The 144,179-nt window shown below is 36.3% G+C and overlaps 2 protein-coding genes across 2 annotated transcripts; one reads left to right on the top strand and one right to left on the bottom strand.

Moving 5' to 3' along the window:
- Positions 1-37,157: 37,157 nt before the first annotated feature.
- LIPI (lipase I) lies at positions 37,158-77,076 on the bottom strand. Its single transcript, XM_045193531.2, has 10 exons — positions 77,031-77,076; positions 71,908-72,293; positions 69,156-69,264; positions 66,376-66,477; positions 62,539-62,628; positions 61,397-61,459; positions 59,669-59,770; positions 49,805-49,913; positions 46,331-46,504; positions 37,158-37,263 (listed from the first exon to the last, which is right to left on the bottom strand). The coding sequence occupies exons 1-10, from the start codon at positions 77,074-77,076 to the stop codon at positions 37,158-37,160; spliced, it is 1,287 nt and encodes a 428-aa protein (XP_045049466.2).
- A 5,192-nt stretch (positions 77,077-82,268) lies between these two features.
- Positions 82,269-91,605, top strand: RBM11 (RNA binding motif protein 11). Its single transcript, XM_024558196.3, has 5 exons — positions 82,269-82,420; positions 84,727-84,889; positions 86,177-86,249; positions 87,375-87,471; positions 89,352-91,605. Exons 1-5 carry the CDS (start codon positions 82,325-82,327, stop codon positions 89,631-89,633), a joined length of 711 nt encoding a protein of 236 aa, XP_024413964.2. The 5' UTR covers positions 82,269-82,324; the 3' UTR covers positions 89,634-91,605.
- The last annotated feature ends 52,574 nt before the right edge of the window (positions 91,606-144,179 follow it).

Below are 144,179 nucleotides of genomic sequence, written 5' to 3'. Positions count from 1 at the left end.
GTAGTTTATTAACACCCCATTTTGTGGCTTGTACCTGCAAAATTAAACCTTTCTTTTAGGGACAAATTGAAGTTGGTTGTATATTTGGAGTGTAAATTGGTAGTGTCTGTATTTTATTCTAATTATTTAAAGATTAATATAAATTTGCACTTCAAAATCCTGTAACAAATTAGCTATGTCCAATGCAGTTACTCAGAAGTGTTAAAATTATTATCATTAATTAGAAAATAGGCCTTTGGCTCATTATAAGATGTTCCTATGATCCAATGTTGAAAGACAGATTCAGGGATCTTGAATCCTTTGAAAAATCAGCAATTCTAGTAAGGGCACTATTTGCAGAATATGCTACTCAGGCACATTTTCATTTATAATGTACTTTGGAAATGTGAAGGGAGTGGAATACACCACACCAGCATGCCCCACTTTGGCATGTGGATTATTTTGAGAAGGCAATCAAGATCCATCAGACTCAAGAAAAACTTTTACCTCCTTAAGAACCTAAAAGAATTTGGATAGGGACCTGGCCTAGAAGAAGAGGTTTTACTGGAGATAACTTTGTTATCTGAAAGTCTTATCTGAATGGCTGGGCAAACAGCTGATTACCAAACAACTGTTCCTACCTTCTCTGAATTGCCCTTCTCTTCTTTGAAGCCCCTACCCCCTTCCTTAGCTCAGGGTGGCATATAAGTTTCAGTTGCCCATCTTGCCCTTGAGTTTCACATTTTGGGGGCTCCTATACATATGAAATTAAATTTATTTTTCTCCTGTTAAACTGTCTTACACCAATTTGATTATGTGAACAGTCAAAGGACATAGAAGGGAAGAAAGGAAAAATTTTTCTACCCCTATGAAAGTTAACCGTATAAATGCTTCTCACTAGCAGGTGTAGCCATCACAGTGATGTGCAATTATCCACAAATAAATTGAACATGTCAAGGGAAAGAATTTAAGGGCCACAAGAATAAATTTTACATCAGGCATTTCTTATTCTGCATTTCGGTATCATTTTTTCTGACAAAAAAATAGGGGTATCTCGTTATCAAAAGAAAAATATTTGGAGACATAATTATTTTATAAATAAGCTATGTGTGAATTAAGAGCATAAAACCTCCGCATTTAAAAATGACTTAAAGGAGAAAAGGAATCAACATATACAAGTGGCAATAGGCTATGGGTACCATTATAAGACTATGAGGAAGGACACAAAAGAACCTGGAATTATCTTCTGGAGGGTAGGCCCCTTGTAGTACAGGCTTTCCCCACTAAGTGAGTGTTCTAGAAACCCATCTGAATCAGTGTCCCAGCTGGCATTGTTGTGAGAGGCTGCATCTGGATTCAGTGAACTTTTTATTTTGGAAAACTCTTTGAATGCATCCTCCTGTTTCATGATGGGTGATTGGCCAGCACACACCCCCTCACCATGCTGAGTGTAAAGCAGTTTTTGACCAACAATAGCTTGACTTCCCTCCCTATTGACGCGCCACCCTCCCTATTCACACATCTCCCTATTCACACACCCCAAGCAATGAGAGACTTCTTTTGTTTCTCCAGATGAAAAAGTCCTCAAAGGGAAATGTTGTGCCCATGTGCAAGAGGTAAAACAAAAATGGTGGAAGCACTAAAATCGATGAGTTCAAAAACTGTTTTTGGTAGTGGAAAAAACTTCTGAATAGGTGTATTGTATCAAATGGAGAGTAACTGAAGTTTGAACATGTAAGAATAAATACACAATTTTTTATATATAAATTCTGGGGTTGTTTTTTTTTTTTTTTTTTTGGTCCTGCATCATACATACTCTTAATGTAAAAACAAGAGGACCTTTGGTACTAAAGAAAGCCTACTTAGCCACTTACCCCTGAAGGCCATAAATGCTGACATCAACTTTTACAAAGGCAGCTGGTAAAAGTTGAGAGTTATATAGAATCCCATTCATATTTAAACCAAAAATTACCAATTATCACTTAAAGTCAACTTGGAAGATACCATCTAGAGGTTGAAGAATTTGGCCTTCTTCTAGAGAAGCTCCCATTGAAATAGGCAGTTCTAAGTGGCCCCTGGAGACTTAATTTACTATTTGAGGTTTTAAAGCAGTTTACTCTTAAATCTCTTGGAAATGATACACATTCTTGAGAGTACAGAAATTATCTCACTTTCTTAGACTAGTCTAGATTTAATATTAAACAGTTCAAATGCCAAGTTGGTTTATCATTATGAATTAACACAAATTAGCTATTGTTTCAATATCAAAATTTTGGATAATTCCTGGCAGGTGAAGAAATGTTCCATAGTTAGGGATTGGCATTCAAAGATGATGATGGCACTTTCAGATAAACTGGAGAAGATGATCCCTTTTATTGACTAACCTCATTTTATTAAAACACTGTTAAGTGAAAATCAGGGTTGAGTTACTATTTGTAATGACAATAAACTATTACACAGAATGAGAAAAGTATGTATTATGGACAAGGAAAGGAATATAAACCTCTCTCACTATAAGATTCTGATTTAAAAAACAATTTTTATTTTATTTTGGGGAGATTTTCAATCAATTCCTTTCTTCTCTTTCACAACCCATATTTTTAGTTTCCATTTTATGATGTGAGTTTTTCTTATATTTCTCTTTTATTTAATTTTTATTTTATTTTTCCCATTATCACTTAGTCTGCTCACACCCCCCTCACCCCAGCAATCACCACAGTGTTTGCTTCTTTTTGATTTTCAAGAAGCCATAGATGATCCTTGAGAAACTACCTAGATTATTTGACAAATTAAAAAAATAAATAAATTTAGGCTTGTAGAATTCAGTTACTTATCAAACTTGTAGGTGGCACCTTATAAGTTTTAAAGTCCTATAAACTTCAATGAAAGGAACACTTTCCTAAAAATGTTAAAATGCTTGAAAATTACATAGACTGTCCTAAAACATACACAATGTAGTATGTTTATAGAATTTGAAAAGATAGTTCTACATACCACATACAATTTATACTTACACTGAATTTAATAATGAATTACTTGTTATTGGAGGAGGATAATAAATTCTCATGAGATTTAATTTCATAAATTAAAATATTGTCAATGTAGAAATTAAACAACATATTTAACCCCAGATGTGCAAAGAACAGAGAAAATTTTCCAGGAGTTTGGCTACTAATCTCTTTCCCCAAAAGGTCTTTAAGTCAAGAGAGCTTCAGTCATTACCTATCCTCAGAGTCTCAAATCCCCAGTCACATTTCTACTGCAGCCCTAAAATAACCATACATTAAACAAATAAAGATCCAAGTAGGTGGTTATGGTAAGCAAGGTTCATCCACCAGAGGGTTGGCCAAGGCAGTGGTAGGAAGTGAGCCAAATGACAGGCAGGCTATCAGAATAAAAACAAGGTAACAGATCAATAGCAGAGTCCCAGTTATGACTGAGCCCTGGTATATGACATCAGATCCCTGGTTATTCTAACTAAGAATAGTTAGAAGCTAGGGTGTTCATGTCCAATTACAGTAGGCAGTTAGATGGGCATGAGGAAAGCAGAAACAATGGGCCAGGTGCTGAGTGTCACCAGGGCAGAGAGCCCCAGGTGCCTAGCCAGGAGCAAAATTACAAGCCCTTGCACTACCACTCCCTTAAACGTTACCCTCCGGAGATTACAGCTAGGTCTCAGCTGTGTTTCGGCTTCAGGCCCAGAAAAGCTGTAGACCAGGCAGAGCAATGCCATAGCTAACATTCGGACGGACGAGCTGCAATGACTAATGACCCCTCCCCTAGTACTGATCAATCAGCAGAGAACAGGACCCTTCGGAGACACACTGGAAATGCTGATGGATAGGCTGTTGAAATCTTCCCCTGAGACCTCAGATAAAAGCCCTCAGGATGGAGGACCCAGCTCTCTACAGAGCCTATGTGTGCCTTTGCCCACCCTCTTCTTTCCCTGGGGTATGGTCTCTCATTTCCAGAGCAAGCCTGTGCCCCTCCTTTCTCTTTCCTCCCTCAAGGTACTTATCTCTTATTCCTCCTCCTCCTAAGCCCCAAGGCCCCTTCCACTACTTCTGTAATTTTCTAAAGAAACTTTGTCTTATAGTTTGAGTCTTGCCTCTGAATTCTTTCAAGCAAAATTCAAGTACTGAGGTTGCTGAACCGAGTTCCAGTCTGACTGTACCTTTCTAACTCCTGGTGCCATTTGTCTGCTGCCAACACTATGAGGCAGAGAAAGTGCCCTTGATTCCTTTTTTAATTTCCTCCATAGTTTAGGACTATGCCTTGAATTTAATATCTATTTCTTTAGTAAATGAATAATTAATGATGACTAAAATCTGTCCACAGGTCATGTATAGTACTGAGAAGGGACTTCAGCTATTAAGGTATCAATTAAAAGTCTTACTTTCTAAAAAGCTTCTAATGAATTATTGATACGTATTGCTCACAATTTCACTCTCACAAGGTAGAGAAAGCAGTGAGGTTACCTGGTCTCTTGGCTCCTCTCATTTTGCTTTCCTCAGCCCTCTCCCCTGGTTCACAGAGGAACACTTTTGTGGCTCTCAATTCCCTTTGTGCTTTTGCTAGAACCTCTTTCCATCCTCCAGTGCTACCAACTTGCCCTCTGCCCAACATTCACTCATAGAAGAACAAACAGCAAGAAGAAATTGTACTCTAGATGACAAAAGGGAGAGAAATATCATTTTGGCAAAAAATGAGTATCTTCTATGCTCAAATAGATATTTCTGCTGGATTTCAACAATGGTTTCCATTTAGCCCATATCCCAAATTGGCCCTGAGTAGAGAAATAAAGAGTGGAAAATTATTTATCCAAAATTTCCCTAACCTAATAATGCCAAACAAATTAAACTTTCAACTCACCATTCCTTGTTTCTCCCCCTCTGGGTGTTTGGTGGCATTGCAAGCTTGACTCTTAACAGCCCATGGTTCAAAATCTTAGTAACTTTGCCCAACCTTTTTTTCCTACAGTCTATTTATATCTGAAAGTAACCTCCCAGCACCTCAGCTTTAAGCCCAACTGACACATCATGCATCTCAGATGCGCTTTCATCACAGCCAACTTCAATTATGACCAATCAAGACCAAACCTGAGGCTGGAGTTTGATTACCTGACTTGCTGCCATTATGGTGGCCAAAAAAAAAAGAAAAGAAAAAAGTAATCTAGCATCTAGAAAAGCTGTTTTGTAGGCAATGCCTGATAGAGATAATTTGTGATATCATCAGGACCACATACTTAGGATCAAATAGGTTTATATTTAAGGGGGCTAAAAATATTTGAAGAAACAGTGCTAACTAATTTTACATAGAAACTCTTTTTAACATATTGATTCCCATATGTCTTTTAAATTTTACAATTTGTTGACATGATGCTATCTTCTCTAACAAAGTGTGCTTTTTTTAAATTAAAAGGGAATGGAAATATACTATATTATTTATATCATCAAAGCCATAGGAAAGAGATCTGTATGTCTCAGGAGCCTCCATCGTCTGCCTGGTGGCCATTTACCCAAGTTAAAATTAAAATACAAAAAATAAATGTAATTTGTGTTGTATTATGCTGGCCTTATAAGCTTCCAAGCACAAATCTATAAAGTGAGGAGAAACTTCCTAATTACATGTAATTTCCTCTGTGGAATTGAAACAGATGGGTTATAAAAATGATTCCATGATAAACAACTAAATGTGGTTACTACCTTCTGTGCTTTCTTGGTTCATATTTTTATTGTTTTTTTTTCCTTTAAAGTAGATAATACTTTTTTTCTGTAGTAATGCAAAATTTGCAGCAGCACTGGAAATGTCATAGTCTATTTTTTCTTCACTGTAGGTGTCTCTTTAAAAAGGTAGAGAAAAACAGAAGAAAGTTCAGTGTTAGATAGCATAAACGATAAGGAAGAAAAGAAAGCTATTTTTAAAAAATTCTTGAGAGAAGAGAGCTAATTAATTAGATTAAGGTTCTTTTCTAGTTGTTCTAGCTTGTTAATTTCTTAAAAGGTGCTTATTGGTAAAAGAAAAGAAGGGTATAAAAAGAAAATACCGAGGTGCCGCGATTTGACAATCTTATGAAGACATCACTGAAGATGCACCGTTTTCAGCGTTAGTCGGCATGGTGTTATGTATGTGTGGAATGCAAAAGGAGGTTAACACACATTGTTAGATGGGTGATAAAATTGTGATTTCCAGAACAGAATCAGACATGAATTCATTTTCCTCTTGAAATTCCATAATCTTAGTGTCAAAAATTAAAATTGAGATAAGGTTGAATATATATATATATATATATATATATATATATATATATAGTTGTTCCTAAATTAAAAACCAGTAGGAGACTATTATTATAGATAAATGTGTTTTGCATGTATTTCCCCTTCACAGGCAATACTATAGAACATCAACTGTTCTATAGAATTAAATCTACTGTTATAGATTTAAACAGTATGTCCATACTTATTGTAACTGAATATCGAGTGTATAAAAGACATTGCTCTTCAAACATGCTAAGTGATCTTTAAAGCAATATTATACAATAATTTTGCAGATAAAAAAACTGACATTGTGGGTCAAGGTGAAATATATTTCTGTTCAAAATTTCATGATCCTGAACAAAATCATTATCTCAAAGAGATCGCTGTACTCACATGAATACAAAAAATAAAAATAAAATAAAAAAGAAAGAAAAGAGTATTCTCAAATTAAGATAACTTAACCAAGGTTTATCTACCAAAAGACCACTTATAAAGATGTGTGGGAGTAGTAGTAGAAGAGCCACAATCAGTAGCACTTTAACTTGGGGTTAGTAGCAACAGAGAGGATCGTTGGGAATAAATCAGTTTAAAAGGAGAAGGAAACACTGACCTTATGAGAAGCTTAGATAGGCTGGCCAAGAAGACCTACTAGGGAGGAAGTTTGTAGAATAATCCCTTACCTGTTTTTTTTTTTTCTCTTTACCTCCAATCTCCTGAACACAAGCTGAAGCCAAGAGCAGGGGAGCTACTGATATATCCAAGACAGGTCCATCTACCTGGATAAAGCAAGGTAAAGGGTGGAGTACAACTGGGGACGAGGGACAAACAGAAGCTCTCTGTAACGTGTCACAGTCCCGATCAATCACAGCCGAAATGGGAATGGCATTTTCAGGACCTGAGCTCTCCGATAAACCGCACATGCTTTGTTGTATTTGTAGCTTTGCATTTACAATGACTCGAGATATTGGTGCAGGCACAAAAACTTTATTACCATCCATAGTACATTTAAATATGTAAATGCTTTGGCTCAAGGCGTTTTTTAAAATATAAACTGATGCAAAATTATTTCTCCTTTATATTGGTTATGACATTGTAATAATTTTTAATCACTTGAACATATGCATTATGCTTTCACTAACATTTGAGAGTAGTGAAGGAGCCATTAAAGAATTAGTTATGAATTAGAAATACTGGGCGAGATGGAGCTAAGAACCATCAGCTTAGATTTATCACAATTTATTCTAGGGATGAGGAGGGCCTGTCGAAGCACACGGTGTTCAATCCTGTATGAAATGGGAGTTCTATTAACCAGAGAAATAGAGAATGACTCCTGTGCAGGTAACTAGCATGTCTTCTATGGTTTAAAACAATAATAATTATATTAATTAACAATCATACAATTAAAATTTAAAGTCCCTATAATGTGAAAGACATTTGATAAGTACTTTGAGACAAAAATATGCTCCCTTTTTTTCAAGTTGTTGGTAGTCTAATTGCTGATACAAGATAATAGGCCTTTTGAACACTAAGGAGGATAGAATGTAAGAAACCTATCCCTATAATAGAGCTCGCAGTGTGGCCCTAATGAGCATCTCATTAAGGAAGCATTCATATGATCTAATATTAACTGAGCATAGAGAAGCATAAAGGATAGCTTAGTATTTTAATTACATATTTATCTATTCACTATCCAACATAAATTTCTAGATAAAAAGTCAATCATCTTTTCCTCGGGGATTGGCCCTAGGAAAAGCTGTGGGCAAAGTCACAGGGCAATTAGAGCCCCCCATGGTGACTTTCGCCTGGAAATGTTCGTATTATCTGTGTCTAAAGTCTGCTTTTCTCTCTGGCAGGTAACAAGGCCACAGAGGTAAGCTTGGCACATGTCACCACAGAGAATCCCTGCTGCCAACTTTTTATCCTAAGTGCTCTCAAAACACCCATTAAATGGTCCTTCCTGGAATGGTAGGACCATTTAATGGTACTGAGGATCAATACTAAGCTTATTGATATAGCATTTTTGGGATTTACCATATGCCCCTCTATTATACCTGCGAGAGCTACCTATTTTCAGAGTTATAGGGTTTTAACCTCTTTTCATGACTCTCTCTAAACCATCCATATTGCTTCCAACACCATTCTTAGAAGATTTGTTGATTAAGTGTATTATTCTGTCACTTGAACTCTTAGAGAAATGAGAATCTACTACTATCTCCCCCAACCTAAATTCACAAATACACATTTTGTACCATATTTTTTATTGAATTTAGTGTGGTGCCAATGGCTTACAAAACTATACAGGTTTCAAGTGTACAACTCAAGAAAACAGGGTCCACACACTGTATCACACTCCCATCACCCCAAGCAAAGTCTCTGACCCCATTTTACCCCCCTTTGCCTCCCTCCACTTGTCCCCCAACCCCCTTTTCCTCCGTATATCACCACACTGTAGTCTGTGTGTATGTGTTACACATATGTATATATGGATTTTTGCTTAATTCTGTTTTCATAAGTCCCCCCAACCCCTCCTCCCCTCTGACAGCTACCAGTATTTTCCCTGTGTCCATGCCTCTATTTCTATTTGTTTGTCAGTTTATTTTGTTCATAAGATTCCACATATAAGTGAGATCATATGGTATTTGCCCTTCTCTCTGACTGGCTTATTTCACTTAGCATAATACTCTCCAGGTCTCTTCATGCTGTTGCATAAAGTAAGGTGTCCTTTTTTATGGCCAAGTAGTATTCCATTGTGTAAATGTACCATTTTTATCCTTTGGAGTCCTTATCCTCCACATTAGAGGTTTCTCCTTTTGTAAATTCTAGTCACAGAAATAATTTCTATTAGCATCTATATGAATTTAAGTGAAACCCTCTATTTATATTCTGCTATTGTCAGGATAGCATAATACATTGCAGGTTAAAAACTGTTCAATTTTATGATTAGATTACTTTGGAGATTGGAATATGTTCTTTTGTATCTTTTTCTAACTAAGAAAAGATCCTGATTTCTCATGCAAAAATGTAGGCAGATATAAGTACTCAGCCTCTGAGATTCTGAGAGACTTGATACAACCAGTGGAATTTATCCGAGTCGTTCCATTTTCTAAATTATAGTGCAGACATATGAACATAACAGGGGGAAAAAAACAACTGATCACTTGCTAAACATCGTCTTTGTGATATCCAAAGGAAGCCATGTGTCCTTAGGCTTGGATTCATGGAGCAGGAACACTCGGCTCCTGGGATGTCACCATTGAAGACTTTTGTAATTATGCATAGAATTCTAATGCATTCAAGCCATCTTGTGAGAAGCACACACGGGGAAGAGAGCACATGTAAAGCTCACTGTTTTTTGATTTGGCATTCTTCTGGATTACATTTAGTACTTTCTTTTAAATTCTCTCCTTTTGCAGGTCATATGTGATGAATATCCTCCCAACTGTCTAGTTGTATATCCAGAGCTACTTCCATAGGAAGAGGTAAAGAGCCCTACACCTAAAATGAATTGTTTGCTTAATTCTGCTCAGCTGGAACACTTTTTAAAGTTGTGTTCAAACAATGTTCTTCTGGAGTCAGATAATTACTCACCCAAATATGCCCTAAAACCTGATCAGTTAATGGCAATTGTAAAGCTAAAATAAGAGGTCACAAGTCTAGCATTCCTAGATTTCAGATTTTGACCAAAAATAATAGCAATAATTCTGTGTTGAAACTAAAAGGAGGTTTTGTTTCCTTTTACATGGTCACAACATTGTGTTGCTAACTGCCCTCTGGGAGCAAAGCCATACCAATCATATGCACATGCCCTCAAAGAGAGATGTTTTGTACTGGGCTATGAATTCTTTAAAGACACTGCAAACTTGAGTCATTACTATGTCCATGACATTTCCAGCAGGCCCCCAAATAACATTTTATGAAATTTCAAATGCCATGATTATAAAATAGTAAAAGCTTTAAGGAAAAAAAGAAAAGCACAGTTATGTGCAGAAGGTATTAAAACATAAATTTACAGTTATGAAAGCATATAATGAGCATCTTTATTCTGAACACCAATTAAGTCAGAACCCATCACACAGGGAATAAAAGTGACAATTTAACCATTGTACCAACAATAACAAAACTCTCTCCTACATGGCAGAATTTAGCATTTACTGCCAAACACAAAATATTATAAAATGCTTATGAGAACCCTTCCACCAACCTTAAAAAATGTGAACACTATTGAGGAGGCTTAAGTCTCTCGCAAAGAAAAATAACACAACACTAAAAAACAAATATTAGTCAACAATAACTAAATAACTAAATTTATTTATGTTATATTATGCTGAATACCATTAATTATATGCAAATTGTTGTTAATTAATATTTTATTTATTCATTGAGCCAAAACTCACTTAACATCAACCACAGAAAACACTGATATACTATTGAGAAACTAAGAGTTTACCATCTTCCATTTCCTTCCATGGTCTTTACATGCGATACTTCATGAAATCCTTACAATAAATCTATGAGTCATATACTGACTTTATAATTTTACAGAGAAGGAAATTGAGTCATATCAAAAGTAAGTTGTAATGAAACCCAGATAATCAGAGGCATAGTTGAGATTTGAAGCCACTGATTGGTAGAGTATAATTTAAGGAAGCAGTACAAATAATTGTTGAGAGCACGGGCTGTTGTCAAATTCTACTCATCCCCTTAAACGCTGTGTGATTCTGGGAAGGTTCCCTTACTTCTTGGAGCCTTAGTTTTACATATGAATCAATCTGTGCCTTTCTAATGAGCTGATGAGTATTACACTAATTTTTGTTAGTAGGGCACAGAACAGTAGCTGGCTCTTGGTAAATATTAGCCATGTTGTACTATTTGCTTCACCTTGAGTTGTTCATGGCCTGATTAAAATCAGTGTCAACATGGATAGATGCTCATAAAGACAACAGGGAGAAATACAAAACCATATAAACTGCCCCATCTTACCGGAAAATGTATTTGAAAGTACGTTAAACTGAGAAGGGGAAGGGAAAGTCTCTAAGGATGAGATCACAATGGTGAATCAATCAGTGACTGGAAACTGATGAGTGTCTGGAATGTTCTCCAGGAGACCTTGTGAATTTAAAAAGTTTTGAGAAAGGGAAATATTGAGTATGACTCATAGTTCTTGGATGACCCAGTGGCTGGTGGTAACTGCCACAAAGGATTGAGAAGTAACAGCCAGAGAGGTAAGAAGAAAATGATTACAGTTATTTTCCTTTTTAGCAGAAACCTAAGCAAAACTTATCAAATACTTGCTCTTTTAACTGACCACTAGTTATTTTTCTCCCTGGATTAACATACTTTTCTGCCCGAAAAACTGCTACCCACTTTTGGCTGGCATGTGTCTTGCTATTATAAGCAGACATTGCTGCTAACAGCTGAGTTACAGGTTTACCAACGGTACCTGAGTTGTTTCCCACCACATATACACAAATTCCTCTTATCATTGTTAACACAGCATTTAATTAAATATTACAAACACCAATAATTTGAATGTAATTATTTGTACATGCTACGAAGATTAAATCGATGCCTTTTCAAAGGTTGTTATGTCTTCAGTGCTTGGTTTGGAGTTTGTGTTTCTAACAAATGGATAGTTTGCTTTAGTCATTCTGACTCATGACTTTAATATAGAAGAGAGGCTTTACTCTTGCCCTGGAACTTAAAAAACATAATAGGAGGGAATGGTGATTCAGAATCTTCATCACTTCAGCATAAAATACAATTTACCTGAGTCAAACATTGCTATTTTATGATATTACATTTGTCAATTTTTAAAATGTACAATATCAAAAGAAGAACATTAGTCTCAGAAAGACTAATCTGTGGATGAGTGGAGGAATCTGCCTGAGCATAGCAATTCTAATGATTTCCTTCATCACTGGTTCCCAAGTGCAAGCCTGTGGGGGACCTGCATAGGACCATTGTGAAGGACGTGCAAAGGAAATGCACATCCCTAGCTCTGTAACCCAGAGCTCTAAGAGAAAGGAGGAAATACTGCCCAATTACAGATGATAGATAGATAGATAGATAGATAGAGAGAGAGAGAGAGAGAGAGAGATGATAGATAGATAGATGATAGATAGATGACAGATACACAGATATCTCTAGTTCTACATCTATTTCTATAGAGTGGTGTCACTGAAGGTCCCTAACGATGCCTCTTCATTGCACTGGATTTGACAATTAAAATGGCTGGAAGATAGACTTTCATAAATGGCACTTACTATTTATCACATCACTTACTAAAAGAATATTTCCCAAACTAAATACCATCTTTTATGGTGAATAGACACAAAATCATGACCCAAGTTCAGTCCATAATAACTGCAAACATGTAAGACAGACAAATGCCCACTCTGTTTAGAGGTTGACAAGAAAGCACATGTCCTTATAAGGTAAAGTTTTCTTCATTTGCTACCAGGTGATCTTCATTAATCAGTAATAGATAATTCCAGGATTTATCTGAGATTTCAGATTCTCAGGAAGCAGTAGCATTTTGATACAACAGCCATGAGGACAGGAAGGAAGTCAACTTTTATTTCAAGTGATCAGAATTTAGCAAACACATTTTTCTTCTGTTAAAATTACAATGGACACTTCAATACTATCATTAATTAATTATTTCCCTACTAGGTAATACCATGGGAGCTTCATGGGGAGTAGACACTATAGCTTCAAATAGAAACAACAAGGTCTTGTGTATGACAAGAACCTCATGAAAGCCCAGATGCAAGATCACAACATCTTCCAATATTCTACTTAGGTCACAAACTGCTTGAAGGGCTTTCTCAAGTCCTCACTCATTCACGTTTGATGTCATCATTCTATCAGTTGTTACAAAAGTGTCTTACATTAGCTTTCCAGCTACTGTTTTCTAATATGTCACTATTGCCATCTTGGGCAACAAAAATAGGGCCCAGGTGATAGAGATTCTGACCTGTGAGGTCTTTATGTACAGCACCATTTTCCACCAACACCAGGGGCAGACATAACTAGAGTCATCTAGAGAATATTGAAAAGGGAGAGCCCACGGACAAAATACCAGTGATGAGGGGTTGGTGCAGGATGAATGGGCTGCCCGGCCTCCTGCCTAACCTGGGTCCACATAGATTCAAAATGGTGGTGCTAATCATGCCTCTTCAATTATGCCAAATCTATTGATTTCTGGGCTGCACCTTCCACTGTTAAGGCTGCTTAAGGTATGGGAAATATCGCTGAATATTTATAACTGGCCTTTGTGCCTTTGACTGCCAATGACGTAATTTGTGTGTTCCAATGATCTAACTTGAGGTTGGCCTTCAATTTTACTTACCTTGATAAGGCAGAGTTGTTAAGACTGTTTATTTCTTAAGTATTTTTACACGATAATTGAGTTACTAAATTCCACTGTGAGACTCATAAATCTCTTGCTAATAAATAAACATGTCTTATAACCAAGACACATTTTAACAAGGTATGTTCCTTTGTCTTGTTGCTATGTACAAGAGTGTGGAGGTAGAGTGACCTGTAGCATTGTAATTGTTGCCCACGAGACTGATGGGAAATCAGACTATTACGGTTTGCTAACGCATGGCACATTATCAACTAGCAATTTTGGGAAGCTCACCTATCTTTTGATACATGGATTAGCTCTGAGAAGAGAAAGAAACTCTGAACCCAAGCATCAGATACTGTACAACTTTACCTGGAGCTGGACCTGTTCGGACACTTTCGCATAACTTGTTTAATAAGCGACTGTTGTCTATTGACACATATGCTATATAATACATACTATCAAACTTCAACAGAGGGGAATGAAAGTTATATATTGTGTTTAATAAAATATAATTTAACATTTTTAAAGCTTATATTCTCTTACAAATGCTATTATTTGATTTTTTTTAACTCTAGGATAAGCCAAACTAAAATTGGAACTAAAATTAGGAAATTAGTTCCAATTTTATTAAACCAGCCCCCTGCAGGTGGGCTAATTAGTTACTCACCATAGTTATATTGATGACCGTGGGTCTCACAGGAAGGTCTCGGGAGCATTGGTCCACCAATAAGGCCATAAATGAAGATACTTGCAAAAATCAGTCATTCAGAAGGAAGAACTGTGATGGCCTGGGTTTTCACGTGTAGGATCCAAATAATTTTACCATTTAATATTTTATCCTGGTAGGCATTCATCTCACAAGCTTGTAAGGAAAGTAAAGGTTGAGTCTTGCTGAAATTACACTTTGATGGATGTAGCTGTTTGGAGCTGAGCTTTTGCCAGCTGGACATCCCTAACAAAGCTGTAGGGGGGTGTTTTTTTTTAAATCAACACACCTCCTAAAAATCAAGGGTATTGCTTTTAACATAAATATAAATAATTCACCCACTATCAACCACTTTCAAGACTTTAGAAAACAGCTTTTATTGCCTGACGCACTGGCATGGTCCACACAGACAGGTGATCTGCCATCTTCTGTAACATTTAGGAAATGCTACCTGGCAGTCAAGCTTTGAAATTAGCTCGCACCTGACAATTTTCTCATAAAAACATTTCTACTCAAAGGCTTGTTTCTATTTGTTCCTCATTTTCACCTCCACTGCATCGTTTGTCTCTTGCCTGTACCCCCTGAGCAGTGCCCTGAAGCATTATATATTTCCACAAATCCTTCAACATACAGGTACTACATATGAAAAAAGTGTCTTCTGTGTCTAATTGCTGTTCACATGATTTCATGTACGCCAGGGTCTCTGGAGGCCTGGAGGTTGCTCAAATTTTAACAACCAGGTAAATGCAGACACTCACCCCTTTGAATAAAACAGACACCAGAAATCCCTTAAAAATTTAACATTTTCACTGTTATAAAAAAATCCTATAATCATCAGAGTATGAGGAAAAAGTAAAATAATCCATTTTAACATTTGTAATTCTTTAACCAGAATATGCTTATATCTTTACTTGCTTACTGTCTTTTGAGTTTAAAAAGGAAAAAAAAAAGAAAATTCAGGTATATAAATTAATGTTGGCATTTATTTGAGGCACTTTTTAACCTCCTCCCAAAAAAAACATTTTGAGAATTCATTAGCCACATACCACCATAATGCTGGCTACTAATAAATGGAAATAATGAGTTCATTCCAAAGTTTAAACCAATGATAGTATGATTAGAAATGTTTGTTACCTTAGAATGCATAATTAGCTCCAGAGGTGAAATGAAAGACGAAATCATTTCACATATTAGAAAAAACAAATGAGAACATAATTTTATAAACCACCATGTTCCTTTGCTATTAAGAATCAATGAAATCTCTAATTAGGGAACATTATGGAAAGGTTAAAGATGAGAATGCATGCAGTTTATCTACAGGAAGCCTAAGCTTCTTAGGTTAATGAAATGTCTATGAAAGTCATATTAATTAGCAGGTTCACAGGGACCTAACGTTTATAAATACGATGAGAGAAAGTATGAAGGCTACATGCACACAAATGTGCCCCATCTAGGTTATTGCTCGGTGCTTCCCTCTTTCAAACTATCCATTTCCCCACTAATGATCTATATTGCATATTTCTGGAAATCCTTCATAAGGCAGAAATTTCATTTAATTACATAGCTTTAAGATAAAGAGAAACAGAAACTTTCTATTTTTTTAGAAAAATGGATTGTTGAATATCTAATGTTTTATTAATAAAATGTTATAAGATGACATATTTCCTTATTTCCTCTTTGCTGTTATTTCTGTCTAATGTCAACCTGAATCATCCCTTTCAATCAAAACTGAAAACTTTGCCCACTAAAATCCAGTATAAGCTGGGGAACAAAACGTTAGAATCCAATTATGTATGAGAGATTATATACTACATAGGTAGTAGGACCAGAAACAGAGGTCACTCAGAGTTAGCATTTAAATAAAAAATAGAACCCCAAAATATTACAGTAATCAATCACTACCACCATACCAATTCCAATCCTATACAATGAAGTTAACCTCTTATCCACGGGGTGGTGGGGGGGTGGGGGCTGTGGGCCACTGAAGACAGAATTCTCTAGTAAAAGTTTGTTACCGTTGTCCTTCCCTTCATCGACTAAGATGATACCTGCAGACAGTGCTTTTTCTCACCTTTATTCCTTTCAAGTGTGCGATCACGTCCAAGTAGCTCTCCCTACGTTTTACGTGCACTTCCACCTCTAGGGAAATTGGGAGTTTGAGCTTTGATTCTATGTAGAGGCTTCACAACTAGAAAAAATCTACAAATATAGAAAGATTTTTAAAAAGATAATAGACAAAATATTGAAATTACAATGATGTAACTGATCTGATTCATATGTAACTAATCGAAACTCAGAGGAAAAAATACAAACTCTAATCAGACATTTGAAAGCATGCTTTATGTCATGGATAAAAACAGAATATAGGAAGAAATATCAAAGTGTTCAACCATTAACCAAGTATTCAACTACTGAAAGAAAATAACTGCCCTGGTTAATTGCATTAACACAGCCCTACACCCTGCAGTCCGTGAAGAGCCGGATAGCTACAGCGGAAGCGACGAATTTTCCAGCTTGAGGAGTAAGAGCCCAAGAGCTGGGGAATTCAGTGGAGTGGGAGAGAATCCCACACAAGTGTCAGAGGAGAGTGTCACAGACAGTGACGATCTGAAATATGCATCCGAGTACACAGTCCATTCAGACTATGGGTGACCCCTAAACTGCACGTGCATGGGGGAACTCCAGAGACCGCAGAAGAAAGCAAGAGCCGGGGATTAGAATAGAACACACCACTACACACCACAAAGGAGTGCAAGTTTGTGTTTGAGTGCAGATAGATGGGCAACACCAGAAAAGAGTCTCTCTTCGAAGTAAAATAACGGAACTCAGAGTCCCTACAATGTATCAGCCACAAAATCCGGTGTGCACCTAAAAATAACTAACGTAAAAAGAAACGGGGAATTTGACCCAGTCGGAAAAAAAGGAGACAGTAAAAAGAGATGCTGAGATGGCTTGGATGTTAGAATTAGAACACAAGGACTTTAAATTAGCTATTATAAGAGTGTTTTAAAAAGAAAAAAACAACGAATAGATGGTCATGTATATGAATATGTATATTTCAAGTGAGAATAAAAACTATATTAAAATAAAAAGCAGAAATTCTAGAGCTTAGGAATGTAATACCTGATATGGAAAGTTTACTAAATGAGCTTACCAGAGGTGACGGAAGAAAATATCAGCAAATGTCAAAAATATAAATAGAATTTTTCCAACATGAATACTACAGAGGGAAAAATGATTAAATTGTATACTTTCTAAACAATGAAATTTAATTTCTCTGAATTAAGTGGAAGGTTTATTGTCACATCATATGCCCTTTTCATTATTAATCTGGTGATTTTCAAACCACCACAGATTTTCTTGAATGTTTAAAAATATACGTGAGAACTAAATCAGTATCTTTAGGGGTACCATGTTAGCTTCTAATTTTGTGTTTTTGCCAGTTTCCCGATGATTCCACTACGCAGTCAGGCTTACGAATCCCTGCTTTGTTTAACCACCTGCATCTCATTTAACTTCTCCAAACTCAACTTACTTCTGTATCAGAGAGCCAGGTTTAACTATAAACTTGACCACTCAGTCACTCTTAGAACACAATATATCCGTTTATCCAACCAATACTCATTAATAAATGATTATATTTTCAGTTATATATTAACACCAAGTTTATAGCTGAAAATTACCTAGGTGACTTTGCTGTTTTCTAAAAAACAGAAAGAGAAGTGCACTCCTTCTAGAATCAAAAAGAAATGCACTGTTCCCAAAATGGCAGTATATCATTTCATAAAGTTCCCCACCGCTTTTAGCACTGAGGCTCGAGTCCTGCTAAGACACAAGGAGTGACCACACCCCGTCACACACAAATGGCTTAAGTTTCAGGTTATTACTTTTCAGGTGTTACAAACCTGCAATCAATGCCTTTGAAAACTATTTAATTTGTAGGTATTTCCTTGGGAGTTTGCTTATCTACAAGTCCTTCTGTCATAAATTGATAAATAAATTTATCTAGTTACATTCAATTAATAAAATGAGGACTGAGGCATAAAGCTTTGAATTATAAATAAAGTTCACATCATACATTATATATATTAGAATATTTTATTAGTAATTGTCTTCAGTTTTAATCAGACTTTTTCTAGTATGAGAAAACCACTTTACATGATATTTTGCTAATATACTATGCGAATTCCCTAGTAATTTATATTTTAACTTTTGCTTTTAGTTCTTTTAAAGAAGTCAACAAGCTTCTCCCCTGATGTAAAATAAGTTAATGAAGCTCAAAATGCATTAACATATTTATATTTTAGACTAAAATTTAATGTGTTTGATATTATTTTTATTATAAGTAAATGCAGATTTTTTCTTAAAATATTTTTCAACTACAGTTGACATTTAATATTATATCAGTTTCAGATATATAGCATAGTAGTTACACATTTATATAACTTACAAAGAGACCCCTCTGATAAGACGAGGACCCTTTTGGTACCATACACAGTTACTACAATATTACTGACTGTATTCCCTATGCTGTACTTTACATCTCTGTGACTATTCTGTAACTGCCAGTTTGTACTCCTAATCTCTTTACCTTCATCACTCAGCCCCTAACCCCATCTTACAACCATCAATTTGTAATTATTACCATTTTATTATTCATATTGCTCCTCCTCCTCCTCGTTCTTCTTCTTCTTCTTCTTCTTCTTCTCCTTCTTCTTCTTTCTTCTTCTTCAAGAGGTCCCTTTAACATTTATTTCTTATAATACTAGATTGGTGGTGATGAACGCCTTTAGCTTTTTTTGCAACAGGAGAGCTGCTGCCTGTTCCTAGCCTGGGGCTGCCTGGCAGGAGCCACAGGGATTTGTGGTTTGTAGCAGCCTGCACTAGGCTTGGATGATCCTGGGAGAGGCTATGCTGTGAACCAAGGCCGGCTGTCACTGGTACAGGGCTGGGGGACACTTAACAAGAAGTACAGGGCACACAGAGGCCAGCCACAGCTTACTTGGGGGTGTGGCATTTCAGGGACTTTAGGGAAGTCCACAGCTTGGGCTGAGGCCAGCTGCTCTTAAGTAATAGCCTCTGAAAGAAGTTCAAAGTTTGGGCCAGTGGGTTGAGTGGGGCTGGTTCTCCAAGAACCACCAGGGTGGGGAAAGTCTGATGGAGAATCAGATTTGGTGCCCACCTGCTCCTGCAGGCTGAGATGGGGGAGGGCTCAGCAAAGGGAAAGAATGGCAGAGAAATTTGCCCCATTAGCTGTGCCTTGAAGAGAATTTAGTTCCTTCCTTTATATACCTGGCACTTTTGGAGATGCTGCCCCAGCTCTGGACAAGTGCGTGTGTCAGTGTGAGTACGTTCATCTGTGGGCCTTTAAACTGATGCCTGGGCCTGCAGCAGCCCTCTTCCTCACCCAGAGAGAGTCCCTGCTGATTCCACACCAGGTGCTTGGGGGAGTCCAGGTGCTTGGCTTGGGGGACTGGCGGTACAGGCTGGGAACACAGTGTGGTGCTGAGACCCTGGCTCTTCAGAGGGGATCTCTGCAGCTGAGATCCTTCTTCCCAATTCTTATTTAAAGATTTATTTATTTATTTATTTATTTATTTATTTATTTATAGAAAAAGGGGAAGGGAAGGAGAAAGAGAGGGAGAGAAACACTGATAGGTTGACTCTTGTTCGCATTCCCACCAAACCTGCAACCCAGGCATGTGCCCTGACTGGGAACTGAACCAGCAACCTTTCACTCTGCGGGACGACTCCCAACACACTGAGCCACACTGGTCAGGGCCGTTCCAGTTCTTAACTGTCACAGGTGGGTGTGAGGCCATCCCATTTCACATTGCAACCGCTCCTACTACTCCACGATGTGGCTTCCTTTTTGTCCTTAGTTTTAAGAGTTCTGTCCAGCTAGTCTTCAGATGGTCCTTCAAGGTGATTGTTCTATTATTTAGTTGTAATTTTGATATGATCATGAGAAGAGGTGAGTACAGCATTCACCTACTCCGCCATATTGACTGGATGTCCAATGTGTAGATTTTTAAATCTCACCAGTTTAAATAAACTCCACACTGTCCTACACAAAGATTAACTGTGAATATGGTATTAATCTTTAGAAATAAAAAACGTATCTTGCTCCTTGTTTACATCTAACAGACGTGTGACTTTTTGTATCACTTCATAAATTTACAAATGTGAGGATCTCTTTCAAATGTGAGAAAGCTCTTTCCTCCTAGTAACAACTGAGAATTGCTCCAAATTGCTTCCAAATGGATGGATGGCAGTGGCTGGTACGTGTATGTGATGTACACAGCCACTAGGTGGCGACATTTAATTGTCAGTTCGTGTTCATTATTTTTCCAGAGTTGCATCTAGTTTCTAGGAACCAAGGAGGGGGCTTCTGTATTGTGGGTATTTTGTAGTGGATGGGAAGTAGCACAAGTGTTAGCCATCAAGATAGACTTGCCCCCATTGGGTCTTCAGTCATGAGTTCATGGAAATGACTGCTATGCTTTCTTTGTCCCGAGCACCCTCCCAAACCCTCTTCAGATCTGCCGGGTGGGTGGAACGCAGATTTCCCATCTCAGGTCCACAGAATCACGGTGAAGCTTCCTTGTCATTCCACCTATGGAGAAAAGTGCACTCATTTAACTAGCACCTTGCTACTTCCTGAGAGCAGTGTCTAGGATGAGGTCACAGAGAGGCTCGTAAGACCAACCTGATTCCACACCTTGGCGGATATTTCTCCTGCCCCTACTGAAGCTGGCACAAGGAAACTTTAGGATCTTACTTTTTACTATTTTTTTAAAATTCTCCAAATCCATATCCAAGCACCTCCTCAATACCAGTCGCACGCTGAAGTAAGGAGAGGTACCCACCATCAATCTCTAAGCCATCTTAGAAATGGCTGATTAAGCTGCCTCCCCTCTGTCTCTTTCGTCTCCCTCACAGTCTGACCCCGGGAATCAAGAGCAGGATGACTTCGCTGTGTCTGCAGTTCCAACATGATTAGGTCCTGACCTAGGTAGGCTTTATAACCTAAAAAGAATTTAACTGGTTACTTTTTGTGCCCCATGCAATGTAATCCATACCCAAATTTAAAAAAAAAAACATACAAAATTATAATCCTCCCACATCACCCAACAATTGGTCTCTGCAGTGTATTCTCAGTCTCTTATTTTGAAAAGAGGTTGTGCTTCCTTCTAATAACATATTTTTTAAAAACATGGTGAGATAAATTTTAAAAGGGTATAAATAGTAACATAATTTAGTTTTCTCTCAAGGAACAAATGTTTCATCTGGATTCCTAGGGCAATTCCCAAACTTTTTTAAGTGCTTAGTTGGTATCAGAGTAGAAAGACCACTTAAAATTCCCACTTGCAGCCAGAGAGAGAGAGAGAAATTAATGAGAAGAACGGTTCTTCACTAATGTTTTAAAAAAGAAAAAATCTTTCAAAACTCACCAACCCGTGAGTAAAGCTGAACACTGAACAATTTAATATTCTTCAGAAAAAATAATTCCTTCCTGCCTCTTTACACTATAATTCCACATTTAAGTCAAATTTCTTGCACAGGTCTTGTGTACCCCAGACATTGACCTGACTCATGAGCAGTACCTTGGGACTTTGTGAGGCAGTTCTACTTACTGGGAACCAGGCTGGGGGCACAGTGGGAAGGCCTGGCTCTGACACAGAATCCACACAAGGAGCGGAGTGGGACAGCTGCTGTGGCACTGACCACCCCCTTCCAGCTATGCTAAAAAAGGTCCTTGCTACTGGAAGGTAATACAGGTTAAACTATTTCAATTACATTTAAGATAAATCTATTGGCAATGGTGTCTAGGATGAAAAAGCGTATCACCCCCAAAAGGAAGTTGAGCATAGTCAATACTGTGAAGTTTTGAGAGGAATTGGGCCCCTAGGTACAGTGAATCTAGCAAGAATGAAACAGATTCAGTTTCAGGTTAAAATGGGGCCCTATGAGTTTGTAATTGAAAAACTCAGAGGCCAGGGCAGAGGCTGTGCTCTGGGGCTTCCGGCCAGTGAAAATAACTGCACTATTAAACCAGTTAACCAAAAACAGGAACTTAGCATGGATTTTGGGAGGGTGGGCAGGAGCTTACTTACCAAATTACTGAGCTAATTATGAGGAAGACAGTGGTAGAGAAGAAGGCCAAGGGGCTGGAAACTAATGGGTGAGCCTCGTGATCATAACTGGAAAATTCCATAACTGTCAGAGATGATGCAGAAACACACTTCAAACGTGAGCTCTTTCAATCCCTCTGCCATAGTCATTGGTTCTAGAGGCAGGAAGCACAGCCTACAGATAATGTAGGCTGTTAGAGGACATGTAGGATAATGTAGGCTGTGTGTGTTAGAGGACAGAGTGGGGGTTAAAGGACCAGGCTGTGGATAGGAGAGAGGTAGATGCAGTCTTTACACCACATAGAGGGATTTGGCCTTTGTTGCTGTGTGCCAGTAGCTTCTCCTAGTTCTCAATCAGAATCTCCTGATGGGATGTGGAAACCACAGTTGGCTTGGAAATTGTCCAGTTCAGTAAGTAGAGAAACCAAAAATGGAACCAGGTGGGGCCAGGTGGGGCCACGTGGGGCCAGGCATTCACAGTGCCATGGGCTGACCCGCGGAAGGATTCACGGCCTTGGGAGAGGTGACTCTGTGCAACTATCCTGCAGCCCAGAACTAGTCCTACCCCAGACGCCATGCAACTGACTCTTGAACCACATGCCCAATAGCACTGTGTTTTTAGACACCTCAAAAGTAAAAATTAGAAACATAAAATCCAATAACTCCAATTTTCCCTTGGCTAATATATCATTCTGGATACTTCCTGCTTGCCCTTGCTTGCTTAGAATTTTGAGTAGATCAGAGGAGAAGTCACATTTGGAACTGTAAAATTTTAATGCACTCGCCTCAGCCATTGACCTACTGCCCTGGTGTTTAAAAGGCACAATCTGTGTAAACATAGCTTTCTACCAGAGACAATTCAGTCCTTGTTTTCCTTATGGAGTGTAAATAGTTCAGGTGTCAGTAATGCAACAACAGTAACAAAAATAAAAACAGCATGCATAACACAAAGTATCTGCTTAAATGTTCTGTGTTGTTGTTATCCTTGTTCACTTGTGTGGATTAAAGTAACTCTGAAATTTTAAGAAATGCCTACAGACTGAAGAACAATTCTTGTTAAAAGGCTGCCCTCTTGTGACAATGTGTTGTATGTATTCCTGGAAAAACTTGACCCCATACCTTCTACAGTCTAATTCTTAACAGTCCTTAAAAGAAACAAAACCTTATCATAGTTTGAGATGTAAGTATATATATTTTGCTTATACGGCATCTTTGGGTAATGAGTGGCTTTGATCAGATAAATGTCTCAGGAGCGGAAAGTCTAACTGCATCTCGGTATTCAACGTAACTAATGTATTTCCAGCAGTTACAACCCACTTACCTACTTTCAATAAATTGGTTAAGTTTCTCTATAAATCGAAGTGTCAGTGACACATATCATAAAATTGAATAAGTCAAGTTGTCACCTACATTACCATAACTGTGAATGTCACCCTCAGACTGAACAATTAGTGAGATAATAAACATTAGTGATGAAAATAAACGTTTGTCTTCTGGCTTCGAACAGCTCTTGATCTAAAGCAGGAGATAGACGACATGGACAGCCAATTACCAAGCAAAATCGCAGATGCTGTAGGACGGATGCGTGTGCTGCACCTGGGAGCACAGAAGAGGAAGTTCGCAGCTTGGCTTTGCAGAGCCGGGGGAACTGATTAGGATAAGGTACCACTGGACCATTATTAAAACTTGAAAAAGCCACACTATTTTATTATATGTTGTGTACCCTCTAGGCTGGGGATTCATTAATGAAAATATGTGGCCCCTACTTTTAATGAAATAAGGTGTAATGGAGAAATCATACTATAAACAATTTAAATGCAGTATGATAAGAACTACAACGTTCTGCGGATTTTCTCTCCTTGGTTCCTCTTGAAACGGTCACCTTCCTTTCATGTCGCCACTACTTCACAGAACAAATGCAGTGATTACACTGTTGTGTGATGTTCATTCTTAGGGTTCCTTTTTATCTTCCAGTACTTTCCTAGGTCTGCTTCCCAGGTTCTAGAAGCAAAATTATTCTGGGCTCGGTGATGTAGAGGAACAGAAAGGAAGTGTTTCATGGAAAGGAATAGTAACCCTCAATTGGTTCTGATTTTTGCCTTCTATAAACTTAAGCTTTTGCAAGAATTTAGAAGGATTATGGTCACCTCATCATGGTTGAGAGGTAAGGAATACAAAGGGAACCCGTGGTGAACAGCAGGGACCTAGGAAACATTCTCTAGAAACATCCCAAGAGATGTAAAGACACAGGGAAAAATAGCTAAAAGGATGTCTGGACATCAGGGGCCATGGACAGACCCGTGACAGGAATTCTGTACCCCACATATGATCAGGAAGCAGCAGTGAGTGTGTGGGCCTCAATGGGCCATGGGGATGAACAAAACAGAGGCCAGCAGCAGACCCTGTAGACAAACGGCTAAGCCCTACGTGTCTAACCATCATTCATCTGCCAAGCTCAAGCTCTGCCTACCAGGGCTCTGCTCTCCCACCCAGATGCCTTCTTCGGGACTAAAGCATCTTTCTCACAGCTCCTGGGAGTGTTGACAGCAGAGTCCTTGTAATAATGCCCACAGCTGAATAAAATCATCTCATTCAAGTCAGTTGATAACCCCTTCCCACGGACAGCCTTGACCCAAGGACTGGTCAATGTGGGCACGTAAAGGCCTGGCTCCTTTACCCCAGTTCAGGACAGTTTTAGACGCGTCAGAGTCAGGTTACAAAAGCAGAGAAAACTAAGTTTATCAAAGACAATAATTATTCCTAGTGGTGTGACATCAAAATTGCATTAAATAAGGTATTTAATGATTGCTTAAAATTAATAGTTTAGCCCTGACCGATGTGGCACAGTTGGTTGGGTGATGTCCTGCAAAGCAAAGGGTCAGTGGTTCCACTCCCAGTCAGGGCACGTCCTTGGCTGGGGCGCATGTGAGAGGCAACCAATCGATGTTACCCTCTCATATTAATGTTTCTCTCTCCTCTTCTAAAAGTTCTAAAAGTTCTACAACATAGATACTATCAATAGAATAAAGATTATGATCTAGAAAACCCTTTTAGATACCGCTTAAGGGAGTTTAATTGATAAAAAGACATTGATATAAAAATGCATTCGAAGAATTTGATTAAATTTGTTCATGAAATGTGAGAATTTCTAAATCAATATATCTTAAATAATAGGTATAATTAATAAATGTAAGTAGATAATGGACATTTATCCACAGCATAACTTATGCATTCAATTTTATTCACATTTAAGCCTAGATTTTCTCAATAAGAAAAACTTAAAAGATTTCTAACCTTCTTACCTTTCCCAACCCAGAGTCAAAAGTAATCAATGATTTCTCCCAAGATTCCCGGGAATAAAGAAAAAATAAAATAACCTATAAGATCCCTTATCATGATCTGTCTTTAAAGAAAAAAGCTGAACAGTGGAAAAACACCCTTGTTCTGGAGAAGGAATGGCAGAAATATGATGCAGTTTGGGCCTGGAGAGTACGGATCTAACTCATTTAGGAGATATGTGATTGGCAGGCATGGACTTGCAAATCGCTTCTATTAGTGGCCCTTCGAGTAGCAGGCACTGTGTCCTGTTCAAATAAACCCAGTACAATTTTCAAGTGGGTGGTGTACACAATCCTTAATCGTTTCTCTTGTATTGTCCATTCCATCTGAGCCCACTTACAGGTTTCCCGCTAGGTTTTCCCTTTGATGGAGCTGGAAAGGGGTGAGGGGAGGGTCTCAACATGTTTCAGAGAAGGGATGAAGGCAATTATGCCACATTAGAGGACCACATTTTCACAAAACATGAACTTTTCTTTTGCTCTTGCCAGGCTGTTGTGGCAAAGCTGTACTGCACCCTCTGTTGAATTTCTCCATCTTTATTGCCCTGGCTTATGTGACATATTTTTTGTCCTACTTCAGTGTGTCAAGATCCCAGCAGAGAGGTTATTAATAGCCTTTCCAGTGAGGCACATGGGAGATCTATATTTTATTTAAAAAGAAACACATGTATGCTCATGTCCTGTCCTTACCCAAGAATGTTAAATAGCCCCTGACGGGAGCAGCTCCACTTCTGTGACAATACAAGGCTTTGCAGAGCCTGACCACCTGCCCCTCCTGCATCACGTCTGTCTTCCCTTTCTGCCTCACAGTCTGCAACGCACCAAGGCACATTTTCTTCGCGATAGCTCTCTTTGCATATACTCACTTTTAAACTTTTATCAAGAACCAATGTAATCATTTCCATTATCAGTCAAGCCTTCCCTAACATCCTCACTGCAGCTCATACCCAACCTTTGCCCATACCACACCTTGGAATTATCATTATTTCTGTAAGCATCACGTGGCATTGCAACATTTTATATAGGTAGTTTTGCTAATACATATAAGTTCCTTGAGTCTACAAATTTGAACTTTTCCCTTGTTGAAATGATTGATTGAGATAATTAAGTACACAATAACCCCACATCTTTCAAAGAGATGCATGAGGAATACCTGAGTGTTTACGAAACAGGTTAACGCTGCAAATGCAGGTCTTCAGAGATCTACTCTAAAAAATGTACCAAGGAATAGCCAGCACAAATTAGGAAAATGAACAAAATAGGAAGACTTGACATGGCTCAAATTTAGACTTACTATAAAGCTACAGCAATCAAGATGATGTGGTGACAGAACAGACTAGTAGCTCAATGGAACAGGATAGGGAATCCAGAAAGAGACACACAAATATAGTCACCTGATCTTTGACAAAGGAGCAAAGGCAATAAAATGGAGCTATTATCATCTTTTCCACGATGGTGCTGGCACCACTGGAACCCACATGCAAAAAAAGAAATCTAGACAAAGACCTCCCCCTTCACAAAAATCAAATCAAAATAGGTCATGGACCTCAACATAAAATTATTGAACTCCTAGAAGATAACAGACAATAACCCAGGTGACCTTTGACATGGCCATGACTTGTTAGATACACCACCAAAGACAAGATCCATGAAAGTAATAATTGATAAATTGAACTTAATTAAAATAAAAACTTCTCTTTGAAAGGCAATATACCAGGAGAATGAGACAAACCACAGACTAGAAGAACATATTTGTAAAAGACACATCTGATAAAGGACTTATTCAAAAAAATAATTCTTAAAACTCAACAATAAGAAAACAAACAACTCAATTGAAAAATGGCTGAAGACCCTAGCAGACACCTCATCCAAAAAGATGTTAGGACAGCAAATAAACATCTGAAAAGATGCTGAACATCTTATGTCATTAGGGAAATGCAAATTAAAACATAGTGAGACCCTACTACGCATCCATTAGAATGGCTGGAATACAGAACTGACACCACCAAACCTGAGTGAGGCCGTGGAACAGCAGGAACTGTCATTCACTGCTGGTGACAATGCAAATGGCACAACCATTCTGTAAGACAGCCTGGTGGTTACTTCCTAAAGTAAACACACCCTTACTGTTTGATTCAACAATCGTTCTCCTTGGTATTTATCCAAAGAAATGGAAAACTTGTGTCTACACGAAAACCTACATGTGGATGTTTATGATAGTCTTATCTATAATTTCCCAATCTTGGAAGCAGCCAAAATGTCCTTCAGGAGGTCAGTACATAAATCAACTGTGATACAGCTGGACAATGAAATATTATCCAGTGCTAAAAAGAAACGTCTATTTCCTTGACTTGTTCATTGGGAAGGGATGTAACGGTGAATCAGCACTGTTGGTTGCTGTCATCACATCCCTGGAGTATCTTCCAAATAATTTTTCTTTACTTGTATTAAAAACTGTGTGTGTGTGTGTGTGTGTGTGTGTATGGATTAAGTGTTATTTTGGGGTACAGGCTATGGGGAAAAAGTGTTGAGATAAGATTGTCCCTATGTTCAATAACTCATTATTTAACAGAAACTGTATGTTTTCTTTTAGAATGAACGTTTTTTTGGGGGGCAGTGTCCTAGGTCATGTGATTCTGAGAATATGTTTAGTATGATCATTAAAATAAAATATATTCTTAATAAACTCTAATTCCCTCTTTTTCTTTGTCTGTCTCTCATCCCATATCTCCCTACTTAAAGAGTGTTTTGCGAAGAGTGAACCCACTTTCTACTTCTTCATTTGTCATTCACTTTGAGAACCCTCATCTTGAAAGACGTTTTCCCAGTTAAATATCTCTATCAAGGGTTATAGGATAATGCAACACTAAAAATATTGGAGAGTAAAAAAATCCTTTGAAAACTATGACAAGTTCAACTAGAAAATCCAATGATTTCAGAATCTATACCTGCAGTACACTTAAAAAATAAAAGAACAAAAACTTCTCATTGTCCCCTCCCCACTCCCCCCTGGCTATTGTAAGATGGATTACAGGAACTACTATAAAGGACACATGGACAAAACCAAGGGGGAGGGAGGGGGGTTCGGCTGGGGTGGGGTGAAGGGATGGGGAGAAAAGGCATACAACTGTAATTGAATAACAATAAAAATTAAAAAAAAAACTTCAAATGGTCTTTTTTACCAAGAGTTATTAAGGAAAGACCTGAAATTTATAATTCTTCTATGTGTTTAGAGTGTTAATTAACATTTTAATACTTTACTGATATATGTGTAAGATTTTTTAAAATTCAGTTCTAAATGAAAATTAAACACTATATTTGTCTTGACTAACATCATCTAATATTAAAATCTGGTTTTAATGCATTCTTAGAAAAGAGTTCAAGACATAGATAATTTTTAAATTTGTTTTGCTCAGAGAGCTCTTTGATCTCTAACCAGAACCACTTGTAACATTTTGTTTGTTCTTCTGAAGAGCCTGCCCACACAATTCTCCACCCACTCCTCTCCAAGTAAGCCAAAAGCTCACTGCCTCATTTATTTAATTTTTCATTTATCATTCGACAAATATTTACGGAGCCCCTGAAACAGACCAGTCATTCACCTGGACTCTGAAAATACAAATTCACATAATACAAGATTTCCCAGTCTCAGGAAAATCACATTGGAGTGGTGGACACAAACAAGTAAGCAAAGAGCTTTACATGCAGTGCTATAAGAGATACGAAATGCCATCTTTGGGAAACAGAAGAGGAGGCAAAGGCCAGGGAAGCAGTGACCCTGGGAGAGAGAAAACGTTAACCATGAAAAATCCCAAGAAAGGGTCCAAGTAAAAAGAAAAGTGTGAGGGCAAATTATGAGTTAAGAACTGGAAGGGGAGTGTGGGGATAAAGCAGGAAAGCTGGGAGAGTATTCCACAGAGTCCCAGTCAATCTGGGTGAATGATCTGTTGCTTTGAATCTTCAAACACTTTCTGTAATATTATGTTACATTTAAAGCACTTTCATCATTACTGCTAGCCTACATGCAAACACATTCTTCCATGTCCCTGGGAGATACAATTCAAATCCCAGCCAAGAGCCTAGGATTCCAGAAACTTAAGCCATAATACAGAAATCCAAATTCAATTCATCAACACCATCTGCATAACCAGCTGTTCACCTCCCCTCCCATATTTTTTTCTCTTTTCATGTACCACATGTTCCTAGGGACAAAAATTATGACTAACAGTGTTATCTGTGATCTGAAGTCCTGCATTTCCTATCCCCAATTTCATCCTCCTATTGTTTCTGACAATGTCGTTCATGCCACCTGGAGAAGCAGCTTGTATTGTCACAGGTAGGACTCAAGTATTTGGTAACTTCTAGCAGTTTCTTTATCTTAAGATCTTAAAAGCACACGTCAGAACCCAGCACTTGTGTCTGGAGATTTGCCAAAAGGGTCACATTCAGCAAGCTCCACGGCACTCGGCTGGCACTCACCAGCCACAGCACAGTGTGCGAGCCAGGCTCCCCCTTGCTCCCTGTGCTTCTTCTCCGGAGGGCTTGACTTCCTGTTGAGCCATCCGTCCATTTACCTATTCACAGAAACTTACACAATGCCTGTTACATACACAACAGATAATCAAAACACAACAACACACGCCTTTCAAGTCCTTTCAATTGTCCAAAGGACTCATTTCTCTTTTTCTCCTCTCAGTCACTGAAAATGATAAAAGTTCATAACTATAAGACACTTATAAGGAATAAGTGAAACATTGCAAGTCAGACTTGCAGACGGTATTGTAAGTCACTGTGCGCTTGCTATTACTATATTAATGTGAGATGACAGGATTCGTGTGTAAACCCTAAGGGTTGTGACTCACCAAAACATTGTTATGAACATAACTAATAGTAAGTAGATTTACATAATTGTGCCTCATCTGTATTGGACATGCACACACAATGAAACAATTATCCAATGGATTAGAATAATATTATAGCCTCTCTGGATGGTACAATTTATTTTTTAAGGGTAGTTCATCGAAAGAAGCAAAATCCATTTGCCCTTTGATTATTTCTACTCATCACATCAAGTGAATACTGTGGGTAACAAAGGTAAGATTTATTGCTTTGTTAGTGATTTATTTTTATGTATAGTTTATTATTCAATGGCAACTCAAAGAAGGCATGTCAATAGAATAGGTCATATTATTTAATTAGATAAAATCCTAAAATTAACTTAAAAACAAACTACATTGACATCTTTGTGTTTTTAAACTTCTTTCAATTACCATTGGTATTTCGTATTACATTATTTTAAGTGTACAGCATAGGGGTGAGACATTTATATGTCTTACAAAGTGGGCCCCGTGTGAAGTCTTGCACCCACCTGACGCCGTGTTGTTACCACAATGTTACTGACTCCCTAAGCTGCACTCCACATCCTCGTGACTGTTTTGTTAATTGCCAATATGTGCTTCCTAATCCATTAACCTTCTTCACCCAGCCCCCGGCCCCTACCGCCAGGCAACCATCAGTTTGCTCTCTGTACCTGTGTGTCTGTTTTGAATGTTTGTTTATTTTTTTCATTAGATTCCACATGTAAGCGAAATCATGTGGTATTTTTCTTACTCTGACTTATTGCACTTAGCATAATACCCTCTAGGTCCATTCCTGTCACCAATGGTAATATTTCATTTGTGTTTATGTTTGAGCAATATTCCAGTATACATATTTAATATATATATATATCACTTCTTTATCTATTTATCTTTTGATTTGAGCATTTAATTCACTCACATTTAAAGTAATTATTGGCAGGCAAGTAGTCATTGCCCTTTTATTAATTGTTTTCTGATTTTTTGTATTCCCTTGCTCTCTTGGATGTTGCTTGAGGACTTTCTGTAGTGCTGGGTTTGGACTCCTTTCTCTTTGTTTCTTGCAAATCTCTTGCAGATTTTTGGTCTGTGGTTACCATAGCTTTGTATACAACAAGCTATGTTTATAGCAGTCTATTTCAAGTTGATGGTAGCTTCCATTTAGACACATTCTAAAATTACTACCATTTTACTCACCCCGCCACATTTGTGGTTCTGTCGTTCCTTTTTACGTTGTGTGTGTGCGCGTTTGTGTGCCTCGTCCGCCTCCGTTGTAACTGCACCCGATCTTCCTGCATTTGTCTTTAGCCTTCGTACCAGCTTTCCTGTTGGTTGATCTACTACTTTTATTATGTGTTTGTCTTTGTCAGTCAGAATTTTTCCCTTTATTATATTTTCTCATTCATATTTTTATTTTTCTTATCTTTTTAAAGAAACCCTTTACCATTCTTGTAGTACTGGTTTAATAGCAATGAACTTTTTTATTTTTTGGTCTGGAAAGTTCTTTAATACTCCTTTGATTCTAAATGATAGACTTGCTGTCTATCTTGGTTGTAGGGCCTTGCTTTTCACTATTTTTAATACTTCATACCAATCTCTCCTAGCCTGCAAAACTTCTGTCAAAAATCAACTGAGAGTCTTAACTATTTTTCTCTTGCTGCTTTTAAGATTCTCTCTTTATCTTTAACCTTTGCCATTTTAATTATGATGTGTCTTGGTTGGGCCTCTGTGGGCCCATCTTGTTTGGGACTCTCTGTGCTTCCTGAACTTGTGTGTCTATTCTTTTCACCAGATTGGGGACGTTTTCAGTCATTGCTTCTTCAAATAGGTTTTCAGTCTCTTCTATTTTCAGTCTCTTTTATTATCAGTACCCTGATAATGCAAATGTTGATATACTTGATGTTGTCCCAGAGGTCCCTTAAACTCTCCTTATTTTGTAAAATTCATTTTTTTAAAGTTCTGATTGTGTGTTTTTTGCTAACTTGTCTTCCAAATCTCTGACTTGTTATTCCAGTTGTATTCTTCATTTCTGCCTGGTTCTTTTTAATAACTTCTATCTGCTTTTTAATGTTTCATATCTTTTTGTTGAAGTTCTCACAGAAATTATCTATTCTTCCCCTAAGTTTACTGAGCATCCTTATAACCAGTGTTTTGAACTCTGCATCTGGTAGGTTGCTTGCCTACATTTTGTTTAGTTCTTTTTCTGGGGTTTTGTTCTCGTCTTTCACTTGGGTCATGTTTCTTTGTCTCCTCATTTTAGCAGCTTCCCTGTGTGTGTTTCTATGTAATTAGAGATCGGCTACCTCTCCCAGGCTTGGCCTTATGTAGTAGGTATCCTGTTTGGCCCAGTGGCTCAGTCTCCCTCATCGCCTGAGCTGGGTGCTCCACGGCGTCTCCTGTGTAGGTTGTGTGTGCTTTCCTGTTGTTGCTGGGCCTTGATTGCTGTTGGCAAATCTGCGTGGGAATGACCCTCAGGTTGACTGGTTATGAGGACAGGCTGTAACTACAGCAGACAAGCTATTGTTTGGGAGATAACCCCAAAGAGTAGGATTTGCTTTAGTAAGTCTCTGTTGCCTATAAAGCCCACCTTTTGGGTATGTTGGTTGTGGAGCTTCCTGGGTGGTACTCTAGTGTGGTCTGAAGCTGGCCACCAGGTATTGGTTCTGGGGCCTCTTGGGGAGGGCTCTGGTGCAGGGTAACATCAGCTGCTGTCTGTGTCTGTTCTGGGGCCATCTGGTAGGACCTGTAAATTATTCTTTGGTTGGGAGCTACCTGTGCTGTCCTTGGAGGTGTCTGGGTGTGGTTGTGCTGCAATCTGTAGCTGGTTGCCACTAGTGCCAGTCTTGGGGCCACTTGGTATTGTTACAAGACTGCTTGCTTGGGGTTTGTGAACCTTTAAGAGATTTGTGGAAGGTCTGCAGTGTGGGCCCAGGCCTACCACTTGTGTGGATTAGCCTCTGAGAAAGGTTTGAGCCAGGCAGATGACTTGGATGAGAATCTCCAGGGTGGGCCGAGAGCAGTGTTAGCCAGGTTAATGGAGGATCGGATTGGGTGTTCCCCCGCCCCTGCCATCCGCGTGTATGAGGAGGGGTCAACAAGAAATAATGGCACCTGCCAGCACTTCAGTTAAGAGAGAGCTGTGCCTCCAGCCCTTGCCCAAGCCAAACAATTCAGTTTCTCCTCTTATGTTCCTGGTGCTTTTTGAGCTGCTGCCCCTTCTCTGCAGTTTAGAGCTAGTATTTGTAGACACCTTGGTCTACAGCATCCCTCCATCTCACCTGGACAGAATCCAGAATCCCTGCCGACTTTCACAGCCAGCTGCTGTGGGGGCTTCTTCTGACACTGGTACTAGGAACCTAGTTTGTGGCTGGTACCCCTTTCTACTCAGGGGGGACCTCTCTAACCAAGAAATCTCTCCTGCTTCTTAATCACCACACATGCATGTGGGTTTAACCTATTTTGGATCCCCATCCCTCCTACCAATCTCAACATGGCTTCATCTTGATAACATTTGATATGGAAGATCTGTTCAGCTGGCCTTTAGGTGGTTCTCGAGTGGTTTTTCGATAATTTAGTTTTAATGTCATGTGGCATGTCAGGAGGTTAGCATAGCATTTGCCCATTCCACTATCTTGACCTAAAATCCTCAAACTACATAGTGGATGGAACTTTTAAAAACAGTGAGTCCGATTCTGTGACCCGTGTCAAGCAGACATTCTGAAGGCTAGATAATTTAAACACTCTCTGTTTCTTACGAATCTGATCTAGGATGGCATGTCTTCAGAGCAGCCTGGCATAGCATATTTCGTGCATAATAGCTATTTGTTCTTTTTGTTGGGCCAGATAATTGCTACAGAATACCTGTCCTTCCTCATGATCCACTGAAAAATACATACTTTTCTTCTTCAATTCCTGACCTATGATTTCTACAAATTTGAAAACAATAAATATGATTAAAACACTCCTTGAAGACTATAAACGTGAGTGTCAGAGGAGTTTGTTTCCCTCACCACCGAGACGAGTTCTAAAGGCTCCCTTTCCTCATTAACCTGTATCTTGAAAAAAGATTTGTAAGGAATTGGGATACTAGAGAGGATATTGTAATGTAAAAATCTAAAAACATGTTTAAGGGTATGTCTTTGAGTTATCCTTGAAAGATTCTATCACCTATGGCAAGGAGGTTTTATTATGAGGGTTATGGGGTCATTTACTTTGTTATGAGGCAAGTTGGCTGCTGCTCCTCCTTCATCCAGAGGCCCTAAGCAGTCAGACAGACGGCAGCGGGGTTTCTGCTCCTGGAAACATGTGTATAGTGCATTTATTTAACTTTAAATGTCATTAAGGTCACCAACTGAGATTCAAAAGTTTCTGGAAATATTTGCCAAATTAATTAGGGGGGGTTGGAAAAGTCGAATTACATAAGGGTTTATGGCTTTGTTTACGAATGTGGGAAGTTTGTGAGCAACTGCCAAAGTGACAAAAGAGAAGGTGTCTCTGTGGCCTGGAGTCAGAGGCCTGTGGAGTGACAGGCTGTGGCAAAAACTGAACTTGTTTCTTATTTATTTTATTTTTTAAAGATTTTATTTTTATTTATTTATTTTTAGAGAGAGGAAAAGGGAAGGAGAAAGAAAGGAAGAGAAACATCAATGTGTGGTTGCCTCACACACTCCCTCTACTGGGAACCTGGCCTGCAACTGAGGCATGTGCCCTGACTGGGAATCGAACTGGTGACCCTTTGGTTTGCAGGCCGGCTCAATCCACTGAGCCACACCAGCCAGGGCAGGAGTTGGTTTTTAAAAATGACTGTCAGACAGGAGAGGGGCAGGCAGCCCTGCCTACATCCCTAAGCAAAGAAAGAAGCTGCTTCTGCTTGTCTCTGCACAAGTAAAACACACATCTAATAATCAAGGGTCTTCACGCATTAGTGTTCCCGGGCAGGCACCAACAAGGACTCCCATTTACCTTCAAATGCCTTATTAGGCAAAGCTCATCATTGTGAAGCGAAGGAGTTGTGGCAGGTGTTATGAACTGAACTCTGCCCTCCCCCCCAATTCTTATGCTAAGGTCCTAATCCCCCATACTTCAGAGTGTGACTGTATATGGAGATAGGCCTTGAAAGAGCTGACTAAATTAAAATGAGTTCATTAGGGTGGGCCCTACTCCTATCCAGCCAGTGTCCTTATAAGAGAGAAAATGTAGGCACACCAGAGACACCACACACAGAGGAAAGACCCTGTGAGAACACAGCAGGAAAGTGGCTATCTGTAAGTCAAGGAAGGAAGCCTTAGAAAAATCCAAACCTGCTGACGTTGTGATCCTGGGCTTCTAGCCACCAGAACTTTGAGAAAATAAATTTATGCTGTTTAGGCCGCCCTATCTATGGTATTTTGTTAAGGCAGCCCCAGCAATTCCTCCTAATACAGGGGGAATTCAAAAGCATGCAGACCGACTCAGATAATGGATTAGTTTAGAAACATACATAAAACAAACCTTGGGCACATTCAGGGGTAAGTGAGAGGGACCTACGGCCCAGGAATTCCTGGACCGAACAGGTAAATAGGACAATGCCGAGGACATGTAGATTATCATTTTGAAAGCAATAATATTTGCAAATACAGCTACTGACATGTGTTGAACTGTGGAGAAGAACACTTTTTAGGGGTTAAAAACATGGACACAAGAGCCAGACGACTTTGATTTTGATTTCGGTTTTGAGCATGTTCCTACCTAAGTTAGTTAATGTTTCTGTGCCTCGGTTTCTCCATCAGTGGCAATCACAAGGTCAAACTCATAGGGGTTTTGTAATGATTCAATTAATAGAAATACAGTGATTTATGTGTTAACTATCATTATTTTTACTGTTATCATTACAGGCAGACACTAGTCAAAGCACTCAATCAACCTTCACAAAAATTCTGGGTGACTGAAACAGGGCGAGATAAATTTGGTTACTCATGATAACACCATGAGTAGCAGCGGACCCAAGATCTGACCTTAAGCGTTATGGGCCTGTAGATTATTATGCTCCATAGAAACAAAATCTTTATTAAAAAAGCATTACAAAAATGCTAAATAGGTCACTAAACAGAAAGTGCATTTATGTTTATAAGATAAACATTAATCTAAGTGGCTTCTCCAAGTGACAAATTTACAATTAAAACATATTCATGTATTTTGCCACTGTAGTCTGACAAATGGAGAATGTTTAGACAGTGTATTGAAGAAATAAGCTTCTCTTTTTTCTAAAGACATATTATCTATTAATAGTAAACAAGGGAAACATTCTATGATAAATGGTTGATTGAGATAAACAGAAAAAAACAGCTTTTAGAATGCACTCAGAATGCTTTGTCATATATATTTTTAAATTTTATATCTTTTTGATTTTTAAAAGTTTATATTAAAAAGTAGGAATATCTGAATTACAGGTTGAACAATGCATTCTAAATGCATTCTAACAATGTATTCTAAGAAATGCTGATTACACTCTTCCTAGTTACAACTTCTTTAATTCACAAACAAGTTGTTACAATTAATGGAAGAAGGTATGCTGTATTTCCTCTGGTTTGCAAGTACATGGGTTGAGAAATACTTCTTTGCTTTCTTTAAGTACAAAGTCATACCTGCAGAGTGGTGGTCTATGAGAGAGAAAAAAAGAAAGGAAGAAAAACTATTAATAAAACACCTAAGTGTCTTTTTTCATAAATATTAGAATACATTATGCTTATAACTAACTAGTTTTCCAAATGCAGGGAGTTGGAACAAACCGATAGGATGGTTTCCACTCTTTTATTGGGCTATGCTGGGATGAAGCAGACACAATGTTCATGAAAAAAAAAAAAAAAAAAGAACAAGGTAATTTCTGTGTTTCAACTTCTCTCTTTGCTGTCCCACTGAAATATGTACAATGCATGGGAGATATCGCTGGACACCGAAATAAATGAAACCCGAACTCAACTCAGCAGCTCAGCCGCCCCTCCTGCCCCTGAACCGCACAGACAAATGCTGATGAAACGATTTAAGCAATTATCTTTGCCCCCTACTAAAATGGAAGTAGTAACATGTGGAGTATTCTATATCTAGGAGAGATTGTGTAGTTGGTAAGTGAAGATTTTCGAGAAGTCAAGTCACTGTGGTAAATCAAGCATCTTGTCTAGTTATCTTCCTCTTAATATCTTGAAAATTTTCAAAAAAATAATTAAGTAAAATTTAAAAAAAGACTGGTAAAAGTTCAGGAATGGAGGCTAAACAAAAAAGTGTAGTGATAAATAGAAATTTCCTATATCAGCAATAGGAACAGCCAAGGAAATGGGGACAACTCAGCTTCACAGGGGCGGGTAGTTCACAGTCAGTGGTCACATGAACCTCACCAGCTCAAGGGACACGTGCTCCCAGCCTTCTAGCTCGGTTCAGACATCACTGGGTAAGTTTTTAAAATATTCAACAGAGTTTTTAGGTTAAATTATTTAATTTTTAAATCAATTTTTTTCTGCTAATGTATTTGGAAGTGATAAAATGTAGACATTCACCTCTAATTATAAAAGCTGATATAAAATACTATAGTATTTTACATTGAAAATAATAAAGGCATGTTAAAATTTTAATGCTAATACTATAGCAGTAAATGTGCAATAAAATGTTAATACTTTAATCTCTTAAGATTTTTAAGATATTAGCAAAATATCTTTTTATTACATTATCAAAGATCGGAATATAATTGAAAAATCAAACTCATCTTTCTCTACTACTAAGACATAAGTAGAGGAATGACTTTACTACTCCCCACCCAAATATATGCATATTTATATCAATTATTTATCCCACTACATCCCTTATTCACTGCATGTGCCTTCAGTGTTCTGGGTCTCCCTCCACCTCCTTGTTTAACCTGCCCTAGTAGGACACGTGTGTCATTAAACTTATCAATGCATAAATTACCTCAGCCACTAAATACTGCTATTCACATGTTGTAATATACAACATTAAGATTTTCAATCCTCACACAAGAATATTTTATTATTGATCTGAGAGAAGAGAGGAAGGGGAGTGGGGTGGGGAGAGAGAGAGGGGGATGTAAGAGAGAAATATCAGTCAGTTGCCTCCCCCACAACTCCCCACCCAGGATGAACCCAGAACACAGGTGTGCACTCTGACCAGGAATTGAACCCAAAACATTTTGGTGTCATTTTGGTGTCCATGACAACATTCCAACCAACTGAGCTACCCCGCAGGGCAAGCTTTTCATTTTTTAAATCCTCACCAAGGATGTTTTTCTTCCATTGATTCTGGAGAGAAAGGAAGGGAGTGAGAGAGGGCGAAAGATGGAGAGAGAGAGACAGAAAGAAACAGAATGGCAGGGGGTTGGAGAGAAACAATGATGTGAGAGAAACATAGATCAGTTGCCTCCTGTATGCACCCTGACCTGGTTTCAAACCTGCCACCTTGGTATGTGCTCTTACCAGGGATCAAACCTGCTACTTTCTTGTGCATGGAACGATGGTCCAACCAACTGGGCCAACTGGCCAGGGATGATTTTCTTCTTTTCTACAATAATATGAAACCTCCGAACTCTGCTACTAATTGATATAGCTTCAATTAGTAATATACTGAATGTATACTTATAAGCATTCCACACAGTACAAAGCCTCTCCAAGCGCTGCACACGGCTTAGGCAGGTTTGTAATGGCTGCGATGTTAAACTTCACCAATACATACGAGGAAAGCCCAGCCTGTCCGCGCTACGCTGTGAGACGCCCGTCAAGTCCTGCCGGCTTGGCTCTAGTTCTGACACGATTTACTCTGTTACTAACAGTCCTCCTCCCCAGGCAATAAAAAGGATTTTTAAAAAACGTATACTTCATATAAAAATCTGTGGTGCATGTTGAATTACCATGGGATAAAAATATTATGCTTTTTTTCAATTACTGAAAGAAATTAATATTTCATTTTAGTGTTTTGCTTACCACAAATTAGCAGCAATGACCACACTGCATTGATAAATTATAAACTTTAATAAAATAACCCAGTGATAATCCCTCTAAAATTCAATTACAATTAGTTTTTTTAAAATTTCAATCCATATATATTATGACAAATTACAAGAAATATACATTCTTTCTCATTTCAAAATTCACCTTGTAGCTTGTGGCACAACATATCAGCACATCTGTGCAGCTATTATTCTTTGAAAATGTTACCTAAGATTAGGTGTCCAGCACTAGCACATGTGCCTGTCCCCACCTGTCAGATGGGGAAAACCAATAACGCACAGGTCTCTGATAAAATGCATCAAAGGTCTTGCCTCAGTAGTAAGAATGATGAACCCTAAGCTGAACACTACTGCAGGTCTGCCTAATAAATCTTAAAAGCAGGACCTGAAAGAATCAATTTGTTTGTAAGTAACTGAAGAGCATCTTGAGAATAAACCTGAAGAATATTCATAGGACTACAAAAAGATAAGCACTCAATGTGATAAAATATACAATGTCTGGCATGTAATCAAGAATTTCCAAGCGTGCAAAGAAGTAGGAAAATGGATCCAACATGGTGGTCAACCAATTGAAACCAACCCAGAACTAGCAGAGATGTAAGAGTCAGCAGGCAAGGATATTAAAAGAATATATAACTGTATTCCATGCATTCAAATAGGTAAGCAGAGACATAAGAGATACAAACAAGTCCAAATCAAACTTTTAGAAGTGAAAACTACAATGTCTGTTATGAGAAGTACCCTGGCCCTGGCTGGTGTGGCTCAGCTGGTTGGGCATTGTCCTGCAACCCAAAAGGCTACAGGTCTGATCCCGGTCAGGGCACATATGAGAGGCAACCCATCAATGTTTCTCTCTCACACCAATGTTTCTCTCCTTCTCTTTCTCCCCCCCTTCTCTTCTCTCTAGAATCAATAAAAGTAAAAAAATATGTATTTTTAAGTACCCTGGATGAGATTCATAACATATTAGACAATATGGAGGAGAGAATGGTGACCTTAAAGACATAGCAATAAAATATATTCAACATGAAATAAAAGAGGAAAATAAATTGAAAAATTAAGAGACCATCAGGAAAATTTCAAGCAGCCTAATAAACTTGACATTAGAATTCTCAAAGGGAGAGCCAATAAAAAGGGATACAAAAAAAGATATTTTTAAAAATAGTTAAAATTTTAAATAAAATATGATATAATGTATGAGCCCACAGGCCCCAGAATGTCAACAAGCTCCAAACACAAGAGGTATGATTAAAATTACAAGTTACATCATAATCAAACTGTTTCATACCAGTAATGACAAAATCTTAAAACCAGTCAGAGAAAAATGGCATATTTTCCCCACAGGAGCAAAGGAAGGATACTAACAGATTTCTCATTAGGATAAATGCATAGTAGAAGACAGTACAGCAACATCTTTAAAATGGTCAAAGTAAAAAAAAAAAAATTAAAAAGCTGTCAGACTAGAATTCTATAACCTGATAAATTATCTTTTAAAATGAAGGTATTAGAAAGCTTTTTCAGACACAAAAAGTATGAAAAATTCACAACCAGCAGACCTACACTACAAAAAAATCTTTAAAAAACTCTATTAGTCAAAAGATAAATTATACCACATGAAAATATGCATCTAATAAGGTTTAGAAGTCCACTAGATATATGGAATTTCCTCACAAAACTAAAAATGGAACTGCCCTTTGACCCAGCAATTCCGCTGCTGGGATTATACCCTAAGAACCCTGAAACACCAATCCAAAAGAACCTGTGCACCCCAATGTTCATAGCAGCACAATTTACAATAGCCAAGTACTGGAAGCAACCGAACTGCCCATCAGCAAACGAGTGGATCCAAAAACTATGGTATATTTACACAATGGAATTCTACGCAGCAGAGAGAAAGAAGGAGCTTATACCCTTTGCAACAGCATGGATGAAACTGGAGAGCATTATGCTAAGTGAAATAAGCCAGGCGGTGAGGGACAAATACCATATGATCTCGCCTTTAACTGGAACATAATCAATAGAAGAAAAAAGCAAACAAAATATAACCAGAGACATTGAAGTTAAGAACAATCTAACAATAGCCGGGGGGGGGGGGAGGGACAGTGGGAAGAGGGGATTACAGGAACTACTATAAAGGACACATGGACAAAACCAAAAGGGAAGGTGGAGGTGGGGGAGGGAGGTGGGTTTTGCTGGGGTGGGGTGGAGGGATGGGGAGAAAAGGCATACAACTGAAATTGAATAACAATAAAAATTAAAATAAAAAAGAAGTCTACTAGAATGGTAGCTAAGTGGATAAATACATTAATTTTCCTAAGTATTTACAATCTCTTTAACAGCTTGACTCTTTAAAAATGACAGATTGTATTATGGAATTTTTAGCATATGTAAAAGTAAAACATATGCCAACAACAAAATAAAATCTATAATGGAAGAAATGTAATTATATTACTATATAGTTTTTATGTTATATGTTATATGGTAAAATTCACTTGAAGGACGGCTGTAATAAATTAAAGATTATAATATCAATCTCCCAAAAAACACCTAAAGTATTTTTAAAGAGTTATAGATAATAAATACACAAAAGAGACGAAGTGGATACATAAGACTACTCAATTTATACAAAAGAATGCAGACAATGAGAAAAAAAAGGAAACAAAGAACAGACAGGACAGGTAGAAAGCAAAGTAGTAAGACGATAAATTTAAACCCAACCACATTAATAATCACATGAAATTAGAAGATGTAAATACCCTTCATCAAATGGCAGAGGCCATCAACACAATTTGTCAAATTAAACCCACACTTACAAGAGGATGCAGCAATCTCACTGACAGGTACTTACCCAAGTGAAATAAAAACTTATATTTACTTAAAAATATGCATGCAAAAAACATGCAAATATTTATGTTGGCTTTCTTCAGAGACAGATATCAAAAACTGTGAACAAACCACATGTCTTCCAACTGGTGAGTGGATTAACAAACTCTGGTATGCCATACATAGAATCCTATTCATCCACAACATTCCATTGATATCAGGAAGAACATGGATGAGTTTTAAATGCACAAAGCTAAGTGAAAGGGGCCATATTTAAAAGGCTATATGCTAATTGATTCCATTTATATAATGTTTTAGAAAAGGCGAAACTACTACAGTGGAAGTAGAAGTGGGAATGCAGTTGAAGATGAAGGAGACAGCACCAGGCAGTTCCTGTGACTGGTGGAAATGGTCTGGATCTTGATTGTGGTGGTTACATGAATTTACCAAAACTCCTAGACCTGTATGCCTAAAAGAGTAATTTTACTGTAATATTTTTAAAGATAGCTTTAGTCCAGCTTTTCTCAGGATGTAATAATACCAGATCACCAACACTGTGACTGTACCTCTCAGTCCCCAAATTCCCAGGCCCTGCTCTCCGGGAAAACCCTAGAAGAGAACTATGCTGTAGTCTTCACAGCAGTTTGTTATAAAGAAATAGTCACTGGCTGAGTGCTTACACATTTTAATCTGGGCCATAAGACATCACGTTTTTACAACTCACGTTCCCAATAATTTGGCAGTGCTAATTCTCATTAATTGCACATTATCTGTATGGACAGATCTAAATAGGAAAAGTAACTAAATGGTTATGACAATTATCCAGGTAATTAAACTTGAGGCATACATTTCATCCAAGCATCTGTTAACATCTCCAGCCAGTAGGGAATGTTAAGAGTTTTGCTAAACACCCACAATGTATTTCAGGTTTTTTTCCCCTGAGTAGAAAATTTGGTAAATTTTCATAGTCTATCCACTGTCTAAATTTCATATAAAAGTTAAAGTTACATGCATGCTTACTTTTTGCTCTGTAACATCCCTGTGATTTCACCCTATTTCTTACTTAACTAGTGAATGAGTTGCATATAACATTTCTCTATGTAAATCATATTCAGGAACATAATGAGTCAAACATAACAGTGGTCACATCTGTCTGCCTTTCCTTTTCCCCTGAAACAAGTCACTTAGAAATGCACGGAGGGAGAGCAGTGGCTGTCGGTAGGCTCACCAACATTCTGTGTCAAGGTGTGAACGTTACATGGTGAGGTGGAAGATTTGAAAATGTGTCTTCTCCTTGAGATTTCTTCTATGAATATAAAACAAGGGAAGTGTTCAAAGTGCAGAGAGTTGTCTATGCATAGCCAGTGTTGATGATAAGCAAATACTGAGGATAAATGAAGTATCCAACAATAAGAGGAAAACTAAGTTGATTGTTCCACAAAAGACAGCAGCCATTAACTTATGGTTGGAAAGAGAAAATTGCTTATAACCAGATTCATGCTGTTGCAAAGCTTCCAGTACATTATGATCCTACTGTTATCTATGTGAACAGTGACCCGTGAAGCTATTGCAGTGAATAACCTGCATGATCCTACAAAGTTTAAACAATGAGAACAGAATCTAGCCTTGGCATTAGCCCATACACACATAGGGCAGATTATCCTTGGTTCCTTTTACTGTTTACATGTATGGAACTAAATTTATCTTTCTCACTTTAAGCTCCCGCTCTGTTTTATGTACAAAGATTCTAGCTAAATTTTTGGTGTTTGGCCAAGATTTACATTATGTGCTTCTTCTACACTATGGAGATATCACTTTTGTTTCTCTTTCCATTTATGGAATATAGGAAGAATACTTTATTGCTGGACAATATGCACCCTTTACATCTAAATGCCAGAAACAGAAGATATAAGCTAAAGCCTTCAACTTCACTATTTATGCTTACTTTTCTGATGCTCACAGAGGTATTAATGGGGGGAGGGGGATGTAAGGGAATATGATGGTGCAACAACCCTGGCCTTTTAGAAGGTAGCTTTCGGGATGGCAAAAATACAGTTGTCCCTTGAACAATGCAGGGATTAGGAGTGCAGATCCCCCCCACAGTCAAAAATCTGTGTTTAACTTTTGACTCCCCCAAAACTTAATTACTAATAACCTACTGTTGCCTGGAAGCCTTACTGGTAACTTAAGTAGTCAATTAGCACATATGTTGTATGTTACATGTATTACACTGTATTCTTGCAATAAAGTAAGCCAGAGAAAAGAAAATATTAGGAAAATCATAAGGAATAGAAAATATATACATATATTGTATGCATTCATGACATACCTAACTTTAAATTTTTTTTAATTTCTATGCTACATGATTCCTCTATAGTTTTTGTCAAATTGTCAGAAATCTTCAAAAACTTTTTAAATATATTTATTTTTTAAAAACTATCCAGGTATAAGTGGGTCCATACCATTCAAATCTTCAGTCCTTCAAACATGACCTCATAATTCCCCCCAATACACTTTGTCAGGGAATGATGTTGCTAATATTCTTAACTAAAAGTATCCATATATGTTCATATTTCAAAGGAAAAGGACAGTAAAGTTGTCCCAGTATTTTTCCATTATAATGACATCTTCCTTATTGACTTTTGAATGACTAAATATTCTTTATACCAAGTTACAAAATAACTGACACTTTAATGAATTGTTCTAACTCCCCTCTATTGATATATATGTCCTCTAAATGAATATTATTACTTACTATTTTTATTATTTTATTCTCCAAAAATTCTTATTTACTAAGTTCAACATTCATAGAAATCAAATATATTAATACAGAGACCTAGAAAAATAACAATTAAGTGTTGCACTCAACTAAAGAAGAGAGGTTTCTAGCAATCCTCAAACCCATTGCTGTTGGCACTCGCTTGATGCTCCCTGTCAGAACACCTCATATTCAAACTGACAAATGATCCACTCACTAAAGACCTTTGAGTGGTTCTTGGTGCTCCCATAGGGGCGTGTGTGTGGAAATTCGTGTTCTGCCACAGTGAACATGTATTCACACATCAAGACCATGAGGACGAGGATGGTGGGGAAACCCTCCTTGGTTGTGAGGACATGAAACCAAGAACAGCAAATCAAATGGGCTTAGGAAAATGCTGTTAGAGTCTATTGTCTTTTAGAAAACTGTACCCACACAGTAACTCTGATGTCACAACTTTTGGAATAGAGATATTTGTGATGTTACTGACAAACCAAGACAGGGGACTGTAAAATTGAAGGGGGTGGGGGATCAATGGGGACTAAATGGTAATGGAAAAAAATTTAATAAAAATTTTCTTTAAAAGTGTAGAGTCAGATTATCCTCCTGTTTTTATGTATACATGCTAAAGTCTGACTCCTGTCAGTATACTCTTGGAGTTGAATCTCTAACAATTTGTAGAATCTTAGCTACAGCAGATGAAAATGGACATTATTCCCTTCTCAGATAGAGAGTAATAAAATTAGGCAAAAGAAAAGATGATTGAAAATCGTGATGATTTATAACTCCTCCAATTATATGTCTTACTATAGTCCTTTGGACCTCATATAAGGATTGTATAAAAGAACTCTAAACCACTCTGTAAATATATATGTATATATAAAAATTATTGATAAACTTCTAAGGCAGACATTTGTCTTACTATTTTCATTTTTGTTGTGTTTTATGCAATAAATAAATCTCCTCCAAACAAAAAACAAAATGAATTTTGTACCTTTTAGATATTCTAAAAAATATAATTTGAAATACACAAAAAACAAATATTTGATTACTTAAATTCTTAAACTATTTTATAGCAAACCAATATTTTCAAGATTAAAAGACAACATATTTAGATCAAAATTTATTTTCTTACCTCTCTGGATACGTAACGGATTTTAACACGAGACGCTGGATTCTATATTGGCATGTGGAACATTGCTGCTTTGAGCTCTGGTAATATGCCAAACCAATGCTTGAAATATTTATATCATTTAAAAACTGGGCAAGAATCTTGACCTCTTGAACTTTGTAAAATGATTTATTATTCCTAAACAGAAAATTTGACATACTCAGAATATTAGTACTTTGAAATGTAATTTAACTCTAAAATCAATATAATATGAACAATGCAGGATAGACCAATCATATAGGAAAAGGCCAAACAATAAACATTATTTAAGTAATTATTTAAATAATTTAAAACAAAATATACAAAATAATAATATTTTCATCTCCATATGTGATATTTGGGGAATATTTTTTAGAAAAAAAAGTGGGAGATCTTATCTTTCTGACTAGGTGTTTAGATTATTCATTTGTCTAAATTAGATAAGTCATCTTATGCTTCTTTTTTTAGACCCCTAAACAACTATCAAAGTTCCTTGAACAGACTGGATGCTCAAATAATAATCCTTTGCTGTTCTGTGCCAATTTATCAAATATTTGTGAATTGAAGACACAATTGTAAAAGTCTAAGTTTTTAAAGGAAAAACCAAATTCAGTATTTAATAATAAGCACAATTTCCTGATCATTTACAATGTACCAAGAACTACAATAAAGCTTTATATACTTGATCTTACTTAATGACCTCTACAACTCCTTTTATTAGGTACTATTTGTGTTATCATTTTACAGATGAGGACACTGAGTATCAGAGAATACAAGGGCCTTTCCTAAGCAAGTGAATGCAACACTGGATGCAAACACAGCCATGTCAACACTCTTTACCACTCTGCTCAGCTCCTTATCCATATGTATCAGAAATGGGGGCCCTGGGGTCATTTATGCCAACATGGTCTGCTGACTCCAAACAGAACTCCGAGGAAAATGAAAATGAGAAGAAAGAGGAGGAGGAGGAAAAAAGGGAGGGAGGGAAGGGAAGAACAGTAAAGAAAAGGAGGGGAGAGGAAGGGAGGAGAGGGGAGAAAGGAGAAAAAGAGAATGATTTTCAAATCTGTTAAAATAATTTCCTTCTTTGAGGCAATGTCTCACTGTGCAAAAGCCTCAGTCACACACAGAACAGCCCAAATTCAACCAGCTGGCACCCGGCACTAACGCCATCTTATATTTACCTCTGCTCTCCTCTCCTTTTCAATCTCCACAGCAGGTCAGCCCCAAATGGTTATCACTCTCTCAAAGTTCATCTCTGTACCCTCCCTCCTCTTTCACAGAATACGTCATGGGTCACACCTCTAATTTTTGTCCAAGGGATTATCTAGATTTCTCAGAGATACTTCAAAGTAAGCATATCCAGTTGGGAATGTGTTGTCTTACTCCACAAACTCACATCCCCTCCAATGGTTTCAAATACCTTGGCTTGTGACCACCAAATCTCTGCCTCCGGCTTAGTCCTGTCAGCTGGATTCAGACACATATATCCGCTGTTACCCACCATGCCTACTTGGATATCCATCTCGAGGATACCTAAAGCTCAGCAGGCTAAATCTAAATGACACTGTCCCCAACACCTACCTCACAAAAACAAACAAACAAAAAAACCCTAACAACCAGAATCTACAAATTTCCTTACCATTTAAAATTGCAACCCCCATCTATTCCCCAAACCAGACAACTAGAATTCACCCTTCATAGAATCCTCTCTTTCAATCCCCACACCCAATCAATCATAAATTCCTACTGACTTCACCTGTGAAATTCCTTGAATATGCTTTGAATTCATTCTCATTTCTCCATTACCACTGCAAACACTCTTATCTCAGGACAGTTTCTTGCCCATATTCTTATGACAGTACCCTGTCTTTCCTGCTTCCAATCCACTGTGGTCAAACTGTTTTTCCAAAATAAAAATCCTGCCCCAGCCAGCCTGCCTCAGCTAAAACATGTCAGTGGTTGCCATTTTCCCCATGAATAAAATATAAATCCTGGAACATGTCTTACAAGTTCTAGTTCCTACAAAATCCAGGTGCCCTCCACCTCTCTCAGGTCTCCTTTGCCTTCCCTGCCTGTATTTCCAGATGTAATGCTCTTCGTTCAGCTCCTGAAGTGGACTATGCTCCCTCCTGCTCCAGGATCTTTGCCTGCATTGGCCTCTCTGCCCAGAATACAGCAAAGCAGACTAAGTCCAGCTCACCATTTAGGTCCCAATCAATGAATATAAAACCTCCTTGGAGAAACTTGTAGTGGCCCCACTAATTCTCATCCCCTCACCCCAATTTTATGTTTCCTTTCACACCACAGTGTGCCTCAAGACACATTATGGTCCATATGCATATCATGGACAGATTTTATTTACATATTTTTATAATTATTTAATTACTTTTACATCTTTCATAAAGGTGGAATTTTAATGAGAGTAGGACCATGTCTATTTTTCTTATCATAACATCCTCAGAACTTAGCACAATACCTACTTCCATGTGGATAGTCATTAAAAATTGTTCGAACAGAGAAATGACAAACATCATTTTATTTGTCTTACATACTTGTAAAGTCTCTCTGCTGCATTAGACAATATAAGGACAAAATCCCATTTGTCCAAAGTGTTATGCCCCAATTTTTGGTGCAGTTACTGACTTACAGAAGCTCTCAAGAATTTTATTGAATGATTAAATTGACTCCTCTCCATGTATCTTCTGCCTCAGTGAATGGCATCATAATTTAAATAGTCATAAAGATTAACACTTGAAGTCACTCTAGATTGGTTTATTTCATTCACTTTCACATGTTTAATTATAAAAACAGATCTATCCTAAAGCTCGAAAACCCACTTTTACTTATTTGGTTAACCTCCCCATCATCTTTCATATCAATTATTCCAATAGTCACCCTTCTATTCTTGTTCCTCTAATACCCCCATGACCCATCCATCTGGGGAATCATTCTCACCTGAATGTCCATTATTGATATCCTGTTTAAAATCCTAGATTGGCATGTTACTATGTATGTGTGTGTGTGTGTATATATATATATATATATATATATATACACATATATTTTAGTGTATGTGACTTTAATGACATAGAGAAAAGCGAGCACAGTACAGAATTTACATAAAAATCAAGACACAGAGCAATGTGCAACGAGATCCTAATTTTACTAAATAAAAAAGTAATATCTGTGTGCACAGGGCATGTACTAAAAGCAAATATAGGACAAAAAAGAGGAAGTGAAGCCTCACGACCCCCTTGCCTTCTCGGCCAGTTTGAAACACCTGTTCTAGGGCTGCAGTCTCGGTGCTACTGTGGAAATCAGGTGCGTTCCTACCGCTATGCCTTGGAAAGCAGCCTGGTGAAAAAAGTTCACACGATTTGAATTATCTCCCAAAGTGGATGATTGAGAAAACAAACATTTTATTTCTGAATAAAAATAATACTAAATTATACCTACGCATAGAGCCTTGGTTCTTCAATTCTTCCAAGATGGTTTAATAATCTAAATGTAATAATGCCATCCTTCATAGTGTCATCCAAAACGATACTGAGTACAAAATAATAGGCTACAAAACAAAAATATAGAATGCAGTTCACATTGAAAACAATTGCTTTGGTACATATGCAGATGTATATGCGTATAATCTAGGCACATACTATAAACATATACAAATAATATCAAGAGGCACTTATTTGGTACTTGGGTAATATATTTTACTTCTTGTCAATTTTTAATTAGACTTAAAAACAAAGAAGGACAAAGTCTGTCAGACATGAAGGGTACAGTGAAGAGGTGGACAAATAATTAGTGAATACTAACTGTTATGCAAACCAAAAAATCTCAGAACTTAGGTAAATTAAAGAATATTTTTTAAAAATAGCATATCTAAAGTAAATATGAGGTTCTTTAATTATTGGTTAACAGTCTTAGCTAAGCTTGCTTGACAAATATAATTCCCAATTTCACTGGTTGTTTAGGAATGACTATGAAATTAAATAATCCTAGAGTAAGCTCATAGTAGTTCTTATTCAAAGTGGTCTTATTAATAATTATACAGTATATCTTTCAGAAGTTGGACTGAACAGAAAGTTCAGACTTTCTGTGAGTTTTCCAAGTACTGAACAACAGGTCCTACATACAATGTATATAAACAGAACACTGAACACATGCAATTTTCTCGTGAGAAGTACATGTACTAAAATTGTGTATGCTAGCTGTCAAATGCTGCCACTAAACAGCCAACAGTAACTTGTCTTTTGCCTGATGCTCAGCACTGCTCCAATAACGTAACCGTTGTGTGACTAGACCTCACCAATTTCTGGCACAAGAGCTATACAGGTATGCTTCTTTCTTGAAGTGACTGTGCAGTGATACACAAAACCCGTTGGTCCACCTCACCCATAAAAGGTGGGAGTTCAGACTTGCTCAGGTGATTTCTGGCAGCACAACATATGGAGATGTTACAGAATAAGCCCTCCTCCTGCTAAAGCACATGGACATTCTGGATGTACAATCCATAAATTAAATATACAACCAAGCTCAGGTGAAGAAGGGAAATATCAGGAGGCATGAATGAAATTAAAGTCAACTCTAAAACTATAAGAAGGACTGAAGCCCTGGATTGCTACAGAACTTAAGAACTGGGTGTAGCATGGAGACAAAGCCTTAAGTGTCAACTTCTGCTGGAACAGAAGACGTGATGCTAAGTGATGGAGCTAAAATGAAAATCCCCGCACAGTATCAGGGTCCTTATTTTTTTGTTTTGTCACTGAAAGAGGAACATGGAAAATTCCTCCTATTGGTTGTGCATGGGTCTTAGGTAGAAAAAAAAATCTCTGAGATTAAATAAAACTCCACATTACATGGAATTTAAATTTACATTCATCACTAGTGAAAGTATCCCTCCCCTAATTTATATGAGAAATGTTCCATGATTATGTCATCTAAGTTCTGGAGGGTGGAGGGAGGGAATCCAACTTGCTCTGATGGGAGAATTTTGAAGAAAAGCTGACTGTTAAGAATTTTCTATATTAAAAGAAGACATGGATTTTTATTTTGATAACACAAATATTTTATCTTTAATTATTAATTGAAACCTGGACTGATCATTAAGACTAGAAAATGATAATAAATCATTCCTAGAGAGATAGACAGGTAGACATACAGATAGACAGGCAGATAGATAGATAAATAAATAAATTTAACCAGAAGAAAACTACAGATTTCTGTATGGAACAATTCAATTGACAATAAAGAGGAAAAAAGGACTTTCTCTGAAGAAGAAGAGAATAAATACCTTCAAATTGCTAAGTGACTATAACTCTCAATGTAGAATTCTATCCTGAACTAACTTTACATTCCAGAATAAAGAAAAAATAAGGCCATAAAGGATCTGTTTCAGCAAGGTAGAACTTATACCCAGAAGAAAGAAGTAGGACACGGCAAGACAAAAGTGTAAAAAATTGAAGATCCAAAAGAAGACACCTAATTCAAAGGCTTCATGAGGCAAATTTTTGTGACAGAATCCAGTAAATTATCTTTGAGGCAAGATGCATTCTTATATGTAAAACAAAAAAGAAGCAAGTCACCAGGAAAATAGAACAACCCTGAACCTTTATATATCAAAAAATTACAACCTCAGAATACATAGGCAAAAACCTAAATAATGTGACTACCTGCTAAAAGAAAATATTTCAAATCCTACTCAAATTCTAACATAATAGACAAAATGGCCAGGATGTGATTGAAAATTACTCACTATACTAAGGAAAAGGAAAATCACAACTTTGGTGAGAAAAGACAATCAACTATGACTAACACTGAGATGAACACAAAGAATTATCTGACAAGGATTTTAAAGAAGCCATCATAAAAAAAGCTTCAAAGTCAGAGTCTTAAAAAATAAATAGAAAAATCTCAGGAAAGAAATAGAAGCTATAAAAAAGAGTAGAAATTACACAAGTAAAAAATATAACAGATATGAAATTCACTGGATATGCTCAATAGTAGAGTGGAGATGATAGAGCACAGAAATCAGTTAACTTGAGGACAGATCAATCTGCCACCCAATCTGTACTACAGAGAAAAAACAGACTGAGAAAGAAGATGAACAGAGCCTTAGGGACCCGGGGACCTATAACAAAGATATAATACATGTGCTAGCAGAGTGTCGATGGGAGAGAAAAGAGCGTGGAACTGAAAGAACATTCAAATAAATAACTGCTGATTTTTTTTTCTAATTTGGTGATGGGGAAAAAAAAACAAAACCACAGATTCAAGAAGCTGAGCATAACAGGATAAACCTGAAGGAATCCTCACCAAGACATATCATAATTAAACTTCAGAAAACTAAAAATAAAGAATAAAATCTTGAAAGCAGCCAGTGAGAAATGATGCAGAATACCAACCTGAGTCACAATAGATTCTTTATCTAAAATCACAGAGACCAAAGGTAAGTGGTTCCACATTTTTTAAGTGCTAAAAGAAGGAACTAACTCTGAATCTTATATCCAGTAAAACAATCCAAGTAAGGAGAAATAAAGACATTCTCAACAAAGAAAAACTACAAGAATTTCTCATTAGCAGACCCATTCTTAATTATTGTAAGATGGAATTTCTTTACACACAGAGGAATTGATGAAGTAAATAATCTTGGAGCATAAGAAACAAAGGGGGAACAATAAAAAAGTGAAGATATATTGGTACATATAATAAATTAATCATTTTCCTCATGAATTTTGTAAATCTTATTAGATGATTGAAACAAATTATCACACAATCTGACACTCAAGACAACAATATTTAAAAGTGGAGAATGTAAAGGGAACCAAGTAGAAGTGAGGTTGCCACATTTCACTGAAGTGGTAAAATGTGGATACCAGTGGCCTGTGAAAAGCCACATATGCATATTGTAATTGTGGTATACCTCCCCAAATACATCATGTCCTAATCTCTGGAACCTGTTAATATGCAGAATATTAATTATTTGTTTATACTTTGAAATTAATTAGCAGAATTATATCCTAATATCATGTAGAAAACAGAAATTATAAATTAAAATTATTGGACATTTAGCTGAGGAGATTTCTAGGCAAAGGGTTGAAAGTGTGGCCTTATTTGTTATTGGTGTTTATGGTTAAATATAAGAGAAAACAGATAGATTGAGATAAAAGTTTAAACCAAAGCAAACCTTACCCTGATGATCTGAAAAATCCTTATCTTACCAAGTTTGGAAAAAGTACTTATGACCAGATTCACCATCAGAACATCACTAGAAAAAGGGCTAGAACTGTGGCTGGGCAATCCTTCACCTTCAAAGAGATCCAAGCCAGACACTCAGTAACACAAAAGCCTCTTTGGAAAGATGAAAAATGTGACTTGTAGATTCCCTCAGCCATCTCAGCAGAAGCCAAAAATGCGGAAAATAAATTTTGAGGAGCATTTTGTTTAATGGATCTCTGTACCATATATGCAGAGCTACAAGTGTTTGAATATGTTGTAGCCGCATGAATACTACTGGCTCGGACTGATAGGGACATAGAGAGTACAAAATGAAAGAAGACATGGGACCTCCACAGCCCAACAGGCAAGAAACAAGCTGATAAAACTACTCAGCTGTTAGCACAGGCTACCATTCATAAAAAAATAAAAAGTAAGGAAGAAAGATGTCTCTAAGAGCTGAGAATATGAAGTTGTGAACCAGAAGGAAAGAACCCAGGGTGAATGAACCACAGGGGATTATTCCCAGACCTTGAAACCAAATGAAATTTGTCTCACTGAATTGCAAATATGCTTGGGACTATTTTCTCCATTTGCTTTTCATTTTCTCCCTTGTGAACAGCAATGTCTATAATGGATAGCCTTTGCCTGTATCAACACTCTTATTTTTGGAACAGGTAACTTAGTTCTTCAGTTTCATAGGCTCACAAATGGAGACAAACTGTGCCCAAAGGTGGATTTCATCTAGAGTCTCACCCAAATCTGATTGAAATTTAGAATTAAATGGTGTGATTTGGAATATTTTATCTAATGAGATTAGATAAGATTTTTAACTTTGAGTCAATAACATTGGGGACCAACCAACAAAACCTTATTGAAATATATAGAAGACTCCACCCAACAAACAGAGTACACATTTATTTTAGGTGCTTATGCAACAAACATTCACTCAAATAGAGCATATCCTAGACTATAAAAAAAAAATACCTCCACGATTAAAAAAAGTAAAATTATACAGTTCATTATCTAACCATGACACCAAATGAGAAATTAATAACGGAAAGATAGGAAAATCTCTAAACTGTGAAATTAAATAACATGCTTATAAAAATGGCCAAAAGTGTCAAAAAGAAATATATAGAACTAATTAAAAATGAAAATACAATGTATCATAGCATGTGGGACACAGCTACAGCAGAACTAACAGAGAAAATCATAGGATTAGAAATGAGGAAATATCTCAAACCAACCATCTAATATCCTGCCTCAAGAGAAAAAAATAAATAAATACAAATAAAAAGTAGGAAGAAAGTCGTAACAAAGAACAGAACATAAATCAATAAAATTTAATTATGGAAAACAAGAGAGAATCAATGAAATAGAAAGCAGGTTCTTGGGGGAGAAAGAGTAATAGAATCAATAAACTTCTCTCAACATAAACAAAAATAAAGAGAAGACAAAAGTAACCACTATCACCAGTGAAATAGAAGATATGACTACAGACCCTGTAGTCATTTTAAAAATAATAAAGAAGTAGTACAAACAACTTCATGACCATAAATTTGCCACCTGAAAATAATGGACTAAGTCTGAAAACTATAAACTACAAAAATTCAACCAAGGTCTAATTGATAATCTGACTAGCCCCATGTCTATGAAAGAAACTGAATTTGTAATTAAAAAGCTCTCTCAAAAAAAAAAAAAAGAAAGAAAGAAATCTTGAGGTCTAAGTGGCTGTCCTCAAAAATTCTACCGAACACCTAAAAAAGAATTAGCACAAATTTTTCACAATATACTCCAGAAAGTAATAGAAGAGAGAAAATTTATCAATTCATTTTATGAGGTTGTATTACTCTTGTATGAAGACAGTATTACATTCATGAACTTAGACTCAAAGTCCTCAACAAAATATTAACAAATGAAATCCAACAATGTACAAAAATACTCACTATGGCCAAATTAGATTTATGACAGGAACACAAGACTGGTTCACACTCCAGAAACATCAATGTAATACAATATTTCAACAAGATAAAGGAAAAATTGTACGATTACATTAGTAATCCAGAAAAGCATTTGGCAAAATCCAAAACACATTTATAAGGAAAAAGTCTTCATAAGTTAAGTACACAAAGAAATCACTGCAACTTCATAAAGATCAGATACATAAACCTTACAGGTACACATGTATTTAATGGCGAAACACTGAACGCTTTCTCTCTAAGACTGGCAGAAGGCCAGATGTCTGCTCTCACCACTCTTACTCAACACGGCGTTGGGAGTTTGAGCCACTGAAGTAAGTAAAGAAAAATAAATAAATGGAAGACAGATTAGAAAGGAAGAAAATAAAAACTTCTCCATTTGTAGGTGACATGATTGTCACATAAAAAATTCCAAGAAATCTATTTTTAAAATCCAAGAAATAATGAGAAAATTCTGAAAGATCCCAGAAAACAAGTTCAATACAAAAGATTCAGTTTCATTTCTTTATACTAACAATGCACATGAAGATCACAAAATTTTTAAATATATTTTACCATCACTCAAAAAATAAAATACTTAGGTGTGGATGTAACAAAAGATGCATGAGATCTGTATGCTAAAATTTACAAAGTGCTGATGAAAGAAATCAAAGATTCAAAACAAACAAATGGAGAGGAGACATAACATGTTCGTGAGTCAGAAGACTCAACGTCACAAAGATGTCCTCTTTCTTCAAACTGACCTGTAGGGTTAATGTAATTCCTACCAAAGTCCCAGTTAAGTTTCTGCAGACATATACAATCTTATTTTAAAAGTATATGAAGAGGCACTCACCTTAGAATATCTAACATAATCACGATGAAGGCAAATAAAAAAGAAATAATCATTCTACCACATAATAAGACTTACTACACTATACTCTAGTAATTAATACTCTGTGATCTTGGAAAAAGGATAAACTCATAGATCAATGAAATAGAATAGAGAGCATGGTATAAACCCAATAAAAATAGACCTAAACAACTATGCTTAACTTATTTTTGATAAAGGTACAAAAGCATTTCAATAAAGTAAGAATAGCCTTTTCAATCAATGGTGCTGGAAAAAGTGGGCATCCATAGAGAGGAAAAAATGAACTTCAACCTCAGATATGATACAAAAACTAAACTAAAATGGATTACAGACTTAAATGTAACACATAAAACTATAAAACTTTTAGAAAAAATTGTAGAATAAAATCTTTGAAACCTAGGGCTCAGCAAAGAGTTCTTAGACACCCAAAGCATGGTTCATTAAAGGGAAAAAAAGATAAATTAGACTTTATCAAATGTAAATACTTTTGACCTTGCAAAAGTCCTTGCAAAGAGATTAAAAGACTGTCAAGTTATAGACAATGAGAAAATGTTTGCACATGAAGTATCCAACAAAGGCTACTATTAAAAACAGGTAACGAGGCTTGGCCAGGTGGCTCGGTTGGTTGGAGCATCATCCCATACACTAAAATGTTTCTGGTTTGATCCCTGGTCAGGGCTCCTACAGGAGGCAACTGGTCGAGGTATCTCTCTCACATCAATCTTTCTCTCTCTCCCTCTCCCTCTCTCTCTCTCTCAAATCAATAAACAAACCATTGGGTGAAGATTAAAAATATATACCTAAAATGAACTCTCAAAACTCACCAGTTTAAAAAATCCAATTGGAAAATGGGCAAAATATACAAACGCACATTACACTAAAGAGAATGTATTGAAATGATATTCAACATCATAAGTATTCAGGGCAAAAATTAAAAATTGTAATATGGTTATCACCATTTGTTTATCACAATGAATAAATTTTTTAAAACAATGATTACACCAAATGCTAGTAAGAAATCAGAAGAACTGGATCACTCATATTTTGCTGAGAGGAATGCAAAATGGTACCACCACTCTAAAATCACCTTATAAATTTCTTATAAGGCTAAATCTGCAATTAGCTTCGGACCCAGCAATTGCATTCCTAGGCCTTTATGATAGATGAATGAAAACTTAACTCACACAAAAACTTGTACACAAATATTCACAGCAGCTACATTGATAAGGGCCAATAACTAAAAACATTCTAATGCTCTTCCAAGACGAATGATGAAACAAACTGCGGTACATACACATCATGGAATACTACTCAGCTATAAAAAGGGATGAATTATTGATGCATGCTACAACATGGAGAAACCTCCAGAGAATTATGCGGAGTAAAGAAAAAGGCCACATTCTGAATTACTCCCTTCATGTAATATTTTCAAAACAAAATTTTAGAAATTTATTAATAGATTATAAGGACTAGAGAGCAGCACCACCCAAGGGACACTTGTGGTAATAAAACTGTCAATATCTACACTGCAGTGATAGATACATAGCCCTATGTGTGTGGTTAAATTGTGCAGAGCTAAACACACACACACACACACACACATAAAAGCACAAGTCTGTGAGGAAATATGAATAAGATGTATGGATTGTATCAAAGTCAATATCTTGCCCTAGCTGGTGTAGCTCAGTGGTTTGAGAGTGGGCCCGAGAACCAAAGGGTCCCTGGTTCAATTCCCAGTCAGGTCACATGCCTAGGTTGCGGGCCAGGTCCCCAGATGGGGGCATGTGAAGGGCAACCACACATTGATGTCTCTCTTTCTCTCTCTCTTTCTCTTTCCCTTCCCCCTTCTCTAAAAAATAAATAAATAAAATCGTTAAAAAAAAACCAAAGTCAATATCTCAGTAGTGATACTATATTTTATAGTATTGTGAAATTTTACAATTGAGGAAAACTGAATGAAGTGTACACAGGGTCTCTCTATATTATTTCTTATATCTGTGTGTAAATATAAATTTAACTCAATAAAAAAATTAATTTAAAAAATGGACAGGCTCAATTCTGGATGAATGAAAACATCATTAAAGTTTAAAGAATTTTACTATCTTATAATTGACAGAAATTGTGACTACAAAACATTGACAATGACTGATCTAAATATTTTTAAATATGATAATCTATTTTAAATACTTATCTCCCAGTAATCAAAGCCAATGACAGTGCCTGGAAACTTTTCTCACAAGATTCTTCATATAATATAATAGGAACTAATTTTATTCATAAACCACTTCAAGCTTTACATCTCTAAACAGAATAACTTTACTTTCTTTACTAGCCCTTTATAAATCTAATTATTTAATATATTTCTAAAAGATTCTTGTTCTTCAATTATTTTCCTCTTGTCTAACTCTAAATATGTTAGAAAAATTATTATTTGCATTTTTGCATTTATGTAGTTTAGTTTTAACTCCCCCAAATGTGGTAATAATGTAGACAGGTGTCTTCAGCTCTGCCTATTTTATGCTGACATAACTGTAAGGGTGGGAAGGATGATCATGTAAATTGGGGGGAAAGAACAAGGACTTGATTGTTTCTTCGGGAAAATATTACCCAAAGCATATGTTCATTTTATCTAAAACTCAAGTCCTTATTTAAATTTGTACAATTGGCTCTAACAAGTTTTTTTTTAATTAAAAAGCTATTTTAATTTTTAAATTTATTTTTATATTTATTTGTTTATTTATTTATTGATTGATTGATTATGCTATTCCAGTTGTCCCATTTCCCCCCTTCACTCCACTCCATCCTGCCTACCACCTCCCTCCCACATTCCCCCCTTATAGTTCATGTCCATGGGTCATACATATAAGTTATTTGGCTTCTACATTTCCTATACTATTCTTACCCTCCCCCTGTCTATTTTCTACCTACCATTTATGCTACTTATTCTCTGTACCTTTCCCCCCTCTCTCCCTCTCCCACTTCCCTATTGATAACCCTCCCTGTGATCCCCATTTCTTTGATTCTGTTCCTGTTCTAGTTGTTTGCTTAGTTATTTAAGAAAACGAAGATAAAAATTATGAATAGTAAAAATGACAGCAAACTCACAGTTATTAATAACAAACCTAAAACAAAAACAAAGGCCCTAACAAGTTTTAAACTTTCTTGAAAGTGTGTGATGAATTTGAGTGGGTAGAAAGAAAATTTTGGATAAAATGTAAATTATCATAAAAGCAATCATTCATTTATTTGCTAAAAATGTTAACTTACTACAGAATGGATTTGTGCCAGTAGTATCCAAAAACATAGTGGTCCTAAGAGATCTTTTTTTTCTTTCTATTAAAACATCTTTCCATAGCTCAGCTTGATAACCTGAGATTTGAGAAATAGAATATTAGAAATTGAACTTCCATCAAATAGCATGCAAAAACTTCAAATTCTTAAAGAAACTAAAGCATAATAATAAGTAAAGTATAATAATAATAAGAAGAATATTCATGTATTTTTCAAATAATTTTAAATTTTATTTAATTACAATGATAATACAAGCTCTGGAAATCTTATCAGGGCTTAGTGTACTCCATATGGCTACAGTCCATTTGTAGACATTTTTATAATTGTATTACATGTTCAGAATTTTACTTGTAACTCTTTTAGTAAATTCAGTGAAATAAATTTATTAGATAAAACTTCAACACCAAATTTAGCTTGATGAGTACAGCCCCCAATACTTCTATATATACATTCATATAAATATGGTATGCATATGTATACATTATATACAGTATACATTATATAGATAGCATCTACATACACTCTGTATTATACATGTAATATATATTTAGATATATGTTATATGTACATAAGAAATATGTATTATACACACACACATATATATTTAAGATGCTTTCAGTCCATGTATTTTTCTATTTCCACATTGCTACCTCCAAATTTGAGATCTGAATGTAGTAGAAAGGACACTTAACTAGGAATTCAGAGGTCTAACATGAATTCTCACTTGCCCCCTTAAGCAATCTATATGTTCATATGAAGTCACAATTTTCCTATTTATATGGAAAAGCAATGGGAGCAGAAAAGCAATCCCCAGCATGAGGTCTGAAAAAAACCAGTTCTACAAAACGTCTTGTGAACTGACAGGTCTATAAGAAAATAAGTCCGGCAAGGCCTGCTTATTTCCTGTTTCTCCTTAGCAATTCTGTCCTTTAGTATAAACCTCCTGCTGAAGAAAACTGCTGGAGGCTGTTTAATTCAGCCTTTGTAATTGCTACCGATTTCATTGAGACCCTTGGGCTTTGGAAACATTGCTGGCAGATCTTGTCATGATACTGATTGGATGTTTACACGCTTGTGACGTGCTTGAGGTCTACCAGCCTCTTTAGAAAACACTGAACGAACAGCCTTGAGATTCTTCCCAGCTCTAACATTTTATTTTTATGTGGAATCTTTTTTTACTAAATTTCTCACTGGTAAGCTCTAGTTCCCAGAAGTGACAATACTTAACTGCTCTTACCAAGCTTTATCAATTCAGAAGGTGTGAACCATGCATGAGTCATGTCTACTTGTTAACAGCAAATGAAAAGCTAACTATGCTTCATACCTTTTCACTTGGTCCTAACACTTCACATTAAAAAAAAAAAATCAGTGCCAGTAAGATTGCACAAGTCTGTTTCTTTAGTGGAGTTAGAGATGGACTACAAACAGATAATGAGATTGTTTTGGATATCAAGAACAAGGATCATCATTAAACCACCAAATTTGCCCATTACATAGAGCACAGAAAGGCAGTTGATCAAGTTCCCCTCACTAAATATGCTAAAAGTATTTAGTAGGAAATAAACTATTTTTTCTGGTTGTTCCACAGATAATTTGTCCATAAAATATTGACATATAAATAATGAAAACTTCAAGCAGAAAATATTAACAATTATATTACTCATTTCCCACAAAAATTATAGTAATTATAACAATCGCTCTTACCTAGCCTAGGGCATGATTTTTTCTTAAAGTCGTCACAATCCACACATGAACCAGCCTTGTAATCTTTGTATGAATGACAAGGAAATGAAATAAAATTGCAGCTTGTTTCCAGAGATGCCATGAACAGGTGAACTGCTGTCTGGTGATCACATTTAATAAATTTTATTCCTTAAGTGTTAAAAATCAAGCAAAAGAATTGTAGGTGTATTAATCTAAGTTCAAGGAAATTAGAGAAAAATTAAAGATTAAGTTCCACTCAATACCGTGTTTTATGAATATTAAAGTGTTGATGATAATGCAGTGTTATCTTAAGCAACTAAATAAATCACACCATTAAAAACTTAAATTTAGTATTTATTTTACATAATATTTATGAGAAATTTTTCTAAAGCAATAATTAACACAGCAAAAAATGTTTAATTTCAATAATTTAACAAACTCTGCGAACATGGTTTCACCATACTTAATAACTAGTGAATAAATCTACCCTGTCTGAACCCACATCCTTAACATTTCTGCTCAGTGTCAGAGATGACTATGAAAGCAGGTGATTTTAAAACTTTATCATGTCCCTTTCCTTTCCCAATGCCTCACATCCTTATCCCTGACCAGACTTCTCTAGCTGCAGTGGCATTTAGCACTGTGTTACTTGACCAGTTACCACCGGAGAACTTAGAACATTTCTCACTAAGGCTCTGAAGTTAGCCAAATTCCACACCTGGAGCAGCTGCTCAGCCATTTACGTAGAGAACACCCAAGTGCAAGAGTTTGTAAATCCGTGTGTGTACAATACTATGGTGATGGTAGAGATTAAATCCTGAGCACACTTATGTCGTTATATGATACTTGGTTGGCAACATGTGCTCCTTCAATGACTTAAAACTTTTCCTAATGTTAAAATCATGAACTAAAACTGCTGAAGCGATAATGTACAAGGTCTCATCCATGACCATATGGGATGTCTACTGGTAACCTTTATAAACGGAGAAGGATAAAACTAAACCACTTTTCACCGATAACTCCTGATTCATGGGCAATGGTGATCAAAATCTTGCCTGCAGATTAAGAGGGGACAAAGTCTACTGCTTTTCTTTCATCATTTTGAATCATGTGTACTTCATTTGGAAATGCTATTAGTATACCTGAAAATATTGATTTAGGACAGCCAGGCTGCTTTTTTCCTCCATTTGGATAAAAATCTATATGTCCCAAAGGTTCTTTAATGCCTAAACCTGAGAAGAAGAGCACCCAAGAATCACAAAGTGCATGTAATCAGATCAGTAACACATATAAAATAAAATGTCCTTAAAATCTATTGAAAGAGACTTTTACATTTTAAATTGAAAAAATAAATGCAATTTTTTTAAAAGATTTTTTTCTGGTACTAATCCCTCAAATTAATTCCCCATAAAAATATGGCTCATTAATTTAATACATTCACCAGTCACCAGTTTACTGTGGGCCCATCACAGTTCTTTGTGCTCTGAATATAAGTGAAGAAGAAAAGTGGAGCAAAAGTATCATCATGGAAATTGCTTTCAGTGGAAGTAAGACATAATCAACAAGTAAAAACAGAGGATTTCAGATAAGTGCTATAGAGACACAATAGGATAAGAGAGCAGTAAGAGACTAACGAAGGTGGTAGTGTGCACTTTTAAGTAATTTAGTTGGAGAATTTCCTACTGACATGGTGAGAGTTGAGCAGAGATGGGAAAGATGTGAGTGAGGCAGTGAGCCAAGTATTATATATAACTGTGTGAGCATGCCTGGGGTATTCAAAGAATCAGGTTAGCTAGAGTACAATGTGTAAGAGGGAGCATTGGAAGAAGGCAGCAAATCATATAGAACTTTTTAAGCAAGTGTGATGACTTGTTCTCATTCTGGATAATAATGTCTAGGACTTAGGGCTAGATTCACAAATAGAAAAAAATTACATATGTATTTCAGTTGGAACAGGTTGGGCCAGAGTGATATGAAATATGTAGCTGTTATTTGAGGGGTTTCTACATCTGTAGATCCTTAGGGTACTGGGAAAAGTGCAAATTCTGTGTACATTACCAAAATAGGGTCTATAACCCAGGGGATCCATAGGAGTGAAAGAGGGCAGCAAGCTCAGAATACCCAGGACTGTGATTAGAAAAAAATCTTGCTGCCAAATAGTATTGCAATGCTTTGACTTCAAGCAGAAGAAATATCTGACCTACAATATGACCTTTTAGAGAGATCAGTAATAAATTTAGCAAAACAAAGATAAATACTTAGATCAATAGTAAGGATTAAGGTGCAACAACTTGATTTACTTCTAGCATGTCACAGAACAAGTAAATAGCTAGTGAAGTGTCTCCAGGGCATGAGAACTGGGCATGGGCATTATGGGGGAGTTGGTTCGGCACATAAGGAAAGACAGAGCACAGTTTAGATTACTTCATTAGAATCCCCTAGAATTCGGAGAACATATGTGATTTGATTGTGGCAGTGGAAAGTGTATGCTAACCAATCCCATTTTACATTCCATCATCCGCTTAGTTTGTGAAATTTAAGCAAGGATGAACATTCTGAAAATGATTTTAAAAAGACCAATAATTTTTGAGATCTTTAAAATGTCCTCACATCTGAACTCAATGTTTCAAGACTAAGGGTTCCAGGTTTAGAGTCATCATTTTCTCCAATCTGCCACTGGAGTAGAATCAAACCAAGATGACTTCTCAGGAATCATGGAGAAGCAAAATATATTTATTATTAACTTACAAGCAGTCAATTCAGACACATTATTTCCCTTTTATCAGGTTGAGGGGACAGGGAAACTTGGTCTCTTTAGGACATACATTTCCTTGGTTTCAAGAAGGGTAAAGAGAGTAGATATGGGTTGTAACTCTTTTTTATTATAGATGTGACACATAGATGTGGGAAAGAACATAAAGCGTGATGCTGCTGATCATTATATAGCCAGTAGCCACTTAGCCACCTGACGCCCATGTTAAGAAATAGTAACTTAGAAGCACCTCATGTGCCCTTATCCAATCACCACTTTCTTTCTTTTTCTAAAGATAAACACACATCTTTTCTCCTAATAAAATCATTTTTTTACTTTCTAAGCATATCTCCCAAAACATTACAGTTTAGATTTCACCACTTGGAAAATATATATAAATTGTCATGAAAAGATCAAAGAGATCTTTTGATCTCTATGACATCTAGTGGCCACCTAGATCTGACAGGCTGTCACCAAAAGATGTTGAGAGCACAGCTGGTCCTCCCTATCTTTGGATTCTGCATCCATAGCTCAGCCAACAGCAGATCAACAGTATTCAGAAAAAAATGTGATGTTGTTGCCGACATGTACGATGTAGATAGGCCCATGATGGCTGCATCGGAACTGAATACGTACAGACTTGTTTTTGCCATTATTCCCTAAACAATACAATATCACATGTACTTATACAGCATTTACATAATATTAGATATTAGGAGTAATTTAGAGATTAGTTAAAGTAAGTGGGAGGATGTGTGTAGGTCATATGCATGCACTATGCTACTTTATATAAGGGACTTGAATGGCTGTGGATTTTGGTGTCTGTGGGGGTCTGGGAACAAATCCCCTACAGATACTGAGAGATGACTATATAAGTCAATCCAAAAGAGTTTACTAGGAAAAGTCTCGAATGGGAACAAAAATAAGAAAAAGGTATAAAGGGCTAATTCAAAAGGCCACAGGCAGAACAGAAATTGGAATTTCAGAAAGAAAATTTCAGACAAAGAAGTTGAGAGTAACTGGGTAGCAGGTGTGCTGTGTGTGGTAATGTTAAGCTGATATGAAGAACTGGAGATAAAAGAGACTTGAGATGTTGGGGTTATCATGCTAGGAATATGAAAGTTCGGGCACCATAGGTTAACTTAGATTTAAAATAAGGAGCAGAATTGTTCCCATTATAGGCCCAGCCCATCAGCATATAGACATAGAAGTTGAAAAATTGTCATCTATGGAATTTATAGTCCTAACAAAATCACTGGTATGGATCACCACACAGTGAATTCAGAGGAATTAGAGGGCAAATAAATGACCTGGACTAAAGAGAAAAGAAACCTGAGGAGACTGAGAAATAGGGGCAGTCTGAGTGTCCCCTGCTCCTGTCTCTGCCTTAGCACCACACCCTCCCCACGCCCACAACCACAGCACGTCCTGATCAGAGTGGCACACTGGCAAAGTGTGGACTCCATACTCCAAAGGTGTGGTCTCAAATTCTGCCTCTGTCACTTACTGGCCTTTTGACCTTGACCCTAGCTTCCCCTTTGGCAAAAGGTGGATGATAATGTTCACTTATCTCATAGAAACTTAGAAGAATTCCATAATTAATTCACATAAAGAAATTCAAACATTGCCTGATGTATAGGAAGTGCTCGATAAATATTAGTATAATCAGTTTCAAAGGCGACCAGGGTCATCTAAATTATTCTTTGAAAGTATCCAATGTACTCTGGTCAAAACTATCAATAGTCTGTTAGACATTCTCAGGAAGATAATTAAAAATGACAGAGAAAACCTTTCCCTACCTGTAGGGAAAGGTATTCTCTATCTGTGCCTAAATTGCTGTGCTCAGTTCTAGCTGGTGCACCTCACAGTGAGAAACTGAGTGGAGTGAATGGTAACCTAAACGCATTAAACATGGGGGCCATTATGATCAAATCAATGAAACTGTCCAGAGAATGAACGGGATGAAGTATTGTTTTTACAAATTTCAATTTTTTTGATAACATGATGTGTCTTGGAATCTGAAGGAGGAAGCTGAAGGCAGAATGCCATTTGACACCACAGGATTTCACTAAATCCAAAAATTCTTGTGGGAAATACAGTCACTACATAGTTACAGGTTTATCATCACGCTTCCACTGCTCTTTCTCCTCTCATGTTCTCCTTTCCAAGAGTCTACATCCCTTTTTTTCATTTTCAAATAATTAAGCAGTAAATCCTGCTTTGGTACCATCAGTATCAGAGTGGATGACATCCACAAACTTTGCATCGGTGTAATCTAATCTGCCATTTGATGGTTTTCCAGAGAATTTCGGCCCAGCAGGGTCAAGACCTGAAATTCAAAAAAGAAATGATCAATCTAGTGATTAAGTCCAATGGTACTGTTTATTAGATAATATGTCTGCATTATTATTACATTATAAACATAAGCCTGCACAATTTTAGCTTAAACCTGTCTAAAGACAAACTTAAAGATAAATAAAAATTGGGTGAATAGCAAGTATCTTTAGTATTTGAAAAACACTTTTTACCACTCTTCAGTTTATCAACAATATAGTATTAAGCCACACTAGAGACACCTGACAAAACATTGTGGGGTTCTGTAGCACTTTTATTTAAGGAGTAATTAGGAAAGATGGTACAACTTTAATAATAGTAAGTTCCTCAGCTCCTAAGGGGGAAAAATCAGTGGCATCCTGGTCCTAGCTTGGACCTTGTGTCTTAGTAGTTCACTCCGGATCTATCTATATATAGGTCTAAAATGATTTTTAAGTGATTGCATTGTCAGATGCAGTACAGACTATGGGATAAAACACATTTATTCCTGTTTTATATTTAAATAAACATATTTAGCATTCATTTCTCACAAAACTTTACCATGCACACAAGGAAAAATATATTAAAAGTTCCATGCAATATGAATATACTTCTGATGTATTTGGAATTCTAAGTAAAAATTCTAGGCTCATGACCTACTGGAGAGTATCAAAAAAAGGAGGGAGGAGATAAAGTCAATGCCTCAGGTGGGAGGTGGGGATGGCTAGGGTGGGGTGGAGTGGTGGGAGGGAAATAGAGACAACAGTACTTGAACAACAATAAATTAAAAGAGAGAAAAAAATGCCTTAAGAAGATCTATGCACTGGAAGACACAATCACCTTAAAAAGATATTTAAAAAAGTGAAATATAATGTTGCTTATCTCAGGCCTTTCTATTATTCCTGGTTTATTTAGCCCACTTACTGAATGAAACAGAAATTTCTCTCTTCCTATAAATTATTCCGATGTGGAAGCCCCACATCTTCTGGCCTTGTAAACTTTCATAACTGCTTGGCATGTGGGGCCTTTTGAACTGGTCTAATACGAGTGTAAACACACCTTAAAATAAAGCAGGATTACCAGCCTTTTAAACTGAGCTAGCATAGTGACTGAAAGAAAATGGGCTTTGGGTGTTAAAGACTGTTGTGTGAATCCTGGCTTCCTTGCTAACTTTTTAACCCTCTCACATTCATCCTATTAACCTCAGTTTTCACTCTGTACAATGAGAACGATACTAAAACTGATCAGAGTGAGGTACAGTAGAGGCCTGTAAACATGCTAACGATCTGTTGGAGTTATCCACATCTCCCCTCCTCCTTTGTTTAACTTCACTAAACATTCTATTACCTTGTATTTACACTTGAAATTATTACAAATCTTGTATGGACATGGATCTCCATAGTTTTTTAAAAGCTAAGTTGGTTTGGGAGGGATATTATCCCATTCGTTCTAAAATCACCACCACTCCAGAGCCAGGTGGGCACTAGAATTATTGAGTGCAGTCACTTTGTAAATTATGTAGTTGTCTAACCACTATGCTGAACACCTGAAACTCATATAAAATAATATGGAATGTCAACTGGAACTTAAAAATAAAAACTAAAAAATAATAATAATAAATTAAAATAAAACACTCACTGATTGGCACTTAGGCCACCTGTGAGGTCCAGGAAACCCTTTGGACCCCAAGACCACTGGGTGCTGGGAAATAGAACCTTCTTGGCTGGATGGCATCACAGGCAGTGAGAGGAGCTGGCTACCACCTTCCAGTGACAATGCCACACTGAAGAAGTGGATGCACGCTTGTTGTGTCTGTCTAAGCCACTTCTGCCTCTGTCCCCAGAAAATTAAAACATGCTCCAAGAAGACAGCAGGCAGAGAAAAAGAAGGCTTGTGCTCCAGTTTGGGTTATCTCACTAATTAGATTGCATCTCAGAAATAGGAAGAACAGATGGCTGTGATTCCCCCAGGATGGGCTGCTGTGCTGTGTGGTTGGAGACCGGAGAACACTGGGGAGCACCACTCCCATCACATCCCTAGAGATGCACACAGTTCAACCTGGGCAGCCGTGCTCTGCGGCCTTAGAGCCAATCCATCCCTACCATAAATGGAAGTGTTTCGATACAAAGGAAATCTATAATTGTAAAACGAAGGATCACCAGCACTCCTAAAGGGAAGCATGAAAACCCATGTCAGCATTATTTGGCTACCAAGCTCACTGGGTGAGATAATTTTGTGAAAGAGACATGCGGGCACTGGGACCCAAAATCCCTTATGCTTGAACACCAGCTCTTGATTCTCCTGTCATTCCAGCGAAATGTTTAAAAGAATTGAAATATATCAAAGTTTGTAAAAATTAGATACAATACTTATTTATATATTTAGTTAACACATGAGAAATGTTTTACATTAAATGGACCAAACTTTTCTCTAGATTGTCATAATAACGTGCCCTTACAGAATTGAAAATGACCCATGGGCAGTAGAAGTTACTCTCAATGTGATTATTTTCAATTCTATGAGGGTAACTTAAGCTCAGTGAAGACTAACTAAAATGAAGACTAGTATTTGAATATAATACAAAAAATTATTGTGTATATTTTTATTGCTTAAATATTATACCTATTAAAATGTAAATAGTTATTTCTAATGCTTAAAATTATGCAAAAATATTTTTTATCAAAAATATTTTACCTGTTATTCTTCCAAGTTGACCTTGAAATATCTTTCCAACAAATCCACTAATATGAGCCCCAAGGCTCATACCTATGAAATGAAAATTATCAAGAGATGCTCCATGCTTCTGCAATTGAAAGTACAGGGTTACCATTTTCACTTCAGAAAATCACAAATTATGCCCTTTGCCTCAATATTTTAAAATTTGTTATTCTTTCCAGTTTAGTCTATTTCTGAAAGATAGGAAATAAGTTTTGTAATTTCAAAACAACTACAACTTTATTCAACTTTTTCCATAAATGCCTGATTTTTCTCCATACATTTTTAATAATTACATTAAAAATCCTCCTAAAAATTTTAAACCCTTTTTGATATATTATGTAGAATAGTATGTGCAAAATAATACATTGAGTTAATAAAGCATTTTATAATAATTATTAAAGATTACTGGGTACTTATTTTGTACTAGCTACATTGACAAGTGCCGTATAAATCTCATATTGAATATTCACAATGGCACTGAGTTATTTATTTTTATCCCATTGCCTAAAACTGTTCCTGGAACTTTTATTTAATTTTATTTATTTATTTTTAGAGAGGGGAAGGGAAGGATAAGGAGAGGAGGAGAAACATCAATGTGTGGTTGCCTCTTGCGCACCCACTACTGGGGACCCAACCTGCAACCCAGGCATGTGCCCCAACTAGGAATTGAACCAGAGACCCTTTGGTTCGCAGGCTGGCACTCAATCCACTGAGCCACACCAGCCAGGGCTGCTCCTGGAACTTTTAAAATGCTGAGTAAATATGGTTTGATAATGAGTTGCCCAAAGCCACATACTTGTATACTTATAAGGGCTAAAGATATACTTCCAGTCCAGGTCTGTTTACCTCCAAAATATATGCTAACCAGATTATGTCAAAAATTCTTGGAAAACTGAACAGTGTGAATAATCATCCTCACCTCAGAGATGATAAAATGAGACTCATGGATGTTAAATGATTTCCCCAGGTCACCAGCTGGAGAGGGACAAAATTTGATCTTTCAAGCCTAAATTTTAAACACCTCTCAGAGTTCCAGACACTCCTCCCCAGTAGGGGTGGGGGTGAGGGCAAATTAAGAGCTTAAATGAGGGAGAATTTCTTCCCCCATGCTGTCAAGGAGCAAGTCTTGGTCCAGTTTACACACTAACACATCGGATGACTATAAAAGATGTGGAGCATTTACTTCTAATGAGAAACTGGACACAGGCTTCCCGAGTACAGGGTGATAATTTTCTTCAAATTTTTCAGAGCAGTGCCCAGAAACCTGAGGAAGTATCACTTTCAAGTTTGGAGTTACTGACCTTTCCTTAACTTCTTAAAATGAAGTCTTTGCAAACAAAGCCACTCTTAGAAATTTATCTAACACTACAAATGTTCATAAATTTTGCTATTTAACATTCACAATTCCCACAGTTTGAGGTGCATGTTAATTAGTTAAAGACCCCTGCTATAAGGAAATATCAATTATGCAATGTAGAGTTTCAGTAAGAACAGAGGTGCATCCTTTACCTCTGTCTCTCTAAAAGGATGGTGTGGTTTAGTCCAAATCTGAGTATGTAAAAATAACTGTAATAGCTGATTTTATTCAATGATTATTATATGAAAGGCACTGGTGAATAATTAATTTCATTTAATACTTAGATATTGTTACAAAGTTTTGCTATTCTAAATGGATAGCTAAGGAAATGAGGCAGAGAGGTTAAGCAATTGCTCAAAGTTCCACAGATGATGAGCTGGATTTAGTCTTTGAAAAGCGCCCGTCTGACCCCTGACCACTACGTGTAACTACCTATTGGATGTGTTACGCTTGCTCAGTTTCAGCAGAGACTTGGAAGATAAGCACAGCACAACTCAAAGGCAGATTTCAAGCCCATGATTGACCCCCAAATCAAATATCACCCTTTTTCGCTGGAGTGCCCATCACACCATCTCTCTCTAGACAAGACATGGATCCCCATTTAGGTTGATTTAATGAACACATGACTTAAAACTGTCCTGCATTTATCTCACCTGTCCCAACCTTGGACCTAAATGCTGGATAAATATGAATGAAACTGAGACCTGCTTTCAAGGCTGGCAGAAGGAAGCTACTTTTCAAGTTGTTTTCCCCTCATTTTTACCAATTCACCCTTGATTGACTATAAACATATTAGCTATAACTCAGAAAAAATATCTAAAGTATCTAATGATTATGTAGTTTATTTCCTATGTCCACATAGAATCAATACCTTATCCTGAAATCTGTATAGGTAAAATAAAAAACTTAAAACCTTAAAATATTGTAAGATAAAACAGCAATTTAATCTTCAAGATAATTTTAAAAAATAAGACAGATTATGTCTAGGCATAAAATTATCCCTTTACACAAATAAAAAATAGCTGGCTGCACACATTACCACATCAAAGCAGTATATCTGCATGTTTACAAGAAAAAAAGCATTAAGCATTAAAAGTATTAAAAAGCATTATTTGCCTTGGCCATGTAGCTCATTTGATTAGAGCGTAGGTGTGAGGATTCAGTTCCCAATCAGGGCACGTACAAGAATCAACCAATGAATGCATAAATAAGTAGAACAACAAATCGATGTTTGTTTGTTTCTCTCTCTCTCTCTCTCTCTCCCCCCAGCTCAACAAATAAAAATTTTAAAAAATTATTAACACTTTGTAGTGTTGCATAACACACTGTAGATTGTACAACACACATAAACACGTAACATTCCAGACTTACCAAAAGCCTCCGAATGTACTCACTCAAACTCACAGCAACTTTTCTGGCATTTTTAATTGCTCTATTGTAAATAAAAGTTGTAGCACCCTGGTTCCAGTCTACTACAACTATGTTCATATCATCTTGATTCAGCAAAACCCTTACAAAGTTCTGGAGCCATGATGGAACGGAGCCAATTGGTCTGTATCCATGAATAAGCCAGACTGTTCTCTTACTTGCATTGAAATTAACGTTAAGTGAATCATCCTGCTCAAACAGTGGCTCAGCACAGTTTCGGGTGTTCCGTGTATACGTCATCAGAAACACCTGCATCTTGGGACTAAATAAATCTCTGAAGGAATCCTTTATACTTAAGTCAGAGAATTCAAGGCATGGTCTTTTATTCTCTGAAATAAAAACAAAAAAATTCAGTTAAGCTCAGTACTGATATAGTATTCAATTCCATTCCTGCTGTTCTTGCAAAAAATAAGATTAAACTCAAAGGGTAGGGAACTTAATTTCATTAGCATTTCAACATAATTTACTAAGTAACTACAATGTTGATTTGTTGATTATTTAAAAAGAACTTTTGAACAAAAAAATATTTAAAATTTACAGTAAAATGTAGAAATGTGGTTAAAAATTAAAAATTCTTTATCTGTGAAAAATAGCATTAATGTGAATTAAATCATTAATATTATTAATAAAGAATAAGTGCATCAATAAAAGCAGATAAATCATCAACTTTAACAGAAAGTCTGCAGAAAATACTTGTATGTGGGTAATAAACATTAGAAAAATATATTTTACCTGACTAGTGATCAAATAAATACAAATCAAAACAATGGTATCGTTTTTCCTGTCAAATTAAACAAAAGACGAATCCTTTTAATACTCAATATTTGTGAGGGTAATGGAACAACTATTCATATACATGGAAGCTGAGACATAAGTTAATACAACATCCTTTTGACATTTTATGTGTGTATATCACACACACGTGATCTTAAAATATTTATTCTTCCTCATTTTCTTTCTAGGATATATATCAATAAAATAAACAATTATATTAAATGTAAAGACATTGATCACAGGGTTATGCATAATCACACAAAACTGTAAAACACCTAAAATATTACTTATGTTTTCTCATCCCTGTGTGCATTTTACCTATGTATCTATCTATCTATCGATATATCTATGAATCTATCTGTATCTTCCTACCTACCTATCCATTCGTCCATCTGTCCTAGAAGAAGTAGGGCAGAATATAAATAACTAAGCCAAATCAGTAGTCATTTGCTAGGCATTGCTAGACATTTGCAGTTAATCACTAGGCATTGACATAATAGCTGCTTTATATTTTCTTTTTCATAGTTTTTCAGAACTGTAAATTTTTTGGCAAAACAGGTATGCAATACCAAATTTTTTAATGAGTATATGCTTGTACTACTTCTGAAAGTTTAACTTGGTAATAAAAATTTGAGAAAACAATTTTTCAGTATAGTAAAAATTCACAGAAGGGTTAGTATACTCTATACCAGTAATTCCACTTCGAATAGTTTATCCCAAGTAAATGGCCCCTGAACACATTTAAAAATGAACTAAAATAAATTATTTCAATACTTGAAATAAAATGATTTAAATCCCCATAAATATTAATTTAAGTTACATATATACATTTTTGATAAATAAAATATATACTAATATATAAATAGATAATATATATTTGATAAACCATAACAGTATATGTTAATATTTATTAATTAAACTCATTCTAGTTTGGAAAGTATATATGTGATATTATAATAATTATTTAAAAGATAATAAGAGGAAGGCAATGAAGGAGAAGCAAGACCTGCATTTAATTCCCAAGTTAACAGTGGAGAGATACTTGGACAAGTGGAAATCTTTGATTCTTCATTTTTTCTAAGTACTAGGGAATAAGGAAGTTAATAAAAGGAATGAATCAAACCATATGCAGGATCAGTTCTTATTACACTGTACAAATTGTGTAAGGAATTGTATGCATCCACTTTCCCACCACCTTGAACCATGAGAAGGCCAAATGCAACTGATACATCTAAACTGCTGGTCCATTCCAAACCAACTGAGATTTTACTTGGCCTTAGAAGGAGTAATGAGGAATAAACCAGTAAGATCCCTGTTAAAATATAAGGAAAATAAATCACCCAAAACAATCAACAGAGAAATCTATTATCTATTATCTATTATCTATTATCTATTACCAGATGTAGAATTAACTGCAGAAAACTATAGTACCCTTATAAGGCTGCAAGAAAAATCATGAAAAAAACCCACAGTAACTTATTTTAACCTAGTTTATACTGCTTTATAATTGACCAAATTACACACATATGTCATTTCCTTGGAACTTCTCAAGTCAGTAAAAAGTATTCATGGAAAAGGACAAGAGTGTGGTGATTGCCAGGGGGAGGGGAGAACAAGGGAACTAAGTGGTAATGGAAAAAATACAATAAAAATATTTTATAAAAAAATAAATTAATTAAAATAAGGTTCAGAGAGGTTAAGTGATTTGGCTTGGGATAACAAGCCACTAGTACTTGAATCTGGGTCTTTTAATCATAAATCCCATGTTCTTTCAGGTTTTCCTAATTTTAAATAAATGGTAAAATAAACTAACAAATTAAATAAATTAATAAATTAAAGTTGCTCGTGATGTCTGATTTTAGTAAATCAATAAAAATACGTTACTGGTCACATCAGAAATATTTTTATACAATTTAGAGAAAAATAATGAATTTGTTGAGGCCATGGGCTTAGAATTGCATGGGTTTTGAAAAGATCATTGCCCTAGAAACAGCCTACTAAGTAAGCTTCTACAGATTTCTATACTCACCACTCAAAGTACAGTTCGCAAACCCATGGGCATCACCTGGGAGTTTATACATTCTACAAATTTCTATATTCTTAATACTCAAAGTGTGGTTTGCAAACCCATGGGTATCACCTGGGAGTTTGTTTGAATTACAGAATCTTTGGTTTCACCTCCAGCCTGGATAAACATCACCATTTTAAATAAGATTCTCAGGGGTCCTGTATGACATACCATAAATACATCATCTTAGAAACATGAATCAACTTTTCTGAATTTCACTTTCTTCAACAGTGAAATGAGAATGAACTAATCTGTTTAACATCTCTTCCAGCTTACTGAAAAAGAAGAGTTGGCTAACTACAGCCTGTGGGCCAAATCTGGCTGGCAAGCTAAGAATGGTTTTTACACTGCCAAATGGTTGAAAAGTTAAAATAATATTTTATAACATGTGAAAATTATAAAAATCAAATTTAAGTGTCCATAAATAAATCTTTTTATAACACAGTCACAGTCATTTCTTTACAAGTTGTCTACGGGTGTTTTCACACTATGACGGCAGAGGTGAACAGATGCAAGAGACTGAATGGCCCTCTAGGCCTAAAGTATTTACTATCTAGCCCTTCACAGAAATATTTGCTGACCCTTGCTATAATCAACAGAGACAGAAACATCCTTACTAAACACACATGAGTTTTCCCAATTAAGAATATAAGCAACTGCCTAACTAGTAACAAAAAACATAATAATCTCAGAAAGTCAGCTCAATAAATGTGGAGGATAAACTGTGATGTCAGAAAGATGTAAACCAGGACTTGACACAAAGCTTAGGAGCCTGGACTTCAAATTCCTCTGTCTTTCAAGCTAAGGTATTATTATTACACATTACAGAAACATAACATGCTTATAAAGAAACTTCCAAATAAGTAAAACATAAATGATAAACTGTATATTAGTACCATTTAAATTCAATATTTGAATTGTGAGGGTTCAGAACGAATCACCCTAAGATATGGCTCTGTGGTTTTCAGTTTGTTTGAGCTAAACGCAACCAAGACCCTGTAGGCTCAAGAGAAATTTTTTAGCCCCTCCCCTTAACTATATAGACAAATTTGAATTAGGGGCCTTACCCATATTTAGAGATTACTTAAATATACTCTCTTTTGACCTACCTATAGGGCATGGGAGACTTCTAATTACTGAACAGCTGTTATTATCATCCTGGAAATGACTTTCCCCCTCTGAAGCCCCAGGTATCTTACCTCATCCTTAGCTTAAAATCTCATATATACCTTTCTCACTTTTTGTCTTTGAATCTCTCATGTATGTGGGGTTCCCATGCATACATATGTATTAAATTTGGTTATTTTCTCTTGTTAATCTGTCTCATGCTGATTTGATTATTAGATCATTTGAAAGAAACTTGAGGCTGCAGGAAAATTTCTTCCTCCTCCTCATAATATAAAACACAAATATTTCCAAAATTTATAATTAGCTTAAATATCTAGTGGAAGAGAAACAAAAAATAATTTGAATTTCCAGGTTATATTTTGAAGGTTATTCAAGTATGCAGTCAAGAATTTTAAATAAATCAAAGGAAAAAATATGTTTTTGCAACATCCCTACAAAAAGTGATTCATCATGAATTTTAAATGTTACTTTCCTTATTATCATAAAGTAGAACAAGTAGTTCTACTTTACTGCCATAAAGTAATAAATAACATAGTAAAATTAGTAAACTTTATTATCATAAACTAGAAAACCAGGAGAAGAAAGTTCTACTTTATTACCACAAACCAGTTTTGGTTTGGGTTTTGCTTTAGCATAATAAGAGAGGGAAAGAAAGGAAAAAAAGGAAGAAAGAAAGAAATTAGAAGTTGCAGCATTGTTTGCTTTGTTCGCTTTGCCTTCGATAACATACTTATGTAAAATTCCCTCAAAAGCAGGAAACTTGAACAAATGCAACTGAAACAAGATGTTTATTAGTCATAATTTTCAAATACTGACTTTCTTCATTACTGAATTATTCTAATTTCTCTTGAATATTTCTATTTGTTCTCTATATCTTCTAGTTACTAATTATTTGGAAATGAAATATAGAATATAAAAATTACTAAATATATATATATATATATACAAACTTTCTTCATAGTAATGTTTCATATCATTAGTATCCATCATTATATTTTTTCATATTATGTCAGCATTCTCTATCCCACACTACAGACCATATTGATTTTATTTAATACACAATCTTTAAAAATAAATCAAATTATCAAGTTCTTACCAGATCTTGCCCAGCACATCAAACACAGAAATATGCAAACTCTCATTTGAAATCTGATGAAATTAAAAAAAAAAGCACTCAGATTCACCAGAAAAGAAATTCTGAGATTCAGTGAGGTTTCTCTTTGGTAGAATTGTCACAGTCTGGTAGTTTGTAATGGAAAAGATCCCTGGACTTTTGCTCCACCCTGTTTGTTGAGAAGGTGAGGTCGTTTGTTTTCTCCCAATTAGCTTGTGGCTGTGAGACAGGTTTTTAAGTCAAAGACTTTGTAATAAGTCACAAACATTCAACTACACAAGTTGAATTTCAGGGAAAGAAAAAGCTAATTATATCTTCTTTTATTCCTCTCAGCCTCAGGATTTCAGAAGTGGTTGGGAAGAACATATTTGTTGAAAGCCTAGAGCAAATGTAATGTTAGCAAATGATAGAAATGGAAAGACTCAGAAAAAGTTGTGGTTTATGTTCATTTTGATTATAAACTAAGTTGTTTTTATACACCATAAAATCAATAATGAAATCCATATCCATCAAGCTGTCAAATATAAAATATGGCTTTTTCGTGTTTATGACATTTTACAACCCAAACTCAGTGGCTATTTTAACATTCTAAATGCTAGCCTCTCTCTTGAAGTCTACAATTTTAAAATAAAAAAAATTGTTTTTAGTATAATGAACATTTTTAAAAAATTATTATAGGTTTTCTTTACACATTTACTTAATTTTTCTCTTATTTTCCTTCCAGCAATGGACTTTAGTAGGCAAGGAAAACAGAGACCTATTCTAAATATATGCCTTATAAATTCAAAGTTAAAATTGGTTTTTAGAATTTTAAGTCTGTATACTTCCAAAGATACTTTAAAAACAGACATGTTTAATTTAAATCATTGATTATCAAAAGCCAATCTGAGGTCTGAGGAGGTGTTTTGGAGGATCCACAAACAAAATGAATTATTCCGTTAAAAATCATGAACAATTTAATTGCTGATGAAGCTTCATCATTATTTTGTCCCTCTTGATCTCTGGAGATTTTATGTGAGACTTCATTTTTAAAAGGGTGCCACCATAAAAATTAGACTAAAGACCACCAAATAACCTAGGTCCTTCCACATTATTTAGCTATAATAACTGCCCTTCTCTAACAAAGATATAAGTAGACTACATCATTTCAAAATTTAAGAAGAAAGTATAATTGTCATACATGTTAAAAGTGATTTTTCTTAACCATTTTATACTAAAATTAAAAGAGAAATCTTTCCTATTTAACATAAATTTTCCTTTTTCTTTGTGCTTTTGATGTGACAGTGTAATATGAGTCTTACACATTATTTTTGCCTTTTCTGTTCTAAAGAACTCATATTGAAATGTCAATTGGGCATTTAAGACAGCATAATACATAGCAGTTTCAAAATATAAAATTGCCTTTTCATATTTTTTACTTACTGTCAATAGTGAGAAAGTTGGGATTATCAATGTCCATTGCATTAAATAGCAAAATAGTAAGGAATGATGAAATATTATATAAAATGCCTATAATTTAGGAAGACAATATTTATGTACTTAATTAGTTCTCCTTGGATTAAAAAATGATTTTAAGAAGCTTATAGACATGCATACAATGTAAACAATACTGTAAAAGTGATAATGAGGATGATGATGATATAAATTTGATTGAACCCTATGTACCAAGCATGCTTTTAAGCACTTTATAGGCAAATATAATTGGTAGTTGAGTACTGTTTATTGAGATGGGGGAGTCATTAGTTATCAGAATATATTTTGGTGTGATCTTTTATATAATTTAGCAGTATGTATTAAAATGTTTAATGATCTTACTCTTTGATTCAGCAATTAAACCTCCAAGATTCTTTCTTACAGAAATATTTACATGTGCACAAAGATATATAAGCAAAGATATTTATCTCAGCATTTTAAAATAGCCAAAGTACAGCAATTATGTAAATGTCTAACAGTGAGGGATTAATCTAATTATGCATATACTACGGATTAAAATTAGTGATGAGATAAAGCTAATCAATATTTATTGGTGAAGAAGGCCTCCATTATATGGTTTAAGGGGAGAAAAGGCAATCTGAAAGACAGTATGTTTAATAAAGTTTATTTTCCTAAAATATGTTTTGTGAATATATGCACAGATCAAAGTTAGCAAGGTTTTCCTTTAAAATGTTTATCTGTGTATGATAGACATTAATGATTTTCACTTTCTTAGTTATTTCTTTAAATATTAAAAATATTTCTTTAAAATAAATATATAATACAAGTAAAACAAGACATATTATGTTTACTTAAGACAAATATTATTAGAAAAAATCAGAACAATAACAAAAATGAGTAAAAGAATAAAAGTGAGGTCAATTTTAAAAATTCATCCACTACAATCTCTTTTTTTAAAAATTATTTATTTATTTTAGACAGAGGTGAAGGGAGGGAGAGAGGAAGAGAAATATCAGTGTGTGGTTGACTCTCGTGCACCCCCTACTGGGGACCCAGCCTGCAACCTAGGCATGAGCCCTGACTGGGAATCGAACTGGTGAGCCTTTGGTTCACAGGCCTGCACTCAATCCACTGAGCATCACCAGCCAGGGCCCAGTAGAGTCTCTTAACACTAACTTACCAAGTTTCTCCATATATTAATTCATTTGTACATACATTTATGCAACTTTTATTAAGCATCTGCTAATATTCTGGCATATCAGATAACTGATATCCAGGCTTAACTTGTATTATTTTCACAACTATTTATCATACATTCACAAGTGTGTCAGGGATTGTGCTAGGTATGAAAATCTACTTACTATACAGTACTTCACAGTGAGAAGGGCTTGAAAATATATGTCTAGAAAAACTACAGAACCACACAGATAGGGCAGCCAGTTAATTTAGAATGTAGAATTCAGGGAAACCTATGGGAGGTGCTACCTGGGCTGAACTACAAAAGAAAATAAGAGTCAACTGAACAAAGAATGGAAGAAAGATGCTCTAATTTATATATAAAATATATAAAACATATAAATTATATTAAATATAATACATAAATTTATATTATATAAATATATCTTTATAGGAACATAGCTTATAGTTTTATAGAGGATATATTACATATTAGTAAACATTTTCATTTTTGATCTGTTCATAGTGTTAGGGGTTGAAAATATCCTGATATGAATGAAGAAAAGCTAATTCTTTGTAGAGTGCTCCATGCACTTACCCCATAAACCTTATCCGTGACTAATGGTCCCGCAAATTCTGAGAGTCAAGTGAATTATTTTTCAGCTTCTACTATGTTTGTGACTATGCATGCATTCAATATAAGTTAAGAAATACAGTATGCTTACATAGCAAAATGATATATTGATATCAACTTTTGACAAAGAGCTAACTGCATGACTTTCAGAGCTTATAACATTAAATATTCTTAGAATTATAAGCACTATAAACTTATGTACTACCAGAAGAAAAGAGTATGTATTAGGAACTCCAAAATCATATACATTTATAAACAAAGATTAATGCCAATTTCACTAGAACAAGATAATATGATCATTATTATAAATATAAAGGTTTTAGCATTCGGTCATATATACATGCTATAGTTTTTACAAAAAAACCTGAAGATTCATCTACCAGATAAACAGTGTCTGCAAGGAATTAAAGAAAAGCTATGTTGGTTTGGATAAGATTTATGAAGTAAATGAATTTTAAAAAATCAAGAGACCCACACATAATAGAAACTTGCAAGTATGCATTCATTTGAGCAACATATATTTGTTATATGCCTACACTGTACTAGTTTCCTTATCCACTTTCTACCTTACTACAACAATGTCGATAAAGGAAAGAAAGCAAAAATACAGGATTATAGACTCATGTCAACTGAAGGTGATTATTAAAGTTGTTGACACATTATTTTGTATTTATATGCAAAGAAAGTCACTCTCCCATTATGCTGTAAGCTTTAGGAAGGCAGAATTTTATACTTTTTGTTTGTTTGTTTCCCAAGGATTAAAGACAGTGCCTGGACCATAACAAGCACTCAGAAATTAGCTTTTAAAAGAAGTAATGGTAGTAGCCCGATCCATTTCTTAAAAAATAGAAAACTTTAAAATTAAAAAACTTTAATTCCAAAAAGTGAAATTACTTACCTAAAATACTTACCTAAAATCATAACACTAAGTAATGTCAGATTTCAGTTAGAAATCGGGGTGCCAAAGATGTGTCCCTTTTCATTACAAGAGGTAGGTGATTTTTTTTTCACCAACCAAGTAAAAGCATGCCTCAGTTCAATTCAATGTGAATTATCACAGGTGCCTAAGTAAAGGTCAGATGGTATCCTGATTACTTGAATATCTACACAGTGATTTCAAGTTTCTATGTAGACATACATTATATTCAGAAAGGAAGCCAAGTTAAAATTTGACAGTTGATTTACCAAAGTACTGAAATTCTAAGTTTCCTTGCCCCTTTCTTTAAATTATCTTTATTTTTTTTAAGATTTTTAAAAATCCTCAAGTAAGAATCAATTCTTCACACTGGCACACAGTATACAAAGTACAGTCCTAATATAAAGTGCACTTATTGGAACCTGCTACAGTGCCCAGGAGCCGTCTTCAAGAATTCTAGTATCAGTCACAAAACTTGCTATATACTCTTTCCAGTATTCCTTGGTATAGGCTGCTTTCTCAAGTTCAAATGCCTTCTAGCGCCCCCCTAAAACCTCTGCAGCCATTTTCAGACTTCTCTAGAAGTGCTTCTAGGTGAATAAACTTTAGTTTTAGCAGTCTTGTACCCACATTCATGCATGCATTCTTTCAAAAAATAATTTTATAAAGAATATAATTTTAAAAATCCTAGTGATTTTATTTACTGTTTGGAAATTGATCTCCCATTAGCCTGGGAGCTTCTGTAATCCAATCAGGATAACTCAATCTCTGTAGACAATGTTATTTAAAATGTTGCTTGAGTAAGTCCAGAATCAATTAACAACGCGCAAGAAATTCGCGCAAGGAATATGGCACGCACTCTACAAGAACGAGGGCAAAACCCTTTTTACACAGATTGTCCTTCACTCAGATTCACTCCTCCACTGTCCCAGTGGGATTCGGGCCGCGCGGTGGGCGTGGCCCGAGGAGCGCCGGGGCGTGGCCCGAAGGCTCGCCCCGCCCCTGGCGCGGTGCTTAGGCTGTCGGCCCCACCCCCTAGCTCTGGCGGCGCTGTAAAGCGGAGAAAGGGGCGGCCGGCCCGCATCTCCTCCTCAGTCCTCGGCCCAGACCGGAGGGATGTTCCCTGCTGTGGAGGAGGCCGACAGGACGGTGTTTGTGGGGAACTTAGAGGCCCGTGTGCGGGAAGAGATCCTTTACGAACTGTTCCTTCAGGTACCGTCGGTGGGGAAGGGGCGGCCTAGGGGCCGCGGGGCGCTGCGGGGCGTATGCACTGCCAGAGGGGCGGGGCGCACGTGACCTTTCGGAGCCCGGCCCCCTTCCCGCCCTAACCTCGGGCCTTGGTTTTAACTAGCTTCTTCCCTGCTCCTGCGTCCAGGTGAGCAGTTGGGTGGTGAGTGGCACCGTGTGCGCCCCCGCCCGATCCCCAGTGCGGGGGGGCCGTGGGAATGGGCAGTGATTGGGCTCCGCCCTGAGGAAGGGCTGCCAGGAGGCTGCCTGGGCCGCGGACCTGCTCGGCGAAACCGGCAAACAGCCGTGTCACCGTCTTCCTCCGGGCGCTAAAAGTAGGGCACCCTCACGCCTCACATCCCGCGGAAGGAGCGCTGTAGGTTTCTAAATGTTTCCCGATCGGCTACTTTGTCCCCAACCCCTTTTATGTGGCGGGTGTATGATAAATGAGATTTGAGCTGATTTGCTCAGCAAACGACTGTGACTAGTTAATAACCTGGCCAGTCCCTTTTATTTCGTACCAAAAAGACCTGGAAACTTTCCAGACCTGCCTCCTCATGTCTCCTGGAAACATTCACCTATTGTACACACCTAGGTCTCACTTGCTAAAGAGATACCTCATTCAGCCCTTCATCTCACCGGTTAATGGTCCAGAATTCCATTTTAAACAGTGAGTAAGGTGCTGGGCATACAAATTTGAGAGAGAGAGATTTTGGCCTTTCTGAAAGGGAAAACTTAAAATTAATTACCATGGCTGGGATAATCTACAAAATAGAGAGACACACAATTTAGCAAAGTTTTTTAGAGTGTGGGTTCTGATGTCAGCAACGTGACCTGGGCTAAGTAACAATAAAAGCACACCAGTTCCTCAAGTGTTGCACGGGGTCTGTAGTATCCCCGTGTATATTATGTGTGAAGGTTAAATAAACCAGCCCGGGTGAAACAGAGCTGAGCCTGGCCCTTGCTGTCTGCAACCGCTGCCACTGCCACCAGTAGCCCTGCTGGCGTTCATTCCGTCAAGAGAAATCGGGAACCAGTGACTTGCCCCTGTCAGGGTGAGAGCAAGTCCAAGCGAGACCACAGCAGAGCTGAATTTCCAGGAGTAAGTACGAGCGCCAACCGTGAAACGGGCTCTTCATTTAGTTTTCCAAAGGCCCCGCCTGTGTCTCTGAACTAAAGCGCTCCTCTGTTAATTACAGGGACCTGCAAATTGATAGAAACAATCCCTTCCAGGAAGGCCGTTTCCTGTCCTGGACATAAAACTTTTTATATTTGAAAAATGTGTTTAAGTAGAAGCCATTCATGCGTATCCTTCTAATAACTTGCCATCTTTTTAAACTTGCTTTTTTAAATCTGCTCTAATACTTGTATTTTCCTATAGTTGTTTTCCCCCTGAGTCACTTAACACTTATCATTCTAACTAAAAAGCAGCAGAAAGAAGGGAGACGAAGGGAGGGAGAGAGGGAAGGAAGGAAGGAAGGATGGACTTAAATCACTTTTTGTCTCTAGAAGGTATATTTTATGTTGGGCCTCCAGAATGAAGACAGGTAGGATAAGGCATGAAGGGACCCCTACACGTACATTATTTTTAGTCAGTGGGGACTGGATCTATAAGACTATATAATGTATATAATTCTCATTTTTTATGATTTCTACCTAAACAAAATGTTCATCTTTCCTAATAATCAGGCAACCAAGCATATGTTTTTATTTTGCCTAGGTCCTTCTAAATTCTAGAACAGTGATTTTTAACTGGTGTGCTGCAAGAATTTTTAAAACATACAGTACCTGATTATTAGGGCCACCAACCACTTCTTCCTTAGATTGTCAAATAAAAAAACTGACAACAGCCAACACAACAATAGCTGTCTAATGTAAATGAATCAAAATTCCACCTGTTTTTTGTCAGATTGGCAAAAATATATATTTTGGGTGTGCTGCACCCATGTAATTAGTAATTAATTTACATGTGCCATGAGTTGAAAAAGAAGTTGCTAAATTTGTTTTGCTAAGTCTAACTAAAGGGTAACAACTTTCCTTTCAATATTCGGACCTACTACGTAGAATTTCCTGTTCTTAACACCATGAATGTTTCTTGATAAGCCAGAAAGAACCAAGAAAGTGTATGAAGTATAATATGTATTGTTAGGAAAATAACGCTATTAGCAGAGCTACATAAAGCTGTTATTGGTCACAGATTTTTTAATATCTAAAGTTAAATATACTTGATTTATCTAACTGTAAAAAATCTTTAGATTTATGAGAAAATAATTTTTTTAAGTTTTTTATAGGCTGGGCCATTAACCAAAGTGACTATATGCAAAGACAGAGAAGGCAAACCGAAGTCTTTTGGATTTGTCTGCTTTAAACACCCAGAATCAGTGTCTTATGCCATAGCTTTGCTGAATGGAATTCGTTTATATGGAAGACCAATTCATGTGCAGTATCGATTTGGTAGGTCTATCCAAGTGAGTTTGTTGGTGGCGATGTACTTGTAAATGTTTTGTTTTCTATATAGCACAAGACCAAAAAAGTTCTCCCATAGCCTCTATTAGTTTTCTCAGAACACTTGTCTAATTCATAATAGTATGCAATTAATTAGTGTTGCCAGTTACGTTGTCAACCCTATTGCATCTGTTTTGTATTAACAATTTTAATGTTCTATTTAGTATCAGCCAGCAAGTATCTATGATACTTGCTATTGGCTATTATAAGTTAAGCATATTTAAATGAATTGGGGACACACAACTCTAGCTTTTATGTAGCAAGACTATGCTAATCTTTTTGTCATTGCTAATGTATGGTATCAAATACCAAGTATTTGGAAGACAGGGTGGGTCACTTTATCCTTCTCCTAGGGGAACCATGCTATATATATATATATATATATTGCCCTGGATTTAAGCCCCTGTAAGAGCAGCTGACCAAAGGCAGCTGCCTAGTGACACTTCATAGCAGTGGAGGAATGCTTTTGGAAAAGGATGGCCTCAAGTGACTTCTCCTTCACACGTGCTAAGAACTGGTCATCTTTGGTTAGCTATCTGGAGGACACCCTCCTAAAACTCTAGCCCTTTTGCATTTAGAGGGACTGATAGAAGCAATGCTTGTATTTATGTTGCAGTGCTTGGAATGCTTATGTCGCTTCCCTCCCTCAAATGATTCAGGCTTATTGATATATACCTTGTTTATTTGTTTCTTTATTCTTCTTGATAAACAAAAACACGTAATAATAAAACAATGTTTTCTTGCAAAGTGCTTCTCTTTGATTTCATATTTTCAGTGTCTTTGTAAGGAAAATTGGCTGCATGATGCTTTCAAATACTGTCCAGTTATGTTCTGACACTTACCTAGCCAGTTGCCTAGCATCCTCTGCAATGTTGCTTTGTCAGTGCAGTATAAAGAACTCATGCCTTATACATGGGAGGTAAATAACACTGATTTTTTGCCATTTTTAGTTTATAGGTGTGTAGAACAAAACAGCATGTATCTTATGTGGTCCCATGTCAATATAATTCTTTTGTAGAGCTATTGCTTTGAATAAAGTTTGATTATAAGTCAGTCATTTATAGTAATATAAACAATCTGTAAATTACTTGGGAGACCAGAGACATATTCATGTATCTTATATAAGTATAGAATTTTAATTAATCCTATATCCTCTTGAATTTGGAGGTTTTGATGGTTTAATGTTAGAACTCAAATTGTACCATGAAGTAATCCATTATTCTATTTACTCTAAAGGGAGTTCCCGCTCTTCTGAACCAGCTAACCAAAGTTTTGAGAGCTGTGTTAAGATAAATTCACACAGCTACAGGTAATAAAAATATTTTTCCTGAAGGCGAAGAAAATAAACATGTTCTTGTACCAGGAAGAGTTTTTATATATTCTGCATTATTGTAAACCTTACCATTTAGGCATGATTAAATTAAGGAATTCATTTTTTTCCAAAACTGTTGAAAATGACAGAAAATGTTTCATTGAAGTTCAGGTATATTATCTTCAGCAGTACATGGATTTTCTATTTGTTGTGTTATTGATAGTTTATTATATTCTTTTCATAGCTATTAAATTATTTAAGCATCCAGGGTCTCATTGTGATGAATCATTTAGGCTTCTGTGATACTGCTCTCAACACTTATTAATGGGATATCCAGCTATTGATCTGACTGCTTCCAGTTGTTTTCCTGCCCTCTTCTTTGCCTCTGCCCATCCATGTTAATTTTGCTCTTCCCACAGTACACTTTCTGTCCTAAGGGTTAGTAGTAGTAGCATTAAGACTGTGGAATACTATGGAGCAAGTACAGTAATGAAGGCTAGCTATGGATCTAGCCAGGATTTGTAACTTTGGAATTTACTGGACATCTTCATAGAAGAAAATACAAGGTATTGCACTCTTAAATGAAATTTTAGAACACCACAGTTTTTAAATTAGCAATTTTTATTATCTTAACATGTAGGAGAAATCAGCAAATATTCTTGGGAACATCAGCAGTCCATTTAGAAAAGAGCATAAATTTCATAGACAATGAATATATATTCAAAAACAAATTGAAAAAAAATTCTACCTTTCTCTTCTCAATAACTATAAAAGACTGAATATACCTTTGGTAATTATTAATGACTTGCTCTGCTGTGTTAGTATCTAACTGTTCTTTATAAATTAACGTTGCTTAACATTTTCTTATCAAAAAACCAAATGCGACTCTAAATTGAGATTTCAGTATAGTAATAAATAAGACTTAAGGTACTACTATGTCATTACATTATCAGTATAATAACTGATTATTTGTGGATGTATGTTTAAAGTTAACTAATCGTAACTGAACTCTCTTAGAGAAACTTTCTTTTTAATTACAAAGAGCTGTCTTTTTTTTGTAAAGAAAAAACATTTCAGGGTAGGAATTTTAACTTTTTATTATTTTCTTTTACCTTTCCAAAGAAATGAAGAAGTCTTGGGTAGATCTTCCTTTCCCGTGCAGTTTTTTCCAACTATTAATTCAGCTTTACCTCAAGAATATTTTTTCTTTCCGAAGATGGTAAGTTTGATATGCCATTGATTCAATATGTAATATGATGCAAATAGTGAAGACTATGAAAACTCTTTGGAACTTACAGTGTTCAAATCTAAACCTGGGACAAAGGCAGAAGCTTCTCGGAGCACTTTTCCCCAGTGGCAGTCGGTTCTAACACAGTCGTCTTAAATCTAACACAGTATCTCAGCAAACAGCCAGCACGTCTGTAGAAAGGGGCAGGTGGCAGTGATGATGCGCCATGGTCCAAGCAAAATATGAGTACAGAGTTGTCACTTAAATGACCATTTTAAAAGACATTTTTAGATTTGAATAATTTTATTTAGTGAATCATTTCTACGTAATGCAAATATTAATCACGGATGTATTGCTTTTGGACATGGATTTTTTTAAGTAATTTTTTTTCCTGAAGGCAAAGATTTTTAATGTATTAAACTATATTATTTCCAAAGACTCAAAAATAGGGTTCTGGACTAGAAATCAAATTACGATCTTTATTATTAAAGGCGAACTTAGGAAATTACTTGTTTCAGCTCCTTATTTTGTTTTCATTTATTTATTTATTTTTATCCTCACCCAAAGACATGCTTATTGATTTTAGAGAGGGGGAAGGAAGGGAGAGAGAGAGAGAGACATTGATTGGTTGCCTCTTGTACACGTCCTGACCAGGGACAGAACCCACAACCTGTGCGTGTGCCCTAACAGGGAATCAAACCCATGACCCTTTGGCTTATGGGACGATGCCCCAACCAACAGAGCCACACCAGACAGAGCTCAACTACTCATTTTATACATAGTAAAATTGAGGTCCAATAATATTAATCAGCAAACTTGATTGTACTTGTTAGTGACAGATGTGGGACTGTAACAGGTATTCTGATTTATAGGGTGGGGTTTTTACAAACATCTCGCATATATGTGAGCTTCAGATTTTTTAAAAAACCATTTTTACTTTTGTAAACATAAGGAAAGTTGATAATTTAACTTTTGGAGAAAAATTTTCTTAGTTACACTGAGATATTAGTAAACCACCAGTTCGCATCTAAAACTCTCAATATCTTCGTCCCAGCATTTTTAATGTTTGGTAGATATGAGAAAAAAACACACATGTACTCACTCACTCAGTCACTCTAAAGTTATCTCTATTAATATTTAATGTACTTTGAGTAGTTAGAAATTTTAATTAAAAATTACTTTAAAAAGAAAGAATTGTGTATCATAACTATTAACCATGCTATAAAATATGGTGACCATTAGCCATATGTGAAGCTAAAAAACTGAGTTTTTAATTTTAATTTAAATTAAAATTTGAAACAGATGATTCAGTTATTGGAAAACTTTTACATATATTTAAAAGAACTTGGATATATATTTACTTTTTCACATGTAAATTTTATGTAATCTAAATTTAGATCAAGTATTTTCTATGAAAATTTACCATCAGAATTGAGATATTCTGTAAGTATAAAATGTATCCCAGAATTTGAAGACTTAGCATGAAAAAAGAAAGTAAAATATGTCATAATAATTTTTATATTGGTTACATGTCGAAATATTTTGAGAGAAAATACATCATTTAATTGCACCTCTTTCCTTCTTATTTTCTTATTGTGCCACTCAAAGATTTAAAATTACATATGTGACTAGCATTTTATTTCTATAGGAAAGCACTAAGCTGTATTGTAGTAAGCTATACCTTACCTTGAATCTTCATGTTAACCATTTAAGGAAACTACCACATTCCTACTTAGCACAGTCATGGCCTTTCTTATATCAATACATGGCTTGGTTTGCATGTAGTTATTTGTATAATGCATTTAAACTGTAAACCTTTTTTTTAACTTTGGGTTTGTTTTGGTAGATGAATGTTTTTGTTTTTTTCACAGCAGTGGCATGCATATAATCCAGCGCTGCAGCTTCCTTACTGTGAGATGACGGCACCACTTCCTAATAGCACATCTGTGCCTTCACTAAATCACGTTCCAGATCTGGAGGCTGGACCAAGTTCTTATGAATGGACTCACCAACAACCACGTGACTCTGATCTTTACCAGATGAATAAACGAAAGCGGCAGAAACAAACGAGTGATAGTGATAGCAGCACAGAAAACAATAGAGGTGAATATAGGCAAAAGTTCCAAAAGTGTAAGAAGAAGAAAAGACACTAGTATTACCTTCAAATGAATTTATCTACACTTGTCTTAATACTATCAAAAGAAAAAAAAAAAACCTGTATTCTACTAAATAACCAATTTAATGGTTTTCTTGTCTTTTTGAAATATATAATAATATGACATCTGATTCACTATTGAAGTTTTGTTTTGAATGACAGAAACTTAAAAATAATATAATGGACTACTTTTTGTTTTTGTAATGGTATTGTTGACACGTTGGTCAACAAGAAATATATTTTGAGTGATATATTTTAGTACTGATGATGAAATTGCACTAACCTGTGAATCAGAAGTCACTTACTGACCACATGGATAAGGCACCATGCCTTTCTAAATCCTCGCTTATATGGAGTGGCAGATTTCCTGAGGGAAACTAGTGCAAATATTTAAGAGTTACATGTAGTTTCTAACATAAAAGGAATAAGTAGACCTTAGTTTCCTTTGTTAATAACGTTGTTTATTTCTCCATGTGTTGCTTCTGAGCCTTCTGTTCCTACAGGTTTATTCCATAACATGATGATACATGACAGTGATACCCAAGGAAAGATGATTATTATTTAGCTAGTTTTAGCGTCATTCCCTTTTTATACAATTGAATATGAATATGCGTCTTCACACTCATTTATTGTATTTCGTGAAAATTAGTTGGCTATGTCAGAATTTATTATCAGCTTTTATCAACTAAGTTTGAGAGGGTATATTTGACATTAAGTAAATCTGGATAATGAACAATATAAATAGAGTATATCATTAATGTATAATATTTAATATTTATTGTCAAATCAAGTTTCCTGTTTCTGGTTCATTTATTTTTAGAAGATAAATAGATTACATGTGAAATTAAAGGTTTTTGGACATTTGTATTCACTATTTAGCTCACCGTAAACTTAAATAATGAAAATGTGTATTGACTAAAGCCAGTCGAAAGAGTCATTGGGAGGACCCCACCCAATTCAGTAGGACAAGCCATGCTTGGATATTTCTTTGCATGGGGCATAGCACTTTATAGATCTTTATTATTTAAAATAATAAAGACGTTTGTAGAAAAGTGAGTAACTGAATGTAACTTTAGGTTATAAATATACATTACAGAGTATTAGCCCAATTTTAAATGTAAACATTAGTCTTCCCATATGGTCAACATGAAAAACTAAATTCTGGTTGATGTAGCTTAACCTGTATACTTTCATGTTCCTAACTATTCCAACTAAAAAAGATGACACTTTATTTTTAATTCACATTTTTGCAGTTTAGAATTATGCCAAAGGCATGTAAATAGGAAAAAAAGAAAAAAACACCTTAGCCCTGAATTATTTTTCAGTGTTTTGGCATTATAAGAAATATGTACATGAGAAATGTCTCTTAGCAAGTGAGAGTGACATATTCGTTAGATAAGAAAATTATCTTGAAATACTATTAACAAACTAAAAATCTTAAAGCTGCAAGGAATTCTTGCATCTTCTTTCATCAATACCTCAATAGCAACTTCAGCAAGTCAGCTGAACGAACCAGAAGGCAAATTCATCTGTTTACCTGGTACCTTTTATTAGTAAATATAAAAATTCTCTTTAAATGTTAATAACATGTACAATCCTGTGTAATTTTAAATTATCAATTTTCCCAATACTGTGTTTTGAGTTAAAATGTATTTAAATTATTTGCCTTAGAGGGTTTTGTTTTTATAATTTTAATTCTCTACTCTCAAAATCTATTTTTAAGTGTGTACACATTCAACTCCAAATGTTAGATAAAACAGAATTTGAGAACAAAATCAGTCCTTTTATTCTCATATTCACTAATTTATTTTTTAAAAATGAGTTTGTATACTGCAGTGGAAAACCAAGAGAAAAATTACTTAAAGTTGATCCAAAAGATGAGTGCAAAACACCCTTGAAATCTGTAAGTGTGCACATTCTACCTCTGTTTTCCATTTCCATACATCCTAGTAAAGCCGGTTACATCAGAATTAAGGGTCTGTCTCATTAATTTATTTCCTGTTGAGCAAAGTGAATTAATAGCCAGGGATTGATTTTTGTGAATATGATCACTGTTATATAAATCTCTGTAGAAATCATATTTTATTACAAAAAGCCCCAAAAAATCTTTTTAACAAAGAATGATACCTGCCTTTATACTTCAAGCCCAGGGAAGCTGAGTGAGCATCGCCCTTCCTGTTTCACTAAGCAGCATTTGCTGAGGTGATTAGCGATGATGTTGTTATTCCTGATCAGAATGAGTTACACAAGGTCACATGATGCCTCAGATATGGGCTAAGTTTCTTTATTCCAAATCATGACCAACCTGCAAGACTTACTTAATGTGCATGAAAAAACTCAGCAAGTAAGGACCAATGGATCTATTATCTGGCTCTTTATTATCTGATTCCTGGCAAAATTTTCTTTTTATGTTTTTTATCCTCACAAGAGGATTTTTATGTTTCATTGATTTTTTATAGAGAAGAAAGGAGAGAAACATCACTACAAGAAAGAAGCATCAATCGGTTTCTTTCTGCACACACGCAGACTGTGGATAGAACCTGCAGTGTAGGCATGTACTGGGACCAGGAATCAAACCTGGAACCTTTCAGTTGAGGGACGATACTCTAAACGGCCACTCTGGCCAGGGTCTGGTAAAATTTTCATTTGAGCTTCCAATACCATCTTGTTAAATCAACAATAGGTTAGATAAGGATTAAGAAAAATTTATGCTACTGGCATTGTATTTAGAGAATATAACCAGTATATAAAGATATAAACTAAGATATTTCCTGAGTTTTAAACCCTGAGAAGGATCAAGCCCAACAAACCTACATAATAGCATCTACAGCAAGGAACCCAGATCTAACAATAATAGACTCAACTACTTGACCTTGCTGGGGAAGCTTGAGAAATGAAAACATCCTTTCAATGAATAACGCTGATCAGTCCAAAACTATTTGGAACCTAATTACTGTCTTTGATTCTATATAACAAAAATAGTAATATTCTGGATAGAAAAATAACCTTCACCCCATCTGCTTACCCCAGGCTGACAACATCCTCATTGATTTTATCCGGCCTCCAAGTTCATCACAAGGAAAACATTTCAGATTCTCCTGTTTACTAACCAAAACCCTGAAGATATTCTAGACAATTCCCTTTATTTTTTTCTCTGGCATCATTAGGTCCTCACTGTGACCTTGTTCAGGTTGTCTTCATTTCCTGCTTGGAGTATATAATTAAGCATCTCAATCAACAGTGAATACCATTCTAAACACAGGTTTTGTTGCTGGTGCCCATCATTGAAAAAGCATGGTCCCAATATTCAAGGAGCTTATCATCTAGTGGCATAGATGAACATTTAAAAAGTTAATTTCAGAAAATATTATAACAGAAGTAAGTAAACACAGTGCAGTGGAAGGAGGGAGCCAATCACCTGAATACACAGAAAAAAGGAGGGGATCTAGGACTCCCAAAGATTTTCTCTATGGACTTTCATCTGCACATTTCCATCCCTGCTGTCCACCCTTCCTTGGAGGTGTGGCTCCCAAGGTTTGAGCTGGTGGCTTGCCCCATACTGGTATTACCCCACCATCCTCTTAAGTATACAGGAGTTTGGGATATGGAAATAAAAAAGTAAAACTCCCTGATCTCATGAAGCATTCTAGTAGAAAGATAAGATACATAAAGGTATCAAGGAAATAAAAAACAAAGCAGGAAAGGAAGTAACTAATGTGGATATCTGAGGGAAGAGATGGAGGAAGAGCTTAGAAAAAGGGAAGGAAGCCAGTGTGGTGGATGACAGGGAGACATGGGATTAGAAGACAATGGGACCTTATTAGCCACTTTAAGCACTTGACATTTAATAGGGATGTTTTATAAATGGGGGGTGGGGTGAGGGTGTGACCAGGGCAGGAATATTGACACTATTGAAGTTATCCAGGCAAGGAAAAATGGTTGCTTATATCAAAGTTGTAGCAATAGAAGCAGTAAGTGGTCAGATTCTGTATAGGGTTGGACAAAAAGATGGCTCTAGTAGTATTTAGTTCTGTTTAACTTCATTCAGAACAATTTTGTTAGATCGTGTTGTGACAGCTGTCATATCAGTGTACATTAAAAGAAAAAACATGACAATTGGCGAATTCTTGTGTAGCCATTTTAATGTTGAAGATAGAAAAAATATACATTAGGCATATTATGCTTTATTATTTCAAGAAAGGTAAAACTGCAACTGAAACACACGAAAAGATTTGTGCAGTATATGGAGGCAAAAGCTTTCTCCTTAAGATCAGGAACAAGAAAGGGTATCTGCTTTCACTTTTATTCAACATAGTATTGGAAGTTCTAGCCATAGTGATCGGACAAGAAAAAAATAAAATGCATTCAAATTGGAAAAGAAGTGAAACTGTCATTATTTGCAGGCAACATGATAGTGTACATAGAAAACCCTATAATCTCCACCAAAAAAAAAAAAATACTTGACCTAATAAATGAATTCGACAAAACAGTGGGATGCAAAGTCAATATTCAGAAATTAATGGCATTTTAGTACACCAACAATGAACTGTCAGAAAAAAAATCTAGGAAAAAATCCCATTTACTATAGCAAGTACCTAGGAATAAATTTAACCAAGGAGGTAAAAGAACTGTACTCAAAAAACTATAGAACACTGAAGGAAGAATTTGAGGAAGATACAAATAAATGGAAGCATATACTGTGTTCATGGATTGGAAGAACTAACATCATCAAAATGTCCATACTATGCAAAACAATCTATACATTCAATGAAATTCCTAATAAAATACCAATGGCATATTTCACAGATCTGGAACAAATATTGCAAAAATTTGTATGGAACCAAAAAGATCTCAAATAGCCTCAGCAATATTGGGGAAAAGGATAAAGTAAGAGGGATCACAATACTTGATATAAAACTATACTACAAGACTACTGTAATTTAAAGTCTAGTACTGGCATAAGACAGACACATAGATCAATTGAGCAGAAGAGAGAGCCCAGAAATAAACCCATCTCTATGGTCAATTAATATTTGACAAAAGGGAAATGAGCACACAATGGAGTAAAAATGGCCTCTTCAATAAGTGGTGTTGGGAGAACTGGACTGGTATATGCAAAAAAAAAATGAAACTAGACCGCTAACATATACCACACACCAGAATATAAACTCAATCAAAATAGATAAAAGTCTTAAATATAATTCATGATCATAAAAGTCCTAGAGGAAAACATAGGCAGTATAAAATTTCAGATATTCCACATGACAATAGTTTTGCCGTTATGTCTCCTAGGGCAAAGAAAGTAAAGGAAAAAATAAACAAATGGGACTACATCAAATTAAAACACTTCTGCATGGCTAAAGAAACCATCATCAAAATGAAAAAGGAACTGGCTATATGGGAGAACATATGTACCAGTGATACATTGGACAAGTGTTTAATCTCCTAAATATATAAAGAACTCATGCAACTCAACACCAGGAAGATAATCCAATTAAAAATTGGACTTGAATAGACACTTCTCTAAGGAGGACATACAGATGGGTCATAGACATATGCAAAGATGCTCAACAATCATTAGCCATCAAAGAGATGTAAATTAAAACCACAGTGAGATATCACTTCACAGCTGTCAAAATGGCCATCATTAATAAATAAACAATAAATGCTGGCAAGGAGGTACAGAAAAGGGACCCCTAGTGCACTATTGGTGGGAATGCAGACTGGTGCAGCCACTGTGGAAAACAGTAGGAAATTTCCTCAAAAGATAAAAATGGAACTGCTTTCAGTGACTCCACTGAATTAATAAATTTAAGAAAAATTAAATTCACATGCATAGGAGTACTGTACAAGGAGTAGCTTCCCAAATAGCTAAGAGGTAAGGTGGATATACCAGCTTAAAAAGAGGATGGAAAAAGAGTTTTGTGGATGTATCTGAGAGGAAGGCAAAATATTAAAGGTTTGATAAGGGCAGCAACATTGGAAATCTATCCTTAACAATAGCCAACTGCCCCAAAGAATTTGCGTAATTGTTTCTTTGTCTTTGGAAGAGAGATGGACACTATATTGATTTAGGCATTTGAGAGTGAGTGTTTGAATGCACTGAGATATTTCATGACCTAAAGAGGCAACAGTTGTTTATACCAATTGAAGTTTAAATCTGGGGCTTTTTGACCTCAGTCAGCTGGTGCCTTCAAAAGCACTCTGTTTAGATTGATCACAAAGTAGGAGGTCATCAACATCTTGGACAAGAGTGAAGCCTCGGGTAAAAGTTATAGTGTATAAATCAGCTATAGGGACTCGGGAAAATATTGAGCGGGACTCACATTGTCCTGAGGAATGCAAGTTCGCATTAACTATCTTTCTCTAAATGTGAATATAATAAAAAAAATGAGTCCATGTGCAATGGTACTGAGAAGGGAGCTAAATAGAGGTCAACTGCTGTAACCTCTACAGCAGATGCAAGAGAAAGTCACATCATTGTAAGCCACATTGCACTAGCAGAGATGGAAGTAAGGACAGTGGATGAGTTAGGGAATGTGGCATAGCATGGGATCATATGAAGTTAATTGCTCTTAAGCCTTATAGAAATCAGTGGATTTTACTTCTTCTCAAATCAAATTTTCTTTCTTCCTTTACTGGCAAGATTAGGGTTATGTGTGGTGAGGAGATGAAGCTAAGGATACCTTGTTGTAAAAGGGAGTCTATCATAGGTTTAGTTCCTCATTCTGTATCTCAATAGAGGGAGTTTGGGGCTACAGATGGGAGAGGTCTGCTTTTCCCCAGGTAAGGTATATGGGTTCTGAATTTAGTAATAATGCAACCTCATTTGTGTGCAAGGTCCAAAGGCTGATTTCAACACCTTTTATGATCAGATCTTTTTCAGAGGATTTTGAATCAAAATGGATTTCCATTAAGGATATTCGGAGGTTTGAGATTTTTGTCTGAAGGTAAGGAAATAAAGATGCCCTTTTAGTTGCAATGTAGTTTAGCCTTGAACTTACATAATAAATCTCTACCTAAAAGAGTTGCTGGTGAGGAGGAGTCAGAGGCCAAAAATGAGTGGTGAGTCTTTAAGAGGCCATGCAATATCAGTAGCCTAGGATATGGCAGCAAAGTAAGTTTTCCAGAGACTCTAACTGCTTGAATGGAATTAGAGGTGACAGATAAAGATAAATCATCTAAGCAGATGGTAGAGAAAGTCACATCAATTTAAAAATCCTGTTCATTTAAATGATTGGTTCTAAGGGTATGACTGAGGATTAGCTGATCCTAATCAATGGTCAGTTGTAGGGGTTTATGGGAAATTGACTCATGGAAGGGGAAAAACAGACCCCCTGAAGATGCTGAGGTCTAGAGGAATTACTATTTAGATTGTGTTTTCTTTTAAGCATAGGACATCCTTTTTCAAAGGTCCTATCATCATATTGTATCTGCAAGTGTCCTGAGATAAAAAAAAAAAAAAAAAAAAAGCAAGGCTCTGTAGTTGGTAGGAAGTATAGGTGGGTTTGGGGCTTCTAATAAAGTCACATTTCTGTTTTTGTAAAAACTTCAGTTATAAAATGAGGACGGTTTTCTTTACTTCTTTCTTTCTCTCACTTCCCACAAGTTTTTTTCAAAGAATTGAATGGCAGCCTCAATGATAGCGCTAAAGCCAGGGTGTCAAACTCATTTTTACTGGGGACCACATCAGCCTCCCTGTGGCCCTCAAAGGGCCAAGTGTAATTTTAGGACTGTATAAATGTGACTACTCTTTAACTAGGGGCTAGGAGCTCAGCGCTGCTGCTGGGTAAGCAAGGTGCCGGGCCAGATAAAACAAGGTGGAGGGCTGGATTTGGCCCCCGGGCCTTGTGTTTGCCACCTGTGCACTAAGGAATTGGCCTGCCCATCCAACTACATTATTTTAGATTTGTTTTGTTACATCAGAGAGATTTCCCAATTAAGACAGAAATCAAATGCTTCCTATGTTCTAAGATCTCTAAATTGAGGGCAGTTGTGTCTTTAGAATGTTATAGTCTGTGTTCCACAAAGGCTTTAGAATATTCTCCTTCCTTCTACACACAGCTGTACTTATAGCCCTGTTCACTTCTGGAGGGAAGGCTTTGCTAATGGCTCCTATCAGGCCTCAACATCAGCCTTCAGTTGGCCCATTTGTTGATCATTTATAGGGTGGCCTGGGAGGAGGTCTGGCCAACTGTATCCTCAGTGAAGAGGATGTTTCCCCAGGGGCCATCTGCCATGTCCTGTAGCTGTAATATAGTTTGAGGAGGGAAGGAACACCCATTGACAGTTGAGGTCTCTATGAGTGGGATTGTGGAAGGCCACTCATCTTTCTAGTTCTTCTCTAAATATGTTAGGATCTCCAGAAGTTGGGGAATATAGGGGCTTTGTAATTTAGAACGTCAACTGTTGTGCAGGGTTCATGAGTTCTTTGTGGTGGGGATGCATACGGGCATTTCATGGGACACAGGAGGGTGGTGGGGCCTGATTGTTTGGGACCAGATTAGAGTCACAGAAAGTATACTCTGCGTCTCTGAGCCCTAAGCTGGAGGACAGCAGTCACATGAGTAATTGGACTGCCCTATGTTTTGAGGTCAGGTAGCAGAGCCTCTTGAAATTGTTGTAAGGAAGGGAGACATTTAAGTGGTCAAGAGATTTTCAGGGGAAGCTGAAGAAGTTTTGAGGGTTCAAAGAATTGGTTGAGGAAGTGGGTCTGGATTGGGGGTGAATGTATTTGGCTGCAGTCCAGAAATCTAAAAGATCTTCTGGGAGCTCAGGGATAGGTAGGTGAGAGTAAAGGGGACTAAAGGAGGGAAGTGGAGGAAAATTTAGGTTGAATTTTTGTTCTAAGTCTGACTTCTGACATGTGTCCTACTTTTTTCATCTGTTCAAACTCCTGTGTGATATTTGGTATAAAAATTGGCATTTTTTTTTAAACCAGAGATTGTTAAATTAGTTAGTGTATTGCTTTAAAATTCAATTAAAATCTTCTGAGCTTAAAACCTCACCCCTCAGTGATAGCAAAGCTCACGGCCATGCCATAAGATTTCAGATGGCAAAACAGACCAGCTATTTACCCTAAATCCTCCCTCAGATTACATAGACACAGATAGAATCTGATTACATAAATGTCATTCAGAAAATAAGAAACTCCAAAATGACAGCCTGTAGGTTGTATGTGAAAATGGGAGAGAGGCTGTTACAAGCCATTACTTTGATGAAAATCTGGTACCACCTCCACTTTCTACCCACTGACTATACAGCAGTTTGTCCACACAGCAGTTTCTTTCCTCCTCGTCTGGATCAAAGTGGTATGAAGACACTCATTCTGATCCACTCTACCCCAGAAGTAATTGGGAACCTTTTCAAAGAATTATGCAAGATACCATAATGTACTTTTCTGAAGAACACTGAAGATAAATTCACTGAACTGCTTCAAAGAACTAAATTTTCAGGTAACAATAAAAAGAGATTAATCAACTTCCTTTGCTTACTGCTAGATGTTCATTACTTGATTTTCCGAGTAGGAAGAATGAATGAATGAATGGATGAACAAATGAGTGAATGGAGGGCTGAAGCTGTAAGACGTTAATAATCACAGTTAATCATACAAAGTACTATGACTACTGCATGCCAAACATTAGTCCTGAGAAAAACAACATACAAATGAGGCAGCTGAGTTCAGTTGCCCCAAAATACACATCTTTTTTCAGCAGAGAAAAGCTAGACTAGAAGTTTCAGGGCACCTGTGCCAGTGCTCTAGGCGTATCACTACACTGTTGTAACTAAGGACTCACCTGCAGGATCTGCAATAATCAGATGGTGCACTTGAATGGGCACTTGTATAATATCGTAAGTACCTCTTCCTGGAGTGGGTTTCATTATCACTTCTAGCTGTAAACCTGGGTCTAATGGTGTGACTGAAAAAGAGACCCTGTATAAAGACTCTTACTTAGGTAATTATAAATTTCAAATGCCCTAAACTTACTTTGGATAAATAAAATGTAAGTTGTCCTACAATATTCTGTATTGAGAATCATTTTATGAAAAGACTGATTTTTCCCCCCAATCATTTAATCATCCTATTTCAGTTCCTTATTTCCCCAAGTTTCAATGGTATTTTCTCCAAATAATATGACTATTTAGGAAATGTGAAGAAGAGAAATTTTCAAAGGACTGTTGAAGTGTGTGTGTTTATAAGAGACATTAGTACCAAAACAAAAAAACTAACAATAAAGCAGAATTTAAAAGAACTTTTAAATGCAATAAAACCACCTTCAGCAAAGATGAGTGACAATGGAATGCCACATTCTTAACGATTTTTAAATACTTCGCTTTTTTTTGCTTCATTACATTTTTATGTCACTTGCTTAAAAAAAACCTGAAATTCAATGTGAAGAATCCATGAAGAGTCTAGTTCTCTATTTTGAAGTATAGAAACCCAATTATGTCTACACAGCTATTGTGGATCATCTTACATTTCATCTCATTTAGAGACCAGTCTGCCCTCACCATGATTCATGTTATATAAAAAGACACTTATCTTAGTCACAGATGCTTGAAACAGCTAAATGTACAAAAGCCAGGTCAAACCCATTACAGCTTCCTATTTGCAACCTCCCACTTCAGAACAAAAGTACTTGGCTGAAATTGGTATCCAATCCAATGTGGTGTAATCATGGTCTCCTCTGCTGGAAAATTCAAAAGTGAAAAAATAGTGGCTTTATTAGAAATGTAAATTCAGGGGCTGTCAGAAGCCATTTTTCATCTTGTGATTAAATAAACTCGATGAAGTCCTTCACAAAATAGAATAATATAGATATGCCGAGAAAAGCAGAAATGAAAGAGAATAGTAAAGTATTTGAAATCTTACATCAAGAATCTACCTAAGATTGTGTAGTTTTACATTAAAGTTCTTCTTTTTTGCTTAGGTCTTTGATGTAGATTCTAAATAATATACTCTTTAAATCCAAGCATTTATTGTAAAGTGAAGAACATAGGTTGAACTCGTGGTGATCTCTGTGTTAAAATCTAAGTTCTGTCACTTCCAATCTGTTACTTCAGGTATGTTGCTTACAATCCTTGATTTGGCTTTCTCTTCAGCAAGATTAGGGTAATTTATATTCTATCAGCAGCATATGTTGCTTAGTCATTTCAGGTTGCTAAAACAAAGTACCATAGATGGGCAGCATATAAACAAAATAAATTTACTCCTCACAGTTTTGGAGGCTGGCTGTTGAAGACCAGAGTGGCAGTGTGGGGAAGTTCTGGTAGAAACCCTCTTCCAGGTTGCAGACAGCCCACTTCCTAAGGTGTCATCACGCGGCAGAGGGCAGAGAGCAGAGATGGAAAGCAAACTGCCGCCTGACTTAAAAGGGCACTGATTTCATACATGGGAGCTCAATCCTTAAGACCTCATTTAGTCCTAATCACCTCCCTAAATCCTCACCTCTTACTGCCGTCACACTCAGGGGTAGGGTTTCAATACATGGATTGTAGGCGAACACCATCATCCAGTCCATGAAATTGTGAGAGGACTCATTTTCCAACAAGCTTGCACTAATCCGATATTCAATTTGTTTTAGAATTGTCAATCATTAATGTGGTGAGCTGAGTGTATTATTTTTTGTTGTTCATATTTACACATATATAATTATGAACAAAGCTTATGAGGAAAAATTATGATCCTTTTTTCTTAATTATTGATCATTTTCTGCTCTCTGTAAATCCAGTTCTTTGTCCATTGTTTTCTATTGTGGAATCATTTTTTAAAATTATTTTTAAGAGGTCCTTATATAGAAGAAATATTAACCATTGATATTTATAACTGTTTCAAATATTTTTTCCCTATTTGTCCCTTGCTTTCAATTCTGTTTAGCTATCTTTGGGCTGGAAATTTTTGAGAGTTTGTACTCCCATCTACCATTTTCTCTTTTGTGGTACCTTCCTTGGGTTACAGTCTCAGGAAGGTTTTTTTAGTATTTCAATGCATAATCTACATAGAATTAATGTTATTGTGTTGTATAAATTAAGGATCAAACCTTATTTATTCTCCAATTGTTTGGTTAAAATGACTCTACTTTTTTGAGGTTTTATTTTATTTTATTTATTTTTAAGTATATTTTATTGATTATGCTATTACAGTTGTCCCATATTTTCCTCCCCTTTCTCCCCTTTCCTCCTGCACCCCCCCACACACTCTTCAGCATTCCCCCTCCTTACTCCATGTCCATGGGTTGTACATATAAGTTCTTTGGCTTCTCCATTTCCCATACTATTCTTAACTTCCCCCTGTCTATTTTGTACCTACCAATTATGCTTCTTATTCCCTGTACCTTTTTCCCCCATTCTTCTCCCACTGACAACCCTCCGTGTGATCTCCACTTCTGTGATTCTGTTCCTGTTCTAGTTGTTTGTTTAGTTTGTTTTCATTTTTCAGGTTTATTTTTTGTTGATAGTTGTGTTTGTTGTCATTTTACTGTTCACAGTTTTGATTTTCTTCTTTTTCTTAGATAATTCCTTTTAACATTTTGTACAATAAGCGCTTGGCAATGATGAAGCCCTTTAACTTTACCTTACTTGGGAAGCACTTTATGACCTTCCATCTAAAATGACTCTTCTATCATATAATATATTCTTAATTGTTTGTGTTTCTGTATTTCTTATTCTATTCCATTGAACTACCTGTCTTTTCAACACTATATTGTGTAATTACTCTAGCTTCAAAATAAAATGTACTATCTCCACACATTTTGGTATCTACATAAAACATTTAAATCAATACACTGTTGTTGCTGTTAAATTTGCTTTTCTGCTTATTTTATTTTATTGATGTAAAATAGTTTAAATTCAGAAACTGCTTACCAATAATTTAATAAAGAACCTGATTAATTTTGCTTTGGATTCATTTTCCTCTTTTTTAATCTAAATTAGAATATCTAGACAATTATTTGAAGTCCTGACAATTTATTTCAAAAGTATATATTAAAATGCTGCTCTCTTGTGTCAATGTGATTTACAGTTTTATTAATCATACCAGTTTTAAGCAGTCTCTATTCAGGTTGATGAAGATAAAACAGAATCAATATTTTTAAATCATTTTTAAAATTTTCAATCACAGTTGACATTCATTATTATATTACTTTAAGGTGTACACTGCAGTGATTAGACACTACATAATTTAATAAGTGATCGTCTGATAAATTTTGCACCCATCTGACATCCGTACTTATTTATTAGACTATTGTTGACTGTATTCCCTATGCTGTGCCTTATATCCCCATGACTATTCTGTAACAAGCAATTGTACTTCTTAATCCCTTCACCTTTTTCATCCATCTCCTCAACCCCTCTCCTGTCTGGCAACCATCAAAATGTTCTCTGTATCTATGTTTCTGTTTCTGTTCTGCATGTTCATTTATTTTGTTTTTTAGACTCAATTGTTGATAGATATGTATTTATTGCCATTTAATCATTCATATTTTTGATCTTCTTCTTAAAGAATATCCTTTAACATTTCATGTAATACTGGTTTGGTTATGATGAACTCCTTTAGCTTTTTCTTGTCTGAGAAGCTCTTTATCTTTTGATTCTAAACAGAATCAATATTTTTGAACATTTATGTGAATGTATTATTTGACCCGGCAATTCCACTGCTGTGATTATACCCGAAGAATCCTGAAACACCAATTCAAAAGAACTTATGCACCCCAATGTTCATAGCAATACAATTTTACAGTAGCCAAGCATTCTAAGTGCCCAACAGTAAATGAATGGATCAAAAAACTATGGTACATTTACACAATGGAACACTGCAGAAGAAAGAAGGAGCTCCTACCCTTCGTGACAACATGGATGGAACTGGAGAGCATTATGCTAAGTGAAATAAGCCAGGCGGTAAAAAACAAATACCATATGAGCTCACCTGTAAGTGGAACCTAATCAACAAAACAAACAAGCAAGCAAAATATAACCAGAGACATTAAAAAAAAAGAACAAACTGACAGTAACCAGAAGGACAGGAGGAGGGGATAGTGGGGGAAAATAGGGGAAGGGCCATCAAGAAACATGCATAAAGGACACATGGACAAAGCCATAGGGGGTAGGTTCAAGGGTGGGAGGTACGGGTGGGTGAGGTAGGGAGGCATGGTGAGGGGGAAATGGAGACAACTGTACTTGAACAACAATAAAGAAATTTTTAAAAAATAAGTAATAAAAGAAAAAGTAAAAAAGAAATAAATACTAAGAGAAAGTAAACAATCTAATTGTGTTGTCTTTTTTTTCTCTTTTTACTTCTCTCAACTTTGTTCAACTGACAGCTCTTGTAACATGAAAAATTATTTTTTCTACAAATTCTGTTATATATATAAAAACATGTCAATCCTATTTCCAGTGGTATTAACACATAATACTTAAGAGGACTAAATATCCCATAGTACTTGAACCTTTATAGCTATGTTAGAGAAATGTTTCCCCACACAGAGACCTCTGTTGGTATGGCTCCTACCATCAGAAACCAGGAAGAGACCAATCAGGAATTTACATAACTCCTTTCAGCTCAAGAGCTGGGAATACTAGTTTTATTGGAGAGAGAGTCAAGGTAGTATAGTTGTTACGGGTTGCTACGCAGTATCAGCTGTCTGAAATGAAACATGTGCATGCAAGTCCTGGAAGTCAGAAGTAGAGGAGACTGTACTGAGCAGCACGTGACAGTTGCCTGTTCTTTCTAGGCTGACTCGTACATGGACCCCAAGAACATCGATAGCACTTCAACTGAGAAATGCGGGAGGATGTTTTTTCTAACTAAAACAAACGTAAAAGGAGGCAGCTAGGTTTTGTAGGTCTAAGCAATTCTCGAACAAAAGGTAGAAGCTACAGGGCTGAAAATACCTTCCCATTTGTTGATCTCACTTTACTTGAATAACTTCCCCCTCAATGCAGCAAGGAAGAGCCAGGAAATGAAAATGAAGAGGATTTTAAAGTTACAAAGAAGAGCTTCCACCTTGGCAAATACTCACATTTCCTCAGACATTAACAATGTTTCAGTTGTTTCAGTAAAGGGACTCTATTCAGGTGTGTTTTTCCCAGAAATATGGTAAATACATGCTTCTGTTAAAATAATCCTTCTACTAGGAGACATCCCTAAATGAGTTTATGTACCTGTACACGGAGCACTGACTGCCTGGTGTCAAATGAATCATACTTGCATTCTGTCAGCTGAAGCCAAGATAATCTCCCCATCTCCCCATCTACCTATCTCTACTCATGTACAGCTAACTCTCTTGGAATAGACTTTAGTAATGCTAATTGGTGGGCTCTAAAATAACAGCTTTCATGGCTAGAAATTGGCTTTTTTCTAAATTTCTTGGGGGTTGCCCCAGTACTGCGATATTCATGAACATCCTATTAACTCTTTGAATTCTTAATTATTTGAAGTACATCAGAGACTTGGTGGTGAATCAAGACACCTCTAAAGAATTATACCCATTTCAGTAATTTTGCAGTAGTCAACTTAGCTACGCTTAAAATTATATTTCCCAAAAGTCTATTCTCTATAATTACAGGTCAGGCTAGCCATATGAGAAATGATCTTTGGAAGGAAGCACACAAGCAAAAACCATTAGGCTCTGAAGAGTGTTAGACACTGTCGGAGCTCACACGGGTTTGCTACTGACCTACTGGCTCTTGTTATTACACGGGGCAGCAGCCAAGTCCGCAGTTGCTCCATATTCCCTGGATCTCCTTGTTCAGGGTTTTTCAGTCCCAAAGAAGGCAAACTGGACAATTCTGTAGGGAAAGCATCAGCCGCTTCTGCAACTCACCCACATCATTGTGGCTGACTGAGAAGTAAATAAGGGTTCAGTTTGTCCTTGGTCAGTCCACTTCGCATCTATCTTTGTCTCTATTTCTGGCCATGTTGGTCTATAACCAATTACCACAAGCAGAGGTAATATTCTTCCATAGACTTCTCTACCAAGTCCTGCGATTATGTAAGATCTAATCTCTAGAATACATCCCTATTCCTTTTTACGTGTAGTATAGTAGTTCTTCTTCCTTAACTGTGTACTACCAAGTTTGGTGCCTGGAATAGAGGTGTTGTCACAGCAAAAACCTAAAACAGGTAGCATTGGCTTTTGGAGAACTGGCAGGAGGAAAGTGGCAGGCAGATGGAAAGACTTCAGAAGACCATGGTTAAATATGGAAAAGACTTAAGAGCACAGTGAGGATTTGAAAAAAAATTAAGGATATTGCTATCAGAAAGTTTGGTAATATCCTGGCATAATGTGGAAGATAAATAGGATATTTAATGAACCCTAGTATCTAGCAGGAAAGATTTATAGTCAGAATGTGGAAAATTCCAACAGGCTTCTTCTAGATTTCTATAAATAAATAAAAGATGGAACTGTACGTTTTCATTTAGAATTTAGGAATTTCAAGGAAAATATACAGGATCAAGGAATTCTTGGCTTTGAAAATAAAAAATTGTTTTCTATCCCCAGTTATTCCCAGAAAAAGATTCTCAAAGAAAGAAAAGCTTTAGCAAATATAAAATTCAGCATACTAAAAGAAATTGAGGGCACAAACGTGTGACTCACGTACATCTTCTTGAGACCTAAAAAAAAAAATTTAAAGCATGTCTTCTAGAGCTCCAAAGGATCTTATGTATGTTGCCCCACATCATCTTTATTCTAGGCCCAAGGTGAAAAGAGCCTGTATTAGTTTCTTTTTGTTTTGTTTTTTAAGGTATATGGTTTATGCTAACAGTGTGGATTAAAAAAAGTACAAACTAAGTCTTTGGACCTCCCAACCTACTATGACCAGGAAGCAGGATGAGAAGGCTACCTGGTTGCAAAAACTGTCCATTCCAAACAGATAAGGACCCAGAAGGCAGATCCATAAGCCCGGAAGGCAGTGCCAAGGACCAAAGGGAATCATTCCTGGGGACTAAAACTGCTCCCAATCTTGGATTTCAGAATCGCTATGACCAGTAACTGCTGTGCCTCTCATTCCTGCCACTTTTAAACCGGAGATCCTACTGCTGCATTTGCCTTTGTCCCACCACTGTGTGGTGGTAGAAAAACTTTCTATTTAGTCCGCAGTTCATCGGATGGAGAGGAACCATGCCGCAGGAGTCAAAGAGCCGCCTCTATTCCTAGACCTGATTTAGGTGATGACCACCTGGAACCTGACCTGAGCATGATGCTGCAAAGCAATGAGAGCTTCGGAAGTCATGAGAAGCCTGAATGCATTTTCTGTGTCGTCAGAGTGCTGATAAACTCTCACGCGGGAAAGATGATTATAAGTTCTTTGGCACTTCTCTTATGAAGTTACTGGGTGTTTATCCCTCACCTAGAATCAGAGTGGGCTCTTTAGCAGCTTTGGAAAACAGATTATGGACAAAGTGATGATGCTGTGCCAGTTTGGGGGTCCAAGTCTTTAAGAGACCAGGGTTTCCCTTCCTTGTATCTTGGAATATTCACCTTTGGAGTCTTGAGTCTCCCTGTAAGATGTTCAGCTGGAGGGACCATGTGAAGAGATCCTGAAACTACACAGAAAGGATAAGAAGCCAGTTGAACCCCACCTTTCAACAATCCTGCCCAGGCCAAGCATGTGAGTGATTCAGTTTGGGGTCTCTTAATCAACTCATAAGCTCAACATGACCAAAAGACTCCAAACGATGCTGTAGAAAAAAGGAGAATTTCACAACTGAGCCCCACCTAGATATCTGACCCAGAGAATCATGAGATATAATCAAGTGTTTTGGTTTTAGCCACTTTGGGGGTAATTTATTACATTCACTGCAATAGATAACTGGACTATGTGGATGTGAGATGCCCCACAGCTGCGGGGATACAGAAAACAGCCCTCATATAATTTTAATGTGGAAAAGGGGAAGCATTGCCCTTTCCCTTGGTACGTGGAGGGTGAGTTGGCTTCAAGGTGTAGGTGTAAATAATTCTGTTCCCTCTACCATGAATTTTATAAGCACCACCCTTACTGGCTTAGTCAGCTTTGTGAATTTTGGAGTCTAATAATTGGGGGTCATCTGGATCTCTTGCTTCACTACACCTTCCTTCTAAGATTTGTTGATAATGATCATTATGTTTTGGCCTCTGTCTCCATTTCTTTGTTTTCTCATGTTTTTAGAATTCAGGTGGTGAGTGGGTGTATATTTTCTCTTCCGTCTCTCAAGTAGTTCCATCAAGCCTAACTCTCAGAATTTTAATGCAATTCGATTGGTTTTATTGGCCTTTAAACACCAGTGAGATGGAAAGGAAAGAACTGATTTTTTTTTGTCACGTCCCATTAACCAAAAAAATAACTCTCCATATGCTCACTGAACAACTTAAGTGCATTTCTGCAAGCCAACCTGCCTTTATTTATGTATTTACGTTTTTGCCACATATCTGTTAACTGGGAAGTTTAGTCCTACATTTCACTTCTCCCTTCTTATGGTTAAAGAGTAGGTAAAATTACAAAGCTTTAATCCTTAGAGTTAATCTTCGAAATTTTTTACTCCTCATTTAATTTTAACCATAAAAAATCCCATTTAATGATATGCTGTATCCAGAAACAGATATGTTTAAAACCTAGTCTTAAAACACCTTTGGAAATAACTTGCATTTCAGCTGTTCCAAGAATTTGCATAGTCTTCTTATTGTTGGCCTTTGGCGTCTTCTCTGAGCTGGCTATCTAGGTAACTATCTCTTGGACTTCTTAACACACACCTACACTCCAGCCACTACAACCCACACAACCTGAAAAGCTTCAAACTCAGTTTAATCTTCTCAGGTCATGTAAGATCACAAAAGCACTGTTTATCTCACCGAACATCTTTCATTTCTCTACATTTCATTAAAGGAGACAGAACAGTCTTTTCCCCCCTTCTTTCTAAATCCACCCCGTTTATTCACAACGACATGCAGATTCAGCCTTGTCTCTCAGGTTTTCTACATCCAAACAGCTAAGTGATGACCCCCAATTATTAGGCTCCCCAGTATTTCCTAAAACTAGTCAATAAGAATCTCGGTATGAGAAAGTATAGAGTATAAGGTATTCTATAAATAATGATCTGAAATTTCGAGATGCTTTGTGATTAAATCAGAGTTTTAATTCCTCAGTTAACTAGGTTATTTGGGAGTTCTCTCTAAACGGAAAAGGCGTCTCCTCCTCTGGCCTCCTCAGTAGGAGTAAAGGAGGGCTCCATAGGTCTGTGATGTTCTGGAGGGAGCCTCACCACTATCTGTCTTCCCACCTCCAGCCCTGATACTCATAGTTTCTCCACCACTATTTCCCTTGAGACCACTAAGTTCAATCTTATGTTGTTATTTATCTTGATTTACTTCATTTGCTACAGAAAGCACATCAGGTCATTTCTCATTTTCCAGACTGTAGGGATTAAGTTCTGTGAATATCCTTCCTCTTTTCCATCTTTCACCCCTTCTCAGTTCCTGCTGTGCATTTAGAACTAACAGTCATTCGACAGAAAACCTGTTCCCTCACTTTCTTGTTTGAACTGACACTAGATTCTCCCCTGAGGACATGTTCCTTTGTAGCCCTCCCAGGTGGTGTCCAACCCCTCTTGAACCTGCCTCATACTGTTCAGCCTGGTGAAAGGGAAGTTGTCTCTGCTCAGCAATGTCACTTCAAGATTATTCTCCCTTCTCCTCTCTATTGGAATATATTACCTGCCTTGCCGCCTCTTTGTATCATTTACGATGCGCTCTCAATTCTTGGATTTAGCTCCTGGCCCACTGTCAGGCTCTTCATTGCTGTTCCTGCCCAATCTCTCAGTGACTTCAATGTACACCTAGTTGATCCCTCCAGAGCACTGATCTCTTAGTTTCCTCAACTCTAAGGATGGCCAACTCTCACCCTGCCTTGCGCACTCACTCTCAGCCCTGCCTTGCGCACTCACTCTCAGCCCTGCCTTGCGCACTCACTCTCAGGGGCGTATCATAGACCTCGGCCCATCATCAACCGCTACATATTTCAATCTCAAGCATTCTGCTCTTCATCGACCAACTTTTGTCTTTCCATTAGCAGGTGCGGGCAAGAGCAAGACAGAGCTATAGCCCACCTGACCAGGTTGTAAACCCTAAGCTAATGCAGGCTAGAGGAACGCACATTTTATTATATCGCTTCATTACTCTACGGCTAGAGGTTTGAACATTTTCCACTGTAGTAAAAATGCTGTGCTAGACATGTTTGTGCAAACTGCTGATTGCTAATGAATTTGTTTAAAAACATACATTTCTGGGAGTTAATAGGATCAAATGGATGGGCTCTTTTAGTGTTCCTACTATGGTAGTTGAAAGTGGCTACCTCTGCTCAGAGGAATAGTGGTGAAGACTGGGAGACATGAGACTTATTTTCTTCGTATGTATGTATTGTTTGAGTTTTAAAATAAGAACCAGCATTTATGAATCAGTTATATAACTAAGTGTCTTTCATCTTAAAAACAGCAAATAATGTTACCAGTGATTCACAAAAGCGCCAATGAATACATGAAAAAAATGTTACAAAGATGAACTCTGAGGCAAGTATTCCTTTACTCTTGGTAAGCAATTTAGTTATTCTGCCCTGATAATTTTTAGAATCTTTCTCTGTACCATTCTGTTTTTGAAAACCTGAAGATATATTCTAGGTGTTAACTTCTCATTTGCAGGACATTTAAAGGTGTGAATTTATTCTCATTGATTTTACCTGAAATATACTGTATACTCTTTTTCCAATTTGCTTTTTGTTTTAAGAGATACATAAAATCCTTCTTCTTCTCACCTATCTCCCTTTATCACATCTTATTCACCTTCACGCCAGCCTGCCCTTTCTTTGTGTCTTCTGTGATGTTTAATTAGTGTGGAAACATCTTGTGTCCTGAGAAGAATGAACGTGCTCATCATTACATTTCTTAAAATAATAATTTCTGGGGTCTCCTCTTTTCTGAGACTTCACAAACAGCTCTTTTCTATTGCTTTATCATATATTTTAATTTCCCTGTTTTAAAAGGTACTCATTCCTAAATCAGGCGAACCCTCCCCAGATACCAAATTACATGGAATGAGGGATTGTGTGCCAACATGGGTACAAGTCCCAGTTTTCTTTAAATTGGGACTTTATCCAGAGCACTGTTTCAGGAGCAGGTGCTGAGTTCCTATGCTCTTTCATTACTTAAAACACTTTTTATCTCTGTGGTTCATGCAGAAATTAGACGAGCCCTTTCCACATTCTGAACAGACAATGCACATGAATCTGTAGAACCCTCAGCGTTCACCTTGACTGAAGGGCTTCCTGATCCTTCTCCTGTTTCTAATGCTTTATTTGTGAGCATCACGTGTTGCAAAGAGTAAGCCGCTGCCACCAGTCTTGATTTTAGGTGACCCCTGGTTCTATGCCACTAGTATTAGGAGGATTTTTGTCTCTAGATGTAGAAAAAGTTGACTTTTATAAGAGTAAACATCTTATGAAAACCACATTAATTTTGATGAGTTCTTATACTGGCACCATTGTATCATGAAAGCAAGTTCATATGTTCTGTCGCCATAGCTTCTGAGGGAGATATAGCACCTTTGAATCAAGTAGACTAGGTAGTGATTCTTCTTACCACTCATCTGGAGATATCATTGTGCACTGATACTCAGTACTTAAGTCCATGTGCAATTGTAAGTAATTTGTTGGCAGAAACATGTACACTTAGACTGACATTGCTACTTAGGACATTCTCAGAAATTACCATATGCTAGTTGTCCTAAACTACCTGTGTAACAGATCCTTTAACATTTCTTTGAGAAACTGAATGTTTTAAATCCATATCAAATATGGGAACATGGACCAATTAAACTTGTACCATTTCTATTCTGTTTATTCATATACAAAGTGAGAAACAATGATCTATTACACACATTAAGGATAAAGCAACTAAGAATATCTTAGATGTCCTATAAATGCTTAGTAAATATTATTTTTCCTCTGGACCATAAAAAATCTAACACACCACATTTATTTTAAGAGTTTTACTTGTAATCATAAGAGAGTGAACGGAAGTGTACCAACACAACGCATTTTCTCCACACAAACACATGGAAGGAAAGTTCCGTCCCACAACAATGAGAACACACTCAACACAGCAGCACCATGTGATAACTTTCAATATTAACACAAGGATATACTGTAGCTATATTCAGTTTTCCATATCGCTGTGCCTGTATTCACCCATTGAGTCAGATAATGAATATAATTCTCCAGGTCAAGTTACCTGTAAGGGGATAAATTTTAATTTTTTTCACCCTGTACAGAACACAGTCTGGAGAAGAGAATTATGTCTCATTTCCATAGGGTGTTAACCCATTATCTAACTGGCACTGTCTGATTGTAAGGGATAATTGCTGTAAGGTGACTCAGCAGGAACAGTGAATTAAAGTTCTCTTTAGCAAATCCAGGGCAACTATCTGGCTACCCCACAGTGCGGTGATGATGTAGGGGCATGACTAGGTCATTAAGTGTTTAACACATCACCTTACTTTTCTCTACAGTTTCCTCTATGCAAAGACAACACTAATGTTTTTGACTCATAATCTCTTTTGCTATCACGGATATAACAATGTCTAAAATTCCTTACAAAATTCATTTTTTCAACAGCTAGCTGGTGGGGACAGGTTAAGGGGTGGAGGGATTGAGCAAAAAGGAACTTTTACCCCCTTATACCTCTTTTAGTCCTTATATCCCCCTCCCCCCAGCAAATCACCACAACAATATGGTGATTGCTGGGTGGAGGGGGTATAAAGGGACTAAATGGTAATAAAAATATAATAAAGATTAAAAATATAAAATAAAATAAAATGGATCCATTAAAAAAAAGACATAGAAAAGAGAAAATCCTTCTTAGGGTGTGTCTGAGAGTTGTAATGTTGTAATCCTACATCTGGGAAGATAGAAGTGGTTGTGAATTTATAGAATCATTCACAGAATCATTGATCCTTCCTAGCAGATGTCAAAGGAAGGCTAAGGAAATCATTCCAGTCCTAAGAACTATACGGGCAAACTGAAAACTACCTCCAGAGAATAGAACTCCTCATCTTGAGTTCCGGCTACTGGTACTTCCTTTGTGGTTTAGTGAATAACCTTAAAGATGAGGTTTGGCTATTAATTCAGCTAATCCTGTGTGGAGGATTTTTCTTTCTGGTCTGAAATATCAAATCAGTGAAGAACAGCAACTAGTTTATTACATATTAAGCAAAATCACAATTTAACAACTGAATTCACGAAGCTTTAGACGTTGAGTTTCTAGTTAAAGGTACAGAGTCAAGGGCACTCAGTACATTTAAAAACTGATCAATAAATCTCCTTGACCCTTTGCTCTTCTCTCACTATGCTCTTTGTTAAAAGTATCTCATCTACGATCTCTGTAAATCATACCTCAAGCCATATTTTATCCCTGAACTCACTCCTGAATACCAGTCCCTTGTTCAAAAGCGCCTATAATGTACTTTATCTGCAGATATTTGATGCAGCTGATTGTTTTTGCAGAACAGAAGGGAAAAGCCAAGGTTATAGCTCTGCTTCAGAAATGTGGAGACTTCTCTGGATTTCCCCCTCAGGCAGCGAAACTTCATGAGTTCTATCATAAGAGTGACAATGAACAGCTTTTTAAAATATATATATTTTAATCACACAAGTGTCTATATAGGTATTTGGCTATCACCTGATCATTGAGAATGAAAAGTATTATTTCAGCCTGCAGACTTTCACAGATGAGTGGTAAAGTCAGTTGTGCATATCATTAAACTAAACAGAAACAACAACAAATCCTCAACTTGGCTCCTTTAAACTTTCTAATTTTATTTATTTCTTCTGTTTTACAAAACAGGATGACCTACTATGAAATGAGCCAAGTGAATCACCATACTGGAATATATTTTGTTTTAAAAATTATTCATTGACGAAACAGTTATTTTCAGAGAAGCCATATTTTGCAAAATATGTGGAAGGAATACTTAATATATTACTAATTAATTACTCAGTAACTTAAATAAGTTACCAAATACATTTATATAAAAATTATGCTGAAAACTGGCTTAATCTATTAAGTGAAATGTTTAAAAAATGAATTAGTCTTAAAAGCTGATGCCCGAGTTCTTACCAGGTAGGGAAGGCTTTGTTTAAGAAAGTACCCTGAGAAGCCACTAGAGGGCAATAATTAGTGGGAAACTATGAAAATAAAATGTATCACAACTACTAGACATGAACCGAATGGTGTGAGGGAGAGCAAAGAAGAAAACCAGAAAAAAAAAAGGAAAGAGGAGCAAGAGCAAAGAGGAGATGACTGATCAAAATAGCAGGAGAATAAATCCTTTGTTGGCAAAAAGCATCAGGGGATAGTGTTTAATACTCAATTTCGAATTACTTAACTTCGTGGCAATATAGACTTAGGTCACCTGGCCAGACATCAGTAAAGTTATCCACGCCAACTCTGAAGTGGATGTGTGTGTGCGTGTGAGATGAAAACAAGGAAAACTCTGAGCTCGGTGTCTGAGTGAACAAGGTTTTAACAAGGTGTATTGGGCCAATATATTATTTGTACTAACTTAGCGGAAGTAGGTGTTTAAAAAAAATGACTATGGCTATGACTATGCTGGGTATGCTAAAAAATTTGGGGGAGTCTCCTCAGTATTTCATAAGACATGGATTTGGGGTTTGAATCAATCTTTCAATCTTAAGTGGAAGGAAGAATTTACCTATCAGAGAAGATTTTAGATTAACAGACATACACATATACACAGACATGCACACACACCTCAGTTCTTAAGAGAATGATTAGCATAGAGTTTTTCAGGGTTTACTGGTTCACAGTGGCAGATAAAACAGTTTCAGCAGCCAAAGTAAGCTGTCCTAATTACTAAAAATGTATCTATATGTACTTCTCATATATCCAAATCTATTTAGCTAGCTAGCTAGCTAGCTATCATCTGTCTACCAAAAATAAGGGCATAAAAAACCATAGGAATCCCAGAAGAAAGAAGAACATAACCCAAAACAATTATGGAATACACTGCCCCTAATAAGGGGACAGCAATAAAAGTACTCTAGACCCTGTGTCTGCTGATACCAACAGCAAAAGAAGGTGCAGGTACAACTGAGAGTGCGATCTGTTTGGTTACTTGCATCAGCATCATCCAGGTAGGTGACCCCCCCGACCACCCACAGTGAGCCCCTCCTTCAAGCAGCAGCACCAGGGCCTATGCCTTCAGGCAGCTCAGAGAGAGGTGTGTCACACCAACTAATGTCTTTGTCAATTATTCTTAAATTCTATTTCTATTTCTATGTTTATGATAGGAAGAAAACTATACTGTTAATGCATTAATATTGATCCTATTTCCAGTGCTATGTGCTAAAGAGACAAACTTAAAACAATTTTATTTGAAAGAATTTCTTGTAAACAGTTCCTGAGACAGTTACAACTTAGGGAGGTCGGTGTACCATAAAGCTCTCGGGTGACACTTTGTGCCTTCCCTCAGAGAACTATTCCTTTAGAATTCTGGGCCACAGTTGTCAGAGTTGGGGCAATACTCTGTCACCTTGAAGTTGAATTTTGGGTTCATTTAATTGAAATGTTCTGCCCCATTTCATGGCTTCCTGGAGGACATATAAACTAAGCCTAGGAGGCAATCCATAGGAACAGTGTTGGGTATCGGAGCCTTAGGTTGTTGAAGGTGGAAGCTGTTTGCCCTGACAGAATGCTGGTTACTTCCTCTAAAGGGTAATACCCTATCCTTGCTCTGCTATTGATCTAAGGGATAAGCCAATGGGTTACCAGAGCAAAAAACCTAGGCATGTTAGAGGGAAATACATTGCTCATTCACCTCATTTTCCATTCCATGGGTATCCCTAAATTAATTCTTCTTGGCCTTTTGTTCTACATCTTGCTCACTTGACCCTACAGAGGTGGGAGGGTTTTTGACTGGAGATATTTGTTAATCCACATTTTCTGGTTGTACAGGCTTGTTGACAAAAACTGAGAGTCCTCGGGATTCAGTTCCTGTCTTCTTCACCATCTGCCCCGGACTCTCGTGAAACCAGCTGGAAGAGCGAAGGCCTGTGCTTCAGAACCTGACTTTTCACTGCTTGGCTGAGTCAGTGTCTGCACTCAACAGGAGGCAGTGCTCACTTTTCAAGGCTTTCTTAGAACCATGCTGGCAGTTTTCTGTTGTGTTTCATTGCCAGAGGACGTTTTTCACCTTGGAATTTTAATTTCTTACCTTCATTACCTTCATTTGCCTGGCCTTTCTCCAGGAAAATGGTTAGGCTCATGCAAACCGTTCCCATGGAAGATTCCTCTGGGCACCCTCAGCAGATGTCTGAACTGTAGCTGCTGCTAACAAAATGTCTAAAGTCTGTGGCTTCAGAGGCCCAGTGAGATGACCAATGTCTCTCAGGTACCCTCAAGACAGGATGTCTTCTCAGGAGTTCAGTGCTCTAGACTGGAACTCAGCAATGGCCTGATGCAGAGATACATAGGGCAAAGAGTGAGGACAGGGCACAGAGCTTCCCCGTTCTCTCCTACTAACACCGCTCTCCCCAATCTCCATGTGCTCACCAACCCTAAAGCTACCAGAACCTGTCCATTTGGGTTTAATGGAAGATTCAGAATATGGGCACAATTGATTAAATCACTGCCCATTGGCAACTGGTTCAGCCTCAAGCCTCTCCCCCTCCCCAATCAAGGTCAGTGGAGGTGAGAGAGACTGAAATTTCCAACCCTCTCATCAGACGGTTGGTTCTCTGGGAAACCAGCCCCATCCTTAGGCGATTCCAAAAGTCACTTCATCAACATGACAAGAGACACATTTATAGCTCCTGTCACTTAGGAATTTCAAGTGTTCAAGTGTGCCAGGAAATAGGTGAAGACTGAACATGTTTTTCTTGTTACAAATCACAATTTCACAAGATCATACCTCAAAGTCATCTCACTGGAGGGTGGGAGGTGGGGCCATTTATCCTTGGACTCCCATCCCCCATCAATCAAGAGTTGTGCTGGGTACTTCAACTACCCAACTTCGGCCTTTCTGGGCTCTGGAGAAGCTTCAGGCAGAGAAGGTAGATGCGAGGGCTGGAGGGAGAAAGCAAGAACCATTTAATGCGGGCGGTGCCCAAAGGGCCTGGCCCTGGGCCAGGCTGCTCTCTGCAGCTGGGGCCTCACCAGAGGGACTGACAACAAAAGGAAACATAGCACAGAATAAAGAAAAGCACAAGATAAGATGTTGTACTTAAACCCAAAGACATCAATAATAAAATATTTTTACACTAGAGTTTCTAAAACCCAACTACTTATTATTTACAATAAACCAACTAAAGGAAAAGGATATTGAAATGTTAAAAGTAATAGAATGGAAATTCATATACCATAATTCGAATACCATGAAAACATAAAGTGAAAGTAAAAACAACCTGGTATAACATTATGAATATTAAGAAATAGATGTTAAAACAAACACTGTTATACATAATAAAGTGGGCACTTGAAAATAATAAAAAATTTCAATTCATTAGTTTAATATCAGTCTGAAGTTGTATGCACCAAATACCATCATCAAAACACATAAAGCAAAAAATTGCCAGAGATGCAAGTAGAAACAGACAAATTCACAATCATAGTGAAAGTTTTTATATGCCTTTATACATAATTTAAAGAAGCAGAACTACAAATCAATGAAGGATTTAGAAGAGTTGAACAATGCAATTATCAATTATAATTGATATAATTGATGATATTCATATAAATATATTGGTAATTTATATTTAATATCAGCATCAATTATAGTTGATAATTCAATTACTTGACTATCTCTATCTCTCTCCATATCCATCTATCATCACACCAATAAGAACACTGAACAATTAAGAGAGATGAACTTGTACAGGATCATAAAATAAATCATTAAAATTTATAAAGATGTGTGTCATATATGTCAATGGTTGGTTAATTATGAATCACAGGTCACTTTCAGCCAGCTTCTTATCTTTTAAACGAACTGATATTGCAGTAACACAGCCACGCCATTGTCTCTGGGTGCTTCCACATTGCAATGCGGAGCGAGCAGCTGTGTGGGACACCTCGGGACCCTCGGGATCTGTGGTTCTGCCAGGTTAGTGATCTTGGTTCCCGAAGGAGGAATTCTTCCAGGGGGAACTCGTTAAACTGGAAGCTGAGTCTAACACCTGACAGCTTGGTGCCCCTCATACCTGCAGAACAATAGGAAAAAAGGGAGGAGTGACCTGGGTGGGCAATTAATTCTGAATAGGTGGAGGAAATGGATTGCTACTATGCAAGGGGCATAAGGAAAAGTATATCTGGAGTTGAGGAGTTCTTTAATCTCAAAAGAATTTCCTAGTCCACAGCAAATGGGTTGTTATTTAAAATATCCAGCAGATGGTGCCCAAGTAACATGCATAGTTGACTTGGGGACTCCTAAAGGCTGGTCCAAGACTTAATTTGCTCCCATAGCCAGCTAGCTATCCTCGGCCTTAAAAAGGTAACGGGCTGCATTTGTAGTTGTTAATGCTAGCTCAACAGCCCCCTGCCTCTATATAGGGGCTGAGTATAATTGCTTGTTTTACTCTTAGTGTAGAAAGAATAAAGGTAAAACTAATATCTTACAGACTTTTTATAGTTTTATACAATCATACAATTTTCTTGAAATTAAATAAAAAATGTTGTGGGTATAAGGGCAACACTCTATAATCATATATCACATTTTTAATTGAAACGTCATATTTGAAAGGTGTGCTGTAAAAGGCCTTTAATCATAATTATTTTAAATACATAAAACATGGGTTAAGATTCTCTGTCTCAATAATTTCTTACAGTATAAAAGCACAAAAACAAAAGGCAAATGAGAAAAGTGTAAGTTATAGTTTAAATGTAAGATGCATGGTCATTTAACTCATTAAATGAAAAGATTCTTTGTGAATTCTGGGATGCAGAGCATTTCTGCACATCCCAGCAACAGGGAGCGATGTCACAATATTCTTGTAGGGAACCAATGTTTTATGTCATTTAGATCTGTTTAAATTGAACTTATTGGGGTGACATGGGTTAATAAAATTATATAGGGTTCAGATGTACAATTCGATAATACATTACCTATATGTCGTATTGTGTGCTCACCATCCCAAGTCAAGTCTCCTTCCGTCACCATTTATATCCTCTTTATCCTCTTTTACTCCACCCCCCGCCCCGCCTTTCCCTCTGGTGATTACCATACTGTGGTCTATGAGGCTTTTAGTTTGTTTGTTTTGCTTAATCCCTTCCAAGACTTTTTTGCCCAGTCCTCCACCCCCCTCCCCTACACACCCTTCCCCTCTGACAGCTGTCAGTCTGTTCTCTGCATCTATGATTCTGTTCTATTTTGTCTGTTAGTTTATTCTGTTCATAAAATATTATAAACCTTGTTTTGTTCTAGGGTTAATGTTTAATCCTGGGCACTTGTTAAGCCTTGTTTGATCTTTTATAGAAATCTCCCTTTGGCTAAAATGAGTCAGGATGTCACAAAGAGTTTTAACTTAAATTTACACAGCTGTAGATAATCAAAAGCACTTGCCAAAGAAAGGTGTAGTATACAGTATGATGATTTAATTGTTTTGAGAAAAATGGTTGAAAATATAGGCTATGGAAGAAAACAACCTGTTTTTTTTCTTTCTCTGTATAATTTGAAACAGGTTCTTAGATTTTCTCTCTGTGCCTTAGTTTCCTCAGCTATAAAATGAGGAGAGCCCTGACTGTGGGGATAACTGGGCTGGCCATCATCCCACAGACCGAAAGGTCGCTGGTTTGAATCCTGGTCAGGGCAGGTGCTCGGGTTGCAGGCCGGGCTGGGGACGTGCAAAGGCAAATACCAATGTTTCTCTCCTCTTTCTCCCTCCCTTCCCCTTCTCTCTAAAAGTAAATAAAAAATGAAATGAGGACAATTATAGTTTCTTCCTTGTAGTTTTACTCTGAGATAACATGTGTACAAATAAAGCACTTAGACATGTCTAGCGTATAGGATGTGCTAAATAAAGGCTATCGATATTAATTATGATTGTTATTATTCAACAAATTTCAATTTTGTGAGCACATCTAAAATATTAAAATTTTACTGTGTATTTTGGAACATTTGTTTAGTGCAAATTTGTCTTTTCTTATTTTAAATGTTTTATGCAAATCCACTTTATAGAATGCAATGTTGTTACATTCTATTTAAATAGCATGACTCTTGGGGCATATATAATTAAATTTAATAGATTTCAATTAAATCATGATTTAATTCACAAGTCAGAATTAATTTCCTCACTTTATAATGAAAGACATTCTGGTACAATATATTGATATTAATATTTTTGATAATTAAAATATAGTTGCAAATTTTATATTTAAATGTAATAAGTATTCTAAAAGGCATACTCTGTATATTTCAAATAAGGTACCCAATTTAATATAACTCAGTTAATTCTATAACTACAGTCAGGCATAGGTTTTGTTGTAGTTATTAAAGTTTATTTAAGTCAGCGTTAAAGGCAGCACTAGACAATGCCTCTCTCCCTAACATTCTCGTTTAGGAAGATTGCAGCACCTACATTACACTGAGAAACTACTGTGTCAACAAGGCCTTAACAATTTAACTTCTATTATATTGAATGGGAGAACTGAATGTTATATACATTCAGGAGACAGCAATACTCCTGAAATTCACATATATGTATTTATATTTAACAAAATCCTGTATATATGTGTGTATATGCACACACAATCCCACCTGTGCACTTATTTTGCAAGTCAACAAGATAATTATAAAATTTTCTGGTAAAAAATAATTTGCAAAACAATGGAATGTATTATGAAACAAACAAAAGCAATGAGTTTAATAAGCAAAGTTTAGTCTACCAAAGAATGAAATATATTTTAATAAAATAGTTTTTAATTGTATTATTGTACTGGCATGAAAATGAACAGGAATTTCAGAAATAGATACAATTGTATATGGTAATTTAGAATATAAGGAAGTACATGTCACTAAATATTGGCAAAAGGAATAATTTTAATAAGCAATGTTGTAATACACAAACAATTTATAAACCTTTTGATCACATTTTAACATATTAAAAAATAAATTCTAGTTAGGTTAAACAATTGAAGTCACAAGAACTCCAATCCTCTCAAAAATCTTGCACGATTTTCAAGTACAAATTGCATAGTATGACTGAGAAAGCTTTTCTCACAGATGTTGAGTAAACTACTCAAGGTCATTGAGCTAATTAGTAGAAGAGTAAGGAGTCAAATACAACATTCATTTGAATACAAAACCTATAATTTTTAAGTTACGATTCTATATAAAGTGCCTAGAATAGGGCCTGGTGTATTCTATGCCTGCCATAACACTGGAGGAGAGTTGCAGAACTGGGTGAAATAAGTAAATCAGTTTGCGTAGAAATACCATCCTGGAAACTACCACCCTAGAAACAATTTAAGTTAGTGCTATACTTTTTCATAATATTGGCAAAAGTTAACCAGAGCCATTAAAACAGATAAACATCCTAAACTAATAATTCTTGGTAATCATTTCAAGAAAGTGATTAAAAGGGTTAGATAAAAATGCTTTCCACACAAAAAGTTTTATTATAGGGTCCTATGAGATAGTAAAAAATTTGAAGATAATCTAAAATTTGAAGAATTGACATGACTTAGTTAAATTATGCTACATTAGCACAATAGAATAGTAGGGGGTTATTTTTAAATAATTGCATAGATAATGTTGCAAAAGGAATAACAAAATGTAATCCATGTAAAATCACAATTGAATACAATAGTCGTGCTTATAGAGAAAACTAGAGCATACGAAATCACACATACAGTTGTCATCTTGTGGGAATGGTGTTTAGGTAATTTTTTCTTTGCTCCCATTAAAATGTTTTTATGTTCAATTCATAAAATTAGAAGATAATACATTTAGATAATTTAGTTAATAATTCAATTATATAATTATTACTTCAAAATATAAGCATAAGTATTTGGCAGATTAAAAATAATATAAGCTTTAATTAAATTGGTTTAGCTTTTACAGAGATAAATTTAACATATTAAATAATATGTGTTTCACTTTGTCTTCCATTCTGTCCAAATTTAAATGAAAATAATTTTTCTTTAATTCTTAAATTGATACCTAATCAATAATTAATCATTGTGGGAAGAAATTTTGTCTAAATTTTTATAGGAATCTACTCTGAGTAAGGCTAGATAATCACTTTGATAGTCTTTGAAGAATCTAAAGCTTTTCTGACTTTGTTCATTAATGTGCCATTTTGAAAGCCAAATTAATAAAGCCTTTTCTTCTATAGCTCATCTTTATCCCATAAATTCATCTCATTAATGCTAATGGGAAGATAATGACAACATTCTTCTGTCATAAACCACCATCTTTCCTTTAACAGATAAAGACCGATGGTGAGTCTACATAGGAGAATATCGGCCAAGAAGGGCACAGAAAAAGAGGCAGAAATTGTACCCAACCGGTTGTGGCCTCTTTTACAAGCTTTAAAGTACACACGACACTATTGTTTCTACTTCTAAGTATTTAAAAGACATTAGCCTTATTTTTAAATAAAATTTTTAAAAATATTTTATTGTTTATGCTATACAGTTGGTCACATTTTCCCCCTTTCGTCCCCCTCCACCAGGCCCACCCCCCACTTCCATAGTCAAATCCCCACCATTGTCCATGGCCATGAGTCTTTCATGTATGTGCTTCGACTAATCCTTTCTACCTTCTTTCATTCAGTTCCCATTCCCCCATTCCCTATTTAGAGCTGTCACTCTGTTCCATGATTCCATTCCCCTGGTTCTATTTTGTTCATTAGTTTACTTTATTGGTTATATTCTCCTTATACGTGAGATCATATGATATTTGTCTTTTACCAACTATAAAATTTCTTTAATGGGAAGACTATTTTGCATATTTTTATCTTTGAATTCCACTATCTGCTGTTCCCAAAAATGGAATTCATTGGATCTAAGACATCAATGATTGTAGAAGACTTAGCATTATTTCATGGTCCATTAAGGAAAAAAATATTACCAATTAAACTATGGAACAATGTTTTCTTATCTATTAGATGTGTTATTTTATACTTAGAGGGCTCTTTTAGACTCTAGATAGAGACTTTATTGTATCACTGCTGTGCCTACATAAAAATATAAATAGAAGCAAAATAAATCAATTAATACATTTCTAAAAGTTCTTTGCACTCAGATCCAACTTTTATGAATCTCTCTTTAAATTAGAGTTGTGATCCTCTTTGTCCACGCGATAGTGTCCTCTGTGCCAGCAAGAATCATAGCAAGATGGACGTTCTGAAAAGTACCCCTTTGTTGTCCCGGGTTTCTTCCAAACAGCTGACTCCCATTCAACTAGTTTTCATGTAAGGGCTTCCTTGAAAATTACCAGATACATTTCTTCTCTTCTCCTCCTTTAGATATTTGCTTAAAGACCCCTTATCAGCAAGTCCTTCTTTATGTTTCATATATAAATTGTAAAAACATCACCCATATTTGTATCCCTTTTCTCTTGTTATTTTTCCCGATGGCACTTACTGCCATCTGCCATCTGTCATCAAAACGTTTACGTGTTTATGTATTTATTGTCTGCTCCTCTGAACGTGCTAGGCTGTAGTTTTATGTGAGCAGAATATTTCCTCCTCCTTTAAATGTTGTTTTTTATACAGCACCTAGCTGCTCAATGAATAACTTAAACAATGAAAAAATGACTACTCACCCAAAATATAGAAAATTGAGAAAAGGACTTAGGTCACAGGAACTCCCTCCCCTTGAAAAACAGGGTGAAAAACAGGGCTTTGGGTGCAGTGTTTCCTTTCACTCTGAATAACTTGATGGTAAAACTGATTCTGGTTAACTCTTGGCTTACCAGCCATATTTTCCAGTCTTGGCTGGACCCTAACCTTTAGAAGTTTAGATATGGCTTTAAGTATCATATGATTATAGTATTTACTGAGTACCTACAACATGCCAGATTCTGTGCCTAGCGATTTACACTTATTTTCTAATTTAGTGCTTTTTTATTTTATTGTTTATGCTATTACAGTTGTGCCAGTTTTTCCCCCTTCGCCCTCGTCCAGGCAGCCTGTCCTCTACTCCCACAATCAGCGCTCTCACTATTGTCCCTGTCCGTGCTCCTGGAGCCAAAACTTAGGCCGCGGAAACTGACGCGGAGAAACAAGCAGTTAAGTAATTTGCCTCATTTCACTCAGCTAGCAAATGCAAACAGATTCAACCCCTGACCTGTTGAACTCCAGCCCTGCTTTAACCCAGCTCTCAATCACCTCCTCCTTATCTATGCGCTTGGCAAAACGTGAGCCCTGGAGGGGCTGGCAAGGGATTTTTACAGTATGTGTTGAAGAATTATGTCTCTATCAAAAAACACATGAGCCTAATGGAGAAACACCTCATTTAACATTTATTTTTGTCTATTTTTAAAACTAATGCAATGTGCTATAGAAATTTTTGAAAATACATAAATATAAAGAAGAAAATAAAATTATTCATAATTTCACTGCCCAATGAGGACCACTATTAACATCTGACTTTTCTGAAAATAACATTTAAAATAATTTAACATTTTAAAATTAGTTAAATTAATTATATATTTATATAGTTAATATATATAAAGGCTATCTCCTTTTAAAATTATGTAATTATGTTTTTAGAATTTCCAGGTATTAACGTTTATCATAAATATTTTTATCATGACATAATATCACATTATGTAAATGTATATAGAATTAAATTACTGTTAGAATTTAGATTTCTCTTTATTCTCACAATTATAAATAATGACCCATTGAAAATGAGGATCAACAAAAGATTTAACATGATTAATGCTTATTTCCATGGGGCAAAATATAAATCAATGGTAAAATGTCTTATTTAACATTAAATTTTAAATTTACATTTACATTTAATGTAAACTCTTTAGAATGTTCCTGGATGGTGGCCTTATTACTCATCAGGAACATATACCTAACATTGATACCCAGCCTTTTTTCCCTTGTCTTTCTCACTTTGTTGCCTTTTGGAGCAAAAACCATGATGAGTGTAACTACTGGCTCCTTAATGAACGAATGCAGCAACATCGAGGACTGGTAGGCATCATGTTCTTTACCACTGTGTACTCACAGTAAGTTCAAACATGTGTGTATATAAATATTATCAAATCTTGGTCCCTGAGTCTGTCTTTCTAATGTTTTGTGTGATGAAATTGGAAGTACACGCAAAGCACATCTGCTGCATGATGAAGTATGATCGCTGTTTTGAGAAAAAATGCTTGTATAAATGAATTAGCCACTATTTTTCGGAACATTATTTTTATATGAAAGAATTACTGAAGACTAACTATGGTTATTAAGACTGGAATATCAGGCAATCATTTGCTCAAAAGTAGACAAAGTGATTCTATCAAAAAATACAACTGACAGACAGTATGTGTTGCCAATGAAAACTTCAAGCTTTTTAGAAAATTCAGTGTTTCTAGAATACTGGTATCTATCACCATAAGCTTGGCAGCGTCCCAGTACTTAAAGAAATTTCTGGTGAACTTTGTAGTGGTATCAATAAATATTATTTTTGATTATGTAATAATATGTGCCAACATTTGGGAAATATTCATAATTCAAGAAACCAATATATTTTCAAAAACCAGCATACAATATTACCAAATTATACAATGATAAAAAATCCATTCAGAATGCAAGGTAGATCAATGAATTTTAATACAACAAAGTATGAAAGGGTTATTGATAGGGCTTCAGGTTTCATGTTGCAACTAACTTTCAAGAAACTAGCTGAACTTTGCTGTTAAAGCAAATAGAAATAACCAGAATTACCAGAAAAACATTAAACATATCTCTTCCAACTATGTATGTGTGTGAAACCAAATTTTCTACTTCTGTTTCAAGCAAAACCATGTATTATAACAGTGAATACAGAAGCAGATATGGGAGTCTCACTATCTTCTACTAAACCAGACCTTAAAATGTAAAACAATGCCAGTGTTAAAAAAAATTGTTTTTAAATATAGATATTTTTCATAAATAAACCAGCATTTATGAAAACATTAGAAGACTTGATCTAAGAAAATACACACATCAAAATTATTGTACACCAAAGAAATGCAAATCAAAATCACAATGAGATATCATATCACACTTGTTAGAATGGCTAATGTAAAAAGACAAGAAATAACAAGTATTGAAAAATGATGTGAAGAAAAGGGAACCCTTGTGTACTGTTGATAGAAATGTAAATTGGTGCAGCCACCATGAAAACAGTATGAAGGTCTCTTTAAAAATTAAAAGTAGAACTACCATATGATCCATCAATTGCACTTCTGGTTATGTATCTGAAAAAAATGAAAACACTAACTCAGAAAGATACATACACTTCTATGTTCATTGCAGCATTATTTATAATAGCCAAGAAATGGAAGCAACCTATGTGTTCATCTATGAATAGAGAAATTGTGAGATACATATATATATACACACACACACACACACACACACAGAGGACTATTTTTTAGCCATAAAAAGAATGAAATCTTGCCATTGTGACAACATGGATGGACCTGGAAGGTATTATGCTCAGTAAAACAAGTCAGTAAGAGAAAGACAAATACCATATAATCTCACTTATATGTGGAATCTAAAAAACACTCACACAACAACCACAAAATCAAACTCACAGACACAGAAAACAGAGGATAGGTGGTTCCCGAAGGTAGGGCTGGAGGATGGAGGAAATGCATGAAGGAAATAGAAAATATTTTTCTCTAAATAAATAAACATAATACAATTTAAAGATAAAGAATTACATGGGTTGGTTTCAAAAACCTCTGAAGACAGATGTTCCTCACAGCACTGACTACGAATGCAAAGATTTGGAGTTAGCCTACATGTAATTCACTGGGTGACTAGATAAGTAATAATCATAATAATTTATTCAGTACTTGCCATGTGTCCTTGCTATTTTAAATTCTTTATTTATTGCATATTTGAGTCATGTGATCCTTACAGCAAACCTATGAGAGAGGCACCACTATTACTTCTATTTTACAGGTGAACAAATGAGCCCTGAGACGTCAATGGCTTGCTCATAAACATGTAACCACATAGAAACTTCATTTTTTAAATATGACCTCTTTTCCTTTCTTTCCTTTTGTCTCATGCTGGCCTCATCCAGCACCCTGACCCACCTGCCTCCTTCTCCCTTATACACTGATCAGGAAGCCCTCAGGACAATGAGGTTCTCATCAGCATCAAATAATCTTATGAACAAAACCTCAGATGTGTTGACCCCAGAGACAGAGTTTTGGTCAAACTAGAGGTAACATTTAGGCCTCAGTTGTGTTTCAGCTCCAGGTGCAGAAAAGCAGCAAAACCAGATGAAACAACGCCATGGCTCACATCTGGACAAGCTGCGCTGATCAACTACCTCCTACCACAGCACTGACTAATCAGTAGAGATCACGACCACTATCAAAGCCCTAAGTCCTTTAGTCACCGAGGTTAATGATCTTTCCCTACATATCCCATCTCTTGGAAGCCATCTGGGAGCCAGGCCTTTGAGCGTAATTAGCTCACCTTTCTCCTGGTAGGTGCCAGTTTCTAAAAATAAACCCTTACTTTCCTTGCTGCAAACACCTGTTAGTGTCTCATTGGTCTTTGAGGTGTACAGGCTAACTGACCCCTTCGTCCAGTAACAAATAGTTGGGCAAGACTTGACTCCTTAGTCTCACTTTGGAGTCTATGTGTTTAATCATATTCAAGTTCCTGGAAATTTTCTTATTTGCATAGAACAAAGAAGCAATGAGCAGTCAGGAACAATGGGGGAGTACTGCCTAACTTCACATGGGTAGAAGTTCTACGAACAATGTCAACTTAAAAAGTACAGGGGAGAAGGTGAATTGTATTCACAATTGTATTGCAATGACTATATAGGAAATTACCATTTGTATATATATTTAAAACATAAAACTGTACCATATTGTTTTCAAGAATAAAGAAGTATCTTGATAAATGTATAGAAGTTGAAGTGGAAAGATACTTATTTCTTACTCCAGATAAATATCTTATGATGGAGAAGAAATGGAATAGAAAATAAATCAGTGGGAATATATAAATAAACAAAATAAAAGGATCCTTCTCAAAATAATGATAGTATGTCATGAATTAAATAATATTGTTAACTCAATATTTAATACCAAGGTTAACAAAAACAACAAAATAATATCTACTTCTTCCCAGACTTCCCATAAAGACACAGTCTGCAGTCTTCTTGAGAATTCTCCCCTCTTTGTCATCTGGAAAACCACATGCCAAGGTCACTGGGGAACAGGTAGCTTTTTCTTTCAGCCTCACTTCTAATCAGCCTCTGAGATTTGGACCCTGATCTCTGAGGCTCTCCTCAACCAGAAAGGGGAGTTGCAGTACCTGCAAAACTTGTAAAGTAGAACAAAATCCCTGGGAGAACAAGGACCCTCATAATAATCCTTTCCAGCAAATGAAAACATTAAATATTGCAACATAAAATATGCTCTACTCCTCATCAAATTCATATGCCCTTTTATTTCGCCTCTTCATGATTTTCTCTGTGCTGGAAAAGAAAATATTATTTCACAATTTAGCTAGCATGAGAGAAGTCAGAGAGTCAGGATGCTAACCTTGTAGTAAAGTTTTGCTTATCTCTAGGTCATTTTACTTTGTGCTTTCTGTTCCATAGGAAAAGCAGGATATTTCCCTGAGTTTTCCTTAACTAAGCACTGAAACAATGAAAATTAATTTGCTTCTTAAAAAACCCTCAATGCCTTCTCTTTCATGAGTACAGTTATATCTTGTACTTCCTTCAAGATGGAAAAACCTAACATTAAAATGTAATTTTGTGGGGCTCCCAGTATTTATTTTCCTCCATCCTTTGTGTGGGGCTCCACTGGTTTTGGGACCCTGAGGTCTGGGTCAAACCCAGGAATCACAGAATCGTCTGCCTCCACACTGCCCATCTTCCCCCCTCATCCCCCTGTGACAGCACGAGTGTCTTCCACAATGGTGGCCCTGTGCTAAGGCAGCAGTTCAGGGAAACAAACCCTGCTGTTGCTTGTAAGGAGCAGTTTCCCTAACGAAAGTTCCATTTGTTTTATTTCTCTTCACTATACAAAACTGGGGCTTAGAAAATTAGAAATAGCCCTTAATACCTGTAGTTCTGTAGTTCTAAGGAAGAAAAAAAAGGGATTTACCATTCAGGGGACCTTGTAACTCTGTAGTAGGCAGTTAGACAGACATGAGGAGAGTAGGAATGATAAGCCAGGTACAGAAGGTCACCCGGGCAGAAAGCCACGGGGGTCTGGCAACGGACAGTTGTAAGGTGGGACCTCACCCCTAGGGTGATCCTTCCTCCCCTAGCAAGTAGTTGGTCATGCAGTTTAAACCCTCCCCTGACCTTTCCTCCCGTGGCCTGTGGTGAGTTATTTAGTAGACCCTCCCTTAAAGGAAGAACAAAGGGACCAGAGAAAATCCTCATATGATTCCAGTACAAGCCCTGGCATGACCACTCCCTTAACCATTAGCCATCAGGACAATGAGGTTCTGGCTCACATTAAATAACCTTAAGAACAAAGTCTTGGGTCTGTTGACCACAGAGACAGAGTTGTGGAAAACTGGAGATAACATCTAACCCTCAGTTGTGTTTCAACCTCAGGCTCAGGAAAGCATGAAGGCCAGGCAGGGCAACACTATGGCTGACATCAGGACCAGCTGCGATGACTAATAATCCCCTGCCCAGGCGCCGCCAATCAGTAGAGACCATTAACCTGAAAGGACATACCTGGAAAGCTGATGAATATTTTATCGTGGTCCTCTGTGACCTCCAGATAAAACCCTCAAGACAAATGACTCAGCATGGCTCTCGTGTTCTCTCTCTCTCTCTCTCTCCCCCTCTCTCCCTCTCTCTCTCTCCCTTCCTCCCTCCCTCTCCGACCCCCCCACACACATTCCAGAGCTTTGCCCTCTTTCATTCTTCTCTTTGGTGCATTTTCTTTGCTTTTCTTTCTCCTAAGCTCCAAGGGCTTTTCTTTTGCCTCTGTAACTTGCTTCCTGAGCCCACACAGCCCAGCTGGCTCATTGCTTTCATGGCTCACTTCTACCTCTGTGACTTTCTAAATAAACTTTTGTTTGTATCTGCATCTTAGCTCTGAATTCTTTCTTAACCCAAACCCAAGAACTGAGTTGAATCAAGGTCTACCATCTGGAGCTGCTTTGCAGTTAGCAATTCCAAATGTCAAATAAATGTGACAGCTATTCTTCTGATTATACATAGAATGAAACTATAAATTATTTAGAAGTAAAACAAATTGTATGTAAAGTACTCTACAAAAATAGGGTTGAATAAGTCTCTAGAAAGTGTGAGAGTTCCACGAGGACAGCAAACCATTTTTACTTTATATAGAGCTGGCAGGCTTGGTCAGTCAGTCTGGTATCATATCATTACCATAACTGAAGACGTGGGCAAAGGCAGAAAATTACAAACTTGTGGCGTAGAAATGATAAAACTCAAACAATTTCTTCACCCAAAATTCCATTCAGGTTTTTCTTTAGGATTCCAGCAATTTTTATTGCCTTGATTATTATTCAACTTGGGCAGATTTATGGCCCAGGAATCCATCTGAAGAGGACTGAAAATTATATTTTTTATTTGTTACTTCTATGAGGCCAAAGTTTTTAAAAAGTTGATGACTTCAAAGTATATAGAACACTTAACATGATTTTTTACATAATTTATTATCTCAAATAAATATACCCACCTAACCTATGAGCTAAGAACACAACTTTTTGACTAATTTTCTAGGGCTAGTATGGTGAGCTATGAATAGAGCACTTCCAAATTTTTTTGTTGGCAATGATTAGTGTCTACTCATTGATTCATTCATCCATTCAATTATTCATCCCAAAACATGTTTATTAAAATCTAGGCTCTGGACTAAAACTGGAAATACAAAGATAAATCACATATAACTGCTGCCCTCCAGAGGACCTAACTCTAGCAGCAGAACAAAGCACCTGTCAATAATCGTTAGATAGTCCAGTCAGAGTAAAGGTAAACTCAGTGAGAGCAGACGGGAAGGAGCCCTTGAGTCCCCAAATGAGGGGTATGTGGAGATTGCTATGGTAACACAGAATAAAAATCTGAGCCTCGGGTTGGAAAGGAAGGATTGCCAAAGGCATTAAACCTTGAATAGGACTGAAACACCAGTAAGAGCCAGAAGTGAAGCGGGCAGAGTGAAACTCCCCGACTAGCGGCAAGCAGCCTGCAATGGGTAGAGGTGAGAGTGGAATTATGGCTGGAAGACAGAATGAACTAACTGGATCAGATCAAGTCTCTTCTACTTTTTGGTTGGAAGATCTTTGACAAGTTTCTTAAACTCTGGGTCTTAGTTTTCTCATGTTTAAAATGAAATGACAAAAATGGTCCTACCAAAAAAAACGTGTTTTATTTAATGAGATAATATACTTAGTATAGAATCTGGCACATACTAAGTGATTAGGAAACATTAAGTTCTTTTTTATTTCTGCCTGTTTTCCCTTCTCTATGAGCCTGTACTTCCATTTTCCTGTAACTTCCTCCAATACCCACAAAGGAAGCTTCTGATATAGATAAATGTAGTAATCACACAAACCTTATTCTTAGGAGGCCTCCTCTCAGATTTGAACCCAAGAAAGATTGAGAGCAACGCATTTCACTAAATTCTGGACCCTGGCTATGCTGTGGCCCCATGAGCTAAATAACTTCCTGCTCCTCCACAGGACCTCCATTCAAATGAAAACTGCCCTTCGGTCAGCAATGTTGAAGTACGTTTATGAAATGCCTACTATATGCCCAATGGTAGATAAGTACAATAGGTAATTGATACTAACTATTAAATAAAGTCCTGAAGTGGGCATGAAGAGACAAGGGAAATAAGAAACTCATTTGGGGTGAATTAGGTCTGCAGACAAGAAGGGTTGCCAGAAAGAATGCATGAGTTAAAAGGACCAAAGAATGTTTAATGGAGCAGATGAGAGTAAATTAGAACATTGAAAGATATTCTCAGCGTTTTCGTGTTCTGCTTTTCCACATACAGGTTGCTTTGCAGAAATATATAAATAATAAATTCAGTTAGACCCATGAAATGAGCTTAGTAATTGCCTATTTATTGAGAAGTGATTTATACATTCTTGGTGCTTGGTAAGGATTAATTACCTTCACCAGATTTTTTTTGCCAGCTTACTTATTCCTTCTGGGAGGTAAATATGCTCGGAACTTACATTGATAAATACAGCGTAAGATGTTTGGCCCACATCTAAGAAGATAATTTATCAAAGGACTCAAAAAGCCTCATAAAAGGTACTTTCTTTTCACATGGTAAATGGGCCTAGAGGAAATGATAAGTCAAATATGGCATTCTTGGTGTACTGGAGTAACCCTCTCTAGTAGCTTCGTAAAACAGACATTTAAAACAATCATTTATTTAGCTCCTGATTCCTTCGATCAGATGGACTGCGTCCTGGTTTGGGTCAGCTTGGCTGACCTCTGATGAGCTCTCTTAGATATCTACAGTCAGCTGGAGGATAGGCTGGTAGCTGGGAAATCTGGGACCAATTTGCTCCTATGTCTGGCACTTTTCAATCTGTCTGCCAGGATGACAGGCTGTGAGATGAGCACCTCTGTCCTTCTCCAAGTGCTCCCACATCCTCCGAGAGGCGAGCTCCTGCCCTGACACAAGATTGCGCTCAGGGCTCAAAGCATAGCAAGCCTCCTGAGGCTTAGGACTGAAGCTGTCTCAGTATCACTCATGTTGCATTCTTAAGATCAAAACCAGAAACAACGCCAGCCCATTTTCAAGGGGTGGAAGTAGAGTTTATCTTTTGACGGGAATTAGGAGTCATTGGCACTCTGACATAGACATATATGTTTTGGAGCTCTGGATAAGATTGGCTCACTGGTGGCAAATTATTAAATTAGTAATTTCTTGTGATATTTAAACATATGTTATAAAAAGCATCCCCTAATTAGAGAATTTTCATTTTCCCCAATAATGTGTGCATTTATTTTCCAAATAATTTGGTAAAAATAGTGATGATGATGTCACAATTCACACGTTTGAGTGATTGTTTTGGGCCAATGGTGTGGTAAATGCTTTGTATTTGTCACTGTGTTTACTCTTTGCAATCTCATATTAGTAAGTTATACAGATCTCAATGACTTATAGTATATTATTTGCTGTAACTCAGAGAAAACATAGATTTGGAGTTGAATATCATGCTTTCTACTCTATATTCAGGTCATTTTGCCGCACAGGATAGAATTTTGTTGCATTCATTCCTTCTAGGATGAGAATTTTCAGAGTGTGGTAAACATTTTTTAAATTTGGGTATGAAATCAGAACGAAGTCAGATAGGTTCAATGAAAATGTTATTAAACGTGGAACAGTTTCTAAGACTAAAATTTAATGTAATAATCAATTTTACTTTTAAAAATACAAAAGGATTGATGTTGACTCTAAAAATGTAAAATGATTACTTTTGAGGCCTTCCCTTTTTAAACTCCTTTTCTTTTGGTTGAACTCACCAGGTCAATCAGGGTAATTTTATGAAAATGTTGTAACAGGAAAATACTATATATATTTATATACTAAAAACAGGGAGCATTTTAGAAATCATTTTCCTTTGTTATATTAACAGTCATATTGTTGAGAGAAATCTTAAAATTCCTCTAGTCCAACCACCATCTAAAAATATTTTTACTTAACTGTATTTCTTGGTGATTCTGATATCAACATAGCTCTAATTTAGTATAATAAATTATTTCATATTTACTTTTCTACCTGCTAACAGAAACATTTCAAATGTAAATTAAAAATGTTTCTTCATACACTACTTATTATATTTTTGTTTTTAGAAATGCATTCCAGAGAAAAGTGCTTCATTCTTTAGTAAGATGACATATGCCAGGATTAATGGGTATGAATTTTACTAATTTGTTTGTAGCATACCACAGAGGAAGATTCCAAGGGAAATGACACCTAAAAGTTATGCCCTTAATCTAATCATGAATATTTTTAAATGATTTTGTAAATATTTTCTTATACTACTTATTACAGAGGAATTACAAGTAAATAACACACTAGTTTCACAGATAAGACTACTAATACTCTTATGATGTGTTTAAAGGCTGTTCCTTTAAAAGATTTGTACCCCTGTTAGCACTAGGAAAAGGCAGAAATATGAACTTCTTCTTTTAGCATCAAGTACCTACTACCTACTTGATATTATATATCTATACCTATCTATCTATCTATCTACCTACCTATCAGTATAATTGCATTTAATTTTTTCCTCAAGTTGCATGAAATAGGAATATAGAGGTGAGAACAGCTGAGGTTAAAGGAAAGGAAGTAACTTGCCTATTGATACCCAGGTCAGAACACACCTACTTGGTATTCTTAGAAATTAGTCTCTTTTGAGTTAGTGTTTCATGGGGTTTTTTTGTTTATTTCTTTGTTTGCTTGTTTTGTTTTGTCTTTCTACTGTTTACTAGAATTGCTCCCATATATTCTTATATACCAAGGTTCGCCCAGAAAATGTCCAGCCATTGTTAATATAACGATAATGGTTTGTGTGATATCAGTGTAACCTGGCAGCCAAGGAGAGTGGGATGGAATGCTCATGCGTGAACAATAATGACTTCTTTGTACTAGTCAGTGGGGGAGGTAGATGCCACTGAGTGAGCACGTGGACTGTGTGACCATCGCATCCAAAATGACTGAGTGAGCAACAAATCTGGATCAAATTTGTGTTGAGCTTGAACATTCCTCTGCAGAAACTCTTTGGGTGATTCAGAAGGCTGCAGCTATGGACAACTGGTGACTGGTAGCTTCAGCATGACAACTCTCCTGCTCACGCATCACGTCTCATGCAGAGTTTTCTAGCAAAACATCAAATCATCCAGGTGACTCAGACCCCATACAGCCCAGATTTGACACCCTATGACTTCTGGCTTTTCCCAAGTCTAAAATGACATTCAAAAGGGAAGAGATTTCAGACTGTTGGTGAGATCAGAAAAATATGATGGGCAGCTGATGGCAATTGGGAGAACCATATGAGTTCCTAAGGTACCTACTTTCAAGAGCACCTTAAAGTAGCATCATTGTCCTGTGTACAATGTTTCTTATATCTTCTTTTATAAATGTCTCTATTCTGCATAGCACATGGCGGGATATTTTCCAGATATGCCTCATATACTATTACATCACACACATGGACACTCACAATCATTTTTATAGGACATACATTTACCATCTCACAAAGTAATTAATACACAGTGTGAGGGCTTTAACACAGGAATTAAATCATATTAAATGGAGTTTATCTTTTTCTAATTTTCTAACAAGAAGCTTGTTTTAGAAATATATTCCTTTTTCCCCATCATAGAAAGCTTATGATAATATAAAATTAAATGTATCACCTAAACACTATCTATATCCCATGCTCTACAGTCAGTATAAACAAAACTGTCCAAAATGATCTATCTCCAAATATATTTTCACAAGTAGATGAATTCTTACCAAAAAAGAAAAGGTTGCTTGTATACTAGATGCCCTGCATTATGCTAGCCTTTAAAAATGCAGCGATAAGACCCAGTTCCTGTCTTCCAAGTGTTCGTAGTAGAATTAGAAAGATTAAAAGGTATACTATCAATTATTCAAAAAGGCAACATAAGCATGATAAATAAACAATTTCAGGGGTGCTATCCAACCTACTTTGCACAGTTAGGTAATTCACAAGTAATTATGTTTTCACCCAACATTTAAAGACATAGCAAGTGAGGCATGTGGCATTCCAAGTTGAGCAAATACCATATGTAAACCACAGAGGCTAGAACAGGAGGGATAGATCATGGAGAATTCTCTAGGAAATTCTGAAGATAATGAGAAACCACTGAAGAATTTTAAATAGAAAATGATGTAATCATACTTGCACTTCAGCAAACCACCTTTACGATTGTGTGGATATGGTTTGTGGGAGATGGAAATGGAGATAGAGTGGGTAGGAGATCTGTGGATGTCCTAGGAGAGTTATAGTTACAGTCTGAACTATGGTAATAATGAAGGTGATGAAGAAGAAGGAACAGATGGGAGAGCTGTTAAAGAGAGAGCTGCCTGAATGAAGAAATCGAGGAACTAGGAAAAGTGTAGAATAAATCTCAGTTTCTGACTCATAACTGTGAGAGCTCCAGGTGCAGTGAAAAACTGTGAGTTCAGTTTGGGGAACCTTTAATTTGATGCCTGTGACTGATGCTCATGAAAAAAAAATACCTACTAGGTGTTGAGTATGTAAATCTCAGGCTTAAGATAAACTTTTGACCGATGGATATGAATTTGGGAGTCATTGACTCTAGGTCTGTAGTTAAAGCCATGAATACGAATGAAATCAGTCAGAAAGAGATCCTGCTGAATAGTGTGAACAAACGGAACATTGGCATCCTCCATCTTTAAACAGTGAGAGTAGGAGCATCCACAAAGAAGCTAATTAAAGGTGGTCAAAATGTAAGAGAAAAAACAAATAAAGAGAGTGATTGAAAGCTAAGGAAACTGTCAAATGAGGAGAAATATAAAGTGGTTGATAGGGCTAAATACTTAAAAGAGCTAAATTAAAATAACACCTGAGAATTCTCTATTGAATTTGGCAATACAGAGATCACTTGTGATTTTTTTATGAAAGCAGTTTAAGTAGAAAACTTATATGCTTGGTGAGCAAATACCGTATTTTGCTGTGTATGATGCACACATTTTTGCCCAAATTTTTGAGGGAAATATAAAGATGTGCATTATATATAGGGAGTACCTGAAATACCCTGTATTGTTCTTGTGTTTTGTAATTATTTGTTACTTAAAATTTCTTGTACATAATATGTTCAAAAATAAGTGCTAAAATTCCTTTATAATACAAAAAACAAGTCTATAATTATAAATAAATTAAATTAAAAATTGAGTTAAAAACTAAAACAAAAGACTTTTTTTCCTGCAAGTTTGGGCCAAAAATGTGGGTGTGCATTATACACAGCAAAATAGGGTAATTGGGCAGAGAAGTTGAAGTATGGTAAGAAATCCAAGTTACACAAATCTAGGAATCACTAACAGAAGATTTCAAAAATTTTATTCAACTATGCCACATTAAACTACACATTAAAAAAAAGAAAGTTTAGATAGAAATTATGTGGATATGGGCTATTTGTAGTAAATGATTTTGTTTTTTCAAGTTTATATGTATATAGATCTTCCAAACCTGAATTCTGTTTTATCCATGAATTGAGAGAAAAGTGATGTTTACTCTGTCTTAAAAATTTTAGATTGTCATTTTTAATTCATAGGATATCATAGAATTCAGTAATACAAATAAAATTAAATTTAGTTAAATGTACTTTTAAAACTTTAATTACCAAACTATAAAAATTATGCATTTATATTAAATATTACAAAGATCATTTTAGGAGGCCTAAAGTAAGATACTGAAATTAAAGTGAATAAGCAAGGTGAAGAATAAAAAAATTTAAAATATAGCATCTGAATATTTTGAAGTACATGTGTTACATCAATCACATACACCAATAAGCTGTAATTATTGAATATCACACTTTTTTCTGTTTAAATTTAACATTTCAGTAATAGATAGGAAGTAATTTCCCGCCATGCTATTATCTGGACCTGTCATTGGCATGGATCTAATTCAGTTTCTTTCTTATGGTTAAACAATAGAAGCTGAAACACGGCTATTGTTCAGGAGAATGTCTCTTTGAAGACAGTGGTTAACTGTGTTCTCAGATATGTTGAGTCAGAAATTATTTCATAAACTGAGTTCAAGCTACCACAATTATCTGAATAATTCAATTAAATGTGCTGGTATGATACAAATAACTAGAAAATTATATGCTTTAATTCCAAAGGCAGTAGCTATCTGGATCATTTAATGATTAAATAATTACAAAAACTTTATTAACTAGCAAATATAATCTGTCATCACTTAAAACAATCATGGTCATAGAATAATCCCTTGGCATTCATGGAAAAATCTAGTTAAATTTTTATAACTCACAGCTGAAACATTATTTTTATCAGAGATATACTTTTCAACCTGTCCTGCCTTTTTCTCACATATTAAGAAGACTTGTACATTACCTGACTTTTTCCTACCCTGTGATTGTTGAATAGACCAACTTCTTGCTTTTTCTCATAACACAATCACTCCTTTCTAGAAATTTTTTAAAGATTTATTACTATTAAATTTTATTAACAGTAATAAAATTGTTAATTCTACTATATAGTCATACTCCCCAACTATTCAATTTGCACCTTGTCTCATCTTCCTAGCCAACTGCCACTGTTGTGGTACTGTTAACATCGGTGGATGAGGTATTTATGCACTCTCGTTAGTATTAAGTACACTCAAAATCTCCCTAGGATACCACTTTGAAAACATAGTGGAAATGTCACACTTAAAGGCATTGTCTGCCTTTGGGTAAATTAGCACTGGTTTATATCACATTAAAAAAAATCTGTGACCAGCCTCCAGAGTTTCTGGTGTTTAACTGCCTGTAAAAATAGGAAATTAATATGGTTGTGCCTGCTCTAGAGAGTTGTGAGAATCAAATTAATTTGTGTCCTTTGAAAAAAGACATCAGTCTAAAAAATACAAGATATGTATATAAACATCACTTTTTAGGAATGAAATCCACAAGTTATTGATACCTGGTGAGTACTACGTTTCACTGATTGGGAAGGTCTCAACTATTGGTCCTAGTTGCTTCCCCAAAAGCTGCCTCAACATTTGATTTAGAAAAGCACCACTTCCTCTTTCCCTGGACTCTTGTGTGTGGAAGTAAGACCTGCCCTGTGATGGAAATATTTAAATCTACCACAAAAGAGGGACCGAGGAAGAGGGAGCACACACCCGGCAGATGGAAAGTCATGGCGGCTCATAGCCCAGCTGTGTGTATCACAATCTGTTAAGTATCGCTTTCAGGTGCTGCATTATTTAGAGACTCAGCATGGAGTCAGGGGTCACTTACACCCTGAACCAAAACCGCTGAGTTTCGCACAGTTCTAACTCAAAATGCTGAGGCAGTAAATGTTATTAAAAATGCTTTTGTGAAAATCAATGCAATCTTATTTTGAAAATGAATATTTATTTTATGGAATGGAATGGAAGGACTTAATATGACATAAAAGTAGTTTATTGCCTAATATGTTTTTAAAAGTGCTGTGCAGGAATGTGTCCAGCATGTCTGAGCCAGCGGAAACGTAATTACTGAAGGCCTTTTCTTATTACATTTAAGCCTTTTTGTTAAATATGAATTGTAATATGATATTATATAGTATAATAAAAGTAAAATTGAGTCCAGTGCAGACTCTGGTTACCACGGGGCTTAAATCCATCCCAGGGTCAATCCATTGAGATTATTCAGTAATGACCACGGTAAAAGCAGTCCCAGTTTGGCGTAGTGAAACACTTCGCTAAGGGCTCTCGGACGAATGGGAAGAACTAAAGCTGTAGAGTCCGAAGCTGAGGGTTTAAATGTGAGTACAATTTCTTACTGAAACAAGTCATGTCATCAGGTTCATAAGCTGGCTGTATCTGAAGTTCATCACTTAGCAGTGCGTTTGACTTCAAGTAACACAATAGCCAAATAATAATAACTTCAACAAGTACGTATTTATTTTTTATATAAATGGGAAGAAGGCTAGCTACCTCAGAGATGTTATAGAGGGCCCGAGGGTTTTTTGTCTTTCCACTTCCCATCCTTATTATTTGACTTTTCATCCATGTGCAAAGATGGTGTCTATCTCAGACCATTATGTCTCCCATACAGGAAAGAAGGAAAGGGAAAGAGAGGCAAAATATTTTCTCTTCTCGAAGTTTTATGACTTCTTTAAAAAAAAAAAAGACAGTGCTCAGCGGATTCTTGTTTAGATATCCTTAGTCATCATGAGTTATACTCTTAATGCCAAGTAGAAGGCAATAAGATTACGAGAACTGGTTTAAGCAAATTGTAACTCACAATCTGTGGTTGGAGTAAGTTACCTCAAATATCTTGAGTTCAAGAGATTTTCAAATGAATCAATATCAAGTTCTTGTCAGTGCGATGAGGCAGCATGATGGTTATAAGGTAAGGGTAGTTGATTGTCACAATGGATTTGTAGTGTAACTAGACTATGAATCTTAGTTTGCCCTGGGACACTCCCAGTTTGGACCCATTTTTCTTGCAAAGTTATTCACACTGTCCCCTGGGTGTTTGAATGGAGGAGAGTGGAAGCACTAAAAGGCTGATGCCATATTTCATGAGACATCAGCTCAGAAATGACCCTGTTACATGGCTCATGTTCTGCTACTCAAAGTAGGTAATAAAGCCAAGGCTGAAGTTTATGGGGCAGAGACAGGTACTCTACATGCAGTTGGATGAACAAGTGGCAAAAGGTATAGAAAGTCCCAGTGGAATAAGAGAAGCTGCAGATACAGAGGTTGGATCTATTTCTCCACTGATTCAAGCCTAAAAAGCAAATGTGCGTTTGAGGGTAAATATCTTATTGTGAAAGTTAGCTATTTCAGTAAGGTCAGTAGGGGAGGTGAATGCTTCCAGTATGAGATGAATAAATGAAGCTTGTGTTTCACTGAAAAATTGGATGTCTAAATAGCTCTTATGAAAGTTAAAAATTCCTGCACATTGTGGAACTCCAGGATAAAGGTATATGAGTTTTCAAAATACAATGTAGGCATTGCAACTTAATTAATAAAATAATTTATAAATAAAAACAAAATAAATGCATGCAAAATTATTTTTACTTTGATTGTTGGCTGTGCCGAATTGTTTACCATACTATTTCATTTTTAGAATAATTATTTTAGACTATAGGAAACCTTTGGAAAGCAAAGATCTTTTTGAATTTAGTGAAAGTGATTCCTCCTATATTGTGTATCTTGTCTTTGAAAACAATGGAGGAAGAACGTTTTCAGGAATCAAGTAAGCAAAAGGTGAACTTAGTTAATTATCAAATACAAAGTACTTAATTACAGACTCAAACTAGATAAAGCTCGTTCCAAAAATGAGCTATTGTTATTATATAAACTACCTAAAATATATGAAATGGCAAGCTATTTTCATAGGGACAAGTTGGTTGTTACTATAGTTAATTTCTGTCATCAAATTATTCAGCATCTTTTTTCTTTAATAGTTAGGAGCACATGTGTTTAAATGTATATATCTTTGGCTTCTCACCAATATCTTTTGCTCAACAACTGTGGCAAAGACAGTTTCTGTATCTCAGAGCCTTGTGTCTACTGGTCAAAGTAAGTCATGTGGTGGCCAAGGCCAAGGTTCATGGGGCAGGAACAGGCACTGCACATCTGCTATCATATGTATACACACATGCATATCCTCTTCAGACTTCCCAAAAAGATAATATAATTTGAAGATAAAAGCTGTATTTATATCAATTAATTACTTTAGTGAAACAGTTGCAAAATTCACCAAAATGATGAAATACAAGTATTTCTTTTGTCATTTATACCATGTGGTACAAATAATATTAAATGGTCTGAAGACATGTCATACCAGTGATATGGGTCATATTTTCAACTTTGACTGAATTTATTCCTTTCTTCTTACCTTATTATCTTTGGAATATATTACTGAATTTATGGTTATTTTATATATATTCCATTTTATTCATATTAGTTCTGTCTAATTTTCTCATTGATTTTATTTTCTTTCATTAAGTATGCATCTTTTCATGAAGAAGCACATGCCAGAAAACCAACTCTGCCCTATGCATTGTGGAGCTCTTTTAAGTTTGTCCTGATTCAAGTTGCTTTATTCAAAGTATTTGTTCATATTTTGTCCTTCACTAACCCACTCATAATGAAGTTGAGGTTATGTGTGTGTGTGTATATATATATATTAACCTGTGTCACCCCAATAAATTCACTAGCAAGGGGAAAAAGATCTGATAATGACATTTAAAAAAAGAAATATAAATTAAATATGTACATGTATGTATATGCTTATATTTCATATGTATGGTTATGATTTCTTAAACCTCTTCTTCATTACTTAAATCTTGTTTTTCATTTCACTCTTTAAATATATATTTTCCCTAAATTCTGGGAAAAGCTTTTGAACATATCTACTGGTTTAAAATTCCATTTTACTGTAGTATCCATTTGGACTTTTGGTGTCTCCACTGCATTTTTTCTTAATTAGACAGTTATGTTTTCAATTGCCAAAAAAGTTTTTATGTTTATTATTTATTTTTTATGGATATCATGTTCTTTCACTGTAAAGAGTACAAAGAGATATTTAAATATTTTTTCATATTGCTTGTGATATCTTTTTCAAATGGAGAACATATATTTGATTGTTTGGATAATTTAGTTACTTTGAACTACTTAATCTTTCAGTATTTTTATTAATACTAAAAACTATTCCTTTTTAGAAGAGTGGGAGAAAAGTTTATGTTTGTTTATAATTATAAGTTGGGGCAGATTCCATTACAGATCAATAGATTTGTATTTTAAAATGTTATACTAAACAAAATGAGCACTACAGTTCTTGGATTTACATTGTTTTACTTGGCCACACTAGGTGCTAAGTAACTTACTGAGGGAGATTAAAGAGCTACACTTGGGGCAGACATGTCTAGAAGCGTAACTATTATGGTGACTAGTATTTCTTTCTCACTCTTTTCCTCTGTCAATAGTAGTCATCGTTTTACCATCAGCACAACTGTCTGCCTTACTAGGCAGCAGCAGAAACACTTGCAACCTTCCATGCAGAAGGGTAAATGAGGATAGAATACTGCAGTAGCCAGAGAGTGTAAGGGGATGCTGGCACCTTGGGATCCTCCCATGGCTGTGCAGCTCCTGTGGGGGCCCCAAGACCTCCCCCATTGCACTAGGCTCCTCTGCTTTCAGCTAGGGAATGTTAGAATTCCACGGAAGGCCCTGCCTTCTTATTTTCCAGATAGGCTTTTCCTTTGGCTGTGTATTATTCATTTATTCAATAAATAAATAAATGAATAAATTTTGAGTGCCTCCTATATCCCATTCAGTCTTTTTATTGCCAGCTTTCAATCCTATCTCTTTTTAAATCAGTGTAGTGGAAATTCCTTAAATTTTTTGGTGTATAGATTGACTTTTGCCTGATTTCAGGTACAAATACAAATTTTCCACTGCTTTTTCAGTTATATAAGCATTTCACTGTGGTTTTTGAATGGGTAAGAAATTGAATCAATTAATTTCTAGCATCAACCTTAGCAAGAAGTTAACAATAATAAACTTCAGGATATTGAATTCAATATACAAATATTAACTGAGAATTGGGCTTTGGAAGAAAAGATGTATTTCCATCTGCTCCACGAGGACTTTTTAAGGTTCTTATCTCTGTAAATTCTCATGTAAGTATTTTTATGTATACAACCATCCTGTATATGGGGGGAAGCGGGAGAGGGGTTAGAACACATGAGAAGATTATAATCGTGAGAATTGGGACAGTGTCTTTTTAATTTTCCACAGTTTCAACCATATTATTCATCAGCATTTATTACATATTCATCAATTCATTTGTGTACTTTGTATTTCTAGCCTAAATGCTAGAAATCTAGAATAGATTTCTTTTGTAATTTTGTAATTTGCAAGTCATAGAGGGTTCTTGGTGAACATATTTGCTTGAGAACCCAAATGTTACTCTCTACCAATACACAGTGAATTTTAAAACTATGTATTTTGGTCAATAATTTTAATTTCCTTATATAAAATATGTCTCTTGATATTATATAATCCAAATACATAATTTTGTATATTTGCCTAAATTCATTAAAAATTGATATTGAGAGTTACCACTGTTTGACTATAGAGGTGCCCCACGGTCAACAGAACTCTAAATATTTTGCGTTTTTTCCAGGCCCCACTTTTATCTAATGCTTCTCAAACACAGTTTTCCAGTGGAGAAATTAGTAACTTGAGGTCAACAGACAGCCAGAAGCTCATGGGCCTTCTGGCAAACCTCAGCCTCCACTGTGAGCCTTTCTGCAGCCCTGACTGCCACATAGCTTCTGTGGCAAGAGCAGGGTCCAGCAGCATTGGCAGGGTAGCCATCCTTGTGTTTGTTATACCAACAAATGCTTTAGTTGAAACTAGAGTAAAAACGCTAAAAGTAAGAGAATATCCTCTCATGTTACGTGTTGAATAGGAGCTGAGTTTTCTAACATCAGTTGACAATTACCACCTAGCTAATTCTCTATATGTGGAAAATAGAGATTATTAATGCTAATAATCCAAATAGATCATTCATTCATTCAACCAATATTGATTGGGCATCTGTCCTGTTGCAGTCCCTGTGCCAGGCACAGGAAGTACAGCAGTA

This window comes from Desmodus rotundus, chromosome 2 (genome assembly GCF_022682495.2).
Source record: "Desmodus rotundus isolate HL8 chromosome 2, HLdesRot8A.1, whole genome shotgun sequence".
NCBI lineage: Eukaryota > Metazoa > Chordata > Mammalia > Chiroptera > Phyllostomidae > Desmodus > Desmodus rotundus.
The sequence above is the reverse complement of the archived record's forward strand: the minus strand, read 5'-3'. Positions and strand labels throughout refer to the sequence as shown.

Bases quoted from the DNA above. Each gene is read 5' to 3' on its own strand.
- LIPI (XM_045193531.2), bottom strand. From the start codon at position 77,076: ATGAGAGTTTGCATATTTCTGTGTTTGATGTGCTGGGCAAGATCTG. The intron at 59,771-61,396 runs GTAAGAGCGATT...CTCAAATCTCAG, and splicing joins AAAATCATGCCCTAGGCTAG to GTTATCAAGCTGAGCTATGG. The intron at 37,264-46,330 runs GTAAGAAAATAA...TCTCTCTCATAG, and splicing joins TCCGTTACGTATCCAGAGAG to ACCACCACTCTGCAGGTATG.
- RBM11 (XM_024558196.3), top strand. From the start codon at position 82,325: ATGTTCCCTGCTGTGGAGGAGGCCGACAGGACGGTGTTTGTGGGGAAC. The intron at 84,890-86,176 runs GTAGGTCTATCC...TTTACTCTAAAG, and splicing joins TCATGTGCAGTATCGATTTG to GGAGTTCCCGCTCTTCTGAA. The intron at 87,472-89,351 runs GTAAGTTTGATA...TTTTTTTCACAG, and splicing joins ATTTTTTCTTTCCGAAGATG to CAGTGGCATGCATATAATCC.